The sequence below is a fragment of the Gopherus evgoodei genome, chromosome 1 (genome assembly GCF_007399415.2).
Source record: "Gopherus evgoodei ecotype Sinaloan lineage chromosome 1, rGopEvg1_v1.p, whole genome shotgun sequence".
Classification (NCBI taxonomy): Eukaryota; Metazoa; Chordata; order Testudines; family Testudinidae; genus Gopherus; species Gopherus evgoodei.
In genome coordinates this window covers 351,356,230-351,499,527 of record NC_044322.1, presented here as the reverse complement: position 1 = coordinate 351,499,527, position 143,298 = coordinate 351,356,230, and the positions used below count along the sequence as shown (strand labels likewise).

General features: G+C 43.7%; 5 protein-coding genes across 11 annotated transcripts; 3 read left to right on the top strand and 2 right to left on the bottom strand.

Moving 5' to 3' along the window:
* Positions 1-3,436: 3,436 nt before the first annotated feature.
* Positions 3,437-30,566, bottom strand: CDNF (cerebral dopamine neurotrophic factor). Its single transcript, XM_030565016.1, has 4 exons — positions 30,428-30,566; positions 10,383-10,510; positions 8,050-8,191; positions 3,437-4,693 (listed from the first exon to the last, which is right to left on the bottom strand). Exons 1-4 carry the CDS (start codon positions 30,549-30,551, stop codon positions 4,515-4,517), a joined length of 573 nt encoding a protein of 190 aa, XP_030420876.1. The 5' UTR covers positions 30,552-30,566; the 3' UTR covers positions 3,437-4,514.
* A 274-nt stretch (positions 30,567-30,840) lies between these two features.
* On the top strand, positions 30,841-48,175 carry HSPA14 (heat shock protein family A (Hsp70) member 14). Of its 2 annotated transcripts, XM_030564797.1 has the most exons (14): positions 30,841-30,925; positions 32,591-32,671; positions 32,751-32,833; positions 34,286-34,334; positions 35,380-35,473; positions 35,583-35,673; positions 37,608-37,712; positions 38,638-38,799; positions 40,044-40,199; positions 41,956-42,058; positions 43,876-44,091; positions 44,623-44,796; positions 47,214-47,284; positions 47,636-48,175. In XM_030564797.1, exons 1-14 carry the CDS (start codon positions 30,869-30,871, stop codon positions 47,712-47,714), a joined length of 1,521 nt encoding a protein of 506 aa, XP_030420657.1. In that variant the 5' UTR covers positions 30,841-30,868; the 3' UTR covers positions 47,715-48,175. The 2 variants fall into 2 exon arrangements, with proteins under 2 accessions (XP_030420657.1, XP_030420742.1); XM_030564882.1 differs by lacking the exon at positions 44,623-44,796.
* A 13,954-nt stretch (positions 48,176-62,129) lies between these two features.
* SUV39H2 (suppressor of variegation 3-9 homolog 2) lies at positions 62,130-74,950 on the top strand. 3 transcript variants are annotated; one of them, XM_030564481.1, is made up of 6 exons: positions 62,130-62,697; positions 64,446-64,591; positions 65,741-66,412; positions 68,766-68,912; positions 71,276-71,405; positions 72,904-74,950. In XM_030564481.1, exons 1-6 carry the CDS (start codon positions 62,214-62,216, stop codon positions 73,008-73,010), a joined length of 1,686 nt encoding a protein of 561 aa, XP_030420341.1. In that variant the 5' UTR covers positions 62,130-62,213; the 3' UTR covers positions 73,011-74,950. The 3 variants fall into 3 exon arrangements, with proteins under 3 accessions (XP_030420341.1, XP_030420421.1, XP_030420507.1); XM_030564561.1 differs by lacking the exon at positions 62,130-62,697 and adding an exon at positions 62,901-62,981; XM_030564647.1 differs by lacking the exons at positions 62,130-62,697; positions 64,446-64,591 and adding an exon at positions 62,901-62,981.
* Positions 74,951-80,513: 5,563 nt separating this feature from the next.
* On the bottom strand, positions 80,514-119,212 carry DCLRE1C (DNA cross-link repair 1C). Its single transcript, XM_030564364.1, is given in 25 exon segments — positions 80,514-80,712; positions 86,843-87,229; positions 87,231-87,278; positions 87,280-87,804; positions 87,807-87,970; positions 87,973-88,044; positions 88,047-88,193; positions 91,544-91,596; positions 91,598-91,642; positions 92,672-92,702; positions 92,705-92,752; positions 93,557-93,563; positions 94,279-94,333; positions 94,722-94,776; positions 94,779-94,835; positions 94,838-94,853; positions 97,101-97,202; positions 97,832-97,972; positions 98,969-99,041; positions 100,205-100,306; positions 101,951-102,006; positions 102,690-102,749; positions 108,058-108,142; positions 113,432-113,483; positions 119,034-119,212. Coding segments are annotated over 24 exon segments (2,145 nt in total). The 5' UTR covers positions 119,143-119,212; the 3' UTR covers positions 80,514-80,712; positions 86,843-87,187.
* A 10-nt stretch (positions 119,213-119,222) lies between these two features.
* MEIG1 (meiosis/spermiogenesis associated 1) lies at positions 119,223-130,009 on the top strand. 4 transcript variants are annotated; one of them, XM_030564082.1, is made up of 4 exons: positions 120,203-120,947; positions 127,079-127,250; positions 128,226-128,256; positions 129,776-130,009. In XM_030564082.1, exons 1-4 carry the CDS (start codon positions 120,685-120,687, stop codon positions 129,862-129,864), a joined length of 555 nt encoding a protein of 184 aa, XP_030419942.1. In that variant the 5' UTR covers positions 120,203-120,684; the 3' UTR covers positions 129,865-130,009. The 4 variants fall into 4 exon arrangements, with proteins under 4 accessions (XP_030420026.1, XP_030419942.1, XP_030419852.1 ...); XM_030564166.1 differs by lacking the exons at positions 120,203-120,947; positions 128,226-128,256 and adding an exon at positions 119,223-119,472; XM_030563992.1 differs by lacking the exon at positions 128,226-128,256 and having other exon boundaries at positions 120,214-120,947.
* The last annotated feature ends 13,289 nt before the right edge of the window (positions 130,010-143,298 follow it).

Sequence of the window (143,298 nt, the reverse complement as noted above, 5' to 3'; positions counted from 1 at the left end):
CTTGAAGTCCCTGCCAGCCCTACATTTCTATGATTCTATATCTACCTACTTCATAGGGTTTTTGTGAAACTAGCAGTAATTTATAATGTTTGAGATCCTTTGATGGAAGGTACAAGAGGCCAAGTATCATTATTATTTCTGAGACCAGCTTGTATTTCTGAATCAGTATGATAACAAAGCCCTAACTTTACGGGCATTATTGGCTCAGATAAGCACAGTCATACATGCAGCAGAGATGTCTTTGGTGATACCAGCCTCTCTATGTTCAGCTTACAGTAGCTCAATACAGGAGGCTGAACAAGCTTGTGTCCTCTTGGCAGAATCATCCTTTATGGCTCAGTTGCTGGTAACAGCAGCTAGAGTTTCACATTTCCTTCTTCACCACCAGCTCTACTGTAGGTGGACAAAGGGCTTTCTCTTCTTGTCACGGGACCCGGGGAGACAAAGTACCTCTTCTGGCAGAGTATGTGGAGTGGTATCCTCAACAGCATGGAGGAAAAAATAGTTGTCATCAGCAAATGCAGTCATTTTTAGAGCCACACAATTTGAAGCTGGTGTATGCTGATAGCAGTTATTCCTCTATTGGCCAACAGGGTGTGGCAGCCATCCTTGGTATCCAACACATTGCGCTGTTCCCATATGTTGTCAGTAATGTTTCCCTCTACCTTGGTTTAAAAACTATTGCTAAAATGTCCATGAGGCTACACAGTATCCACCCATATATTATTTTGGTTATAAATATCAGGCAAGCTATGAGCCAGATTCTCAGCTGGTGCAAACAGGCATAGCTCCATTGACATCACCTGACAGAGAGATAGTGAAAATCTGGCCATATGTGTTCACTTGGCTCCATGATAGTTTCATATGAAAATGTAGTCATGACTGAGTTAAAAAAACAAATTACTGACTAGAAGGCGAAACCCGTTTATCCAATCCTTTCTTAACCATCTCTCTGCATTGTATTTACACAATAGTAAATATACGTGTATATTGCTACAAAGCAACCTGTGGCATCTGAGACAAAATGTTGCACAATTTAACACCATGCAGCAAAAGTAGACTAGTTTTGGGTAGGAAATGCAGAATATCTTATTCAGATCAAACTGGGAAGGACATGTAGGTTGGCAGAATGTTATTAAGCAAGTTGGAGTTTGTCTAGGAACTCGGGGTTAACCACTGATGTTCTGATTAATAAATGCTTGAAGATCTTAAATGTCCATGAAAGGTCAGAAACTCAGATTTATGTCTCTTGCAGAAGATAGCACTTCCAGCAGAAGAGTGACATTAACACCATTCCAGGGCATTAGTTCATTACTGATTTAGAAGGAACAATGCCATCTCCTGAATCACCAGTATTACTTCGTAGGTTTTCAAGAGCTGGTCAAACATGGACAAGTTTAGCTTGTGAGATGATCATACAGCATTAGGTGATACTAGCTTGGGGGTGGGATATTAATAAGTCTTAAAATATTAAAACACAAGTTAGTTACTAGAAACGAAGGGCCAAATTCTCTGCTGGTGAAGTCAATGGCGTTACATCAGCAAAGAATTTGGCGCCAAAGGATCTGGTTTTGCTACTGTTTACAATAATGTAACTATTGAAGTGTGTGGAATTACACTACTTTAAATGAGATCAGAATGTTGCTTTGAAGTAGACGTTACATTCTGTCTTTTTTCATACAAAAACTGGACTGACATTAATTTAGAGCATAGGCAAGCTAAGATTCAGCCAGCTGGTTTCCAATAAAAATAGACCATTGGTTTGTTGTAATAAGAACCAATCTGATTCTTTATCCATAAGTCAAACTGCACTTGAACCATTTCTGAAATTCAAAAAAGATTCTACTTAATTCTCTTTAATTCAGTGTTTACACATCCCTGCAGTTCCTTCTTTCAGCAAGAAGCAGAAGTACACAAATAACTCGTGAAAGGGTAATTCTGCAGCAGGAAATACTATAAACTTTAAGAGAAACCACATATTGCAAGGTTACCATATCACAGATGGCTGGTTATTTCACACCTCTACAGTTGGATGCAGATCTGAACTAGGCCTCAATCCCTTTTGAGATTTGGTCATTACTAATGTATAAGCCTGGTTCTTTCCTACTACACACACAGCAGGAATCTCAAGCTTGATTCTTTTCTCACAGCAGTTTACACTGGAGTAACTCCACTGACTTCAGTGAATTTACTTTTGATTTATACCCATGTAAAGGAGACAGTCATGAAGCCTGTTCTCTAAAAAACAAAGGTGTAATGCCTTTTCAATTCAGTGGGAGTTGTCTCTGTATCAGAGATAGAATTTTGGCCCGCATAATTTAGGATGTGGGTCCACTAATTCCTGGGTCTTCAAAGGCACCTAATGCCTAAATACCTTTGAGAATCTGGGCTTAAACATTTTTTGCAAGCATAAAACATTAATCATGCAAATAACCACTGGATTTCAATTAAATGCAGGGATTTATGCAATCAAGATGAAAATATCTGGCAGTGAATTCATAGTAACCTCTATCTTCCATATTTCAAACACTTCTAAAGATAAGCACTGAAATAGCTTTCTCCAGTGTACACAAAACCTTCTTTTCTAAAATGTAAATGTTTGCATATTGGGTCACTTTCATATTGCACAATGAGTTGGAACTCTGTAATCATAATCAGTTAGCCCCAATCCAAAAGAACAATTAAGATCTAAAAGTAGCAAAGGGTCCTCTGGCACCTTATAGACTAACAGACGTATTGGAGCATGAGCTTTCGTGGGTGAATACCCACTTTGTTGGATGCATGTGACCTACTTCACTTTCAACATGTGAATAGTCCCATTGATTTCAATGGGACTTTTCACATACTTAAACTTGAGCATGTGCTTAAGTGCCTTGCTGGTCTGGGGCCTATGTGCATACATGTAAAGTAATGACTTCAAACAAACTTGGACAAAACTTCTTGATCTAGTGACACTCTCTGTCAACATTAGTGGTACAACTTATTAACTTAAGGGAATTCAAAGAAGGCCAAACAAAATATGTGAGAGAATGAGGAAACTGAGGAATTCTCAAAGGAGTCTAAGGAAGTTAAGGGCCAAAATTCCATCCTAAAAGAGCAAAATATGCTTGTTGTGGACAAGCAGCAAATAAATTGGATATGCTAGCCAGCTGCAAATACTCGAAGAGGGTCAATATCTGAGAAGGAATGAATTAGTTTTAATGAACCAAAAAGGTAGGTTGGTTTGTTTGCAAGTTTCTAAAATGTTCTAGAACAGCGGTTCTCAAACTAGAGCAACCCGAGAACTCCCGTTTTGATTTACAATTTTTCCTGGACCCTCAGCCCTTTCCCTCAACTCAGCCCCAGGCCCGACTCCAGCCCTTCCTCCAAGGCCCCACCTCTTCCTGCCCCCGCTCCACCTCTGCCCCACCTCTTTCCACACACACCCTGAGCGTGCCTTGTCTCCACTCCTTCTCCTCCCTCCCAGCACCTCCTTCATGCCGAGGGACAGCTGTTCTGTGGCATGCAGGATGCACTGGGAGGGAGGCGGAGGAGTTGAGGGAGGAAGTAGGAAAAGTTAATCAGCAGGGCCTATGGACCCCCTGGAATACCTCAGCTAGAAGGAGGAATATACTAAATAATCAAATAGTCTTTTCCGCCTCTAATTTCTCTGTTTCCAAACTCCTTAAATAAAAATATTGCTCTTCCCTGAATATATCAAGGTGTCGACCTAGGATTGGAAATGCACAAGATGGACAGTGGATGAGATAACAGCCTCATTCACTACACAATGCTGGTTGTAAGGCCCCTGCCTCATTCACTGCAGCAGTTGAAAGGTGTGCATGAATGTACAAGTTGTACCTTCTCATTACAAACTATATCAATATAAGCCAGGTTTGAATAGACACAAGGGCTGGTCTCCACACAGTTTGTGTATTGACTTAAACAGATTGGTTTAGAAACCAATGTAGTTGAACTGATGCAACCCTCTACTGTGGATGCAGTTATACTATTATCAAATTGCTTATAACTGTATATATTATGTCATGGAAAATAATAGTATTTTGTTAATAATATTTAATGGTTTTTAAACCAATATGGTGAAAACCGTATAAGCCCTAAGATTGTCTACACACATTACACCGGTTTAGCTAAAGGTCTGTTTGGGGTTTGTTTAGGGGGGTGGGGTTTGGTCTCTTCTACTTTAAAGTAAAAGATCTCTGGGGCAGGGGTCATTTTTTTGTTATGTGTGTGTACAATGCTAGCACTGTGGGGCTGAAGACTCTATTTGCTATGGCAATACAAATACGATTTGATTCTTATATATTATGTTCTTTGGTGCAGTGACTTTGTCTTGTCTGTAAAGTACTATGCCCTTCTGTGGTGCTAGATAAGCAATTATTAATAATAACTCCGTTTTTTGGCACTTGTCAGTTGTAACCAAATAAGTTTTTTAGCCCAGCTATTCCATTGTCAGTCATTCTTTGTGCACAGAGAGATGACCTACCATAGCAAGCACTAGGCTGGCACAAGTATCAAAGGTCTGATTTGGGGTTTGTAAGCGTATACTTAGGTGCCAGCTCCTTAATCAAGTTCACAAAGTCTGTTTTCTCTATGCATGCTCTGCACACTTCTCCCCAGCTATCCAGGATCTTCCTCAGCTCAGCCACTCTCATCTTGGAGAGATCCGCCGAGTTTAAGTCCAGTTTCCTTTCTGCAAAAACAAAGAATGTGAGACATGCTTTAAAGACCACAGGAGAGTTCATATTTGTCCTCAACTCTTCTATGCTGCCAAAGAAAAAAATTCTAGTTCCTACAAATGTTCTAAAAGTATCTCTTATAACTCAGGTGATAGTTTAGTGAGGGACAAAAAGTTAAACATAACGGGCCAGATCCTCATCTATTGTATATCTGCATAGCTCACGTGAAAAACAATAGAATTACACTGATTTATACCAGCAGAGGATCTGGCCTATCAAATCTGATTCTGATCTCATTAAGACATATATAAAAGTGGAAACCCCATTGACTTTAATGGCGTTACTCCTGATTTACACCAGTGTGAAAACAGGATCAGACCCAACTTTTCTCCTCAAAGTGGCCATTTGTATAAGAAGTACATGGTTGTAACTATTGAAAATTGGAGTTTTCAACAAAAATCCATCAATTTTCTTTTCAACCAGTTACAGATAGTTCAATTTTTTTGCAATGGTTTTTTTTTTCAAAATTTAAATAACATTTTTCAATGATTTTTGCAAAATTTGAAATTGTTTTTTGACCAAATCTGATAAAAAGGACAAATCTTCCTCTATCTACTGAATATCCTACCTTCTGTGGCTCAAAATGAGGTTTATATAAAAAGGATGGTGATTAGATCTTTGAAGGAGCTACAACACAGAGCCATATGGCCCTCATGTAACAAGACATGGACTCATATAAGGAAATTTGGCAACCATTTTTCTGCCTTATTCACCTGACACATATATCCAGCAGGACCCTTGCTACACATAGTGATGTAACTCCTATCTTTGTTTTTAAGGCAAGTAAAAACATTGATGTGTCCCATCATAGCCATTCCTATGGTCCATCTACCCCGGTATCCTGTCTGACAGTGATCAGTGCCAGATGCTTTAGGGGGGAATGACCAGAAGAGGGCAATTATCAAGTGATCTATCCCCTGTTATCCAGTCCCAGCTTCTGGCAATCAGAGGCTTAGGGACACTCAGAGTTGGAGTTGCGTCCTTGACCATCTTGTTCAATAGCCATTGATGGACCTATCCCCCATGAATTTCTCATTCTTTTAACCCAGTTATAGTTTTGGCCTAGACAACATCCCCTGGCAACGAGTTCCACAGGTTGACTGTGCATCGGGTAAAGAAGTACTTACCTTTGTTTGTTTTAAACCAGCTGCCTATTAATTTTATTGGGTGGTTTGTGGGTTTTGTGAAGGGGTAAATAACACTTCCCTATTCACTTTCTCCACACCATTCATGATAGCATAGACTTCTATCATATCCCCTCTTACTCATCTCTTTTCCAAGCTGAACAGTCCCAGTCTGTTTTTTCATCTCATCTCACATGGAAGCTATTCCATACAAATAATCACTTTTGTTGCCCTTAGCTGTACCTCTTCCAGTTCTGGTTTGTTTGTTTTTTTAAGATTGGGGACCTGAACTGCATGCGATGGTAGCAGTATTATCTATCCCTTTCCTAACGGTTCCTAACATTCTGTTAGCTTTTTTGACTATCACTGCACATTGAGCAGATGTTTTCAGAGAACTATCCATTATGACTCCAAGATCTTTCTTGAATGGCAACGGTTAATTTAGACCCCCCTCACTTTGTATGTATAGTTAGGATGGTTTTCCAAATGTGCATTATGCATTTATCAGCATTGAACTTCATCTGCCATTTTGTTGTCCAATCACCCAGCTTAGTGAGATCCCTTTGTAACTCTTTGCAGTCAGTTTTATCTTGAGTAACTTTATATTGTCTGCAAATTTTGCCATCTCGCTGTTTACCCCCTTTTCCAGATCATTTATGAGTATGTTGAACAGCACAGTATTTCACTTATATCTGGAGAGAGACCGCTGTTGAGCAGTTTGTAGCTCTCCGAGGAGGAGGAGGAGGAGTCATGATATGTTCTTTTAAAAATAAAATCAAAACCCTTTAAAAAAAATTGATCATTTTACTCTTTTAGAATTTTCAACCATTTTCAACTTCTTAATAAAAAGAAATTGTGCCTTTGGAGGCTATGAAACAGCTCCCACAACTGCACAGGGGAAAGAATTGGGCCTGTTAAATGGCTAGCTTCTCAACAGTAGCCCTCATTCTGAGTAGAAACCTTCCCAGCTGGAATTGGCAAAGCTGGACAACACTGCTCACTGATGCCAACAGCAGGACTCATGCTGCTTGCAGGGGGCTTTGCATCATGCCCTAAGGACTCTGAGCTTTATCAACATATTGGTACAGTGGACGTTGGGTAAGAGTAACTCTCGGGGGTGGGGAGCGGGAACAGGACACTTCAGTGTCCTAACGGCAGGATGGAAATACTGGCTGAATTGGGTACAGAGAATGGAAGAAGGTGCATTTTCATGAGTTAGTAATTTCCTTGGCCATTCCTCACCACCTCTCTGTGGCTTGGCGTCCAGTAGTAGAGACTTTATTTTAAATGGCTTGTGTGGGCAGACTAATTCCTTGTGGAACTGGCTTAGCAGAGCTCACTTCCTAAGCTTCTCAAGCCCTGACTAGCATCCGTTCCAATTCCTGCATAAAAATTGCTTGCAAATATACTCAAGAGTGCCATGTGAGTGGTTCTGCTAGCTAGACAACAGGATGCCTTTGCCTCTGCTTAGAGACATTAAAACACAAATGAAGGATAAAAGGCATGGGGTCAGCACCCTGCCAGCTCTTCAAATTGAAGGTGACTTGCAAAGGAAAGAAACAAAGGGGTTGTGCTTTGTTTCTGTGTCTTCCTGGTGCATACAGGCCTGAAAAGGTTTTTAGTACACATAAATTATAAGGATTTTTTCCTTGCTTGTTTTTTTGCATTATACATTCAGTTTTATCACAGAAAACTACATGGACAAGTAGAAAGTAGTAGGCATTCAACATCAGTTACACGAAGGATCTGCAGCCCAACTGAAGAGAGAGAAGAGAGGTTTTTTAATTCACCATGTTTAAAATGATTCATTTTTTGTTAACAGCAACTTAAAAAAAACACATGCAAAAAAAGCTCTCTCTTTAGAGAGTTCAACACAACCGCCCCTTCATGTAAGGGCTGAGAGAGTGCCCACCACATACCTAAGCCAGCCAAAGAGTTCTCCAGCAAAAATAGTGAAGACAAGACTTAGTGCTCCTGATATTTCTAATTGGGGGAGGGCATTTCTGGCCTAATTTTTTAGAAGCAAAAAGAGTAGAAACCTATTTATTTTTCTTTCTACATCTCAGTTGACAATGAATAGAGATGTGGCATGCAGGCAGGAGCCAATGGGGATACATGGGGATAACTAGGTACAGAATGCAACTAGATCTCTAGGCCCACCAGTTTGCTCCAGACTCTGGCCCTATCATATTTGAGCTCACAGATCTGAAGGTCATTCTTCTTCAGTTTCTCACATATCTTCGACACAGGCACATGAGCGCTCATTGGGCGGCTGACCTCACTGATGATCTTCGTGGCTGCATCGCTTGTTGCCCCAATGTAATAGCACTGAAACAAGCAGGACACATCATCAGCACTAAGACAAAATGAGGAGTGGCTCCTGCCAACTGCTGAGGGGTTCACATTTAGTACTTTATACCTCCAACTCCCATTGAAGTTGATGGGATTTGAGGATGCTTAGCACCCTGAAGGATTGTACCCTAAAACTCAGACTCCTACCACTTCCTCTTTTGACAGAGGACCTTCCCTGTGGTGGTGTGTTAAATGAATGCTTTGTTATGCTTGGTGGAATGTTGGGATATTGCAGGTCTGGCACAGCTCACAGAAAACAATGTGTGTTTGTGTTAGATACACCTTATATGAAGCAGCTCGGAAGCTGTTATTGTGCAAATAACAGATTCCTCTTACTCTGATTACTATTTTGTACAAAGTATTATTAATAAGCCACTGAAAATACAAAATTCTGTCTCCAGGACATGAAATATATCACTCTTAACTCAATAAATCATAATTTGAAACCAAGGGGACATTTCCGTCTCAACATAACACCTTCTAGAATGGGGTGCCTTTGATGGAAAACAATAGCCTATTTTTGTTACATCTTTCAGTAGGCAGAGAGCAAATTAATACTTTCAATCAGAAGGATCTTTGTTTTGTATTAGGGGTCAGATTTTGCCACCCTTACTCATGTTGAATAATCTCACGGAGGAAAATGGAACTACTTGGCGTATGGGGTACTATTCAGCATGAGAATGGTTAGGCAGTTGGTGTGCTGAGGTCACTGCCCATCACGTTGGCTAAGACTGTTTTGTTGCCTCCTTGTGTTCCCCCATCTGTCTGTCTGTATCCACCTGTTGTCTCTTGTCTTATATGTAGACCGTAGACTCGTTGGGGCAGGGACAGTCTTTTTGCTCTGGGTTTGTATGGTACCTAGCACAGTGGGGTCCTGGTCCATGACATGCTCCCATGCAGTGTAGGAGCTACAGTAATACAAACAACAACAACAACAACAACACCAGGCTCTAGGAAGCTAACAAAACAAGAGAGGACATAGCGACATCACTGTGTGACCATGCAGTCAGTGTGTGTGTGTGAGATTTAACAGTTTTCAAAGAACTGAAAACAAAATGGCTGCCAGCCTTTGCAAACAACAGTCTTTCAAGATTTAAATTGGTAGAATACAGACCACCCATGCATAACAAAGCTAAAGACATCACATAGGTCATCAGAACTGTCACTGTCACTAGCCTAAAGCCAGGCTGGTGAGGTGCTGACTAGCACTGCAGCATTGTGCCCTGCCCAGAAGCTCTTCGCTATGGGGCTCTGTGATTCCTCTCCTACTCCTTGTCTCTTGGCAGCTTAACAGAGCAGAAAGAAGAATGAAGGGTATTTTTTCTCCCCAGTGAACACTGGGAAACAGCTGAAAAGCCTCTGAATTGTGAAGGACTCAGCATTAAGGCATGGCAGGAGAACTTGGCATTAACAACTAAGGTAACAGTAGTTAGATAGTGCAGTAGGCTTCAGCCAGCCCCAGTCTCTTCTGCAGGCCAGAGGCCTCCACTTTCAAAATGGACGGTGGCCTAACGGCCTTTGGTGTCCGCAGCGTCAGCCCACATCCTTGCACAATGACAGCTCTTCTACTTACTCAAGGCTGTGCACCTACCATAGGCTTGAAAAATATGTTGTCACCATCCAGCTGTAGGATGTAGGCCTGTGATTAGTGCTACCCCTGAACCCAGGAAACAAATCTGTTTATTCACAGAACAGGTACATCATGGATGGCAGCAAGGCAAAGCTCTTCCACATCATCCTACCTGCTTTGATCTGGAGGGATCACTTCTAGGAATGAAAGGGCATCTCAGTTCCTTGCCTTGCCCTCTTAGCTAAACTGTTGAAAAGGGTGCTAATTAGTGCCAACTGAGGTGGAGCATTTGGGGTCCCATCCAATGCCCAATGAATTAAAGGAAAGATTCCCATTAATTTCAAAGAGGGTTGGATCAGGGTCTTAATGTGGGCCCTTATACACCTGAAATTAAATGGAAGCCTTCAAACTTATTTTATGTAAGCTAGCAGTTGGTAATAATTTTCAGCCATTGTTGATGTAGCTGGATTTGAACCAGTGCCCTACAGCTCAATACTAAATAACAGTGCAGATGAACCAATATTTTAATCAAAGAACCATCTAATCAGTGGGGTTTTTTCAAAGTATCATGAACTTAAAGAAAAAAGAGACTAGTACCAAGCGGTGTTCTTTTCCTTTTGTATCCGTGCAGCTGTCAACCAGTTCTTTCTCTATGGTGGCCATGGTGAAGTCAGAATGTTTTTCTTTTAATGAGTTGTAAAATCTGTCCAAAAATCCTTTACAGACTGTAATAAGAAAACAAAATATATAAGCCACCCAGTAGGATCTAGCAAAGCTTAAGGAATTTTAATAGGTTGGATAAGAACAGGGATCCATTAGCACTTCATAAAAACAGAAAATTACAGATTTTAACAAATGAAGAATTAAAAAAAACAAACAAACCAAAGATTTATTTCAGCATTTTAGCTCCCAGTATTGCCAACAGCTTTATATGTAGGAATAGAATTTGTCCTGTCAGCTCCAGATGTCTCTCCTGGCCTTAAGTCTTTTATTATAACAGGAGATCAGAATACATCAGCATTTTGGTCTTGGTTTGATTAAGCTAATCTCAACTAGAAAATTTAATTGTGTTTAATCACCATTTAAAAAAAAAAATCAGTTTAAGTGAGACGATACTGCCCATGACTGGCCAGGGAAGACAAGGAAATTTTATGTTCTGTCCATTTTAAATATGCATCTGGCCCCCATTACCATAGTATCTGATTGCCTCAGTCTTTAATGCATTTATTCTCCCAACATTTCTGAGCTCTGTAAGTGCTGTTATCCCCATTTTATGGATGGGGAACTGAGGCATAGAAAAACTAAATGACTTGTGTAAGGTCAGACAGGAAATCTATATGACAGAACAGGCATTTGAACCTGGGCCTCCCAGCTAGCACTCTAACCGCTGGACAAAAACCTTAGTCAAGGAAGGGTCACTCATGGGAAAGGATTTCAAGAGGTCATCAAGTCTACCCCGATGCTGAGGCAGGACCAAGTAAACCTAGATCATCCCTGCCTTGTCCATGTTTATGGACCAGTCAGCATTGTGTCAGGTGATTCAACTGGTAAAGAAGCTAGTTTAAATGTGATTACAGTTCCTAGTGAGAACAAGATCATACAAGATTAAAGTTCACTCTGGTGTTGAAGGTCCATGCAAGGTCCACCACACTGATTGTGCAGAGCATTAAGGTGTTTTTCATGTATATTCTAATTTATGAGGCTCTTTGACAACGATAGTATCTCTGTGACTGAATGTACAAGGCCCTATGATCCTACTACACCCTGCCCCAGGAAATGAGCAGAAAAGGTGGGTCCTCTAGGCCTGCCTAGAGATATAGTATGGAAGCAGTCAGAGCCCAGTAGGATCAGATAAAAGGAGCTGCAGGGCCTTAGTAGCTCACTGCCTGGCTGGGACTAGAAGGGTGAGGATTAAAGGGTCTCCTGTCTGGCCACAGGAGTGCAACTGACTGCATTTCCTTAATCTGGGAGAAAGAAGCCCTGAGAACTCCACCTCTGAGGTTAGGGGTAAAGATAGACGGGTGGGTGGGAAGAGGCCCCAGGGAAGTAGCAGCAACCAGTCAAAGGAATCAATATGTAGCTGCTATTTATAGGGTGCTTAGGTTGGGACTAGAGTAGTGGGTGTAGGGTGACCAGATGTCCGATTTTATAGGGCAGTCCAGATTTTGGAGTCTTTTTCTTATATAGGTTCCTATTACCCCCTACCCCAATCCTGATTTTTCACATTTGCTGTCTGGTCACCCTAAGTGGGTGGGCAGGCCTGGGTTCCCCCCACCAGCCACTGGCAAAGTGACTTAATCCTTGAGAAAGGGCCAAGGCTTATTTAAAAGCCTGAGTGAAGGGCTGAATTCAAAGGCCCCAGAGCTGGTGCTGAAGACCTGGCGAGAGCTGATAGAGAGTTTGTTGGACTGTTTGTTACCCTGGAAGAGGTTCCTTTTTGACTGTGTGATCCAGCTGGAGGGCTGAGCTGCTGAAGACCCACCAAGCAAGGGCGACAGCTGCAGGGGGTGCCAGGAACATGAAAAGGCCTGCAGTACCACACACACACCAGCAGAAGGTGCTCAAGAAGTGAGTGCCCCCTGTTCCAGCTTGGAACCAGAAGTGGAGTGTGAGTCCCCCTCCCATCAGGCATGGATATTGAAGAGCAATGCTTAGGCCTATCTCAAGTGTGAGATGTCTGATATCCTGAATATGCATACGGAGGGCCAGCAACAGTTGCAGGAAGACTAGCGTGTGCGTGTGTGATCCAGCAATGCTGATGAGACAGTTGCTGTAGATGCTAAAAAGGGAGGAGGCATGGGGCTTGTCCAATTGTGTACACTCTCTCCAGGCAAGAGGGGCATGTAAGCTGTGTGTCCCCTTGTAGGAACAGGGACTGTGAAGCACTCTATTCTCCAGAGTAGGTAGAGAACTGGGCAGGTTCCAACTATTAAAGATGCTGTTCCCAAAGGTAGTGGGACCCAGACTACAGAGTACAAATAACTGTAGGGATCAAGTTTGCGAAAATGTAAGGCTGTAGGGGCCCTCTGGGCCACATAGAAAGATCTTATCCTGCCAAAATGTGGCAGTTTGGACAGAGGGACTGTAACTATGGGAAGCTTAGAGTCCACCAGAAGAGGTGCATACTGGGAGTCAATAAAACAGACTCTGAGGTATCAACCTAAGTGGGAGAAGTTGGCCTGAGGCTTCCAACTCTCCATTGCTTATGGGGGGAACCCTGACTCCACATTTAGCCCCAGTGGGTAAGAACTTGGAGACACTGCCTACTTTGTTACGAAAGCCAGGTCAGACGCAGGAGATGGAAGGGGCTCCACACAAGGATCTGGCCAACTGACCTCAAGGACAGCAGAGTTGTAGGGATGAAGACACTCAGATGGAAAGTGATACCAGGGTTCTAGAGAACCAGGGAATTGCTGAGCGCAGGGTTGGTGCTGGCAAACAATTTCAGAAACTACAGGCCCAGATGAAGGATTTTTGTCCACAATTGGCTAGTTGGCTAAAAGTGCAGGAAGCACAAATCCAAGAATTACAGACACATTCCCAGGTTCTGTTGGAGGAGATGACTGCACAGCATGAACAAAGCAGGTAGAAGCAGATCTGGAAAGGGCAAAGCAAGTTTTATTCTGTGCTGGCCAATGAAGTTAAGACACTTCTATTTGGCAAATAAAACATTTTCAACAGGTGGGGATAAGTAACAAGTAGCCTGCCCCCGGCCTCCAGTATGAATGGTGGCCCAGGAAGGCTGAGCCAGGGGGAGAGCAGTTCTCACATCTATGGACACTGTGAGAGACCTGGGGATCTGTGCACAGAAAGCATAAGAGTTCTTACAAGAAGAGCAGTGCTGGACATGGAGTCTCTAGACCCAGGTGGAGGCAGAGAAAGACCACTTCAAAGAGCAGATGTGTGAAGAAGCCAAACTGAACAGAGGCCTTGAGAAGGCAGTTGCCCACCTAGAAAACAGGTAGGAGGTGGAACATCTGTTAGCTCTGGAGAAGAACTGCACCTCTCACTACAAGAAATGTGGAAAGGCAGTAGCTGAAGTTCAGGAGATAGAGAGGCTTGCGCTTGCCCTGGAGCAGCAGATGACTGAGCTGAAACAGAAGGAGCTTAAAATGGGAGAGTGAGAAAAAGGAAAAGATGCTGCTAAAGGAGCAACTGAAAAATCTGCAGGTAACAGAGCAGGCTGAGATCTCCTAGCTCCAAGAAGAGCTAGTCACGCTCACTAAAGAGTGAAAGGGGAAGCAAGAGAGTTTCTGATAGCTACTCATGTAGAAGGAAGCTCTTCATAGTGACAGCGAGAGTGAGACTGAGGTGATCCAGAAGAGGACAGATGAGCGGAAATCTCAGCAATTTTGGAACCTGAAATTACAATAGACTCTACAGACAGCTATGCAGAATGTCTTTGAGATGCAGGGCCAGCTACAGAGCCAGCATAAAGAACATGAGCCAACTCTGCAAAAACTCCAGACCCAGATTCAGGTGTTGGAGACCCAGCCAATGAGTTTGCAAGACTGAAATGCAGTGCTCAGATGGGAGCTACAGCAACAGAGCAAGAAGATGGTCACAAGACAGCAGGATGACCTCAAAAGCCAAGCCAACCACCTCCTCCTGGGACAAATGGAGGAAAATAGAGGACTGAGGTTGATGGTCCCGAAGAGGGCAGAGAAGTGTGATAAGCACACAAGCATAGTGAGTGCTGACCAGAAAGCTTATATTCCCACAGGTGAATGGGGTAAGGATTCAAGCACCTAGGAGAATGGTACAAGTGTGTGGATTCACCACCAAGTGACAGATTTAGTATCAACAGCCACTAATACGGAGATTGTGTCAACTATAGAGGCTGCTGTGATGGCCGTAGCCTTTACAGCTACTCAACAAACCCAACCCCTACTGGAATGGAGAAAAATAGAAGACAGGGTCATAGAGGAAGTCATGGCTCAACTCAATATCCTACAGGCCTAAAGGGTTGAGGACTTGCAAGAACTCAAAGAGAAGTACTCCTCAAGAGACAGGATGTGAGCTCAAGCTATACATTGGGAACAGGATTTGGCCAGAATTGAAAAAGAGATTGGGGAATGTGATGGTCCACACATCCCTAGGGTCAGGGCTGCATGGCCCATCGGTCAGTCTATAAAGCAGCCCTTCAGTGCAGGGTAGCATGGCCTAGCAGCCAGAGTCCATAAAGCAGTCCTTTTGCATAGGGCAGCATGGCCTAGCAGCCAGAGTCTATAGCATTGGGGCACCCCTTATAGGGTATGGCAGCTTCAGTAGGGGGTCCCAGGCCCACCCAACTCCACCAGGCCCCAACCCAGGGCCCTAACAGCTTGCCACTGACTCAGCAGGGGGGTCCTACCAAAATACACTGAGTTTCCCCAGGGGGAGGTACCACTCCATCACCCTCCCTGGGTCACTTCCTACCAGTTTCTGTGTTGTGATTTACCATGAGATGTCAGGTTCTCTGTGTTCAGCAGGGCCAGTCATCTCCAAGGGTTCCTCCAGTCATCAGGGTGCAGGCAGGCTGTGGATGGCTTCAATTCCTAGTGAAGTCAGGGGCTGTGGCTGGCCCTCCACAGGCACTTTCCCTGCAACCTCCTATCCAGAATGAGCTGGGCTCCCTCTCTTTATACTACTAGAGCACTTGGAGCATGCCCAGTCTTGCCTGGGAGGCGGGACTTCCACTGTCAATAACATGGGCTTAACCCTCTCTGGGCTTGTGCGGGGTAACCAGACCCCATCACAGGAAACAAGTGTTTGATGCGGCAGAGGAGCAGACTAAGCTCCAGAACTTGCTTAAGGTCCAGCTTGCCTCAGGTCCAGCATGGATAAAGTTGAGGAACTGGAGAGCCTGAAGGAGTCATCCGTATGTAACGTTGACAGACCCCAGTCGTCGTTGGCAGGACTGAACCTGGGACCTCTGGAGCTTAATGCATGAGCTAAAAGCCACATGGCTCTTAGGCCTGGTCTACACTGGTGGGGGTGTCGATGTAAGATACGCAACTTCAGCTACAGGAATAGCGTAGCTGAAGTCAAAGTATCTTATTTCGACTTACTTCCCGTCCTCACAGAGTGGGATTGATGGCCACGGCTCCCCTGTCAACTCTGCTTCCGCCGCTTGCCCTGGTGGAGTTCTGGAGTCAACAGGAGCGCGTTCGGGGATCGATATATTGCGTCTAGATGACATGCGATATATCGATCCCCGATAGATCGATCGCTACCCTCCAATCCAGTGGGTAGTCTGGACGTACCCTTAGTTAAGGCTGTAGCAGTCTCATTAATCTCTAAGTGGTCTCGGTGCCACTAGAGGGGACAGAACACCACACCCAGGAGGTGTGGGGGTTACACTTGAAAAGAGTTGTAGTGGTTGCACCCTGAATGATAGCTTGAGCCACGCGAGACCTCAAACAGTTGAAATTAAGAGCTGCCTCCTCACCTAGCTCAGATGATACAGGAACACAAAAAGGCTGCAAGGCAAGACCACAGCCAGACCCAGCTAAAAAGAGCTCTCCCCAGGAGGAAAAAGGAAGATTAAAAATGATCCTAACATACTGAATGGCATCCATGCAACAGTGTGAGTACAGAAAGAACAAAAGAGGTGTTACTAAGCCAGATACTAAAAGCTGTGGGCAAAACAGTACAGAAACCCTGCTGAATCTGGATAAAGATATCCATAACCAGCCACTGGCGAAGTGACCTAAGATCTGAGAAGAAGACAAGACCTGTTTAGAAGCCCAAGCAAATGACTAAATTTAAAAGCCCTAGAGCTGCAACTGAAGACCCTGGCAAGGGCAGACAGTTTGTTGGGTTTTTTGCTATCCCAGAAGGGGATTCTTTTTGACTGTGTGACCTGACCAGAGAGCCAAGCAACTGAAGACCCACCAAGAAAGGTCAGCAACATACAGGGGGCTCCAGTCACAGAAGAAGGCCTTCAGTACTGCATGCAGCAACAAGAGGCACTCAAGGAGTGTTCCCTGTTACAATTTCCCATGACCCATCTTGGAGCTATGTCATTAACACAATACTTTTGCATTTATACAGTTCCTTCCAGCCAAGGATCTCAAAATGCTTCATAAACATTAATTAATTAAGCCTGACAACTCTGCTTTGACATGTTATTAGCACCATTTAATAGGTGGGGAAACTGGGGCCTAGAGAGGTGAAAGGCCAACTTTTTCAAACCTTGGCATCTGCTGCTGGGTACCTAAATCCAGATTTTAATACTGCATGCAGACAACGTAAACTGAACATGAATTTAAAGGGGCCGATTTTCCCCCTCATTTCATCAGTTACAAATATTTGAACTTGCAGAATAAGTACTGGCATCGCCAGTTACTACCCTGGAGAAAATTCCAGTTGAAAATGTTCAGTAGATTCCTACTAGTTCCAGTTGTTAACTAGGCATCCAGTTCAGCAAAGCACCCGTATTCAGTAAAGCACTTGCTTAAAGTTCAGTGTATGCTTAAATGCTTTGCTGAGTTGGGGTATAGGTTTGGAACAGAGCAATCAGTCTTTTAGTTCCTGGGGCAGTTGATCCTCCAGTAAGAACTACCAGAGGCCAGCAGAATCTGCCAGTGACTACTTGAATGATTTTAATGGAGTCTATTGAAGTTTCCAGTAGGGTAATCTAGGGAACATGCTGCTTATTTGTTCTTTTGTTTTATTAGTGTGAAGTGCAGATGTAATTTTATTTGCAACATCCTGGTATCTGCCCCTGAGGATAATCCAATGTGGGCATGAATATGATGATTCGCTACAAACGTTATTTTTTTTAAAATGGTAACTTATTCAAAGGTCTCAAGTCTAGCTATAAAGTATGGAAATATGGAAGATAACTTGGTGGCCTTGTGTAGTCAGCCATGTGCGCTCTTTCCAAAGTGAAGAATTAGGCAGGAAGCTGCTGACTGAATGGAGCAAGAGAAGGGATTTAGCAAGTAATTGATTATTTTATTTAGTTCAGTGCTGTTTACAAGCAAACAAAATCAGTTGGACTCACTGGTCAATTATCCCAGGATTGTTTGGTGCAGGAAAGCAGCTTTGTCTAGGGGACAGTAATTTAAAAACTCTTGTTGCAGGTCTGGATTTTGGTTGTCTCAGGCTGTCAGACAACAGAATTTTTCCATCTCAAGCCACGTCCACACTACAGAGTAAAATCGAAATTAATAAAATCGATTTTATAAAACAGATTTTATAAAATCGATTTTACGCGTCCACACTAGGGCACATTACTTCGGTGGCGTGCGTCCATGGTCCCAGGCTACCATCGATTTCCGGAGCGGTGCACTCTGGGTAGCTCAGTAAAAGAATGGGACCAATAACTTCGATTTCCGTCCACACTAACCCTAAATCGATTTAGTAATATCGATTTTAGGGTTACTCCTTTCGTTTAGCTGGAGTACAGAAATCGATTTTAAGACCCCTTAAAATCGATTTTAAGTGCCTTGTAGTGTGGACGGGTACAGCGTTAAATCTATTTAACGCTGTTTAAATCGATTTAACTCTGTAGTGTGGACCTGGCCTCGGTGACTAAAACTTGTTACTCAGTGTATTATAAAGGAGGTGCGGTTACCACTTACCAGGCTATCAATGTCCTTTCAAGGAAAAAGAAGAAAAGCAACTCAACTCTTGGACAACAGCAAAGGGAATTTTATAGGTGTTTGTTATGTAAAAACCTAACAAAAAGCCCAGTGATGTTGGTTAATACACCTTTTGGCACCAAGCTTTGCCAATGCTTAAAACTTTACTGCAAAATCACCAATCTGCCAAACAGTCTCCAAGCTGCAAAAGACTTATCGGGTGGTAATTGTATGATATGTTCATGCCACCTACAGGAAATAACACATCCCTTCAAGAGATTTTGCTTGTAAAGCTTTGCATGAATACTTTTTTTTTTAATTGCTGTTGTGCAAGATTGATGATCTAGTATCATTGGACACTCCGCTCATAAAAAAATCCTATTCAAGTTATCATTAATTAACCAAAACATTTAAGGCATCTAATTCACTAATGGCAGGTTTTATAAAGTATTTAATAGTCACTTTCCCATGTCCCAGTTATTTCAACTCTGAAATGGGGATAATGATAATGACTTCTTTTGTAACGCGCTTTGAGATCTATTGATGAAAAGCTCTATGTAATATTGTTATTGTACCTTACAACTATATCACATTTTTCATCCAAAGTGCTCTGAGAATTATCACTCCACTGAAATCTATCCTCCTTTGGGGAGCAGCAGTTTAACAGATTCACTACATAACCATTTACGACAGGAAATGAAGAGTACCCCTGTGTCTATCTGAAACTGAAGAAAGTATTCTGACCTGGGCAGGATGTAGCTACGCTGTATGGAATTTTGCCGGGGGTGGGCGGAGATTAATAGCCCTAATTTTATAAAAACTTCCATGAGAACTTTCATGATCACAAGTGATTAGAACCTCAGTTTTACATCTCTTTAAAAAGCCAGCACCTCCAGTAGCACAATGCTCCTAATACCATAGTGAGGAATTTGGTTCTGTACAAATTCAGAGGGGAAAGGTTTCAGAATGGTAGCCGTGTTAGTCTGTATCAGCAAAAAGAACAGGAGTACTTGTGGCACCTTAGAGATTAACAAATTTATTTGAGCATAAGCTTTTGTGGGCTAAAACCCACTTCATCGGATGCATGCAGTGGAAAATACAGTAGGGAGATATATATACACTGAGGACATGAAAAAATAGATGTTGCCATACTAACTATAATGAGAGTAATCAGTTAAGGTGGGCTATTATCAGCAGGAGAAAAAAAACTTTTGTAGTGATAATCAGGATGGCCCATTTTCAACAGTTGACTTTACTCTTGTTATAGTTAGTATGGCAACACCCATTTTTTCAAGTCCTCTGTATACCTCTATATCTATATATCTATCTTCCTACTGTATTTTCCACTGCATGCATCCGATGAAGTGGGCTTTAGCCCAAGAAAGCTTATGCCCAAATAAATTTGTTAGTTTCTAAGGTGCCACAAGGATTCCTTGTTCTCTTTTCAGAGGGGAAAGTGCCATCTACTGGTTCACCAACATCATTTCCTGCAGCATCTGGATTTTCCCTGGGGGTTTCCTAAGTATTGACTCAGTTTGCCTCGCTTACCTCCTGCGATCTGACAAGAGCACAGACCATGATGATACAGCTGTCACCCACAGCCTCCTACAAGCTTAATTTTCCAGGAATTAAGACAGCACATGCAAAAGATAATTAAAAGAGATTCTTTTACCCCCTAGGGACATTTTAGAACATATATTATTTACTGAGCACCAGCAGCATGCTTGGCAGTAGTACAGTCAAGGGTAAATTCAGGTTACCTGCCTCTCATTTGAGGAATATGGAGGTTAGGTTAGATTAGTTTGCCTGCTTTTTTTACCAATATACCACTGATGCTGGGCACTGCATACATGTTTTTGTTTCCTAGCTAAATATCTACCAGATGTTTCTGCTTGTTTTTATCACTGTGATTTTACTGCAGGTACAGGCCAGCCTGCTAAAATCTGAGGGAGAGCTCTTTGAATCTCAGCGTTTCAGGCTGACCCTGGGCTTTCAGTGCATAGTAGCTTGGATTCCTACTGTAGAGGGGCTCAGAATGTGCTAACAGTGCATCTCGCTGGCAGGTCTGACCTTTGAATTTGTGGAGCGCCAATGTGCCAGATGAGAAGAATCATGCCATGAGTTGCCTCCCACTCCTGGGAGGGGGACTGGAGATTATGCAGGCCTGTGGTGACTTGTGTGATCTCCCCCACAGGCCTAGCTACTGAGAAGGAAATAGGTCTGCAAGCTGCAGACTGGGAAATGTTTGCTTTGCTCAGTGCCTGCCATCAGTAGTTTATACTGAAGGCAGGTGCTGATAGTTTGCCATCTGAGGGGCTGAACTAACAGATTTCAGCAGAATTCTTGGCTAAAACTCTATCTCCTTGAATTTCAGTGCAGGGCCACCCAGAGGATTCAGGGGGCCCGGGGCAAAGCAATTTTGGGGGCCCCTTCCATAAAAAAAATTGCAATATTATATTCTCATGGGGGCCCCTGCGGAGCCTAGGCAAATTGCCCCACTTGCTCTCCCCATGGGCAGCCCTGGGAAAAATAAACCTTCCGCATCTCGGCACAAACCCAGTTTTGAGAAAACTTCTTTACAAGGTATCACTGGTTCTCAGAATCAGCTAGTGCTAAGAGGTACTAAAGCTCATTAAAAGGATTGGACAAATATTTTCCATCAAAACTTTTTTTTGGATAGAAAACTAGGAGTTTTTAAAAAGCAGAATCATGGACAGTGTCTGCTTTCCTTCAAAATTTGTTGTTGTTTTTTTAATTGAAAACCTGAAATTAGTCTGCCAAATCCTGAATATGGTTTGGGGTTTCAGTAGTGTGTGGCCAAATATTTGCTGCTTGCTGTTTTTGGTTGTTTAAAGAAACAATAAAAAAATTCTGCTTAAAAAAAATCCAAAACTTTTGAACCACCTCAGCTTGTGACCAAATGCCTGAGCCCATCCAGTCAGAGATTTTTCCAGGTTTCTGATACTCTGCTGGCTTCCTTGACTCATATCTGTCTCCATAACTTTGGGTTCATTTAGGTTAGAACATAAGAACAGCCATACTGGGTCAAACCAAAGGTTCATCCAGCCCAGTATCCTGTCTACTGACAATGGCCAATGCCAACTGCCCCACAGGGAGTGAACCTAACAGATAACGATCAAGTGATCTCTCTCCTGCCATCCATCTCCACCCTCTGACAAACAGAGGCTAGGGACACCATTCATTACCCATCCTGGCTAATAGCCATTAATAGACTTAACCTCCATGCATTTATTTGTTTCCTAGAGACTGGCTCCATGGGGTCCCTCACAAACTGGAGATGGTTACTGTGGGTTTGTCTTTAGTATAGCTTATGTACATACTTCAAGAACTGAGCATATGAGCTTGTTCCAGAATCTGGGATGAGCCTATGTTGTTGTCATGGTACAATTCCCCACTCTGAACCTTAGCGTCCAAAAGATGGGGTACCAGCATAAATTCCTCTAAGCTAATTACCAGCTTAGAACCTGTAGCGCTGCTACCAACCAGGAATTCCAGTGCCTGGTACGCTCTGGTCCCCCCATAACCCCCAAGACCCAGACCCTCTGGATCTTAACACAAGGGAAGTAAACCCTTTCCTTCACCGTTGCCTCTCCCAGGCTTCCCCTCCCTGGGTTACCCTGGAAGATCACTGTGATTCAAACCCCTTGAATCCTGAAACAGAGAAGAAAATGCACCTTCCCCCCTCCTTCTCTCTTCCCCTCCCAGATTCTCCCTGAGAGAGACAGTAATCCTAACACAGAGAGAATTTAGCCTCTCTCCCCCTTCCCTCCTTTCTCCCCACCAATTCCCTGGAGACTCCAGACCCAGTCCCCTGGGGTCTCACCAGAATAAAAAAACAAACAATTAAGTTCTTAAACAAGAAAAGCTTTTAATTAAAGAAAGAAAAACAGTAAAAATGATCTTGTAAATTCAAGATGGAATATGTTACAGGGTCTTTCAGCTATAGACACTGGGAACACCCTCCCAGCCTAAGTATACAAGTACAAATTAAAATCTTTTCAGCAAAATACCAATTTGAACTCCTTCCAGCCAAATACACATTTGCAAATAAAGAAAAACAACCATAAGCCTAACTCACTTTAGCTACCTAGTACTTACTATTCTGGACATATAAAAACATGTATCAGGGAGATTGGAGAGAAACCTGGTTGCACATCTGCTCCCTCTGAGCCCCCAGAGTGAACAACAACCAAAATCTAACAGCACACACAAACTTCCCTCCCTCAAGATTTGAAAGTATCCTGTCTCCTGATTGGTCCTCTGGTCAGGTGATAGCCAGGCTCACTGAACTAGTTAACCCTTTATAGTCAAAGAGATATAAAGTACTTCTGTGCTATTAACTTTTCTTATCTGTTTATGACAGTTGTGAAAACTGACATGCTCAAAATAGCACATGCATGTGAATGGTCACAGGGTGCTAAAATTAAATTAACCCAGGGGTTCTCAAACTGGGGGTCGGGACCCCTTAGGGGATCACAAGGTTATTACTGGGGGTTGCAAGCTGTCAGCCTCCACCTCAAACCCCGCTTTGTCTCCAGCATTTATAATAGTGTTAAATATATTTAAAAGTGTTTTCAATTTATAAGGGGCAGGGGTGTCACACTCAGAGGTGAAAAGGGTCACCAGGACAAAAGACTGAGAACCACTGAATTAACCCCTCTGAAGCCTCAACGAATGCGAGGATGGGGAGGTTCTCCCTTGGCAGGGTTGGGAAGGAGGTAGGTGTTGTAAGATATTGCTCTTCTCATGTGATCCCTTCCCCAGTGGCTAATTTTAAATGAAGCTACCCTCCCCTGACCTGAATCTCCCTATGGCACTGAAATTAAATATAGACTATAATTTAGCATTTGAGAAGTGAAAGTGATGGTAGCCCTAATGGAAAAGCTAACAGCTTGGCTCTTCTGCAAGCCTCAAACTGCTGAATGAGCTTTAGGGTAGGGAAGGCTGTGCCTCCCAAACAGCCTGGCCCTGCCCCCTATCCGACCCCCACCCACTTCCTGCCCCCCAACTGCCTTCCCCCCTCAGAATCCCCGACCCATCCTGCTCCTTGTCCCCTCACCATCCCCCAGAGACCCTCCACCACCCCCTGCGGACCCCACCCCTGCTCCCTGTTCCTTGACTGCCCCGACCCCTATCCACTCCTCCCGCTGAGTCCTGACAGACCCCAGAACGCCCACAATCCACCCCCCCATTCCCTGTCCCCTGACTGCCCCTCCAACCTCTGCCCCCTCCCTGTGCCATGACTGTCCCTGGGACTCCCTGCCCCTTTTCCAACCCCGCCCCCCCGGCCCCAGCCTCTTACCCCCGGCTGCCCCCTCACCCTGAGCCTCAGCGCACCGCATCCAGGAGCATCCCTGAACAGCTGCAGCGGGGCTCCAGTGGGGCTCCTGAGCTTTGCCCCACTCAGAGCTGCGTGGTAAGGGGGCGGGGCTGAGAGCTCCAGTGAGGCCTGAGTTCCCTCTGCTCAGCCTGGAGTTCGCAGCCCCGTCCCCTTACCACGCAGCTCTGAGCGGGGTGGAGCTCAGGCCCTGCCAGAGCCACGCTGCAGCGCTGTTCAGGGACGCTCCTGGATGCACTAAGGCTCCAGGAGAGGGACGGAGGCGGGCCAGGGCCTCACCCGTTCTCTTGGGGGCCCCTGCAGAGCCCAGGGCAAATTGCCCCACTTGCCCCCTCCCCCCCCGAGCGGCCCTGATTCAGTGTGAGAGCTCTCTAGACTTAAAGGAAATTGAACCTCTCTGTTCAGAGACACACATGACTCGTTCGTTATAGTATCTGAACATCTTCCAACAGAGTGACCAGATAGCAAGGATGAAAAATCGAGACACGAGGTGGCGGGGTAACAGGCACCTATATAGAAAAAGCCCCAAATATGAAGACTGTCCTTATAAAATTGGGACATCTGGTCACCCTATCTTCCAAGTATTTATGAATTTTAGTTCACAGAACCCTATGACAGAGGGAAGTAGTACTGTGTCCATTTTACAGAGGGGAAACTGAATCTTAGGGTCTGACTATGCTGCACTGGGGAGGCATGATTGCAGCAGGGGTAGACATACCTGAGCCTGCTTTGATTGAATAACAAGAGCAGTGAAGCCACTGCAGCACAAGGTGTATGAGCCTACCTGGGACCCTGGTGACTAGTCCACACTGCTGCAGCTTCACTGCTTGGTATCCAAGCCAACTTGAGTAACAACAGCAGTGAAGCCATGGCAGCATGGCCTAGCCCCACCCACCCAGGACCCCTGGTACATTCTTGAACAGCCGCTGCACATGCTGCCCCACAGTTCCTCTGCTATAGTCACTTGAGATAGCTTGGATCTAGCTAGCTTGGGTCTGCCTACGCGTGCTGCAATCACACCTCCAGTTGCAGTGCAGACATACCCAGCGAGTGACTTGTCATGGGCATGTAGGAATTCTGTAGCAGAGCCAGGAATTTAACCCAGATCTTCTGAGTCCCAATCCAATGCACTCCTGACCATCCCTCCTCCCCCAGGCAGGAGAAGGTCAACACCATTAAGCCTTTAATACACTTACAATACATTGCTATTGCAAGCTGGGCATCTCTTCCACTTTCCTTATTTAAATGTAACTACTTGGTAGCTGCCCCATGTGCCAGGTAAGTCCCAGGATCAGGGCAGCTACAGAGCTGCCCAGGCACCTTCTGAAGTACTAACTTGCCAATGGAATGGCAGCACTGAGAAGTCTGTCACTGAGCTCTACTAGAGAAGCCCAGAGATTATAGTAATGGTGCGCCACTTTCTTGTTGAAAGTAAAATGTTTAAAAGAACTTTTTGCCTATGCTACTGTTACCATCTCAAATGGTTAAAGACAAAAGAATTCTTAAAATTCCATTTACTTTTCACTAGTTATGGTAGTTGCAGCTTTTTAGTCAGTTTGGATTGTGAAATTAGATTGCTTAATTTCACTTTCTGGTTGGCATGCACTAGCACCATGCTATTATCACACTGCAGTGTAACACTTAAGATCTTGATCCTGAAACCTGCTCCACATGGGCCAAACCCCTAGGCTTCTGTGGAACCACACTGGCTTGGGCCTTTGCATGGGAATGGTTTGCAGGATCGGGGCCTCAATTCTCATGTACTAATACAATGCTGCATTTGGGGCTCACAGTATTTGAGGTTTTTAAAGTGTTTAGAGCATAAAACATGTTTATTCATTTTACAATTTGGATTTTGTTTAAAAAAGATTCAAAAGGGCCTAAAATTTTTAGCTGACACGTTCCATTTAAATCAAGCGTGTTCTAAAACATTACACACACACATAGGCTCTGGGGACCTATGTTTGTTTTTTGTTGCTTAACAGTACTGGCGTGTCACCATGTCCATCTTGCCGCAAGAAGAAAAGCTGCTGGAGAAAGCTTTTGTGTGCATCATATCAACATTCATCTACTGTTTATGGACTGATTGTGTGTTCATTTAGAATACAGGACTTGCAGGAAACAAGGGGCTGAACAGTGAGCGGTAACAGCTTTTAAAGAAAATTCACACCACCACAGATGGTAGGTTAGAACATTTTATTTACACATTTTACTTAGCACATATTACTATACATCTGTGGCAGAGATGAGCCACAGTTTCATAAGCTACAAGCAAGGAGAGACATGATGGCAAAATGGTGTGACTTGAGTAGAATTTTTGCCATCGTTTCACAAAGAGTCTCATTTAACTGGGTGGGGGGGTTATTTTTACAACTGTCAATGACAGTCCCAATTGCACCCCAATTCCAACTTTTGACACCTTGTGCACATACCAGTCTTGACCCCCTTGTCCTCTTTTCTCACACTACCTCTTTATGCTCAAAATGCTCTTTGTCAACCCCTCCTTAAGACTCCCCTCTACAAGCCATTAACTAACATAATGGCGAGGGAGGAGGCATGAAGAAAACTTTCACTGCAGGTTTTATCCCTCTGCCCTACCCTTCACCTGTTGTTTGACCATAAGATTGAGTTCTGAGAAGCAGAGAGCATGTCTTGTATATTTGCACAGTGGTTAGCATATTTATGAGGTTCATTATAAATAATATTTGTAACATTTTCTACAGCCTTTCACACTGATCCCATTAAATCAAGCAGATACACAACCTGGTGTAACAGACAGAACCACTTGGATCCAAGCAGAGATTCCTAAAAGGTGGCCAGTATTTTGTTTTCTTTATTCTATTTCTCCATCAATGGCAAAGTGTAACAGGCCAGAGCAACCAGTGCTTACAAAAAAGGCCTCTAATAAATGGAGGCCTGGCTCGATGAAACTGCAGCCTTAATTTTGACAACTGAATTCCAATCTCAATTTCTACCTGTGATGCATGACCAGAAAGGGTTAAGCGTCCTGCAGGATGAATGACTCAAATTCAACCCTTAAAAACATATGGGGAGATAATGTTTGTTTTTGTGTATTTACATATATATTGGTAGAGGTCAACAGTGTAATCAAACAGTCCCTTTCTATGCTGTATTCTGTTAATTCAGAGATCAAAAGAACATTTTAGCATTTAAATGAACTGTAAACATGGGATATTGTTGTATTCATCTGTCTTTGAAATGTATAGCCTGCAAATGGTGGAAAAACAGGCAATTGCCTTATGTTAATTTATGTAGCTAAGTACCGGTGATGGACCTACTTCAAAGTTGCCTTGATTGCCTATTGTAAGCCAAGGGACTACAAACAATCAAAGGAGGCCTGAAATTGTATAAAAGATCCTTGGGTCCTGATCCTGTCATCTCCGATCTGCTTAAGCTTCCTCATGGGAAGTTTGAGTTGCAAGACTGAGATCCCAGTTAAACTGGAACACCCTGAATATGATATTGGACTATAATCTATGGACTAAATTCTAAAATAACTCCTTGCAACTACAAAGCTCAACATCTCTGCTATGAATCTGAACCTCAAGAACTGAACTCATGTCTGTATGTATATTGATCTTTTAACCATACTCTCTTTCTCCTTTCTTTTTTGATAAATTTTAGTTCATAAGAATTGTCTGGGAGGTAATGTGTCCAATCATTTGGGATTGGTAGAAACTTTTTTATATGATGACATAAGATTTTCAGAAATCATCATACCCAACTTGAGTGTCCAGGTGGATGTCTGAGGCTGGGTTATTTTAAGGGAACTGTGTTGTTGATTTCTGAGTAACCAGTGAGGTCTAACAGAAGCTGTTTTGTGCTGGCTTGGTAAATCTAAGTATTGGAATATCCACCAGTATTAGGGATTGCCTGCCCCATTCTTTGCAGTTCACCCTAGCTGAGTGACTTCAGCTGGCTCTCCTGGGATCACAGTCACTACCATTTGTCAGTGACACTGAAGTATAATTATGCAAGCAGCATTCAATAATCACTGCTCTAGAGCAACAGGAGCGAAGACAAGGGACCTTTGTGTAAGACTCCCGTCTGTCAGACCCTGGACTTCAGAAAAGCAGACTTTGACTCCCTCAGGGAGCTGATGGGCAGGATCCTCTGGGAAAATAACATGAGGGGGAAAGGAGTCCAGGAGAGCTGACTGTATTTTAAGGAATCCTTATTAAGGATGCAGGAAAAAACCATCCCGATGTGTAGGAAGAATAGTAAATATGGCAGGTGACCAGCTTGGCTTAACAGTGAAATCTTTGCTGATCTTAAAAGCAAAAAAGCAGCTTACAAGAAGTGGAAGGTTGGACAAATGACCAGGAGGAGTATAAAAATATTGCTCAGCCATGCAGGAGTGAAATCAGGAAGGACAAATCACACTTGGAGTTGCAGCTAGCAAGAGATGTTAAGAGTAACAAGAAGGGTTTCTTCAAGTATGTTAGCAACAAGAAGAAAGTCAAGGAAAGTGTGGGCCCCTTACTGAATGAGGGAGGCAACCTAGTGACAGAGGATGTGGAAAAAGCTAATGTACTCAATGATTTTTTTGCCTGTCTTCACAAACAAGGTCAGCTCCCAGACTGCTGCACTGGGCAGCACAGCATGGGGAGGACGTGACCAGCCCTCTGTGGAGAAAGAAGTGGTTCGGGACTATTTAGAAAAACTGGATGAGCACAATTCCATGGGACCGGATGCGCTGCATCCAAGGGTGCTAAAAGAGTTGGCGGATGTGATTGCAGAGCCATTGGCCATTATCTTTGAAAACTCATGGCGAACAGGGAGGTCCTGGATGACTGGAAAAAGGCTAATATAGTGCCCATCTTCAAAAAAGGGAGGAAGGAAGATCCAGGGAACTACAGGCCAGTCAGCCTCACCTCAGCCCCTGGAAAAATCATGGAGCAGGTCCTCAAGGAATCAATTCTGAAGCACTTAGAGGAGAGGAAAGTGATCAGGAACAGTCAGCATGGATTCACCAAGGGCAAGTCATGCCTGACTAATCTAATTGCCTTCTATGAGGAGATAACTGGGTCTGTGGATGAGGGGAAAGCAGTGGATGTGTTATTCCTTGACTTTAGCAAAGCTTTTGATACGGTCTCCCACAGTATTCTTGCCAGCAAGCTAAAGAAGTATGGGTTGGATGATTGGACTATAAGATGGATAGAAGGCTGGCTAGATTGTTGGGCTCAGCGGGCAGTGATCAATGGCTCTATTTCTAGTTGGCAGCTGGTTTCAAGCGGAGTGCCCCACGGGTCGGTCCTGGGGCCGGTTTTGTTCAATATCTTCATTAATGATCTGGAGGATAGTGTGGACTGCAGTCTCAGCAAGTTTGCAGAGGACACTAAACTGGGAGGAGTAGTAGATACGCTGGAGGATAGAGATACGATACAGAGGGACCTAGACAAATTAGAGGACTGGGCCAAAAGAAACCTGATGAGGTTCATCAAGGACAAGTGCAGAGTCCTGCACTTAGGACGGAAGAATCCCATTCGCTGTTACAGACTAGAGACCAAGTGGCTAGGCAGCAGTTCTGCAGAAAAGGACCTAGGGGTTACAGTGGATGAGAAGCTGGATATGAGTCAACAGCGTGCCCTTGTTGCCAAGAAGGCTAACAGCATTTTGGGCTGTAAAAGTAGGGGCACTGCAAGCAGATCGAGGGATGTGATCATTCCCCTCTATTTGACATTGGTAAGGCCTCATCTGGAGTACTGTGTCCAGTTTTGGGCCCCACACTACAAGAAGGATGTGGAAAAATTGGAAAGAGTCCATCGGAGGGCAACAAAAATGATTAGGGGGCTGGAGCACATGCCATGAGGCGAGGCTGAGGGAACTGGGATTGTTTAGTCTGCGGAAGAGAAGAATTAGGGGGATTTGATAGCTGCTTTCAACTACCTGAAAGGGGGTTCCAAAGAGGATGGATCTAGACTGTTCTCAGTGGTACTCGATGACAGAACAAGGAATAATGGTCTCAAGTTGCAGTGGGGGAGGTTTAGGTTAGATATTAGGAAAAACTTTTTCACTCAGAGAGTAGTGAAGCACTGGAATGGGTTACCTAGGAAGGAGGTGGAATCTCCTTCCTTAGAGGTTTTTAAGGTTAGGCTTGACAAAGTCCTGGCTGGGATGATTTAGTTGGGAATTGGTCCTGCTTTGAGCAGCAGGTTGGACTAGATGACCTCCTGAGGTCCCTTCCAACCCTGATATTCTATGATTCTATGATTCTGATCTGATTTCCAAAGTTGCTGAGCGAGCACACGTAGCTCCCACTTTACTTTCATGGGCTGTTTGTCTAAGCACTTCCAAAAATCAAATGAGGAGGAGCCAGGCAGCGTAGCCCACCCCATAACCTCTTTAACACTCGCCTGACTGCTCAGATTCAAACCAGTTGAGGTAGATCTGCACCAGGGGAGCTGGGAGGAATCAATTTTTGCAAAGCACTTTGAAGAGGCAGGGATCTAAGCCATGCATGGGGTTGCGCTTTCCATTGAGGATTAAACAGTTCGGGGCGGGGGGGCTCACTCCCCTCCCCCACGGACGGTGACTGTTACATTGTTATTAAAACGCCTTCAGCGTCTGCGCAGCCACGCAGAGGAGAACAGCCATGGGGATGCAGCTATTTATAGCACGGGGGCGATGCCCAGGGCAGCAGCAAACGATGCAGTAAGGCAAGCGGCCCCCGGTCCCCCTGTGCCGCTCACCTTCGCACTGAGCTTCCTGTCCCCACGGGGCAAGGGCGGCAGCGAGCCAGGGACCTGTGCACAGGAGGCCCAGGGCCAGACCTGCACAGGCCCTGCACACAGCGCGCGCGGGCTGCCGCTGCATGGTGCTGGCGGCGCTGCCTAGCACGAGACACGACTCCACCCCTTCCCTCCTCCGGGGCGGGGCTGCCAGGAGGAAAAAAGTGCCTGGGTTGCTATGCTAGGTGACGATGAATACCGCTCGATTTTTCATTGGCGGTTGGCCGCCTGGTCCGTCCCCTGAAATCTGACCCTGTCTCTGGGATTGGTCCTAACGATAGCCTCGCCGGGGATGCGGAATGTGATTGGCAGGGCGGGAGAGCGGCCGTGCAGGATTGGCGCGGACGGCGCCGCGGTGCATTGTGGGAAGGGAAAGCTGCGGCCGCGAGGAGTGAGGGGCTCATGGCGGCCATAGGCGTCCATTTGGGTTGCACCTGCGCCTCTGTGGCCGTGTATAAGGTGGGCCGCGCTGGGGGTTGGGTGGTCTCCAGCCGCTGGGCGGGCGGAGCCATCTCCGGTGCTGCTGTGGGGGGTGGGGTGCCGGGGTGTGTGCGGCACAGTCAGGGGCCCGGGATGAGTAACCCCTGGACAGCCCAGCCAGGGACGTAACGGATTCCTCCTCCCTCCCTTGGTGTTTTTGTGGGACCCACGTTACACGGGGCACCTGGGTGCAGTTCTCTGGGCTGGACCGGGCCGTACGGGGCACCTCACTATGTGCCAAAATGCAGTTCTGGTGTCAGCCGGGTGCTGTTAGCAGCAGAGCTCTTCAGGGGAGGCATTTAACTGTTAACACTCAAGGGAAAGATTTTGGTGTCATTGTAGATAGTTCTCTGAAAACATCCACTCAATATGCAGCAACAGGCAGAAAAAGAAAAAAAAAACCCAGAATGTTGGCAGTCATTAAGAGAGGGATAGATAATAAGACAGAAAATATCACATTGCTTCTATATAAATCAACGGTACGCCCACATCCTGAATGCTGCGTGCAGATGTGATTGCCCCATGTGAAAAATGATATATTATAGGGTTCGGCCGCCACGGTAAGCACCCTGGAGGGCCGGGCCAGTTTGCTTACCTGCTACATCCACAGGGTCGGCTGATCTCGGTTTCCACTGGCTGCGGTTTGCCATACCAGGCCAATAGGGGCTGCGGGAAGTGGCACGGGCCAAGGATGTGTTAGCCGCCACTTCCCGCTGTCCCCACTGGCCTAGAGTGGTGAACTGCGGCCAGTGGGAGCCGCAGTCTGCCGAATCTGTGGATGCAGCAGGTAAACAAACTGGCCTGGCCCACCAGGGTGCTTACCCTGGCGGGCCGTGTGCTAAAGGTTGCCAATCCCTGATATATTGGAATTAGAAAAGGTTGAGAAAGGGGTAACAAAAATGATTAGGCGTATGGAATGGCTGCCATATGAGGAGAAATTAATAAGACTGGGACTTTTCAGCTTAGGAAAGATGACTCGGGGGCGAGGAATATGATTGAAGTCTGTATAATCATGACTGGTGTGGAGAAAGTAAATAAGCAAGTGTTACTTACTCCTCATAACACAAGAACTAGAGGTCACCACATGAAATTAATAGGCAGCAGGTTTAAAACAAACAAAAGGAAGTATTTTTTCATGCAATGCACCATCAGTCTGTGGACCTCTGCCAGAGGATGTTGTGAAGGCAAAGACTATAACAGGGTTCAAAAAAGAACTTCATAAGTTCATGGAGGATAGGTCCATCAATGGCTATTAGCCAGGATAAGCAAGGGATAGTGTCCTTTAGCCTCTGTTTGCCAGAAGCTGAGAACGGGTGATGGGATGGATCACTTGATGATTACTTGTTCTATCAATGCCCTCTGGGGCACCTGGCATTGGCCACTGTCGGAAGACAGGATACTGGGCTAGATAGACCTTTGGTCTGACCTTCTGTGGCTGTTCTTATGTTCCCAATAGAGTATCTTGCTCTGCAGGATGGAATAATGAAATACTAAGCTCACTCATAGAGCACAGGTTTTTAATTGGCACCATTAGCTGTGTTTGGTAATAAACGTTGATGCTACATATTTCATTGCTAAGTTAGGTATGTTAATATTTCACTGAATGACTTCTCTCTACCTTTGGATGGTATATTTTGTTTTTAGGATGGCCGTGCAGATGTGGTTGCCAATGATGCAGGTGATAGAGTCACGCCAGCTGTTGTTGCTTACTCAAAAAATGAAGAGGTAATTTTTTTCCTCACTAGCAGTTTCGGCAGAGAGGAATGTCCATTTTTCATTTCATAATTATTTTTCCATTTTGCAGGTTGTTGGTTTGGCAGCAAAACAAAGTAGAGTAAGAAATATTGCAAATACAGTAGTGAAAGTAAAGCAGATTCTTGGGAGAAGGTAAGTGAATAGATACGAAAGAAAATATTTCATTTGAGGAGTATGTGTATTACAAATTGGGGATGTAAATAGCAAATGCTTATTTAACTCATATCTGTTCACAAGTCTTCTCACTAAAGCTGGTCTGCTAATGATATATATATATAATTTAAAATCTAAAGGTTAATCAATTTAATAATCTGGCTTTGATAAGAGAGGTCACTACATCCCTAAAATTGTCTCTGTTAGTTTCCTTTCTTTAATGAACTGTGGAATAAGAAGTTAGAGACTTTGAGTATTCTTTGCCTGCATTTGTTTGCAGAATCAAACTAGAATAAGACTTTGCCAATAGGTAATCCTCACACTTCATAACTTGCCCAGAATAATGGTGGGTTTGGCCTACTTGTCCACTGTGGTGAGGGCTCTTATTGCCAAGACTTCTGTATTTGTATGTGGAAAATGTTACAAGGGTTAAAATATACTGCAATGCGTTTACTGAATTATTACCTTGAATTTAAAGTAAAGTACAAGTAAATCCAGAAATTAACAAAGAACATCTTGTGAACTCCAGTGAACACAAAAATCAATCATCATTGCAAATTATCAAAGTTCTACTTTATTTGGTTTTAGTCCTGCCTAATAAAATACCCAACCGTGTAATCAGAGAGGTGACAAATAAGTCAACAAGAGAGATTTGTAACAGAATTCTTTATGGCAGATTGAATGAGAGAATCTACCTGTGGATAATCTGATTTTTATTTTGTTTTCCTTCTGGTGTAGATTTTAACAGTTAAACTTTCACTCATCTTCTAGAATAAGTTAATCCGTTTGTAACTGCTATGATTATTTATAACTGATATAACAAAAATTATATTGAAATATAGTCCTGAAATAAAAATCATGTTGAATGCAGAAGATACTGTTAATTGTTCAGATTGTATTTTTTATCCATGAGGGTAGCATTAAGTAAATAAGAAGTTACAGATATTTTTCCAGGGTGCACTTTCTTTTCTTTTTTTAAAATGTAATTTAGGCTTCGTCTGCACTCCGCACCTTTTAGCAACACAGCTGTGCTGCTAAAAGGTTCACAGTGTAGCTGAGCAAAGCGCTCCTGATGACAAAGCACTGTTCACACCGGTGCTTTTCGTCAGTAAAACTTTTGTCGTCAGGGTGCTGTGTCTTAATGTTTTTTTAAACACCCCTGAATGACAAAAGTTTTGCCGACAAAGTTCCAGTGTAGATAAAGCCTTAGAAAAGTTGCCCCTTTCTCTTGGGTTTTTCCATGACAAGGGTGGAGCCCCAGACCTGCTGTTTATTAATAGTAATTGCGACAGGAGTTTTGACTAAAATAAATAAAAGACAAGTGGAGCACATAGACTGAGTGTCATAAGCTGAAAAAATAAACAGCTAGATAGGCGGAACTACACGTCCAATGCCACCTGCAAAACTATCACTCTTAATTTGCTTTGACAGCCGTGGTGACCCACAAGCTGAGAAATATATTGCAGAAAGCAAATGTCCAGTAAGTATGATCCAATTTCTTTTTTCTCCCTAGAGTTGAAAAAATTTGCATTGATTCCATCATTTATTTTAATGTCATAAACACCTCATTACAGTGTCTTAGTGATCAGACCCACGTGGCACAATCTGAAGCTTTACAGGACACCATGTGTGATAGAAGCTTCTTTTTTAATGAGAGAGGTTTTGCTATATTCTGCTTCAAACCCTCTTTTTGTCTCTCTCTTGTGAAGTTAGAGCCATCCATTATATGTGGGTTCTCCCTTGGGTAGTATGTCTGAAAGAGAACTCCAGGGAGGGTGACTCTTTAATGCAGTCCAAGAGAATAGGTACTATCTTTTAAAAACATCATAAATAAATGCAGAAAATGCTCAGCATAGGAAGCATGAAATTAAAAATGTCTATTACACAAGCAACCACATTACTGAATCTTAAGACCACATTATCTTTGCTACTCGAAAGCTTTGTTGCACAGTAAGATTAAAAGAAAACTTTATTAAATCAAGATACTGGCCTGATCTCTATCTCAGGAGCTCACAGGCATGGGAGAGTCTGAGTAACAGATCAACGATGGACTGCTCTGTATCCAGCCCTTGCCTCACCACCTTCTTCCCACAGGAGTGACAGCCAGGTTGTGTTAATCCTTGACCGCCCATCTTGATAAATTCATGTAAATTGGGGCAAAAAATGAGATAATATGAGGGTCTCAAAGTCCTCCCTGTATGCCTGGGAGAAATTGTGTCTTAGTGCAACCTTCCCCAACATTTCCATGATGTTTGAGCTCCAGATCCTTAAACGTTTTTGCCCTTGTTTTTAAATGTTATGTGCCATGGGCCTGGATAATGTAAGATGTCTTTATGAGCCCCTCCTTGGTCAAATCTGTTGGGGAGCCTTCATACCATTTGAACTAAATACAAACATGAAAATGTTTCCTTGGTCTAGTTTTCTTTTCTGAGAGTGGAAACCAAGTTAGACATAAACATTAATTTTCATTACAAACAAAATGAGTCTTATCATTTCACATGCACGTATGTTGACTTTATTCCTAGGTCACTGAGAAGAATGGAAAACTCCAGTATGAAATAGATAACAAACTTGTTTGCCCGGAAGAAGTTGCAAAACTCATATTCAGTAAAATGAAAGGTAAATAGGGAGTAAAACTTTAAAAGTTATCAACACCTTCGCTATATTAAGGCACCTTTTTAAAATAGTAATATTTTAATCAACATGTTCTGCCTGTGTTTGTAAACAGAAACTGCTCAGTCTGCTTTGGGTTCCGATGCCAGTGATGTGGTTATTACTGTACCATTTGAGTTTGGAGAGAACCAGAAAAATGCCCTTGGGTAAGAAGAATGACTTTTCTTTTCACTTAGATGCAGGGGGATTGCTGATGGGTAGGGCCCTACCAAATTCATGGTCTATTTTGGTCAGTGTTGTAGTCCTAGGATTTTAAAAACCGTAAATGTCATGATTTCAGCTACTTAAATCTGAAATTTCACAGTGTTGTATTTGTAGGGCTCCTGACCCAAAAGGGAGTTGGGGGCGGAGGGGGTATCATAAGATTCACACACACAAGCTTCACATTGGGTCAGGACCCTCCCCTCATTTGAGAAATGCTGGTCTCCCCCATGAAATATGTATAGTATAGGGAAAAAGCACACAAAAGACCAGATTTCATGGAGGGAGACCATATTTCTTGTTCCTTGATGCGTTTTTCATGGATGAGAATTTGGTAAGGCCCTACTGATGGGATATGGAGACTTCCATATTTGGACCCCAATCCTGTAACTGATAGTGCATGGGCAGGTTGCTGTGCATCTATGGAGCCTTCACAGGTGTAGCAGTCTGATTGTCCACTAACAATTACAGGATTGTATGCATGCATCCGACGAAGTGAGTATTCACCCACGAAAGCTCATGCTCCAATACATTTGTTAGTCTATAAGGTGCCGCAGAACTCTTTACTGCTTTTACAGATCCAGACTAACACGGCTACCCCTCTGATAGTTACAGGATTGGAACCCCAGTTTGTTGGTTCAAATTTGATAATTCAAATTTGGTTATTATACACCGGCAATAACCAGGGGTAGAATCCTGGCCATGTAGAAGATAGTGGGAGTTTTGCTACTGACTTCAGTAGAAAAGACTTCACCCCAGAGGTTTTATCACCTGGTGACTGTTGTGTTCCACTTGAAATGCAAATGACATTGATGCTGTTCCTCCTTAAGTTTTTACATCATAAATCTGAGCATCACAATTGGCACCAAATTGCACCTTTATGGGCGATCTTACCAGGGAGATTAGATGCTGTATGAGTATGGAGACTGAACTCTTATCCCACCATGCTAGGTTTGAGGCATGCTGGCAGGACAGTACAGGGCCACTTGCTGTACCACTATTTATTCTTGTAGGGGTTCTTTCTCCAGGGCTGTCACTCCTTTTTATATTACACAAGTACAGGTCATTTAAAAAAAAAACAAAGTATTTTACTATAAGTCGAAATGCTCCAGCTTTTAGATTTAAAAAAAAATCAGATGCCAGATATCTATTAAAAATCCCTTTGGACAGTAAGCATTGTGAGTCTTAAACCAGCGAATGGTTTTTAAGAGTCATTGAGCAAAGCGCTTCTGAGGTTTTAGTGTTACTCAGAACATTTCAAACTCGCCAGTTAATCTGAAAGAGGCTACATTAGTTCAGTGGCTGTTACAAGATGCATATTGGAGTGTGTCAGAATGACTTAGAACTGTACTTCTGTTTCAAGCATAAAGGTAGTAGACTTTTACCTGGAAGAGATGAATTGTAGGAGTTTCAGAGACATTGAATTTTCAAGAGATTGATTTTTTTTTTTTTTGAAGCAATCAAGGTGATTTGGATCAGATATAAAACCAAACTTTCCTGCTATATCAGTGCTCAGAACAGTTGATGGGGATTTTTTCTGGAATGTTATCGGTTAGATTTTGTTCTTAAAGTTAAATCTTCTGCTGTCAAATAAAACAGTCAATTTCACTTTGTTATATTTTGGGTCAGAGACTCTAATGCATTGCAATACATTTTTCCTTGACACTTCATATATAATTAAGGCAGGGGATGCAGTAACAATTTGCATTATAGACAGGACTTTTAATAGTGTTCCTTGACTAGGCCAAAACCTTGAAAATATCATGTTATATCCGGGTAACATGGCTCTGTGGTATAGGTGCACTGATGAGGCCTCACTAATATGTACCATTACAGTGAGTGAAATGCAGACCTTTAGCTGTGGTGTTTCTTATCACAGGCAAGCAGCTGGGGCAGCTGGATTCAATGTTCTGAGATTAATTCATGAGCCATCTGCAGCTCTCTTGGCATATGGAATTGGACAAGATTCACCCACTGGGAAAAGGTAGAATGCTTTGATCTTCTTTCATGTGTGCTTTTTAAAATAGATTTAACTGTGGTTGCTTGAAAACTGGAGGTTTGATAAACAATAGTGATGTAATTATTAAGGCTTTATTATGACTATAAAAATGGGGAGATGTCGTGGTATTGTCATAACAATAAATGCAAAAATCATAACTTTGCTAGGAAATGCCCAGGGTACACAATATTATAGTTAACATTTAAGTTTGTCACTGGAATTTGAAAAGTTTTTATAGCTTTCATTTTCAATACAGATTTGTTTTAAATTACTTACGTGACTTTGAACTGATAACCATAATTAAAAACCCATACTGTGCTACACTGGATATGGAGAAAAATATGTACAAAAATTAAGTCTTGCTCAGTAGTGAGCTGTGATTGGATTGACAAAAGACCATGCCTACTTAACTTGAAAATAAAAACCAAAATGTAAGTCAATTTGTTATGGAAGTCATGGCAATAGTAAACATGTTACTCTTCTATCCAAATTTTAAGTTAATATATGTAACTTCTATTACATGAGTGTTCAAGTGCTGGACAAAATTAAAAAGTTGAGATCTGCCTATGCATCCATTTTCTATCCTGTTGTAAGTATAACTAGGGCTCGTAACTGCAAGTAAATGTTAGTTCCCAGTTATGCTCTGTTTAGTCATAGGCGGCTTGCTACTTGTAAGCGTGCTATCAACTGTTCTAATTCTTGGGGGAATACTGTAAAATAATAGCCATAGATATGATAGATGTATATATTTCAGTACTTCCAATCAAATGTTATTGACAAGCAATTTAAAAAACTTAATTTATATTGTGTGTATGTGTTTAGTTAGAAAAAATGAGTATGAGGAAATGTATATATTGTACTGATCTAGTTATCAGATTTTTTTGTTGTTTTGTTTTTTTTAACCTGGCAGCAATGTGTTGGTTTTTAAGCTTGGAGGAACATCGCTCTCTGTGACAGTTATAGAAGTAAATAGTGGAATATATCGTGTTCTTGCCACAAACACAGATGATAGTATAGGTGGTGTCTGTTTCACAGAAGCCTTAGCACAACATTTAGCTTCTGAATTTCAGAGGTAAGTGCTGAATATTTTACAGCTACAGAAAAACATACATTGCTATTAATGTTAGGACTACCTTTTTTTAAATTCTCTGCAGTGCCCCATTGTTGAAATAAGCTGTGTTGGAAGGGATGTTGCTCGTTACTCTGAGACAATACTAAATCAGTGGGCACCATGCTTCTGGATGTGCCATCTTCTAGATAAGATGTAAATCCAATGTTTGCACCAATTATGGTCTTCAAGGTTGTAAATTAAGCTCTTCAGGGGAGGGACTGTCATTTGCTGTTTGTGAGGTGCCTTGCATGGTAGGAACCTCCACCTGGTTGAAGGTTATAGGTCAGTGGTTCTCAAACTTTTGTACTGGTGACCCCTTTCACACAGCAAGCCTCTTAAGTGCAACACTCCCTTATACTTTAAAAACACTTTAAAATATATTAATACTGTTATAAATGCTGAAGGCAAAGTGGGGTTTGGGGTGGGGGCTCACAGCTCACGACCCCCCCCCCCATGTAATAACCTTGCGACCCCCTGAGGGGTCCCGACGCCCAGTTTGAGAACCCCTGTTCAAGGTGCTACCACCATATAAATATTGACTAATAATCCCATGCACTTTAGAAAAAGTAGGGTAGGGTGAATTCTAAGTTTCAGATGGATAACGTTCATTTTCTGACTCAAACTGGTGTGCAATGTTGCTGTAAGCTTTTTTTGTTTACAAGCTGTCTCATTCCAGCTCTGGGCTGTTGGAGTGTTTTGTTTTGGTTTTAAATAATGGCAGCTTGTATTAAGAAGTTGGTGAAACAATTGCTATATATTGTTCCTAATCATTTAGTCAAGTTTATAGAATGCTTTGAGATCTTTTGGATGAGGTTGTCACAACTTCTGTTTAATGTTTTTCTGTTTCTTGAAACAACCCTGATGATTGAACTTTAAATTGATTAGTTTCAGACATCTTTTACCCATATTACATTCATTTAGGTTAGGAGATTGTTCTGAGGAGAGATTGATGAAATCTGTACTTGTTAAAACACTAATTCCTGGCTTTCCCCAAACAGCACCGTAGAATGTGTCCTTTGCTTGAATTTGAAGCAGACATTTTGCTTTGTACATGTTGAATGTCATTCAGTGTGGCATTACAAGAATAATTTACTGAAGAATGGGGAAAGGAGCCACTTTAATACTAACCTCTTGAAAGCATTAATGTCTAATGTATTTTGTCTAAAACAGTTTCTCAGTCACCCTAAGACTTCTTTCTAATACAGATCTTATAAACATGATATAAGAGGAAATTCCAGAGCTATGATGAAGCTAATGAACAGCGCTGATGTTGCAAAGCACTCTTTGTCAACCTTGGGAAGTTCAAACTGTTTTGTAGACTCATTATATGATGGTCTGGATTTTGATTGTAATGTGTCCAGGTAAGGGTGATCCTTTTGAAATTACTTTTGATATTTTTATTAGGATTAATTCTAGGATTATATTTCAATTTTGATTTTGTTTTTTGGGTGTGTGTGTGTGGGGGGGAATTGAATTTCAGTGGCGGGGGAGTACTGAAGATGAAAACTGGGTTTTTGATCACGCATTCCTGCAATATCTAGAAGTCTCTGCTTATGTGAATAGTTCCATTGGCTTTAGTGTCAGATGAGTAAAGGCTGCAAGAATTGGGCTCTAAGTACTAAGGAAGGCTTCTAGCATTGCATTGCAGGTTCTGACTGTTGACTTTTGAAAAGGTCCCCCAGAATTTAGGTATACGTTTGGGAGCAGAATTTCATCTTTATTCCTTATGCACTATTTTCCAGACTTTTACTTGAAGGATGACTAGCCTAATATAGCATAATGCCATAGCATCTGACTTTATTGAAGACGAGGCTTGAAAACTTTACCAGAGACCTGCTGGCCAGAGCTAGATATCAAAGAAAAGTGTATAGGGAGCCCTGATTAGTGAGAGGTGTAGGGAGCTGGGATTTGTACCAAGTGTTCTGTTCCAAGGCCCTGCACAGAGTAAGTTCTGTCCCTTTTGCTGAGAGGGGCAGAAACTTTCTCTCCCTTCACGCCTCCTCATTTCTCTGGTGTGAGAATGGACTGTTTATATTACTCTACCCGTCCCTAGAGGCTTGCTTTTTTTTTTTTTTTTTATTTCCCTTTGGAGGCAGATTGTCCTCTGTGAATTCTGCTACTGCTCATTGCTTTCCCAGTTGGCAGTAGAAACAGAATAAAATAGGATGGTTGACAGTTTCTTAACTGAATAGCAGCAGTTCCATTTTGCTGCTGCAGCCTGGTATAAAAACAAATATAAAAACAAAAACAAAAAACTACCACAGTAGCAGAGACAAAGGAGCAGTCCATCTGCAGATTTTAGAAAAAACAGTTTGGATTGCTCTAGTTAAGCATTATGGACTAATATTTTGTTTTAATGAAAGTGATTCATTGTATACCTTTCAACCACATAGAACTTCCCCCGTCACCTTTGGCAAGCAGTATTCTCAAGCCCTGATTAAAGGTAGTAAAACATACTCGGGTCCACGGTCTACTTGCTTGTGAACATAAAGCGAGAAGTTGACAGTTAATTCTTAAGAACTCTTCTTACTTTTATCTGCAGAGGTGAAACAATGTGTTAGTGTTTCAGTGCGTCTTCAGATTAAAAATCAAAATTAGATTCAATTTTTCCACTTTGTCTCACCACCTTGTTGCACCCCACAACTTGCATATGGAGACTGTTTGTTTTCTGTGGACCATCTGGGGTATGTCTTTATAGGAGGAAAAACTCGCCCTGTAATTCTCTACTGGTGTACTGCCACTGATGGAGTTCATAGCATGCAGGCACTTTCTCCACCACATTATCTCATCAGGATTAATGTGTATTGGAGAAACTTTGGGTGGGACAAAACCAGGTTTTTTTGTATGTCTAAACTGCTGCATTTTTTTCGGCTGTTCTTCACAAAAACAAAATTGAATCCACAGCTTTCTTGGTATATTTGTGAAGCCATAATCCTTCTGAGACTCTTTCACATCAGTACATTGCTCCTGCTGTTACTTAACCCTACCAGTTCATGGCTGTGGAAACAGTATGTGATGGAAAATATCTTTCTCTTCCATTTTAACTGCTGATCCTTCCAACGGGTGAGAGATTGTATTTGTTGTTTACTTAGCATTTTCTCTCTATTTGTTAAACAGGGCCAGATTTGAACTGATTTGTTATCCACTTTTTAATAAATGTGTAGAAGCAATTAAAAAACTCTTGCAACAAGTTGGATTTACAGCAGATGACATTAACAAGGTAACAGTCTTTATTCTCAGGATGTTTATGAACTCATTTGGAAGAACACCTGGGGAATATATTAACAAGGAATTAGCCAATAGCTGTTAATTTCTGGAGCTCAAAGTATATTATTGTATGTGAAGCATTTTCTGGCTGCTAAATGTCATGATAGTTAAAGGTACACTTTACCCTCTGCGTGTATGTAGCTCTTATTACTGCTGAGGGGTATTGTGTTCACATTAAGGGAAGAACCTATCATACGCAAGACTTTGGGTTTATAAAAATTAAAGGATGACTAAAGCCTTAATGTTTAACTGCCCTTTTCATCTATGTAGCACATTGATAACAAATCCTTGATCAATTCAAGGAAACTAAAATCAGTTATATGATTTTTTTTTAATGTTGTGTTTTATATGCCTAAGCTGGGATAGGTACTGTACTAACCTTATCTAAAATGTTGTCTATCAAAAATCTTTTATACTTGGAGATTTATTATAACTAGTGATTTCATAGGTTTATTTTAGGTTTTTAAACATTCTTAAAATTTAAACCATGTACATTATATAACTGAGGGCTAAAAGTCTGTTCCAACACCCACTGAAGTCTGTGGAATTTTACATTTGTCTTCATCAGGAATTGGATTGTGCTCTGAATGTGTGAGAGGGGCTTTTTCGCATGTCTTTAAAGGAACTCCTGAGTTCTAGCTCATCTCTGAAATTTACTCTTTGACTGAGTAAATCACTTAACCTCTGCCTCACTGACCCATTAAATTGGGTTGGTATTTACCCAGATCACAAAAATATGAGCTGTTTAGCTAGAGTTAAAAGTGCCTTAAAGACGGAGAGGTATGTAAAGTATATATGTATATACGTATGTAATGTAGTAGTAAAAAAAAAATTTTTTTTAGATTTGCACATTTATATTGTAACTCTGCTTGCAGAACTCAAGATGAATTACAGTAATATTGCAGAATACTTGAGGCCAATAAGTCTGTTGTTCAGCACAAACGATACTACTGCATGCCACTAGGATTGCCATAGTCTGTGTTGCACATGTGACACCTGTTTAGTTACAGTGATAGTATAGAGAAGGGATGGCATCTAAGATGTAAAGTTCTGCAATAACTAACAGATCCTCTTAGCACAGTGGGAACTGATCCTTGAATGGGAACTGCAGGCAAAATAACACATCAAGGTATCCCACAGGGATTTGAAAGCTGTGAAAAGCTCACTTAAAATGATGCCTGCAAGTCTGAACTGAGCATAGTGTGTTTAAAAGAAATTTCTAACAGGAAATGGTGAGTGAAAATTGCAACATTAAATTTTTTAAAAGGAAACTACATTCAATGAATAAAACTGAAATGTTAAGTGTCTTTTAAAAATGAACATTTTTGATAAATGTTCTGCTTTTACCTTGCAGTAAAACTCTTGAGCTCTGTTTTATGTGAATAGTTGGCTGTCATGATTTTTTGCTTCATTTCCAGGTCTGGTTGGCCTCAGCTAAGACACTGTTGTTGTATTTTTTGGGGGGGATTTAAAGGGTTCTTTAACAATGTTTTTTTTTTTTTTTCCTGTATGGAATGCTGTTTTTTAGCTAGCTGACTAATACAGTAGGATGCCTTCTCCAGAAATGATTTCATGCTTGCAAGCTGTCTATCTTTTAAGATAAAAGCTAAGGATCCAGAGGTCAGGCAAAAAATAACGTGTTTTTTTTTATTGTAGCATTTCTGTGTGTTTTTTATACATTGTAGAGCAATTTAACCTTCCACAGTGTAGCTCCATGTTCACTTACATTCTGTAAAAGTTCTGAAGTCACTAAGGAATAATATTTTCTAGGTAGTTCTATGTGGTGGGTCTGCTCGAATCCCAAAGCTGCAACAGCTGATTAAAGACCTTTTCCCAGCTGTGGAGTTGCTGAATTCTATCACACCAGATGAGGTCATTCCCATTGGGGCAGCCACAGAAGCAGGGATCCTAGTAGGGAAAGAGAACCTCTCATTAGAGGAGGAGGCACTATCTATTGAGTGTTCTACCAAAGATATTCTAGTTAAGGTAAGTCTCAGTTTAATATTGAAACTTTTTTACTCCACTAATGCAAAAATTGATCAATATTGGTGGTGACTCAGTTGGAAATGTCGTATTCATTGATTTACAGGGGTGGTAGTCTCCAATAACCATTCTAGCACTAGCAATTACATTGCAACTTCCTACTAAATAAATCAACATGTAGGGCCTGATCCATAGCCTATCAAAATCAATAGACATACTGCTATTGATTTCATTGGGCTTTGGATCAAATCCTTCTTATGCTATAATAGCTGAATTTACCATTCTGTGTGCAGTATTTTTTTATAGCTGCAGTAGGAAATGCTGCAAATACTACCATGCTGCAGCATTTGCCTTTATTGTATTAATGCTCAATTATACTTTGAAGCAGTGACCACTGTATGTAGCCATCTGATAATTAAAAATCAGGTTTTGCTAGCTTAACTCTCATTGAGTAGAACTGGATAAAGCTATAGACTAATGTCTTTACATTTGACCCCTTCTGTAAAGTTCATGCAGACTTTTCTTGTTTGTTAGGGTGTAGATGAATCGGGGACTAACAAATTCACAGTGCTGTTTCCGTCGGGAACTCCCTTGCCAGCACGAAGGCAGCACACGCTGCTTGCCCCGGGAAATAATTCCTCTGTATGTCTTGAACTGTATGAGTCTCTAGGGAAAAATCCTGCAAAAGAGGAGGGCAAATTTGCACAAGTGAGTACATACAAGAAGTTAATATAAAATTTTTGCTGGGAATTATTTGGAAATTCAGTGGATGTACAAGAACAGACTTTTTGTTGGGAGGAGTGGTAGTCCCTACACCAGTCTCACTAGAAATTCCCTTTAAATCATTCCCATAAACAGATCATACTGAGTTTCCAAGCAAAGTATTTTTTTTAAAAAGGAATTCTACCTTTACCTAGCACCTTTATCATGCTGAAGAATCCTGCAAGTGCTTTGCAAGCTGTTTATATATGAGCACTGCTGAAATGCAACAAGCAACCAGCCCAGCAACTTACCTCACAATGGTAAATTAGGAGAGAGAACTTTTTTGGCCAGGAATGGTGGGGTAAATAGCACACAAAGTGCTACAGGATCTATTTAAGTCCACCTAGATTGGATAGGATCTTAGTTTCAAATACTGCTTTGAAAAACAAACACAGTAGAGTACCATGTAGCATATACTTCTGATTTAGAGAAGTTAAAAATCAGTCACGTACATCTAATACTCCCTGGATGAGTAGTGGTGAGGATTCAATGTTAGCTTAGTGGATAGAGCACTTGCTGCAAATCAACAGAATCCCTGAAGAAATGCCGCCTCCTAAAAGCACACTTTAGTTGATCTGCAGTCTGCAGAGTGCTGATCACCTCTAGCTGGAGGTACTTTCATACCACTTAGTAGACAAAGACAAAGGTTTTCCATAACTTGAGGTTTTGAGGATGGGAATGGGAGTATTCAGAAGTTCGCATAGTGAGTATTTTAGGACCTGATCAAAAGAGGTAGTGAGCATGCTCAACTGATACTGAAGTTAAAGGGAGTTGAAGGTGTGCTGCCCCTTTCAGGATCAGACCTTGCATAGTCTTTCCCATTTCAATGAGCTACCTTTACATGAAGTGACCTTAACAGAAGGGTAGAGCCCTTCCTGTGTGGACCCCTCTTGCACATACACATGGACTTACTGATTTGCAACCTACTTTGTATCTTAAATTACCAGTAATAAATTCTGAACAGAATAAATAACATTCAGCTTAATTACAGCATGTACAATTTTGATTATTTTTGGAAAATGCAGTACTTGTGATTTGGTCACCTCCATTTGGGAGAGTTACAATCACAGAAATGTAGGACTGGAAGGGACCTCAGTAGGTCATCTAGTCCAGTCCCTTGCACTTAGGTAGTAGTATCCCTGACAGGTGTTTATCTAACCTGTTCATGAAACCTCCGGTGACAGAGATTCTACAACCCCCCTTGGTAATATGCTCCAGTGCTTAACTGCCCTTAGTTAGGAAGTTTTTCTTAATCTGTAAGATAAATATCCCTTGCTGCAAATTAAGCCCATTACTACTACTCCTTATCCAGAGAACAGGACAATAATTTATCACCATTTTCTTACCTATTTGAAGACTTGTGTCAGTCTTCTCTTCTCCAGACTAAACAAATCTTTTTTTTTTCCCCCCAGACTTTCCTTATAGGTCATGGGTTTTCTTTTGTTTTTTTGAAGTTTTAAAAAAATAGTCATTTTTATTGCTTTCCTCTGGACTTTGTCCACATCTTTCCTGAAGTGTGGTGCCCAGAACTGGACACAGTTCTCCAGGGGAGGCCTTATCAGTGCTGAGTAGAGTAGAAGAATTACTTCTCATGTCTTGCATACATCACTCCTGCTAATACATCCCAGAATGATGTTCTCTTTTTTAGCAAAAATATACATTGTTGATTCATCTTTAGTTTGTGATCCACTGTAACCCCAGATCGTTTTCTGCAGTACTCCTTCCTAGGCAGTCATTTTCCATTTTGTATTTGGGTAACTGATTATTCCTTCCTGAGTGTAGTATTTTGTATTTGTCTTTACTGAATTTTATCAGACTATTTTTCAGTTTGTCAGCTGAGTTTAGGTTCTTGTTTTAAATTTCTAGACTTTCGAGAGACAGCAGCAGAATAGGCAAGTGAGCAGTGGCCTAGAAAGTTAGAGCAAGGGATTTCATTCCTAACGACTAATGCAGGGGTAGGCAACCTATGGCACAGGTGCCGAAGGCGGCACACGAGCTGATTTTCAGTAGCACTCAGACTGCCAAGGTCTTTGCCACCAGTCTGGGGGGCTCTGCATTTTAATTTAATTTTAAATGAAGCTTCTTAAACATTTTAAAAGCCTTATTTACTTTACATACAGCAGTAGTTTAGTTATATATTATAGACTTATAGAAAGAGACCTTCTAAAAATGTTAACGTGTATTACCAGCATGCAAAACCTTAAATTAGAGTGAATAAATGAAGATTCGGCACACCACTTCTGAAAGGTTGCCGATCCCTGGACTAATGTATTTCTGGAATTTGCACACAAGGTCTGTTCACATGCTTAGCTTACTTTGTATCAGTGCATATAATCAACTTTAGCCTTTTTTTTTTTTAACAGATTGTACTCCAGGATTTAGATAAAAAGGAAGGTGGTCTTCATGACATATTAACTGTTCTCACTATGAAAAGGTACGAGAAATCCAGAATACTTCCTTGTCTGTGCATTAACTCACTGAGTGTCTATGAAAACTACATTTGAGAGAAATAGACTTTTTTTTTCTGCTGCTGAACTTCATCTGAGAATTGATTATATTTATTTTCTCTCTAAGAAAGAACAGCAGTTAATTATTTGTGGGGCTCTTGCAACAGGGGAATGAATTTGTGGCGAATCTTTGGTTTATCTTTTTCTGCCTTCCCCAAAAGTAATGTTAATGTTGATGCTTGATGTCCCTAAATAAAATTTTCATACATGCTTTGTTGAGATATATTTTCAAGACTTCTGGTGTACAATCTGTAAATATTTATTTCTCTCTTGCTTAGGGATGGATCCTTACATGTTACCTGCACAGATCAAGATACAGGAAAATGTGAAGTCATCACTGTTGAAGTGGCATCATAGTTTCATTTGAAAGGAGACTTTTTTTGTTGGCTTGTTTCCCTAGTGGATGGGGGGGGGTGTTTGTTTTAAATATTTTTTAATGAGCCATTGCAGACTGGAATTAATTAGATAAAAGATTTGGTGCTGAAATGCCGTTATTTATTTTGAGATATAGACCCTTTTGGAACTGTTGATACATCAATCATAAACAGCCAACCAGTGAACAAGCAAAAATCAGTCACCAGTTTGTAGATGGGTCTGTAAAGTTTGTACCAACTTGTACCAAAACTTCAGTAATGAAACTACTTCTAAAGACTGGCAAGGTGTGATCCCTTTTGGAGTTGGGAGTCCTGAAAGCAGGTTTCACTGTTCAAGCTAATGTCAAATGGCATTGTGATCACTCTGTGGAAAACCTGTGTGAGGGAAGACATTTGTGTGTATTTATTTACTTATGGAATAGCAATAAAATATGGTTTTATATACCTGTTGATGCACACTATACTTAATGGCGTGGATGCAGACAGATTTCTCAAACCTAATACGGTAAATTCAGAGCACTACTTGGTTTATGGTGGATAGAAACTTTCATGTGTTCTGCTGCTTAAAGAGTACAATAGGTATAATAATTGAGTTAACCAGACAAGTGTAATTTTTACAGTATTTGGGATCCAAGTTTAGAGAGGCTGAGCACCAGCAGTTTTCAATGATACCAGTTCACATTGATTTCAGATCAGTACCAATTCAATTTAAGTAGGAGAAATTTTAAACATTTAAAGTTATAACCCTGATTGATGCAGTAGTACTTCACCTTGACAATAGAGGGCTACAAATATAAGGATTGTAGAGGAAGGATGATCTAGTGCTTACGGTGCTGGTATAAGACTTGAGACCCACACTCAATTCCCTTCTTTGTCACAGACTTGCCGTCTGTCCATAGGTAAGTCACTGAAACTCACTGATGCGTTCCAATCTGTAAAACAGGGATAACAATGTCATGGATACACAGGATCGGTGCTATGTCCACAGCTTTGGAAGAGTCTCTAGGAGGAACCCTTCAGTGTGCTAGTTCCCTAAGGGATCTTACTCTTCCTCCAGGGTAGGTCATGCTACATTACTGCCCCCTTGACTGAACCTCTGGGTATCTTGCATACCTCAAAACTTTTCCCTATAAACCTCAGGTGTCAGTTCAAACGTAAGCAGTAGAGATTTTTTTGAACTGTTCAGAGTCCCAGTATCAACTCATCTATCTGGCTGTATGCCTCTAAAGCTTTGGGATTGAGGGGGTGAGACAGCGGAGCTAGTCTACAGGGTCAACCATATACAAATTGCAGGTCTTTTTAAAGCCTGTGAGGTAGGCGTCTATATCCACCCTTTTCTTAAACTGGGGCAACAATTTGGTATCTAGGCTCCCTGCGGGGATTTTGCAGCGCAGGGTCTTTCTCCTCTTACCCCTCTATAGGTCCTGTTGCCCCTCTGCTACTTTCTCTGCTTCCCTTGGTGCTTTTGCTGATTCCCATGGTCAAGTGGTTCCTTCTCAGTCTGCTAGCTCCTTTGTGCTCAGCTTCAACTCCCACCACTTCAGATTTGTCAATGGGAAACCTGGTCATGAAGACACCCTGCTGGAAGGGGAAGTGGGTCTTGAGGATGCTATGCTGCTGCCTCTGTCACTCAGATCCTCTTGGAACCAGGGCTGACAGCATATTTGTGGCATGGGGGTGAGGGGGTTGGTGGCTTCCAAGCCAGGCTATTCCATTTGGGGAGTATGAAGTTCAGGCCTCTGGTCTTAACTCTCATGCACCAGTGTATCCAATTCACAGGGTGTAGACAGAGCAGACTCGGGGGCATAATCAGTTTATCATCCCCATAAGAAGTGAAAGGGGATGATAGAGGTGGGGAAAGAGTCTGGGGTACTGGGACACATGCTGAGGTGATACTGGCAAGGCCCAAAGTGGGGGACCCAGATCAGTTTGTGCCCAATGAATAATCCTGACGGGGAGGTTGGACCCTCACTTAAGGTGCCTATAGCGAGGATGTACCTGTAATGGGGTACCAAGGAGGGTGCACACAGACTGGGATATAGGACCTGCAAAGGTGTTCCTGGGAAATGATCTGGATGACTGGCCAGATGGTGCCCAGAATGGCGTGGTCCTTACCAGGAACGAGAAGCACAGAGTACCACCCCGCCCAGACCCGGTGTTGCAGACTAGCAAGCGTCTGACTGAAGGGAGTGTGCTCCTTGGGGCAAGGCTGCATTGGGCTAAGCCAGAGCGGGGGAAAACAAGGCACAGATAAGGGGGTTCTGACTTCAGTCCCTGCCAGCAAGGAGGGACAGGTCACACTCCGTGCCCTAGCAGCTGAATTTCAGGCAGGACTGCAGGAGGATATTCCCCTATCGCCCCCTTAGAGAAGCTGAGGGCCATGGCAGGCTGCATTGCTGCATACTTTTTAAGGCTACCTGCAGGATAAGATTCCTGTGGGAGAAGTTATACCTGTATAGGAAATGGGTTTCTCCCCAGCACTGAGTCTTGGGTCACCAGGAGGTAGTTGGTAGTTCATCAGAGGCTATAATAGCTGGCCCATGATGTTCCCCTCTCAGGATATTGGGGATCCAGTGCACCAGGCAAAAACTGCTGTGGAACTTATTGGCCCAGACTTTTGCTGCAGTCAAGCAGTACTGCAAGTTCTGTGATCCCTGTCAGAGGGTAGTAGTAAGTGTAAAGCAGCACTGAGACCACTGCCCGTAACAGAGGGAACCCTTCCAGAAAGGTGGTGATGGACATTGTGGGGCCCCATAGCAAGGCAACCTGGTCAGGGAAGAAATACATTCTGGTGGTGGTAGACTTTGCCACTTGCTAACTTAAGTCAGTGGCTCTGTCCTCTGGCAAGGCAGATGCACTGCTGACCAGGCTTGGGTGCAGGGGGTGAGGGCTCTGGCGGTGGCTGGGAATGAGGGGTTTGGAGGGCAGGAGGGGGATCAGGACTGGGGCAGGGAGTTTGGGCGTGGGACAAGGTCAGGGGTGCAGGGTCTGGGCAGAGTTTACCTCAAGCAGCTCCCAGAAACAGCGGCGTATCCCCACTCCAGCTCCTACGTAGAAGCATGGGCAGGCAGCTCTGTATGCTGCCCCATTCTTGCAGCTCCTGGAAGCAGCAGCATGTCCCCTCTCTGGCTCCTATGTGGAGGCGCTGTGCTGGCCAGGCAGCTCTGCGCACTGCCCCATCTGCAGGCGCCGCCCCTGCAGCTCCCATTGGCCGTGGTTCCCAGCTAATGGGAGCGGCAAGGTCAGCACTTGGGGTGGGAGCAGCATGTGGAGCCCCCTGGCTGCCCCTATGCATAAGAGCTGGAGGTGGTGTCATAAACAGATAGCTAAGGGTTAATGTCTCTTTCACCTGAAGCACCTGACCAGAGGACCAATCAGGAAACCGGATTTTTTTCAACTTTGGGTGGAGGGAATTTTGTGTCTGAGGTCTTTGTTTTTCTGTCTGCCTGCTTTCTCTGAGCTTTGGAGAAGTAGTTCTGTTTTCTAATCTTCTGTTTTTAAGTGTAAGGACAAAGAGATCAGATAGTAAGTTATATGGTTTCTTTTCTTTGGTATTTGCATAAATATAAGTGCTGGAGTGCTATGATTTGTATTCTTTTTGAATAAGGCTGTTTATTCAATATTCTTTTAAGCAATTGACCCTGTATTTCGTCACCTTAATACAGAGAGACCATTTGTATGTATTTTTTCTTTCTTTTTTATATAAAGCTTTCTTTTAAGACCCGTTGGAGTTTTTCTTTACTTCAGGGAAATTGAGTCTATACTCACCAGGGAATTGGTGGGAGGAAGAAATCAGGGGGAGATCTGTGTGTGTGTTCAGTTTGCTAGCCTGATTTTGCATTTCCTCTGGGTGAAGAGGAAAGTGCTTTTTGTTTCCAGGACTGGGAACGGAGAGGGGGAGTCACTCTGTTTGGATTCACAGAGCTTGTGTCTGTGTATCTCTCCAGAAGCACCTGGAGGGGGGAAGGGAAAAAGGATTATTTCCCTTTGTTGTGAGACTCAAGGGATTTGGGTCTTGGGGTCCCCAGGGAAGGTTTTTCAGGGGGACCAGAGTGCCCCAAAACACTCTAATTTTTTGGGTGGTGGCAGCAAGTACCAGGTCCAACCTGGTAACTAAGCTTGGAGGTTTTCATGCTAACCCCCATATTTTGGACGCTAAGGTCCAAATCTGGGACTAAGGTTATGACATGGTGGCAGCGGTGGGATATAGACAGAATCCAGAAGCCAGTAGGAATATTATATTTTTCTCTTCTCTGCTAAGGGCTTTTTAGCAGAGAGAAACAGTTTGGTTTTAAAAAGGAACCAGAGAGAATTTTTTTTTCTGCTCTCTCTGGCAGTTTGTGGCTTGCATGTTAAGCAAGAAGCCATTAAGGTGCTATTAAGAGTCTTTTGTCACACAATAGCACTCCCATTGAGAGTCATTACCAGCACTATATAAATGCAAATAAAGTGGTTTTTCAGGTTTACTTAACATTGAAGATTAGCTAAAGGCACTGTTGCTAGGCAGACTCCAGGAGGCAACAGAACCTGCAGTTCAGAAGATAAACACCAGAGGGCACCCCAACACAAGAAAACAGGAATCATGACTTCTAAGGCAAAAATTAAGGCCGAAGAGCAATTCAAAGAAGCTGAACACAGGTGACAACTGGAGCTAAAAGAAAAGAAAGAAAGCATCAAACTGGCAGCCTACCAAAGAGAACAGGCAGCCAAAGAGGCAGCACACAAAAGAAAACTAGAAGAAGAAGAGGTGGCCTACCAAAGGAAACAAGCAGAAGAAGAGTTGGCCCACAGAAGGAAGCAAGAAGAAGAAGAGGCGGCCCACCGCCGAGACATGGAAAAACAACAAAAAGAAATGGAAAAACAACAAAAAGAGAATGAAGAGAAGGAAAAATAGAGAAAACATGAACTGGACTTGGCAAAAACTGGGCTGCATGTGCCAGCCAACCCTAACAACCCGGCGCCAATTATTGCTCCACAGCACAGAAAATTTCCCACCTACAAGGCAGGTGATGACACCGAGGCCTTCTTGGAAAATTTTGAAAGAGCCTGTCTTGGGTACAACATCCCCGAAGACCAGTACATGGTAGAATTAAGGTCACAGCTCAGTGGACCTTTAGCAAAGGTGGAAGCTGAAATGCCTAAGCAGCAAATAAATGACTATAAACTCTTTCAAACCAAGGCCAGATACAAAATGGGAATAACCCCAGATCATGCCCGTCGGCGCTTCAGAACCCAAAAGTGAAAACCAAAGATGTCATTTCCCAAACACGCCTACTACATTGCAAAAACTATGAGGCCTGGATAACAGGAAACAACGTTCAAACCTTGGAAGAACTGCACCTCCTCATACAAATGGAGCAGTTCTTGGATGGTGTTCCTGAAGACATCACATGGTACATACAAGATGGAAAACCCAAAGATCTCGCTGAGGCGGGGGAGATTGGAGCCAAATGGATGGAACTGGCAGAAAGCAAGAAAGCTACTGTCAAGGGGAACGATTACCCCAGGGGGCACGCAGACCATAAACCCTACAACCGAGGACAGCCAAAGACCCCACATACCACCCAAGTAAAGCCACAGACACCCTACTCTTCCACCTCACCAGTCTCCAGTAACTCACCTCGGCCCAGTGACCCATCAGATGGAAGATGCTTTAAGTGTAATGAACTGGGACATATCAAGGCCAACTGTCCAAAGAACACCATGCAAGTGCAATTCATTACACCACCATCACACCAAAGATCCCCAGGCCCGGATGCCTCTCAAATACCCTTGGAGCGAAGGGAAAATTTGAGAGTGGGCGGATGGGGACATGCTATTGCTTGCAGAAGCCGCACGGAGCCACGTCACGCATGGAGCAGGGTAACCCCCCGACCCTGGTCCCTGGTGGTGGATTAAAGGGCTGGATTAAAACATCTGATGGGCCAGACAGGACCCTTGGGCTGTAGTTTTCCCACCCCTGATCTATGCTTTAACTTTGTTCTCTGTGCTAACCTAAGGGCTTCCTATGTTGTGTTCTAGCTGACTAATAAACGCTACTGTTTTAACAACACCGTGAGTGTCACTGCAAGTACTTGGTACAAGTCTCTGCCAGCAGTCTCTCTCAGTTGGACTCACTGAACAAAGCTCACAGTGTGAAGCAGAAGAGCTGAAACTCCAGAGGTCTCAAGGAGACTGTGAGGTAGCATGGCCTGCCCTGGGGGAAGAGTGAGAACCGTTGGGGGTCTGGCACACTGAAATGGATCCCCCAAGAGCCTGTTACAAAGCTGAAGCCATAGCACCAATCCTGTGGACCTGTGACAACTAGTACTCTATCTCATAAGGGTGTCGTGAAGATAAAATCACTAAAGATTGTGAGGTACTCAGATAGTACAATCTAAAACTTTTATTCAGTGGCAAAATAAATGCACTCAGTCAGTGTTCCCAATAATTCTTCCTAACAAGAAACAAACAGTCTATAATGGTTTAGCAATCTAAACCATGAGTTTTAAATGCCTAGACTCAGTGGAATGAATTGCAGGTGAAATCCTGGCAAGATTGTCTTGGTCCTTTGAGGGCTCCATTTGTGGTGTACAGAATTTTAGAATGAGACCTTAAAAACTATGGTCCTGCTTGCTCTGCATACACACGAGATAGGGTTGCCAACCCTCCTAGTTTGGCCAGGAGTCTCCTGGAATAGGGCTCGATCTCCCGGAGGCTACTTAAGCCAATCTGGGAGATTTTAGGCGGCTAAAAGTCCGGTCTGCAGTGCAGTGGGGCTAAGGCAGACTCCTTACCTGCCCTAACTCCACGCTGCTCTCAGAAGCGGCCACATGTCCGACAATGGCTCCCAGACGGAGGCGTGGCCAGGGGTCTCTGCGCATTGCCCCTGGCTGGAGTGCAGACTTCATTGCCCAGGAATGGGGAACCTCAGCCAACTCTCTCCCACACCCAAACTGCCCCCAAGAGCCCACACCCCTCATCCCCTCCTGCACCCCAATTCTCTGTCCTAGCCCTGAGCCCCCTTCTATACCCAAACTCCCTCCTGGAGCCTGCACCCCCTACCACACCCCAACCCCCTGCACGAAGCTCAGCTCAGAACCCCCTCCTACATTCCAAACCCCTTGGCCCCACCCCGCAGCCTCCACCCCCTCCTACACCCCAACCCCCTGCCCCAGCCCTATGAAAGCGAATGAGTGAGGGGGAGAGCGAGCAACAGAGGGACGGGGGCTGGAGTGAGTGCAGGTAGGGCCTTGGGGAAGGGGCGGGGCATGGGCATGGCCTTGAGGAAGGGGCAGTTAAGGGGGCAGAGCAAGGGTGTTTGGGTTTGTGCGATTAGAGATTTGGCAACTGGATCCCAGGGTAAGATAAGGAATTGCCCTGGGCACCTCTCCACCACTGCAGTGTGCTGGTTGTTCATCTAGCTGTGCACCTACTCTAGAGGTGGCTGTGTGATTCCTGAATGTATTTAGCTTTGCAACGAAGAAAAGAGAACTGATTATTTTAGTTTAGATTTCTAATAGCAATGAGACCTATGGTATTGTAACCACACAATTGTTAATATGCTTCTATTGTTTGTCAGGGTATCTAGACATAGCTCATAATATACAGTAGCTAAATAGAAATAGATCCTCCTCTGAAGGGTATTCAAATAAAATGGAATTGTTACTGGTCTGGTCAGGCAACTGTTAAGTTCCCTTGGGGAAATTCATGCCATTGACCAGCAGAGCTTTAACAATGTGGGTAACTTATAGACATCCTGCAAAATCAAAGAAAATTTTGGCTCTTTTTCCTGTAAAGGCTTCCGCATTCCAGCTCTGGCCAAGCACAGTGAATAAATTAATGTAGATACCTTCTTCCCCAAACAGTCTTTCTGAATCCTCTGTTTGTGATGAAGTGGGCTGTAGCCCACGAAAGCTTATGCTCAAATAAATTTGTTAGTCTCTAAGATGCCACAAGTACTCCTGTTCTTTTTGTGGATATAGACTAACATAGCTGCTACTCTGAAAACTGTTTGTGACTATCTCCTTTAGCAAACACAGAAGGTTTTCTGCATCCTGCAGGTAGAAGCAATAGATTGCCTGCTTTTTATCCCTTCCCTTTTCTTTCCTATTCAATAGCAGCTGAACATATTGATAAAGATCTTTACAGCAGTGTACAAAGACTGCTGCCCTGGTTTAGCCTGTCATCCCCTGACTCCCCCAAAAAATGAACAAGCAAGCTGGAGGTCAGCGCTCTGTTACTAGGATCAGCATTCTGAAATTAACCTGAGTCCCCAGAATGACACCAGGACCTTCCTGCTGGCCAAATCAAGAATTGGAAGCTCCTTTTAAATTTTTTTTCCTGGTGAACAATTGGTACCTATCCACTGACTTCCCCGGACTACGGCTTTATAATAGGGCAAAAATATTTTCCGGGTGTGGAAAGAGTACAGTGGCAAATGAAGTGCAGGAAGACAGAGCCAGGAAGGAGTGGGAGAATCCAGGAAGGAGACAAAACAAGTAAGGAGGAAAGGAAGAAAAAAGGACTGGACAGGAGACAAATTTGTGGCAATGAGAGACCATGGTCAGAGAAGAGGGAAACAACCAGTTGTGGAGGAGAGTGCCTTCTATAAACTGGTAATTGCAAATAATGTTAACTTACTGGTGCCTTTTCAATGCAGTTTATTATATGCTTCATGTCTCAGGGAAGCCAAAACCTTCATTCCTGGCACTTGCCCCCAGCCCAAGCAGCAACAGTGTTCCACAAGGATACTCCAAAAATGTATAAGGTTGGTAAGATAATTAACTGTCAGACCTCGTCCGTCCTGCTGCCAGTGCAAGTTAGTAAACGTACAATAAATACATTCAGCTAGTTTACATGTTCCAAGTGTTGAGGCTCCTACCACTTCCCTTAGAAATTTATTTTACAGGCTAGTACAGTGGTTCTCAAACTTTTGTCCTGGTGACCCCTTTCACATAGCAAGTCTCTTAAGTGTGACACCCCCTTCCCCCGCCTTTATGAATTAAAAACACTTTTAAATCTATTTAACACAGTCATAAATGCTGGAGGCAAAGCAGGGTTTGGGGTGGAGGCTCACAGCTCACAACCCACCATGTAATAACCTTGCAACTCTCTGAAGGGTCCTGACCCCCAGTTTGAGAATCCCTGGGCTAGTAGATCCTGAAAGTGACTATCTTTTTCTTTAGTTTTTTGATTCTAGAACAACTCTTCCCTGTCCCCAGACAGGCAACTTCCTACTTTAAAAAAAACAAAAAACAAAAACTACACTGCTCTACAGCCAAAATGCTTCTGAAATAAATGTAGTCCAACTCTACTAATTCTGGGTCACTGAGAATGAAAATGATGCTTAAAATTGTTGATTGGCTCTAGTTTTCAAGATATGCTATTGGGTCAGTATATACGACCCTTGACTTGGGAATGGTGGAGGATAAGTGAGTTATAAAGGGAAGGGATCTCAATTTAAACCAGAAATGACTAAAATACATCTTTGACTGGATCTATGAATGAATCTATGACTGGGTTTGGACAGTACTTGCCTTTTAGGCAAAACAATGAATGATGCAATCTGAAGCTGGTATTGCGTCATACATGATATGAATTACATCATGTTATACCTAGAAGTCATGGATGATGCAATCATAACGAAACTTACATCACTCTGCTGAACAAATTGTCCTATATCAGCTCTAGAAATCATACAGTGTCTTGCTCTCTTATTTGTCAGTGTTTGATTTTGCAAAGGGACACATTTCTGTTTAGCCAAAGTGAGCAGAGATGCCTCGTACTTGTGTGAACAGTGCAGATAACGTCTGCTATGTTTGTGGTGAAGTGACTTTTGCATCACAAAAGCACAGTATAACCACTACGGTTGAGATAGCCTATCACCTTTATTTTGGCTGCAAAATTGGAGATCAGGACAAGAGGTGGGCCCCCCCACAAATGCTGCAACACTTGTGCAACAAATCTTCGCCAGTGGTTGAACAGGAAAAGGAAATCTATGCCTTTTGCAGTGCCAATGATTTGGAGAGAGCCAACAGATCATACCAGCAATTGTTACTTCTGCATGGTGCCTCCAGTTGGGAAAGGTGTGTCAAAGAAGAAAAAGTGGACTGTGCATTATCCAAACATTCCATCAGCTATATGCCCAGTACCCCACGGAGAAGGACTGCCGGTTCCTGATGCACCAGAATCATTCTCTCTTGAGTCAGACGAGGAAGAGGAAGAGGATGAAACTTCTGGTCCTTAACCATCAATGTCACAGGACCCACATTTTCTCCCATCCTCCTCCTCTGAACCACACCTCATAACACAAGGTGAACTGAATGACCTTGTCAGGGATTTGGAACTACCCAAGAGTAAGGCAGAATTGTTGGGCTCCAGACTACAGCAGTGGAATCTCCTGGCAGGCTATCAGGGCAAATGGAGCCCATCAATGCTTGCAGACTCTTGCCGGACAGTGACAAGAGATGCTTCATTTAATGAATACAAGAGACAAGCCAAGAAGCGCCGAGTAGACACTTAATAGGAATAAACTATGTACATAGTAGTTTTTTGCCTTTTGTTTCATAATACATTTTATTTATATCACCCTTTTGCTGATTTTTAAAGTGTTACATAAACAGGACAGGTGAAATATTATCATGTAAAGCAACCATAAACACATGAAAAGACCTAGGTTTACAATTTATGATTAAAACTCTACTATCTACACAATATACATAGACATAAAATGTAAAAACTTAAATATCTTAGAAACAGTAGCCAATCAGTTGTTTTAATTGTCATATTTGAATTCAGCACCTCAAAATACATAATAAATATCACATTTTATCTCTGAAGCAGACGACTTCTCCAAAATTGTAGACCAGTGCTATCAACTATTTTTTGATGGAAAGAATGACAGTTGTGATAATGATATATTATATATTAATGATATATAAATGTGTCCGCTGAGCTGTGCATGAGAAAGTGAACTTTTCAGCCACCATTTATTGCTAAAGTATGTGTGCATGGAATGCAGAAGGCTCTGGTATTTATTTAAAATGGTACCCATGGGATATACATCTATTTTCTGAGAGACCCTGATGTTACAGAACTGCCAGCTCTCACTATTTTGGATTAATGTGAAGGTTGGTTCAAAAGCAAACCCTTCTTGCAAGGAAGGATATTGTAATGCATGTTACAATAAGATATTTAAAATTTCACTCAGAACTGACTGTTAAATGAGTCCTGTGACAAATCCAGAAGGCACTGATCACAATCTCCCTATTTTTAACCCCCTTCCAAGCTTGTTAACTGGGCAAAAGCATCAGTGCAAAAAATAACAGGACCCTTGGAGCAAATGAATTATATACGGTTGCCGATTTTCAGTGTATATATTCCTGGAGGTTTCATCACGACATAATCTTTAATTAAAGATTAATCTTTAATTCCTATGGACAAGGAAAAGAGCCAGATTTTTAAAGGTATATAAGTCCCTATCTGTATCTTCAGGTGCATAAATGCCTTTAAAAATCTGGCCCAATGCTCATGTCTATCATTGTTCCAACAAGAAAATGAAGGTGTTATATAGTCTCCAAAAATTAGGGGACCTGGAACTATTTTTATTAACTGAAACAACAAGCTATCAGTCAATCATTCGAACCAAGGAATGAAGCAAACTGTGTGAAATCAAACAATTTTATGATTATTCCCACCAGGGACGGCATGCTGAGGGGGGCACTCTGCTGGTTGCTGGTCCCACGGCTCTGGTGGACCTCCCACAGGCATGCCTGGGGATGGTCCGCTGGTCCCGTGGCTTCGGTGGACCTTCCTGCAGGAGTGCCTGCGGACAGTCCGCTGGTCCCACGGCTCCACCGAAGCCGCGGGACCAGCAGACCCTCCACAGGCATGCCACCCTCCCGGCGACTGGCAGAGCACCCCCCGCGGCATGCCGCCCCAAGCATGTGCTTGGCGTGCTGGGGCCTGGAGCCGCTCCTGATTCCCACCCTGGGCTCTCTCAGGTGGTTAAAGTTATCTCTGCTGGTCCTCCATTTTGCTAGGGGGGGAAGCACAAGAGTGAATATCACCAAGGTACATGGCGTCACCATGCTGCAAGGGGAAGGAAGTGCTGCATTTGAGTTCAAATTTTAAGAAATTATTAAAATTAATGTTTAAAATTAAATATACACAAGTTAAGAGGGAAGGTACTGTACATCTGGGGTCAGTCTTGAGTTATGAGGAATTACAAGTATCTGTTACAAGGATGAAGAGATACATATATATCACATAACCAGCATAGACCCAGATTGGGGTGTGGGAGTTTTTAGCGCGTCAGTGGATAAGCGGGCTCGGATACGCCACCCATGGAATGTATAAAGAGTTCAAGTCAGTATCGGTGTAGTGAATAAGTTCATGGGTGGGGCGCGTCCCTTGGATCGTCAGGGAAGGAAGTGGGTTATCGATTACTCAATGTGGTATTGACGGTATCCTGTGATGCGTTCCATATAAATGTCTCTGGACCACCTGATCGTGTCGGACACCATGAGTTGTCTCATGAGCCAGGCGTAGCGTCGACAGACTCCACAGGCTGATGTGGGTTGTGACCAGGATGGACTAGCAGTGAATCATTGAATCATAGATTAGGCTTGGAAGGGATCTCAGGAAATCATCTAGTCCAACCCTCTGCTCAAAGCAGGACCAACCCTACCTTCTGGATGGGGCACGGGGTAGGCTGAAGTTGGTCAATCCAGAAGAGAAGCAGCCAGGACCCTCTTCTCCTCAAGCCTCCTGAGAGTGGATCTGTACCAGGGGTCTCAAACACATGGTCACGGGGCTATTTTCTGCAGCCCGCGAGCCCCTCACAGCCCCCCCACCCTCCGCAAGTGTTTACCTAGAGCAGCTCCGGCCCCACGTGTACTGGGGCAGTGCACGCTCCCTGCCTTCGTGCCCTGCCCTGCAAAGAGGCTGGAACATGGGGAAGGGCGGGGGGGCGGACGGGCTGTGCGTGGCTGTTGCTACAGGCACCGCCCCCAGCAGCTCCAATTGGCCAGGAACAGGGAACCGCAGCCAATGGGAGCTGCTGGGGGCGGTGCCTGAAGCAACAGCAACCCACCGCCCCTCCGAGCCCGTCATTCCAGCCTCTTCCCAGAGCAGCGTGGGGACACGGCAGACAGGCAGGGAGCCTGCCCTGCCCCCGGTAGGCACTGGGCCAGACCCTGCCCCCCGACCCCCTCCTGCAGCCAAACCCCGTGCCGCACCCTGACCCCACCTGCACCCCAGACATGAGCCCCTTGCCGCACCCCAGCCCCCTGCCATGAGCCCCTTGCTGCACCCTGACCCCGCCTGCACCCCAACCCCTGCCATGAGCCCCTTGCCGCACCCTGATCCCACCTGCACCCCAGCCCCCTGCCATGAGCACCTTGCCGCACCCTGATCCAGCCTGCACCCCAGACATGAGCCCCTTGCCGCACCCTGACCCCGCCTGCACCCCAGACATGAGCCCCTTGCCGCACCCCAGCCCCCTGCCATGAGCCCCTTGCCGCACCCTGACCCCGCCTGCACCCCAGCCCCCTGCCATGAGCCCCTTGCCGCACCCTGACCCCACCTGCACCCCAGCCCCCTGCCATGAGCCCCTTGCCGCACCCTGACCCCGCCTGCACCCCAGCCCCCTGCCCTGAGCCCCTTGCCGCACCCTGACCCCGCGTGCACCCCAGCCCCCTGCCATGAGCCCCTTGCCGCACCCTGACCCCGCCTGCACCCCAGCCCCCTGCCATGAGCACCTTGCCGCACCCTGACCCCGCCTGCACCCCAGCCCCCTGCCATGAGCCCCTTGCTGCACCCTGACCCCGCCTGCACCCCAACCCCCTGCCCTGAGCCCCTTGCCGCGCCCTGGGCCCCTGGTGTACCCCTCGCTCCCCCTGCACCGAGCCCCCACCACACTCCTCCTGCACCCCCTGGGGGCAGAGTTGGGGTGAGGATTTCGGGGAAGGGGTGGGAAGAGGCGAGGCAAGGGCAGAGCCTCAGGGAAGGGGTGGAGTAGGGGCAAGGCCGGGGAGAGGTGTCAGGCCAATGTACTAGTCCTCACGTGGCCCTCTGGTCATTTGAGTCCCCTGATCTGGAGCACAGACACAAGCCGCCCAGAAACACGCAGCCCTGGAGAGTGTTACCGAAATATCGGGTCTGCCTAGCCGAGAGCCAATTAACAGCCTGACAAGGATAAGGAAAAAGGCTTTATTCTGCAGAAAAAGGCGAGCCTGTACCTTGGTACAAAAGCTGTGTGTTACACAAATTTCACAAACCTTTTCTACACATTCAGACAGAGACCCTTGATTGGTAAGTGTAAAATCTCACGTTCCCCTTATCTGGCTAGTACTGACTGGTTTGGAGCAGGGTCTTCCTGCTTTGAGGCAGAGGAAACGAGATAGTGAAAAAGTTCAGGCTACTGTGTCCATGAGCAGTACTCACCCCACCCCCCTTGTAATCTATTAAGGGGGGGGGGTCAGTCAGCTTTCACAAGAGCATGTCCAGGCAGGAGGCCACCCGCCAAGGCCGCCTGCCAGGTGTGGGGAAGGCTCCAGGTCTCCAGCCCGCTCTGCCCGCGGTCGGGCTGCGGAGTAAGGAGGGCAGCAGCGGGCCGCTGCTATTCAGGGCACGTCCCTTGACAGGAAGGCTCCGGGGCTGCCGAGGGGCTACAGCGAAGATGCCGGGGTGGGTGGCAGCGTTTCGATGCGGGAGGCGGCCTGCTCGTGAGCGGGGCCGAGCTCCCTCCCGCAGTTCCCACGAAAGCCCCGAGACGCCCCGCCCAGGGACACGCCCTCCCGGCGGGCAGTCCCAGAGGCGCGGGGGGTCCCTCGGTGACGCGCGGCTGGACTCGAGACCAAAGGCAGCGCGGGAGGCAAACTCTCCTAATGGCTCAAAGCCCATTTCAGCGCTAGTCTCGGTTAGCGGGCACGAGACTCCAGTCCGCGTGTGGAGGGGCTTTTACCTCAGCTTGGCGCTGAAGGGTGCGTGGGTGCCCGCGCGTGGGAGCGGCTTGCAGCGCGCGCGCGCAGATGTGTGGGGGGTCTCCCGCCGCGACAAGCAACCTGGGCGAGGGAGGGTCGCGAGCCCCCCGGGGTTCTCTGCCCACGCGCGGGGCGGGGCCGGGCGGGCGGTGGAGCGTTGGGGACTCGCGGAAGGGCGGGGCCATCCCGGCGTGGGCGGAGCCTGCAGCTGGCGCCCTCCCCGGCGGCCCAAGTTCCGCAGGGTTTGAATGCAGCCCCCTGCAAGATGGCGGGCAGGCGAGGAGGTGAGGGGCCGGCTGGGGATACCCCCTTCCTGGGTCAGCGGGGATGGGGGTGAGGCGCTCCCCCTCCCAGCGCCGCTCGGGGTCCGTGTGGCCTCCACCCGCACACCCCGAGACCTAAGGCAGGGCCCCGCTGGCTGGGGAACCTGCGGGTGGGGGGGGGGGCACGGAGGGGTGCTCGTTGGCGGCGGCGTGCAGTGCCGGGGGGGGCATTCTGAGGGGGTGCCTGGAGGAGGGGCGGGGGACGGGGGTTGGCAGCGTGCGGTGTTGGGCGGGAGACTGTGTGGGGCAAGGGGGGGTGGGGGGAAAGTCGGGGGTGCCCGGGGGCCGCGATGTGCAGTGATTGGGCGGGGGGGACAGTGTGTGGGGCCTGAGTGACGGCGGCGTGCAGTCTCTGGGGAGGGCAGTGTGCGGGGCCTCTGGGAGGGGTGGGGGGACAGTATACGGTGCCGGGGGGAGGGGCACTGTCCGGTGCTAGGGATAGCTGGGGGTGGTATCACTGCCCTTTGCCTGCGGGAGGCTTTTGGCGGGAGAGGTCGCCGCATGAAGGTAGAAATAGTCAAGACCTCCCCCAAACTGGGTAACCTCCAGTGCCTCTCCCACTCCTCTCCTTTCCAACAGTGATATGCTAATTGCAGTTCTGGTTGTGACACAAATGAACAGTCCCCTGCTAAGGCAGAGGAAGGAATTCTGCTGCTGTCAAATACTCTTACTAAAACAGGGAAAAAAGCTGTTGCTTTGGGCTCCAGACTTTGACTTGCTATAAACTTTGGACGATCCCTCCTAATAGAGTTCTGAACTGTTGCAATTATTGTTCCATGGTGGGCACTCTTACATCTTTGCAACAGTTACGCTGTCTGTAAATTGTAACCCTCCTAAATTTTGCCCAATTGACAAGAAATCAGAAATGTTTCTGGAAGAGGATTTGCCTCTGTCTCATCCCAGTCATCATGGTTGCATAGCAAGTACAAGAGTGTTAATTCTACTTGACTAACTGCAGATACTTAGCAGTCTTGTAAAAGAGAGTGAAGGGTTTCTACATAACTAACTGCAGTCAAAAGCATGAACTTCTGCTAGGGTACCTTAAGGTCAAGGTAACTATTTTTTTGTGTTTTGTTTCAAACCTGGTAACTATCCTGAGAATCTTTTCCTATGAAGAACTAGTATGTCCTGAGTAGGGTGTTGTTTTTTTTTATTTTTATTTTTTAACCATTACATGAATGCACATAGTATCATACACAGAGCTGAGGTTCAGGCTGAGAACTATTACAGGCTTGCTTTATACTTAACTGGAGTAGCATTGGTTCTGTCTGCCTGTGCTACATTTATAGTTCTATAAATATGTTGTGGACAATTCTTACAAATTATAATCTGGGGGCTTGGGAGCAGACTAAAAATCAAGTGCTTAATTTTTTTCAACTCAGCTGAGACATTAAATTAGTAAAGAATCCTATTTTCTTATTGTAGCTTGGTATGTGCCTTGTCTAGCTTCACTTGAGACCATCCAGGAATTATGTAGGAAGGAAAATCTCACATGTAAATCCCTTGGAATCACCAACAGGAATCTAAAGAGTTATGAGGTGGAATATTTATGTGACTACAAGGTAGAAGAGGTAAGATAAATGTCTAGTCTTACAGAACAATTTGATCGATATTTCAGTTTGAAATTTGGAAGTGAGAGGCAGTGTTTTTCCTTAAGGTTTAAAGTGCTAGGCTAGCAGAGGGCTCTTGTTAAGCTACTGCTGACATTGAAGAAAATATTTCAGAATGTTGAAGCCTAAAAAAAATGTTCTTTAGTTCTGACTCTCTAAGGAAGGAAGATTCTGCTGAAATAATGGAAATGTTAATAATAGAGCACAAAATGTCTGATCTTTGTAAAACAGTGCTAAAGCAAATCTTATTGTGCTTAAATAACAGTGCAGTATGTATTATTATGATGCTTCTCTTCTTCCTTGTTTGCAATTAAAAGAACACTTCTTCCTCTATACTACTGCAGTCTGTTCCATGAACAGTTAAGGCCACATGCTACAACTGGATCCATTGCCAGACCCCAGTTATGTGCCATGTGTGTGCAGAAGCCGACCAGTGTGTGTCTGGTTTAAGGGATTTGGCCTTATGGCGCTATTCCCTTTGAAAAGAAACCTCCCTTTGAAATAATGACATTTTACAATACATATTCTTCTTAGTAGTAAATATAGTATTAATAAGTGTTTTGACTATTCATCCTCTCCGATGACTCATGTAACTATTACCAGTAGTACTGTTAGAGGTTTTTTGGTAAGTTTAGGTTTTCTTTTTGTTCTGTGTAGGGTGTTACTTTATTCTCTTTCTTTATAAAAGTTAGTATATATGACCTTAACTGTGGCTGTGCTAACAAACTAACCCACGCTGGTATAATTTGTTTTGGATCATTCTATCCAGCTGTACAGTTATCCGTATCCTTTCAAGTGGTGCACAAAGTACATACCCAGTTGCCTTGCATTTGAAGTGCTTGATTCTCCTGTTAGGACTAGATGACTGAATTTGACTATGTGGTGTTATGCCTCAATCATAAGGAGGGTGTTAAGGATGTTAGTCTGACCGCCTCTCAGTTTATGCATTTTTGCCACCTCCTTAATGACAATCACTCCTCTGTTTAATTTTATTTAATATGGATGTGATACCAAAGCAGTTGTATCATTGAACAACCACACTTTATTTTCAAGGTATTTTTGATTAACTGTTGTTGGAAATGTTCTTGCTAAATCTGTATCTATTTCTAGGGCACAGAGTACTTCCTTGTGAAATGGAAAGGATGGCCAGAATCCTCAAATACCTGGGTACCTTTGAAAAATCTTAAATGCCCATTGCTCCTTCAGTACTTCCATAGTGATAAGAATGAATATTTATCTCAGCTGAAACGAGGCAAAGCAGTAATATTAAAAAACCATATTAAAGCTTTGAACCCTGTAGTAGCACAGTACATAGTAAAGAAGGCTAAACAAAGAATAGCTCTACAGAGATGGAAGGAAGAACTCAACCGGAAAAAGAACCATAAAGGAATGATTCTTGTAGAAAACACTGTGGATCTTGAGGGCCCTCCTTTAGACTTTTACTACATTAATGAATATAAACCTGCTCCAGGAATAAATGTAATGAACGGAATCACAACCGGCTGTGAATGCTCTGATTGCCCTGCTGAGAAGTGCTGTCCAGAAGAGGCTGGATTTTTCTTGGCTTACAATAAACAAAAGCAGTTAAAAATCCAACCAGGCTTGCCTATCTATGAATGCAACTCATACTGTAGATGTGGTCCTGAATGCCCTAACAGGATAGTACAGAAAGGCACACCATATTCTCTTTGCATCTTCAGAACTAACAATGGACGTGGCTGGGGAGTAAAAACCCTCCAGAAAATTAAAACAAAGAGATTTGTGATGGAGTATGTTGGAGAGGTATGTATTTATCTCAGAGATGAATTATTTGGAATAAATGATTTAAATGTTAGTAGAACACTTTTTTTTTTAAAAATAAAAAAAATTATTTTTTCAACACTTTTTGATTGTTACATAACAGATAAATATATGCTTGGTGTTAATGAAGTACACTGAAGACATCTCATTTTAAAGTCAAATTACCTTTATATTGTATGACCCATGGTGTTTTATGCACCAAAGTAATGCAAAGGGGCTGAAGTGCAAAAGAGATTTTTGGCATTGTTGGTTTTTTTTTAATATCCTAACTTTTAGAACCAGGTCTTGTCTCTTGTCAGTATCCTGATCATCTCCCATCTTGACTACTATGGCCTTCTCTTCTAAGGCTTTCTTAATACTGATCATAGCTCAGGTCAAATATTGCAAAAATTATTTTTATCACTTGTCATGCTGATTATGTCAACCCTTGTATTTCACCATATCTAAACTTGGAAAATAGGTTGTGCTTTAAAACGTATTGGTCAATATCAGTTAACATGTTGTTAAAATGACTTGCCCTGTCTGCACTAGGTGCAAAGTTATCTAACATGTCTTAAAACTGTGTTTTTCTAGTCTAGACATGGCCCTTGAGTCACACACTGCAACTGGGAACCAGTGATGTATCAAGTTAAACTTGTCCTTGCTTTCAAGGCTCCTGCATGATCCAGTTTCTGCTTACATCTCTCCCCCGTAATCTGTGGTCCACCACTGATGCCAGCATCAGTATTGTATTTGTCCCCTTGCACAACAGTTTCTTTTATCTTCTTCCGTGTGCTGCTTCTGTGTTTACCTTCCTCAAACTATCCAATTCCCATTCAGATCCTTCCTAAAAACTCACTTAGAATGTTCAGGAGATCAGTTTCTTAAAATAGAATTACTCCTGTGTGATGTTAATGAGGAAACTTTTTTGGGGGGTGGGTGGGGGGGAGAGGAGGTTGTGGAAAGAGGCAGGACTTTAAGTGAAGGTGGTGATTAGTTGTTTGTGTGTCCTTCCCTTGCCTCTTTCCTCCAACCCCCTCCTCTGGCTGTGTGTGATTATACTTTGTTGTTCAGAGTGTAAAACTGAGTGGAAATCTCCCAAATCCAGGTTTCCTATTTCAGGGCTATCTTGAGGTGATTGTTGTAATGGTCACTATTTTTCTTTGTTATTACCAGAAAAAGATTTTGTTTTGCTAACTCTGCCAGTAAAGTATATATTTAAAGTAGAAGACTGGAGATAAACTTGCATAGTCTGCAGCCTCAAGCAGGAGCCCTCTTTCTGGCAGTTTCTGCATGTCTCCATTGTGTTAATGTGTGCTGGCCATCCCTGACTAATGATAAGCTATACCAGTAAAAGTGCAGTTTTGCTTGTATAATTTTGTCTACGCTAGGGACTTCTGCCAGCATGGCTGTCAGTCAGGGATCACAACTCTTCACACCTTTGACCAACATAGTTGTGCTGGCAAAAGTCTGTAGTGTAGATATAGCTATTAGCCCAGTCCTGCAAAGCAATCCATTTGCAAAAAAAGAGTCACATTGAAATCAGTGGGATTTTACGTGGGCACTACGGTCTGCATAGGTAAATTATATTACAGAATTAGCGCCATACAGAGTAACTCAGCAGGGAGTGGGGAGAAGAGGAAAGTTTTGAGAGTAGCTGAAGTTACGAGTGTAACCTGATATACTGATTCTCTCATATGCTGAGGGAAGTGTATGGGGGTGGGGCATGGCTGGTTCCACCTGCCCTGAACCTTTTGTGGTTCTGCTTGAAGTGAACAATTCTGTACAGGTCTGCTGGAAAAATAATATGGAGGTTTTATGTAGTAAATATAAACTGGCACTGTAGATAGGATAGGCTGTAGTTGTCTAATGACTACATCCTCCTTTAGGGAGCCTGTGATTTAAAGTCTATCTAAAATGTAGATATGAGGATTACTTATAGAGGAGTTCAGAGAAGTTGGGGGCAAAGATAAATAACTAGTAGCCTAATTATTATAGAGCAGGTCTTTTTATATTCAGATTTTTATTTTACATTGTATAGAACACAATAGGAACATAACTTTATCTGTAAATACATATCCAAGGAAGCTGTCCAATATTATGTTGTTTGAGGAGAAAATACCATCACTATCTATTAATAGGGCATTAGTGACTTTAGAAACAATCAGTAGTCAATTTAAATAGTTATGTTTAAATGTTCCTTATTCCTTACAGATACACAGCAACCTTCTTACTTCCTTTAAAGGCAAGTCTCCCTACTTCTGTTCAAGAACATGTAAAAGTTTTTTCTAACTTCTTTGTGGTTTTGTTTCAGTTCAGTAATAGTTAATAATATGATGCAGGTTTCTTTTTTTAGGTGATCACAAATGAGGAAGCAGAGAGACGAGGTCAACTGTACGACAACCAAGGAAATACATACTTGTTTGACCTGGACTATGACTCGGATGAATATACAGTGGATGCAGCTCGATATGGAAATGTGTCTCATTTTGTGAATCACAGCGTAAGGGCTTTTTTGTGTGTTGGAGAACTGTCCTGTTTGCCCCAAGAATGCCTTCTCCTTTTGTAAATATCTTGATATCAAACACACAACTTTAGTGGAATTACTTGTTTCATACTCACCTCTTTCTCCCTCTCCAAAGAGAATGTCTTGAGAGTGGATTAATGCTCTTATGGCAGCACAGTCACATAAACTTGAAATCTTTTGAGGAAAAATTGAAGTCACTTTGTCTCATGATGTTTTAAAAGTCTAAATTAAAATAATAAATTTTATCAAACAGCAAATGTGAGGGATCTTAAAATGGACAGAGTGCACGAAAGTGAAAGGAGCCTCAAATATTCTCACATGCCCCACAATCCTATTTTTTTATTAATGATTTCTTCTTGTATGTCTGGAAAGATGCCTTTCTTGCAGCATCCAACATAACAAATGATCAGTTAAATAGGATGGAAGAAATACTGATACATACCTTATCTGGTGCAAAACTAAATGTGAAAGAATATAAAGTAGCTTCGATTTAAGACGTAATGTTTGAGAAGCCATAATTATTCTTTAGTTTTCACAAACATTGGGAGTGCAAGTTTTTTTTATAAATGGGATCACTCCACAAGACATCACTTTAAATAGCAATTTTATTTTACCTGTTGAAGTAAAACTAAAAGGAGAGTTTTCATTGTTCCTTACTCTTTCATGTTCAGAATTACCTAAGAGAAAGGTGTCAACAGTTTCTAAATTTTCATTAAATGTAAAATAACATGATCTGTGGTCCTGATCCTGCAATCTGATTTATGTGGATGGACCTCTGAGCTCAAGTAGAGATTCACTGACCTCATTGGAACTCAGCCTAAGGATAAGGGTTTGCCTAAGTAGATCAGATAGCAGAATTGGGATCAGAATCTATTTCCAGTGTATTCAGTACTTGTTTCCAGACACCCAAAACAAATTTTTCTCTTCAGATAATTGAATACCAACAGTATAGGAAATAATGGCATAATTTAACCCTTGGCTGCTGATTGATATTATATGAACTATCAACCTCTGTGAAATACAGGAAGAGGAGGAGAGCATCAGAATGTACTTTTGTTTCGGTCGTAAGTAATGGAGAGAAGGAATTTTCCTGCCTTTTCCATAGCATGTCTCTCCCCTGCAGTTTTCCTCCTTTCCTCAGCACCATTTGTAAACTCACTGGAAACTTGAAATTTGTTTTTTTTTAAATAGGCCCTTTCAGTTTAAGTAAAACTAACACAGAAGACTTGAACCCAGGCCCTCCTATTACACAATTTTTTAGTTTAAGAAATTACTATTTTTGATTTGAAGTAACTAACTACAGCAGTTCATCTGTTTCCTTTTTATTGTGTGCATGAATTGTTGATCCTACACCTACTTTTGTGAAGGTGAGTTGGGGTGGAGGAAGGGATGTGTTTCTAGATGTTGCTGGATGCTCTGCACTTTTGAAAATCGGGTTGCTGTATTTAGATGTCTAAATATGAATTTTGGAGGCTGACTTCAGGTGCACACTTTTTTTGAAAATACGTGACTAAGTATTCTGTCCAAAGGCAAGACATAGGTAGAATTTTAGAAACGCATAGCTGACTTAGGAGTGAGTCCCATTTACTTTTGAAAATTGTATCTATAGTTAGCAGCACACTTCCCTCATTAATGCTCTGGCTTTTTTCATGGGCTGTTAGATAACTGCAGAGGCCAAACAGGTATGAACTGGAAAACAGAACTCCCACCCAGTGCGCCAGGATAATATTTCTGCCCTTGGGAGCAAAGTTGAGGTCTAATTTAAGTACAGTTAGTAGGTGTGGCTTGAAAAGGTCACTCTCCCACTTTTTCATCCTTTAGTAATTCTTAAGGCTGAACTTACTTTAAATTGTCTTTTTTGAAATTGTTTTGATTCATCCACTCCACCCTACTCAGTTGCAATCACTTTCAAGCTGTAACTTTTTTTTTTAAATAGGTTGTTACAGTTTTAGTGTACTATACCTGAAGAAGAGCTCTGTATAGTTCAAAAGCTTGTCTCTCTCCGCAAATAGAAGTTGGCTCAGCAAAAGATTCTCACTCACCATGTCTGTGTACTATACCCACATAGCCATGGTGTCAATACTGTTGCTTAACAGGGTCCTGCTTTCATTTAATAGTGATGTTTCAACAGATGTGATTTTTGCCATTGTAAGTCAACAGAATTACAAGTAACTCCATTGAAACTAAGAGGAAACTCAGCCCCTAAATTGTTATAGTGTCACTTTCTTCTCACTAGTAGCACGTAATATGTTTTAATTGCCATTCCCTACACTGTGTCTACGGTTCTGTTTTGATAGCAAATGTACATCTGAATTATAAAACTAAACTTTGCTTTGCAGTGTGATCCAAATCTTCAGGTCTTCAATGTTTTCATTGATAACCTTGATCTACGTCTTCCTCGGATAGCACTCTTTTCTACAAGAACCATCAAGGCTGGAGAAGAGCTCACCTTTGATTATCAGATGAAAGGTATGTAGAGTGTAAATCTTTGTGTACAGGATAGATGGTACTAGCTGGTTTTGTTGGAGCCTGATCGATTTTCAGCATGAGTTTGTTTGAAATCAAAGTGTTTAACTTCCTCTTTTTGGAGAGACCACTCTCTTCTCCATTTTTCACATTTTGTTATGTCAACACCACCTTTCAGCTAAGAGGGCTGGAAGCAGCTCCCACTTAATCCAGTCAATAATCTGTGCAGAAAGGTTTAAAGAATAATGCACAGCACCCCTATGCATATACTAGTATATTAAGTGAAGTGGATTAGAGCCCTGCATGGGACTATTTTTTTTAATCCAAACCAAAAAAAAGGTTGGTTTATATATAGGGAGAGCTGGGTGGCTGGAGAGTGGTGGCTGCTGGCTGGGAGCCCAGCTCTGAAGGCAGAGCTGCCGCCAGCAGCAACGCAGAAGTAAGGATGGCATGGTGTGGTATTGCCACCGTTACTTCTGTGCTGCTGCCTTCAGAGCTGGGCACCTGGCTAGCGGCCGCTGCTCTCTGGCCACCCAGCTTTGAAGGCAGCGCTAGGGGTAAGGATGGCAATACTGCAATTCCTCCCCTACAATAAACTTGCAACTCCCCCTCCACCACTACACCCTTTTGGGTCAGGACCCCCAGTTTGAAAAACGCTGGTCTTCCCCGTGAAATCTGTATAGTATAGGATAAACGTACACAAAAGACCAGATTTCACAGTCTGTGATGTGTTTTTCACGGCCATGAATTTGGTAGGACCCTAGTTAGGCATTTGATATACTGAGACCATTGTCAATTGTAATGAGAATATTGTTCAGGACTTCCTCTTGCTTCCTTGTCTGTCTGTCTAGATTCACTTGTTGTCTGTCTTTTTGTACTTTAGATTTCAAGTTCTTTGAGCAGAGACCGCCATCTTAATCTGTGTTTATACAGCACCTAGCATAATGGGGTCCTCATCCTTGACAAGCTCAGAGCTGATCCACAATAATCTGTACAATAAGATTCCAGGATTGTCACTTTGAACCCTAAAATGTCTGTGGGGTTAGTGTGAAGCAATGAAAACAGGGACAAGCATGACTGAGAATTCTTTATTTAGAATGTTACCAGGTTCAATCATCACTGGGATTCATGGTCTGTTACTGTTCAGCTTTTAAATTCTCAGCCATTTAGACTTCATGAATTCCACCCATGCAACAGCATGAGCTTTCAGCTACTAGTAAATAATAATTGTGGATAACAATTCTTCAGACTTATATTAATGCTTAACTTTACGCACACACAAGTAATCCCATTCAATTCAGTGGGACTTACTCACATGTGTGAAGCTAAGTATGTGCATAGGTCTTTATTGAATTGGGGTCTTGAATTGTAAGCTTTTTTTGGAGGGCAGAGACTACCTTTTTCTTTTTTGCACAGTTCCAAGCACAATAGCAATGCCTAACAAATAATATCCATTTCCAACAACCATCAATTCTGTTTCTGTATATTCGTATGTGTTCAGGTTCTCTAGATGTGACTTCAGACTCTGATGCTGTCAGCCCAACGAGAAAGAGGATCAGAACTGTGTGCAAGTGTGGAGCTGTGTGTTGCAGAGGGTATCTCAACTGAATTCTCAATAGCCAAAGTTGCACATAAATTATTTCATTTTGGGGTTTTTTAAATGTATTTTAAGACTGCTGTTCTAGTTCACTTATTCTTATGAACTGAAGTATTTTTACATATGAGTGAATCAATATAATGAAAACAAAACATTTACATTTGTATTTGAAAATGTCATTAGCCAAAGAAACAGATCTGATATTCCAGCTGCTCTTAAATATGAAAACTGGCTATGTGGATTAAAAACTAGAATTATTTGCACACTGTGGATTAGCAGCTGATGGAGGTGAATATTCAACTTTGATGTCACATTAACATGCAAGTATGTGTTTATGATTCCAATCCTGTGAAGAGCTGATTTCAATATGAGGGTGTTCCACATCTTGTGGTCTATGAAATGGAAATCCAATACCATTGATGTACTAGAAATCACAGCTGACTATCATTTTTCTTAAAAGGTTTCAAGCAGTAGCAGTAAAATTTGGGGCCCTGGTCCTCTACTGGGATCTACTGCCATTTAAATTCTGCATAGCTACACTTCATAGAGTACACTTAAGAAATAGGTGTTTTGTTGTTGGTGGTTTTGGTGTTTTTTTTTTGTTTGTTTTTAAGTATCCATGGAACTTCACACAAGGAGACTGATCAGTGTTAACAGATACTGGATACAAGATTGGGTAGTCATCACTGAAACAAATCATTGGTGAAGGTTTGGAAAGCGATAAACAGGAATGGAGTATAAAAAATAGCCAATATTTCTTTCATGAACCTAGTGCTTTGATACTCGGTTATATAGCATAGACATAAAAGTATCCCAGCAATGTAACTGTATCAACAGTTGTCTTATATTATGTTACAAACTTTTACATATTGTGAATTTTTTCTACCTAGTGGTGGACTTTAAACACATTAATGCCATTTTTTTTACCCTGTTGTAATAACATAACTTCAGTGAAGTTACTGAAAGGGTGATTTTGCCCATTTACTGTAGACAGTAGTAAGACGTTCTTTGAATCTTGAATGTAAAGGGCTGAAAAACTTACTGTTCAGCTTCTTGAATATTTGTTTTTTTCTGCTAATCTTCAAAAATTTCAGATGTTTATTGAAAATGTGGTGATGTATGCTAAATTGTTCTTGACTTCAGAGAAGCACCCAACAGCAATTAAGTTAGTTGTAGACTGTGGGTGGAACCATGAAGTAACTAACTGTACTTCAGGAACAAAAGTTCAATTCTTATTTTCTCATTGATTGTAAACATTGCATATTTCTTAGAAGTGATGTACAGAATCTTTAAGGAGATCAGGCATAACTGTTGCTCATCATTTGCTGTATGTCATGAAGTCAGCTACTTACTTTTATAAGGTACAGTGCTGTTGGCTCAGGTGGTTGAGGTCAAGTGTTCAGCCTGCTTGGTTTGTTAAAAATATGCCTTAAATTTTATGTTGTTTGAAGGACAATGTGATCATTTTGTTAATTTAAAAGCACAAATGTACTTGAACTGCAGAACTGGCTCTGTGTAGAGAGAGTGAAATTTTGTACACCAAGGCTTATCCAATTTGTGATCGGGCATACACATCGGGGGCTATTAGCAATGCACAAAGCTATGTATCTGCTTGTAAACTGAAGAGTTTTTAATTTTAAGTAGATGATTTATAATGTTTAATGAATAGCACACTAATTGCCTAGGTTTTAAACACATCTAACATTGCGATGCTACCTGGAATACGTGCTTGGATGAAACTGCTGTATCTAGTCATTTTTAAAGGTATTCTTGTTATGACTAATTCTATCCGATGTCTCCCACATAAGTATTTTATAAATCTTAAGGGAATCTTAAATGCCTTTTTTTTTTTTTTAAATTGTTTGAGCCAAATTAATTCCTCTTCCATTTACATATTGCCCCAGCAAACGGGGTTGCGTGCACCTATGTAATCCTTCATTTCATTTAAGAACATACGAACTGCTGTACTGGGTCAGACCAAAGGTCCATCTAGCCCAGTAACCTATCTACTGACAGTGGCCAATGCCAGATGCCCCAGAGGGAGTGAACCTAACAGGTAATGATCAAGTGATCTCTCTCCTGCCATCCATCTCCACCCTCTGACAAACAGAGGCTAGGGACACCATTCCTTACCCATCCTGGCTAATAGCCATTAATGAACTTAACCTCCATGAATTTATCCAGTTCTCTTTTAAACCCTGTTTATAGTCCTAGCCTTCACAACCTCCTCAGGTAAGGAGTTCCACAAGTTGATTTTGCACTGTGTGAAGAACTTCCTTTTGTTTTAAACCTGCTGCCTATTAATTTCATTTGGTGAGCTGTAGTTCTTGCATTATGTGACTAAGCAAATAACTTCCTTATCTACTTTCTCCACATCACTCATGATTTTACACCTCTATCATATTCCCCCCTTAGTCACCTCTTTTCCAAGCTGTAAAGTCCTAGCCTCTTTAATCTCTCCTCATATGGGACCCTCTCCAAACCCCTAATCATTTTAGTTTATATAAGGGCAATAATATATTCTCAGTCTTATTGTCTATCCCCTTTATGATTCCTAACATCCTGTTTGCTTTTTTTCCAATGTGGATTACTTCACGTTTCTCCACATTAAATTTCATTTGCCATGTTGTTGCCCAATCACTTAGTTTTGTGAGATCTTTTTGAAGTTTCCTTGCCCTGTCCAAGCTGCTCCCCAGGCTCTCTCTCTACAAGATGTGAAAGGCCTCAGACACCTTGGTTGGCTGCTCTGCTCCTTCCTCTTTAATCCTGCTCATGGGTATCCTTAACAAAATACATGGATAAGCAATTACAGAGAATTACATTTTAAGTAGATAAAGGTCTGCCAGCTGTCAAAACCTGAATTTAGGTCTTGTCTTTTTTCGCAAGTCAGTGTGTATAACATGAGCTGCTCTACTCTAGGGGCTGTGTTACACCTCTCCTGCAGGCCACAGACAGGACCCTGGATTCAAATCTTGGCGGGTAACAGGAAAGTATTGGATATAAAGTCTACTGCTGTATCCTGTTACTTATTTAGGATCAAACCATGTTTTGTGTTTACCTATTTACAGTGCATTTCAATTTGCCTTGTGTTAATGGGACATTAAGTTGTTTTTAAATGTGACATTGAAAAAGCTGTTTTCAGTTTCTTAGCAAGCCCAGGCCAACCTTGCTTTAGCCTTCTCTGCTTTTTTTTGGTAGGCATTACCTTGGTTACCACTACAGCTGTGTGAATAGCACTTGGGTACGGGTAACCTATTAACTGTCTTCTGGCTGGTTTTGAGGTAGCAAAACTAAAAATGGTGCAGCATTCTCACCAAGCAAAAGCTATTGTGTATTTATTTAAGTTGTCAGTATACCAACTATTTGTGTACTGGGACTGTGTACTTGTTTATAACCTCAAGAACATTACTTTTTCTTAAGATGTGACATCTTTCTCTGTAATAGCAGTTAGTTTCCTATTGTTTCTTGGTAAAATAAATTAAATTTTAGTTTTTTTTTTGTTGTTGGCAGTCTATAATAACTACCATTCCTGCTGTAGGTCTTAAATGTTGTTCATGTAATTGCTCACACAGCAGTAGCCAGCAGCTCAGAAAAAGTCCTGCTGTATTACTTTTGCAAGTCTGAGTGGCATCATTTTACCAGCATTGTCTGTATTAGAAATTGCTGCACATTTCTGTGAATATATCTATAGCCCTATACAGTCTGATAGTGAATTTACTGTTCTATCTTTCCTCTCCAGAAACTTGGCAGTTGCCTCTAATTAATTAAATAAGTAATTGATAACACTTCTGCATGTTTAGAGAATGAAGTGGTCTTAGTGAGCTGATCATCTCTAATAGCTCAAGGATTTTAATGCTGTACACTAGTAACCCACAACTGCACACAAAGTCCGGGTGTGGGGAGAGGTTCTCTACTTGTCAAATTTATTTGAGCTCCCTTTCTTGAAAGGGACACCAGCCTGCTGTAAGGAGATCTAAATGCTGAAGCCAAAGATGCTTTAAGCCTCCAGAATTTGAATGGAGCCTAGGCCTTGGCCCTAGCTTGAAGTCTCTGTGTATGTTCTTAGCATGCCAATCATCAGTCTAGCACAGGGGTGGGTAAACTTTGGCCTGAGGGGTGCATCAGGTGTCAGAAATTGTATGGAAGGCCTGTTAGCGGAGGCACTGCCTCCCCAGCCAGGCGTGGCCCAGCCCCTGCCCCATCTACCAGTCCCCTGCTGTCTCATCCAACCCTTCCTCTCATTCTTGGGTACCCCCAACTGCCCCATCTCACCCCCCCTTCCTGACTGCCCTCCATAGCCCCTGCACCCATTCAACCCCCTAATTCCCCACCTTCTGACTACCCTGATCCCTATCCACACCCTTGCCCCAACCACCACCTTCAACCCCACCTGTTCCCTGCCCCCTTACTGCACTACCTGGACCACTGGTGGCGCTACAACCATGCCACTGTGCAGCACACAACATTGGGTCAGGTCAGGCTCTGCAGCTGCACTGCCTGGCCACCCAGAGCACTGCACCAGTGGCATGGCATGCTGAGGCTGCAGAGGAGGGGCAGGGGGTTAGCCTCCCAGGGCAGGAGCTCAGGGGCCAGGCAGGAGGGTCCCATGGGCTGGATGTGGCATATGGGTCAGAGTTTGCCCACCTTGGGTCAGGGCTGCCCAGAGGGGTGGGCAAGTGGGGAAATTTGTCCCAGGCCCTGCAGGAGCCCTGGCCTGGTGGCAGTCCAAGTTTCAGCAGCATTTCGGTGGCAGGGGGGCCCTTCAGTGCTGCCGAAGACACGGAGTGACTGAAGGGCCAATGCTACCGCAGACTGGGACGGCTGCTGGGTGAATGCAAGTGCTGCAGCTCCCCTACTTTGCCCCAGACCCCCTAAATCCTCTGGGCAGCCCTGCCTCTAGTCTAGCATCACCCAGGAGAGCTGAGACCCCGCCCTCCCAGAACACCACCTAGGTGAGGACTCTGGCTTTACAATTTCTCTTCAGGGGCACGCTAGCTGTAACAGCACAGCAATCTGCACAGGATTTTAAAACACCCTTGCTCTTTACTTAAAGCATGAGGAACAGATAAGAAAAAATAAATGATTTCCCTTCCTTACCCCCGTAACATGCTTTAGGGCTCAGTAACCAGAATTCTTCTGCAGCAAGATGGGTCGGTCTCTTTCTCCAAGGCTGCAAACTTTGAGCTCAGTTGATCCTATAGCTAAACGAGGCCCTCCCTAAAAATATGCTTATCTCTTGTCTAAAACTTCATATCCCAAGAGTGCTTTTTACACTCCAGCAGTCCTTTACAGCATCACTTGTTCAAACTGCTTTCCTAACATATCCACTGAAGCATTCAAAAAATACAGCATTTTGTAACAGCTTTAGAATGAACACCCCTGCTGCCACCTCCCCCCCCCCCCCCGCACACACACACAGTGAGTCTCCTGCTCATCACACCCCTATAGCCAATAGGTATGATTTAAGATGAAAGGAGACAGGAACTACCTTTGATTGAACTCTCCCAGTGAAACTATGTTTACAAGCCTACCTTCCCTGAAACTTATTTCTATTTGTTTTAGCCGAGAGCAGCACCAAGTAGGGAAGAAAAACCAGTAGAGCTAGAATTTTAGCAAACCTTTCCCATGGCTTACTGTGTACAGCAGAAGGGATAGGACACCCTAGAATAGATAAATTTGCAGGTGTGCCTAAATTAGGCATAGTCAACTTTTTCTGAAATTTTTATTTTTTTTCAGTGAGTTTAAGTTATTTCTTAAAATCTATGTTCTTGTGCATAAGTGATCTGTTTCCCCATCTGTGGATTAGTCAATCCTACTTCATATTCAAAGTTATGTTACTCCAGGAGAGTGCAGGAGCTTAGTGTATTACACTCTTCTATGCTATGGCTGAGACCTGTGGCACAGTCTCAGGGATTCGATTTCTCTCCTCCCTCAAAATATTAACACCTCATAGACTGAATGAATGACTCCTGTCCATTTAAGAACAGCAGCTCAATTGCTTGAGCTAACACAAATTCAAGTAGGGAAGCCTTTTTTTTTTTTTTAAAGCCTAAAACCAGTATTTAGTAGAATCAAAAAGTGCTACAGCAGCTCCCTAGCTTAGAGCAGAGGGTACATCGCTGGACACTAGCATAATCTGCTTTAAGAGTAAAGAAATAACAAATGTAGAGGTCATTTCAAGTGTTACTTACATATTCACTTAAGATCCATAGTGAAGGTCTCTCAGATCTTTGTTATTTAGAACATTCACTGAAGCGAGCTCCATATTACAAAAGAAAAACAAGACCACTACCACCCCAACACCGTGGAAGACTGCTAGTGTGCCAGTATTCAAAGACAAGTAGGATAACACCCGTATACAGGCTTGACATGAATCCAGGGCAAATTAGAAAAGCTGATTCAGGATTCATTTGGTAAAGAATTAAAAGGACAGGAATACAGTTGCCACCATTTTATGGAAAATAGATTTTGCCAAACAAACCTAGAAACGAGCTGGTGCGGAAAAGAGCCACATGTTGTTTGAGGGCTGGAGAAAATGTGTTACAACGAGAGAATCAGAGTCCAATCTGTTTGGCTTATCAAAAAGAATGAGGAGACAAATTTTAAGTAACTGCACAGGGAGAAAACAGCAGGTACTAAAGAGCTTTTAAATCTACCAGAAAAAGGCATAACAAGAACCAATGGCTGGAAGCTAAAGTCAGATTTAAATTAGACACAATTTTTAAAACAGTGTAAGGTTCATTAACCACTTGAAGACAACAAAAGGGAGGATTCTCTGTCTCTTAGAATCTTCAGCTCAGGACTGGATGCCTTTCTGGAAGACGTGCTTTAGCTATACACAAATTATTAGGCTCCATACAGGGGTAATGCTGTGAAGTTTACTGACTTGTGACATACAGGAGGTTAAAATAGATCTATTAATTGTCCCTTCTAGCCTAACTCTAGGGAGTGTGACAATTCACAGGAATTGGTTATGTCAAGACTTGATTCTAGCATTATGGTGATTATACACTGCAATTCACTTAGGGACAGCTTCAAGTTAACCTTTTCTAAACAACATACACGCAAGCAGACGTGTACCAAGAACCAAATAGAAGAATAAGAAAAACTGAGCTTGCGTGAAAACAGAAGTTTAAACATACAACATTAGGAAATTTTTTTGGCGAGTAATGTTTAAATCATTAGACAGAGTTTGGAACTGTTCTTTTCTTGAAAGCTGAGCTGTGTGGGACTAATGACAAGAGGGGGTGGGCAGGAGGTGATGTTTACAGTTGGTTTTCAACACCTCACTTAAATTGTTCTTTACAGCCAAAAATCTACTGTTTGACCTTAACAACAGTTCCTGGGTAGGCCCAAGCCATTTGCTATACAACTAATTTTAAGTCTTTTGAAAATTAAGCAAATCCAGTACATTTCTAAGACTACAGTCTTCTTTCTTAGTCTGTTGACTAGAGAGTAGCAAGTGTACTTTGCTCTCTGAAAGAATTACTCGCCTGTGTTAAATATATGCAGAGTTAAGAGTTTTATAAAAAGTTTATTAAAACATAGCTTTATAAAGATTGCCTTGGATATAGACATATTTACAAATTCAAAGATCTGGTTAGCTACCTGCCGACTCTTAAAGAAGGCTTGATATCACTCAACTAAATTTCACTTCGTGCTCCTGTCTTTACCTTCTTTGGTTTATTTCTCCTTCCCCTCTCTACTGCACACCTACCAAGTCCAAGCTGGTAGCTAAGCTTGGAGGTTTTCATGCTAACCCCCATATTTTGGACGCTAAGGTCCAAATCTGGGACTAAGGTTATGACATGGTGTAGCAGCGGTTGGGAGATAGACAGAATCCAGAAGCCAGTAGGAATATTATATTTTTCTTTTTAGCAGAGAGAAACAGTTTGGTTTTAAAAGGGAACCAGAGAGAATTTTTTTTTCTGCTCTCTCTAGCAGTTTGTAGCTTGCATCTTAAGCAAGAAATCATTAAGGTGCTATTAAGAGTCTTTTGTCACACAATAGCACTCCCACTGAGAGCCATTACCAGCACTATATATATGCAAATACAGTGGTTTTCCAGGTTTACTTAACATTGAAGATTAGCTAAAGGCACTGTTGGTAGGCAGACTTCAGGAGGCAACAGAGAACCTGCAGTTCAGAAGATAAACACCAGAGGGCACCCCAACACAAGAAAACAGGAATCATGACTTCTAAGGCAAAAATTGAGGCCGAAGAATAAATCAAAGAAGCTGAACACAGGCGACAACTGGAAATAAAACAAACAGAGATGGAAATAAGAGAGAGAGAAAGAGAGGCAGCCTACCAAAGAGAACAGGCAGCCAAACAGGTGGCCCACAGAAGGAAGCAAGAAGAAGAAGAGGCGGCCCACCGCCGAGACATGGAAAAACACCAAAAAGAAATGGAAAAACAACAAAAAGAGTATGAAGAGAAGGAAAAACAGAGAAAACATGAACTGGACTTGGCAAAAGCTGGGCTACATGTGCCAGCCAACCCTAACAACCCGGCGCCAATTATTGCTCCACAGCACAGGAAATTTCCCACCTACAAGGCAGGTGATGACACCGAGGCCTTCTTGGAAATTTTTGAAAGAGCCTGTCTTGGGTACAACATCCCCGAAGACCAGTACATGGTAGAATTAAGGCCACAACTCAGTGGACCTTTAGCAGAGGTGGCAGCCGAAATGCCTAAGCAGCAAATGAATGACTATAAACTTTTTCAAACCAAGGCCAGATACAGAATGGGGATAACCCCAGATCATGCCCGTCGGCGCTTCAGAACCCAAAAGTGGAAACCAGAGGTGTCATTTCCCAAACACGCCTACTACATTGCAAAAAACTATGAGGCCTGGATAACAGGAAACAACGTTCAAACCTTGGAAGAACTGCACCTCCTCATACAAATGGAGCAGTTCTTGGATGGTGTTCCTGAAGACATCACACGGTACATACAAGATGGAAAACCCAAAGATCTCGCTGAGGTGGGGGAGATTGGAGCCAAATGGATGGAACTGGCAGAAAGCAAGAAAGCTACTGTCAAGGGGAACGATTACCCCAGGGGGCACACAGACCATAAACCCTACAACCGAGGACAGCCAAAGACCCCACATACCACCCAAGTAAAGCCACAGACACCCTACCCTTCCACCTCACCAGTCTCCAGTAACTCACCTCGGCCCAGTGACCCATCCGATGGAAGATGCTTTAAGTGTAATGAACTGGGACATATCAAGGCCAACTGTCCAAAGAACACCATGCGAGTGCAATTCATTACACCACCATCACACCAAAGATTCCCAGGCCCGGATGCCTCTCAAATACCCTTGGAGCGAAGGGAAAATTTGAGAGTGGGCGGAAAGAAGGTTACTGCGTGGAGAGACACGGGGGCACAAGTGTCAGCTATCCACCAATCCTTCGTAGACCCCAAATTCATCAACCCAAAGGCCAAAGTTACAATTTACCCCTTCATGTCACAAGCTGTAGACTTGCCTACAGCTCAACTGCCTGTCCAGTACAAAGGCTGGTCAGGAATGTGGACTTTTGCAGTCTATGACAATTATCCTATCCCCATGCTACTGGGGGAAGACTTGGCCAACCAGGTGAGGCGGGCCAAGAGAGTGGGAATGGTTACCCGTAGCCAAACCAGGCAAGCTTCCAGACCCATTCCTGTTCCTGAGCCGTCCACAGAGGCCCCGTCTGTGTTACCAGAGACCCAGACAGAGGTAGTGGACCCGGATTCCATGCCTACCACTGAAACAGCCACAGCATCTCCAGTCCCAGGCCCGGAACTGGAACAGCAACTAGCACCAGCAAGTGCAACCACATCTTCAAACTCAACGCCAGAGGGCGCCAGCGAGCCAGAACTGGCAGAAGCACAAGACCAGCCATACCCAAAAGGCTCAGCCAGAGCCTGAAATACCCTCAGGTGCACCAGCGGAGAGCGGTTCACCAGCAACGGAAACAACCCCATCACCTACATCGCTTCCAGAGGGACCAAGCCCAAGTCCACAGTCTGAGGAAGAACTGGTGACCCCAGCCTCAAGGGAACAGTTCCAGACTGAGCAGGAAGCAGATGACAGCCTTCAGAAAGCTTGGGCGGCGGCACAGAGCACCCCACCGCCTCTCAGCTCTTCTAATCGATCCCGGTTTATTATAGACCAAGGACTTTTATACAAGGAAATTCTTTCTGGTGGACACCGGGAAGAATGGCAGCCGCAAAAACAGTTGGTGGTTCCAACTAAGTACCGGGGGAAGCTCTTAAGCTTAGCCCATGATCATCCCAGTGGCCATGCTGGGGTGAACAGAACCAAGGACCGGTTGGGAAGTCCTTCCACTGGGAGGGGATGGGCAAGGACGTTGCCAAGTATGTCCGGTCTTGTGAGGTGTGCCAAAGAGTGGGAAAGTCTCAAGACCAGGTCAAGGCCCCTCTCCAGCCACTCCCCATAATTGAGGTCCCATTTCAGCGAGTAGCTGTAGATATTCTGGGTCCTTTCCCAAAAAAGACGCCCAGAGGAAAGCAGTACATACTGACTTTAGTGGACTTTGCTACCCGATGGCCAGAAGCAGTCGCTCTAGGCAACACCAGGGCTAACACTGTGTGCCTGGCCCTAACAGACATCTTTGCCAGGGTAGGTTGGCCCTCCGACATCCTTACAGATTCAGGGTCTAATTTCCTGGCAGGGACCATGGAAAATCTGTGGGAAACTCATGGGGTGAATCACTTGGTTGCCACCCCATACCACCATCAAACCAATGGCCTGGTGGAAAGGTTCAATGGAACTTTGGGGGCCATGATACGAAAATTCATCAACGAATTCTCCAATAATTGGGACCTAGTGTTGCAGCAGTTGCTGTTTGCCTACAGGGCTGTACCACATCCCAGTTTAGGGTTTTCACCATTTGAACTTGTGTATGGTCACGAGGTTAAGGGGCCATTACAGTTGGTGAAGCAGCAATGGGAGGGGTTTACACCTTCTCCAGGAACTAACATTCTGGACTTTGTAAGCAACTTACAAAGCACCCTCCGACACTCTTTAGCCCTTGCTAGAGAGAACCTAAAGGATGCTCAGGAAGAGCAAAAGGCCTGGTATGACAGACATGCCAGAGAACGTTCCTTCAATGTAGGAGACCAGGTTATGGTCTTGAAGGCGCAACAGGCCCATAAGATGGAAGCATCATAGGAAGGGCCATTCACGGTCCAAGAGCGCCTGGGAACTGTAAACTACCTCATAGCATTCCCAATTCCTCACTAAAGCCTAAAGTGTACCATGTTAATTCTCTCAAGCCTTTCTATTCCAGAGACTTACAGGTTTGTCAGTTTACAGTCCAGGGAGATGAGGCTGAGTGGCCTGACGGTGTCTACTACGACGGGAAAAAAGACGGTGGCGTGGAAGAGGTGAACCTCTCAATCACACTGGAACGTCTGCAGCGGCGACAAATCAAGGAGCTGTGCACTAGCTTCGCCCCATTGTTCTCAGCCACCCCAGGACGGACTGAACGGGCATACCACTCCATTGATACAGGTAATGCTCACCCAATCAGAACCCCACCCTACCGGGTGTCTCCTCATGCCCAAGCTGCTATAGAACGGGAGATCCAGAACATGCTACAGATGGGTATAATCCGCCCATCTACCAGTGCATGGGCATCTCCAGTGGTTCTGGTACCCAAACCAGATGGGGAAATACGCTTTTGCATGGACTACCGTAAGCTAAATGCGGTAACTCGTCCGGACAACTATCCAATGCCACGCACCGATGAGCTATTGGAAATGTTGGGACGTGCCCAGTTCATCTCTACAATAGACTTAACCAAGGGGTACTGGCAAGTACCGCTAGATGAACCTGCCAAGGAGAGGTCAGCATTCGTCACCCATGCGGGGGTGTATGAATTCAATGTCCTTCCTTTCGGCCTTCGAAATGCACCCGCCACCTTCCAGAGGCTGGTAGATGGTCTACTAGCTGGACTGGGAGAATTTGCAGTTGCCTACCTCGATGATGTGGCCATTTTTTCAGACTCCTGGCCCGAACACCTACTACACCTGGAAAAGGTCTTTGAGCGCATTAGGCAGGCAGGACTAACTGTTAAGGCCAAAAAGTGTCAAATAGGCCAAAACAGAGTGACTTACCTGGGGCACCAGGTGGGTCGAGGAACCATAAACCCCCTACAGGCCAAGGTGGATGCTATCCAAAAGTGGCCTGTCCCGCGGTCCAAGAAGCAAGTCCAATCCTTCTTAGGCTTGGCCGGATACTACAGGCGATTTTGTACCACACTACAGCCAAATCGCTGCCCACTGACCGACCTGACCAAAAAGACCCAGCCAATGCAGTTAAGTGGACTGATGAGTGTCAAAAGGCCTTTACCCAGCTTAAGGCGATGCTCATGTCTGACCCTGTGCTCAGGGCCCCGGACTTTGACAAGCCATTCCTAGTAACCACAGATGCATCTGAGCGTGGTATAGGAGCAGTGCTCATGCAGGAAGCAACAGATCACAACTTTCATCCTGTCGTGTTTCTCAGCAAGAAACTGTCTGAGAGGGAAAGTCACTGGTCAGTCGGTGAAAAGGAATGCTATGCCATTGTGTACGCCCTGGAAAAGCTACGCCCATATGTTTGGGGACGGCAGTTCCAACTACAAACTGACCATGCTGCACTAAAGTGGCTTCATACTGCCAAGGGGAACAACAAGAAACTTCTTCTTCGTTGGAGTTTAGCTCTCCAAGATTTTGATTTTGAAATTCAGCACATCACAGGAGCTTCTAACAAAGTAGCTGATGCACTCTCCCGTGAGAGTTTCCCAGAATTCAGTAGTTAAAAAGTGTTCTTAAAATGTAGAAGTCTGTTAGTTATATACTTAGGGGTATATGTAAAGGTGCATGTGTTGTATTAATCTGTTTATTTTCAAGTTCTAGAAGGAAATCGCCGCCAGTGAGCTTCCCCACTGTCTGCAATTTGGGGTGCGTGTCATAAACAGATAGCTAAGGGTTAATGTCTCTTTCATCTGGAGCACCTGACCAGAGGACCAATCAGGAAACCGGATTTTTTCAACTCTGGGTGGAGGGAAGTTTGCGTCTGAGTCTTTGTTTTCTGTCTGCCTGCTTTCTCTGAGCTTTGGAGAAGTAGTTCTGCTTTCTAATCTTTTGTTTCTAAGTGTAAGGACAAAGAGATCAGATAGTAAGTTATATGGTTTCTTTTCTTTGGTATTTGCATGAATATAAGTGCTGGAGTGCTTTGATTTGTATTCTTTTTGAATAAGGCTGTTTATTCAATATTCTTTTAAGCAATCGACCCTGTATTTTGTCACCTTAATACAGAGAGACCATTTGTATGTATTTTCTTTCTTTTTATATAAAGCTTTCTTTTTGAGACCTGTTGGAGTTTTCTTTTCTGGGAATTCAGGGAAATTGAATCTGTACTCACCAGGGAATTGGTGGGAGGAAGAAATCAGGGGGAATCTGTGTGTGTTGGATTTGCTAGCCTGATTTTGCATTCCCTCTGGGTGAAGAGGAAAGTGCTTTTGTTTCCAGGACTGGAAACGGAGAGGGGGAGTCACTCTGTTTGAATTCACAGAGCTTGTGTCTGTGTATCTCTCCAGGAGCACCTGGAGGGGGGAAGGGAAAAAAGGATTATTTCCCTTTGTTGTGAGACTCAAGGGATTTGGGTCTTGGGGTCCCCAGGGAAGGTTTTTCAGGGGACCAGAGTGCCCCAAAACACTCTAAATTTTTGGGTGGTGGCAGCAAGTACCAAGTCCAAGCTGGTAGCTAAGCTTGGAGGTTTTCATGCTAACCCCCATATTTTGGACGCTAAGGTCCAAATCTGGGACTAAGGTTATGACAACACCTGCATGTCTCACCAGTCCAAGATGCACTGTCCACTTCTTTGGTTAAATACCTTTTTCAGTTTGTCAGCTTAGTGTTTTCCTCCTACCAAGTAATACATTTCATTTCTTTTCCAGGAATATCTTCCTTTTCAGGAGTTCATTGACAAGGAAAATTTATTGCACATCCTAGTGTCTCTACAATCAGTAGTGAGAGATTTCCAAGGAAATGTAGTAAGTCTGCCCTGAACAGAGAAGTGGGGATAAGTACAATTTTTATATACTTCTGAATACAGCTTAGGTTGACTCGTGTGCATGTCTGTCCATATTTTAAGAGAAGCTCCTAAATTCAGAAGAGATTCCTTCAGTCAGTATATCGTTTCACCTGCTGCTAGCTTCTTGTACAGGACCGTGCAGCTTATCTGGTCTAGGTAACTCAGCATCGGGGGTTGAAGGGATTTTCAAAGTCAGAGGAGCTCTGAGAGTCTCTTTCTAATTCTGGATTAGGAGTCTTCGATTTCTCATTATTTACTTCAATTAACATGTTTTGTGTTTGAGCAGCACCAGCTTCTGCATTCATCTCTTGGATTTTCCCTTTCAAATCAGAGTCAATATTATCTGGGCAAGGTGTATTTTGCTCCAAAGGCTTCCACCTATGGGATTCAGTTTGATTATCCATGGCCATGAAATGTGACACAGAAACTGTTACTCTGCTCCCACCTTTGTTCAAAAAGCTGAAATCTGCACCATGTGTCTGTTGGGAGGTGATGAGTACTGTGTCTGCTTGGCTGTCCAAACCCTGGCTCCCCTGCTCTGATATGTGGGTTGACTGAGAAGAATTTTGTGAGGAGATGTGAGTAGAATCACTTAAACTATCTGAATCACTGAACAAGTTTGGTGACTGGGACCTACCAGCATCTATGGAAGATTGGGGATGGTCCTCGTTTTCAGAACTATCATCTGTAGTTTTAATATCTCGCTTAAAGGAAAACATCCCCATTGTGGCATATCTGCATTCGATTCCTGCTGGCCACTAGTCAATGCACAGGTCAAGCCCGAATGGGTTTCTTCATTTGGATTTCCCAGTATCAAAGGGGAGTCTCGATTGTGGGCTACAACTTGAGCCCAAACTGTATTTTTTTCAGATTCTCTTCTTCATCATCTTCACCATTTGATTCCTCACAGTCTATGAAGTCTACCTGCGAAGACATAGGCATAGTGGTGCTCTGTAACTTCCCATGTTCTCACTACAGCTTCCTTCAGAATTTTCAGATGAAGCCTTTGTCTCAGGCAGCGTTGTCTCCACGTGATGTTTTGGGATCTTATGCCTTACAGGAGTCAATTCTGTATCGAAGAGATCATCACTGCCCTCATCTATCAAGAACAAAAAAGATCGCAATGAGCAATCTCAGAGAATTTAGCAAAGGGATTTATAGGGACTACACAAACTCGGTCAAATACGTATACACAAATTCCATACTTAAACAGTTCTATCTATAGACAGACACCAAATCAATCAATTTATTATGCCAGTGGAGGACTGTGCAGATCTGTATTAATATTGACATGTAATAAATAAACACTTATCACAATCATCATCGTTGGCCAATGGGTACAATTGGTTCCTTATATTGAGTTGTAGCATTTTAATGGATAAGACTCTACCCTCACTTTAGTGGGATTGCCCCAAGTATTGGTATTTGTCATAAGTATTTGTAGGATCAGCCCAGTTGTGGGCACAGAACAAGCAATCACTGTTTCAGGGTATGTCTCGCTATGGGATTATTCTGATTTTACATAAACCGGTTTTGTAAAACATTGTATAAAGTCGAGTGCACGTGGCCACACTAAGCACATTAATTCGGCGGTGTGCGTCCATGTATCAAGGCTAGCGTCGATTTCTGGAGCGTTGCACCATGGGTAGCTATCCCATAGTTCCTGCAGTTTCCCCCCGCCCATTGGAATTCTGGGTTGAGATCCCAATGCATGATGGTGCAAAAACAGTGTCATGGGTGATTCTGGGTAAATGTCGTCACTCATTCCTTCCTTTGTTAAAGCAACGGCAGACAATCATTTCGCGCCCTTTTTCCCTGAATTGCCCTGGCAGACGCCATAGCATGGCAACCATGGAGCCCGTTTTGCCTTTTGTCACTGTCACTGTATGTCTACTGGATGCCGCTGACAGAGGCAGTATTGTGGCGCTACACAGAAGCATTCATTTGCCTTCGCAAGGTAGCAGAGACGGTTATCAGTCATTCTGTACTGTCTGCTGCTGTCATGGGTGCTCCTGGCTGGCCTTCGCTGAGGTCAGCCAGGACCGCAAAGACAAAAATGGAATCAGTCCTGCCTAAAATATGGGGCAAGTGTACTACAGTACTAGAGAACCGGAGAGCACAACCGCTCTGTGTCAGATCCTGCAGAAATGATGAGTGCATGCCATTCTAGGGGGTGCCCCTGCAACAACCCCACCCGTTGCTTCCCCCAACCCTCCTGGACCAGCATTGCAGTGTCCCCCCATTTGCGTGATGAAATAGTAAAGAATGCAGGAATAAGAAACACTGACTTTTTAGTGAAAGAAAATGAGGGGGAGGCAGCCTCCAGCTGCTATGATAGTCCAGGCAGGACATTAAACGGTAGGGGGGAGAGGAGCCCAGCATCCCACTGCTATGATAGTCCAGGTAGTACAGAATCTTTTCTTTAGACATGGGGGGGGGGCGGGATGATGGAGCTCAGCCCCAGTTGCTATGATGAAGACAGTTACCAGCCGTTCTGTACCATCTGCCGGGAGTCATTCCTATTTTACCCAGGCGCCCCCAGCCGACCTCACCTGAGGGCAGCCAGGAGCACTCACGGGATGATGATGAGGACGGCTATCAGTCATCTGTACTGTACCTGTCTGCCACTGGGGAGGGGAGAGGATGCTGCTGTTCAGTGGCGCAGCACCGCGTCTACCAGCAGCATGCAGTAGACATACGGTGACATTGAGAAAGTCAACAAACGATTTTTTTTCCCTTTTCTTTCATGGGGCCGGAGGGGGGGGGTAAATGAGGAGATATACCCAGAACCACCCCGGACAATGTGTTTGACCCTACAGGCATTGGGAGCTCAGCCAAGAATACAATACTTTTCGGAGAACTGCAGGGACTGTGGGATAGCTGGAGTCCTCAGTACCCCCTCCCTCCCTCCATGAGCATCCATTTGAGTCTCTGGCTTCCCGTTACGCTTGTCATGCGGCACTGTGTAGCCTGTAGATTTTTTTTTCAAATGCTTTGGCATTTCGTCTTCTGTAATGGAGCTCTGATCGAACAGATTTGTTTCCCCATACAGCAATCAGATCCAGTATCTCACGTACGGTCCATGCTGGAGCTCTTTTTGGATTTGGGACTGCATTGCCACCCGTGCTAATCAGAGCTCCACGCTGGGCAAACAGGAAATGAAATTCAAAAGTTCGTGGGGCTTTTCCTGTCTACCTGGCCAGTGGATCCAAGTTCAGATTGCTTTCCAGAGCAGTCCCAATAGTGCACTGTGGGATACCGCCCGGAGGCCAATACCATCGATTTGCGGCCACACTAACCCTAATCCGACATGGCAATACCGATTTCAGCGCTACTCCTCTCGTCGGGGAGGAGTACAGAAACCGGTTTAAAGAGCCCTTTATATCGCTATAAAGGGCCTCGTTGTGTGGACGGATTCAGGGTTAAATCGGTTTAACACTGCTAAATTCGATTTAAACGCGTAGTGTAGACCAGGCCTCAGAAAGTAGTTTCAAGAAAACAGGTGTTCCATTCACTAGCTAAAAGCTTATTTTGCTTCAGTGAGCACAGGAGAAAAAAAAAAAGTTGCTACCCCCCACCGCCCCTTAATGTATCTACAAGGACTGCATATCTCGTAATGAGGGACACAAATTTGGTCAAATTTGTGCGCAGTGTCCTTTCGTCACAACTAGAATTGAAATCTATTTGGAAAAGTCATACAGTTGGGGAGTTTGATAAATAAAAAGCTTTTAATTAAGAAAAATCTTACGTATTTCAACTGTGAACTAGCTTTTAACAAGTTGCAGTTCAGACTACAAGCTATGAAAGCAGGGGAAGCCCTTAAATACAGCCCTTGAAACATTATGGTGTGGATCAGATACAGTATTTGTCTTTAAAAGCTGCTGCTGTTCCTGACTGTAACTCCCATTTCACAAGTACCTGGATAATAATTAGGAGTCAAAGAGCTGCATTCATGCTAAACTGAGAAGGTGGTTTTGTAACTGGGAGCACAGCAAGTCACTGTAGTTCAAATAATGTTGGAATTATTTTTAATACATCAAGATAAAAGTTACCTCCTCTGGCCAGACACTTTAGAACCTGCAGCAGTAGTTGAGTGCACTGTCAGGTTTAACCTCAGTCACAGGTTTTCTATTTTATAAAGCTTCAGTCCTCTGTTGACCTGGCATTACCTGAAGCCCAAATTCATTTGGATCTACATTTTCCTCTCTCCATGGGCATTTATACAGCACCTATCAGGAGTAGCTACATGCTAAAGAGTCCACAAAACAGCATTTCATATCTGTTTGCCAGTGCTTGTTTGCTACCCTGTGCTTGATCAGATTGAAGTGGCCAGAAATACCACTTTCAGCTGACATTGGGATTACAGTAGCAGGTCCATGCATGCTTCACTGACCCAAACCTGTCTCCTTTGCTATAATCATCCATCCCTGGAGGATCCTCTTTCCGTACCTGTGTCTGTTAAGTCCATTGTTCTGGATCTCTTCAGTGTTCCAAGTGGTTTATTTGGGCTCGCTATTTATACTGTATGACTTGCAGAGTGGCTTTAAGCTGGTAAGAACAAGGAAAACAGATCTTTAGAACTCTTCAGACATGGAAAAATATTATGCGAGAAGAACAGGAGCAAAATTAAATTGGTTAATTCTTTCAACACCACTGCTTCATGCCTTTCATGCTAGCTACTGAAAAAAAAAAAAAAAGGTGCTAAAGTTACTGATGACATTAAGAGCTGAGGTAAAAAGGTATTGCTTTCATGGTAGGCTGCATGCAATTCAACAGGATCACAGGGCAGCACTCCTGATGCTATCCAGTTAAATGCATTTAAGTATGCACCAGCCACAAAGGTAGGGCAGGCGGAAATGAAGATGAGAATTCAAGACAGACTTTGGAGAAACTCAATGCTGCTGAGTAAGAACGTTTTTCTATGTAAAAGGGTCTCTGTTACAGAGACCAAGCTCCTCACTTGGCCCTTTCCCCTCTAACACTAACTTTGTGTGCTACTATTGCAAAGCTCTTCTGACCCCTGCATTTGCTCACCTGGAAGGGCAGGATTAGAGACACTGGTGACAGCAGGGAACACTGGAACTTTGTACAGAGAAGGTAGGAGTTCAAGTCCCTGTGGAGATTTTTATTTTACTTTTAAGAGGAAGTGTACTACTGAGTTTCTCTAAAGTAGCATTACTAAAGGGGTGAGACAAGGTATAACGAGTTACGTTCAGAGGACAGGGATGTCCCTAATTCAGTTAGCATAAGAGCATCAATGGAGATGCCTAAAAATGAATATATCCAATTCAAAGTAAGAAGTGGGTGTGAATTACACACACCACGTTTAAGAACAGTAACAGAGCAGAATGTAGACATGACAGCTCCTTGAAAACCAAACAGGATGAGGGTGTTGAGTACAGGAGACTAAAGGAGAGTATGAACAGATGGGAAGAAAAGGAAAACCACGCTGGCTATGGAATATCTGGAAGATTCCTGCTTGAAGCAGTGTGTGGGTTGCCATCATCTGCTTTACAGCAGTCAAACTGAAGCACCACCAATATGGTAGCCTACACCAACCAGCCAAACCACACTTACATTTTTACAACTTCATCTGCTGTTGACCCACCGGAACTACGTTGGGATACACATTCACAGGGCAGATATAACCCAGAAATCCTAATTCTAAATAGAGGAAAAGTAGCTTATTACTTACATTGAAATATATATTCATAGACTACCCCATGCAATGCAGATCACAGCACATACACCAAGGAATGTGTTTTGCCAACAGCCTCAAGCTGACCAGTCAGCACAGCTCCACATTCTGGAACCGTGTCAAAGTGGACAACTAGGCTATAATTTAAATAGGACACACAAAATATTTTTCTTATTTTTTTAATTATTATTTTTAAATTAAAAGTTTCCCTGCCCTTCCCTTGCAATATTAAAGGGATTATAAATCTTACTTGGTATTTTAAAACTGCAATCTACTTCCCTAGGAAAGTGAATTGTCCTCCATTGCATATGTATTGGTTCATGATTGGATGGTTATTTTTCAGCATTAACTTGATTTTTTTTTTTTTTGTGGAAGAAACATTTGTATTGTCCTTTTAAATTAAGCCTCATGCTCCTGTACAAAGTGCTGTGATAACACAGAGGTAGGAATTCTCTATGGCATAATTTGGATCAACAGTGACAGCCAGGATATGGAAAAGTTGTATGCTCTGTTCTCTCCCCAGAGCAACAGAAAAGAATAAAACAAGCCAAATGCAATACCTAGACGTTTCCCATTAGAAATGCAACAGTTTTATCTTGTATTCTGAAACAAAAAACAACAAAAAACAAAAAACAGCCACACTTAATTATAGTAGTAGCCCAATCAAAAAAGATTGGAACTATAAAAGGTTCAAAAAAGGGCAACAAAAATTATTAGGATTATGGAACAGCTTCCATATGAGGAGAGATTAATAAGACTGGAACTTTTCAGCTTGGAAAAGAGACGACTAAGGGGGAATATGATAGAGGTCTATAAAATCATGACTGGTGTGGAGAAAGTAAATAAGGAAGTGTTATTTACTCCTTTTCCTAACTAGGGGTCACCAAATGAAATTAATAGGCAGCAGATTTAAAAACAAACAAAAGGAAGTATTTTTTCCACACAGCGCACAGTCAACCTGTGTAACTCCTTGCCAGAGGATGTTGTGAAAGCCAAAACTAACAGGGTTTAAAAAAGAACTAGGTAAGTTAATATAGAATAGGTCCAGCAATCCTATAAGCCAGGATGGGCAGGGATGGTGTCCCTAGCCTGTTTGCCAGAAGCTGGGAAAAGGCGACTGGGCATGGATCATCTGATGATTACCTGTTCTGTTCATTCCCTCTGGGGCACCTGACAGGATACTGGGCTAGATGAACCTTTGGTCTGACCCAGTATGGCCTTATGGTTTTTAATCATAGATAACTGCTAGAGAAATGATATTAGCCCGGGTATTAGGCAGGATTACAACATGGGCTTGCCACAACTATGTTGGAGCAAGGTTATTTTTACAGTACCTCGATCCCTACCTTTTCAACACACTGTCCCCCTCTCATCACCAGACAACTTGTACCAAAGCTTGACAAGTCAGAACGCAACAACCCCTACTCTAAAGTGAACAAAAATGACTTCTAACATTCATTCCTGAAGCAAACACCATTGTACATACCTCACTGTAAGAGGAATGAAAAGAGAAGCAAGCTCTGTATGAACTCTCCCCAGTCCTATAAAGAGACATGGCAAAATAAATATTACTTTTCCCGTTAGTAGTTGCAAGTTTCTTATCAGTAAGTGAACACTATCAAATTATAGGGTAAACAAGTGTGCTCTGAGGAAATCCATTTTAAGGCACAGCAAAGTGGATACTGAACAGGCACCCTCAACTGCACTTCTCTGAGCACTCACCAGTTAACGGCTATGTAAGCACATTCTACTACAATAAGCAAACTCAAAATTGCCAAAAACTTATTTCCGCTGCAGTTTAAGTAGACTTTTGGAATTATTTCAAATTCCAGAGAGGACTAAATAGCTGTGCACAACTCAGGCAAAGCATTAGTGAGCACCCAAATAATGGTTTTATTCATAGCCAAATGCCTTGATATACTCTGTTACCTTACTATTATATTGGTTTTTCTTGTCCTCTCTCCAAACCACATTGTGGAAGGTTGACACCAATTATACGTAAAGGGTTCCATTTCGGGACATATCCACAAGGCAACCTATTCCTCGAAGATAGTCATCATCCTATCAGATAAGGGTGTCAAATGAAAACAGGCAATACAATCATGCCCTTCGTCCCTATGTCATTTAACCTATGTCTCACGTACAATTGTATGGGAACATGAGCAATACCATACCTGACCCAGACCAACCTTCCAAACTAACTCCTTCCCTCTACTGGAATGAGAGTCTTGAAAGACTATGTTCCTCTCTATCCCATCTTGGTCCTTCCATTATCAGAATGGCTTCTCAGAGTGGTATTGGGCCCTGCCCTGCAATGACCCTGTAGGCTATGTATCCCATCTATCCTCCTCCAGTTCTGAAACTTCAGCTTCAAGATTGCTGTACTGGCTTGAGGATCATGAGCTTTTTTGAGCAAGTGCACTCATATACCACCTTGGCCATAGAACAGGTAATCATATATTCTGCTTTATGTGCATTGGCTCTACAATAGTTCAATCTCTTGTGGTATACTTTGTCCAATTACCATTGTGGGTTTAGCATGTGGGTACTAGGTGGTGTGGTGGCCTAACATACCGGGGGTCAGACTAGATGATCTAGGATCTCTTCTGGCCTTAAACTATAACTAGTTTAACCTCCCAACCCCACCCCACCCCCGTTTAATCTGATCTTTGGTCTTCCTCTCCAGAAACTGGGATTTTTTATTCTAGATACTAGTGACACCAGGCAACTGTGGTGCCAACTGGCACGGGTATAGGGGGTGCAAAAGGTTTTACAAGGATCCCCCTGGATCAGATATATGCATATTCACCAAAGGTGGCATGAAGATCTCAGTTGAGAGCAGCAGCCTACAAGTCATAATCATTGCAAAATTTATTATCACAGATCATATTTAAGAAGTTATGCATATATACAAAAAAAATTATGTTAAGGGCTTGGGATTAAGGCAGGTGACATACCACAGCAACATGCCTTTTGGGCAGGTGGTACAGATGCTATCTCCCTGTCAGGTCATATGTGTATTGTACCACCTCACCACATATGTCTATTTGTATACTGGGCCTGAGGCTAAATCAAGAGATTGCAAAATCAACAAGAAAGGAAAGCCACAGGAAGAAAAGATCAGGCAAGGGGTGTCCTGTTAGGAATAAGCACAAAGGATTGTTCTGATAAGTCTACCAGTATGAAGAGACACCCCTGAATCTTCACCAAGGAGACAAGCTAACTGCCTGTTTGTCTTATGAAAGGAGGGTCAAAGCCAGTCTGGCTGTGTAACACTGGAAGGACTTTGCGCAAGCATTATGCTACAAGACATGACAGGATCTAGTTAATTAAGTCTGTGTTCTAAAACGCATGTTATGATTTTATTTTATGTGTAATCATTTGTTTCTAATTATGTCTACCTGCTATTGCTTGAATCTCTGTGGTTTGTTAAATAATCTTCTACTTGATTTCACTACAAACACATCTAAGTGTCGTGTGGTAAGCAGTGTGGTGATCTGAATGGAAGTGGTTAGCTGAGGTGGACTGTTTTTTGGAAGCCACGATCAAGGAATACTATGAAAGTTCAGGGATGGATGATCCAGGAAGATGCTTGGAGAGGGTTTGATGGCTGGAGTGTATCTATTGCTAATATGGGGAGATGAGCGCGAGGAGCACAGCCTATGTAGACTCCGAGGGAAGTGCTTGTGTGCCTGTGACGGTGGAGCTGGGCGTTGACACCAGCAGGCACCAACAAGGCTCCCTCATGCTAAAGGGCAGGTGGTTTCTGAGGTGCCTCACAGCTCTGGATACACCCTGGACACTACACTCTACCCCGATATAATGCTGTCTCAGGAGGCCAACAAAATCGTACCGCGTTATAGGTGAAACTGCATATATCGAACTGCTTTGATCGCCAGAGCGCGCAACCCCGTACCCCGGAGTGCTGCTTTACCGCGTTATAGGTGAAACTGCATTATATCGAACTTGCTTTGATCCGCCAGAGCGCGCAACCCCGTACCCCGGAGTGCTGCTTTACCGCGTTATATCTGAATTTGTGTTATATCAGGTTGCATTATATCATGGTAGAGGTGTATCACAACTAGGTTTTAAGTATGAAATTAAGTTTTTTTGTTGTTTAACTTTTCCTTTACTTTAGTCCAGTAACTACTGGCTCAACTTTTTACTCCCTTCAGTACTGTATTGCCACTCTGTCTGAGCTTCCTCGGGGAACTCTCTGCTTGAGAAGGTTAATATTGTAAAGATTAGTGTCTGCAATCACTCGTTTTAAAAATAAAGTTCACAGTTGATTTACAAAATGATACGCACCCGTGGATGTCGACATGCATGAATCTGAGTGTGCCGATCTGTGGTAACATGGTAGAGGATTTCTGGCATGTTTTTGAACATGTCCAGTTTGTTCACATGGACCTAAAGAAAATATATTTAGTCTTGTAAGTAGCTTCATGCATTTAACAATCTGGAATTGGACTGTACCAATAACCACTCATCAGGAGTAAATCTGCTACCAGAGACCAAGAAAAGGAGAATGGTCAATTACTCAGACATTATCAACAAGGGAAGTAGAGCTAAGGATTTGGCACATGGTTGGCTAATGTCTACAACAGGTAGATACTGTATATTCTAGGAAGGATAGGGACTCCCTGAACATGCTCAGTGACATCAACTGCCCATCAATATCAGGATCTTACTTCTCATATGTAGCCTAGGCAACTGCCCACCATAGAATTCCTTACAGGGCATTCCATGGCTGCCATAGGGTAAAAGAGTAGAATGTGTCTCTTGGAGAATCAAAATGAACTTCTGACTGGAGAACCCAGAAGTTTGAGTAGATAGCAGCCACTGAAGTGGTTTAATTGGCATGGTTACTATGCACCACAAAAGCTCATTTACCAGGTTATCATTAGTATAGTGAACGGAAGTGTGCAAACCTTTCAGACACTGCAGAAGTCCTCTGAATGTTCATTTTCCAGGTCAGTATACTGCGCACAATCAGCACTGAGGTTCTGTTTATAAAGCAGTTATTATGAAAGTGTTACCTTGACTCCAAGTTCTTCACTGAGGTTTGTGAATAAATATTCATATCCATAGGCAGCTTTGCAATTTAGCCATACAACATGATAGCGACTCAGAGTGATCCAGCTTCGCACTAACTCTAATATCCCATTTAAACATTCTTCCTAAAAAGGTTAGAAAAGTTTGTGTGTTTAACTTTGTAGATGTATCCAAGTCACTGGACTTCAGAAATGTTTTAGATCAGTGTTTCTCAACTTCGGAGGTCATGACTCCAAAGGGGTCCCAGGGCGTGTTCAGGGGTCACAAACAGAGCAGTAGCCTTGAGCCCTATGCCACAGGAGGCTCCACAAAGCAAATGTACATGTTTCAGCCCAGAGCCCTGAGTTTAAGGTATGGTATCACTATTTTGGGGGGCGGTGGGCAGCGGGGGGCGAGGGGGAAGAGGGGTCCAAATGGGGTCACCAGCACAAGGTTGAGAAACACCGTTTTAGATAATGTGTTTAAAAAAATTATACAAAAAGACAAAAACACTGATTAATTACATCAATGGCTTTATCTTGAAATTAGACGAAGGTTTTTAATCATCAGAGGAGTGAAGTTCTGGAACAGCCTTCCAAGGGGAGTAGTGGGGGCAAAAGACATATCTGGCTTCAACACTAAGCTTGATAAGTTTATGGAGAGGATGGCATAATGGGATAGCCTAATTTTGGCAATTAATTTGTCTTTGACTACTAGCGGTAAATATGCCCAATGGCTTGTGATGAGATGTTAGATGGGGTGGGATCTGAGTTACTACAGAGAATTCTTTCCTGAGTGCTGGCTGGTGAGTCTTGCCCACATGCTCAGGGTTTAGCTGATCGCCATATTGGGGTCAGGAAGGAATTTTCCTCCAGGGCGATTGCAGAAGCCCTGGGGGGTTTTCGCCTCTCTCTGCAGCATGGGGCACAGGTCACTTGCTGGAAGATTCTCTGCACCCTGAAGTCTTTAAACCACGATTTAAGGACTTCAATGGCTCAGACACAGGTTTGATACAGGAGTGGATGGGTGAGATTCTGTGGCCTGCATTGTGCAGGAGGTCAGACTAGATGATCATAATGGCCCTTTCTGACCTTAAAGTCTATGATTCTATGTGCCTCCAGCTAAAGCTTGGTTGAACTTACTCTGCTTGGTATCTGATAAAATCTGGGATCACAGAACGTGGTGTCTAAATATACACTCTGAATGTCTTTCACTCTGAAAGAGAGAATTGAGATACTGTCATATCAAATACTGCATTGCGATACCCAAGCGTGCCCCATTGACTGATCTAGTCAGAAATTTCTGTCTATTTGAAAATGGAAAAAAAAATTTCATTATGAAAAATGGTGAGTCAAGAGGCCAGATTCTAAACTCTGATTATAGTAACACAAGTTAATTGCCCACAGATTGGGCAAGAGTACAAGCAATTCTTCAATATTGTAGTCCAAACTCCATATAAAATAGATATTAGAAAAGCAATGCAACACATAGATCTTGTATTGTACTATTACTTATGGTGGTATTTATGTCATTGGGGAAACTGCTAATCTCAGCCTGTAAGTGCAATATAAACACACAGATTGTAAATACAGAAACAGCAATTAGTGATTTTAAAGATACAGTGATTTGGGAAATGCTGAGATTTCCTATGTTTTCTTCAACACATGCAAGCCTGTCATTAACATTACTGTTATCAAAATCACAGAGGCAGAGGTTTGATACATTAAGGTAATTGAAGAATTTTTTAAAAAGCCATAATTCAGATTCCAATCCTTGTAACTGTATTAGTACATTTTACAACACAGTAAAGTTAGATTTCTGTCTTATTTCAGATTCTTCTGTAGACTCCTACAGTACTAACACAGTGATCTTTTTAAACTAGCTTCTGTGGCAGCAGTTTTCAGGCCTGTGAAAGCCACCTCCTTATAAAGAGCAGGGGTTCTCAAACTGGGACCCCTCAGGGGGTTGTGAGGTTATTACAAGGGGGGGTCATGAGCTGTTAGTCTCCATGCCAAATCCTGCTTTGCATCCAGCATTTATAATGGTGTTAAATATATTAAAAAGTGTTTTTAATTTATAAGGGGGGGTCGCACTCAGAGGCTTGCTATTTGAAAGGAGTCACCAGTACAAAAGTTTGAGAACAACTGATTAAGAGGAATATGGACTCATTAGAAATGATTTCTGAGAGTCAATTATCAGGGAAACACCTTGCTAAGGACTACGTTTTTAAAACCACAAATTATGTGGGAGCCGAAGGAAAAAGATGTCATAAGTCGTGAATGTCTATGACTAGAGAGTCTCTAAGTCTTTCTAAATTTCACATCCAGATGAGTTCTCGCCAGAAAAAAATAATTTAAGATTTTTTATGAATTTTTTACCTGGTTCCCGAATGCAGGAGCTCCATTCTAGCTGCTTCTCCTTTTGCTAGTCTGAAATCTCCAGTATAAAGTACAGTCCCATTTTGGCCTTGAAACAAAAACCTAGAAATAAAAGCACTAGTTAATTACAGTAACACAAAGTCCTGCAATTGTTGGGCTCCATGATTCATTTCATTTGGAGAATCTGTGCAAATGCAGAGTTTCAGAGAAAGCCCATCATGCAGTAAAGGTAATGGGCCAGATTTATCCTGGCAGTAATTTCACTGAAACTGAATTACAGAAATACAAATTTGGCCCAGTGAATCGAAGTCTGCTTTCACACATGTCCAACCTCATTGTAAACTATGGGGTTTGCATGGGTATTAGCAGGGATAGAATTTGGGCTCAGGTGCATATTGTAGCCACCAGTCCCAGAAATTTACCATAGAAGCTAACTTAAAATGAACTTGTTTTTTAATTTTAATATCACACTGCATCAGAGGATGCTTTATTTTACTAAGTTCTTGCATTGCTTTTTAAATACTGCTGCAGTCCTGAAAGATACTTATTTGTCAGAGTGGGAAAAAAGTGTGTTCCACCTCACTGGGACAAATGAAAATCTTTTAACAAGGAAAAACTAGAGAACATACCAGGCACAAACCAAACAACAGTTTAAAAAGTATCATTTCTTTCTTTCAGTAGTAGCCAGAATTTCCCATCCTTTTCCAAGCAAACACCCCTGATGTCAACTGTGCTTTGCAGTAAGATTTAAGAAGCTTAATATAGGATCAGTCTAGAAGTACCTAACTGGGGAATAGATCTGATGCTAGAGGGCTATTTCATCTCGCAGGACCCAGCCGCTGACCTAGTTATGTAAACCTGAAGCTATAGAAATTCAAATTGAAATAAGACAGATTTTTATCAATGAAGGTAACTAACTATTGGAACAATTCACCAAGTAAAAAGGTCTGCATTACTTGACCTCTTGAACAATCAAGATTGGATGCCTTTCTAAAGACATGGTCTAGCTCAACTAGTTACTGGGCCTGGTGCAGAATTACTGGGTGGAATTCTGTGGCCTATGTTATGCAGGAGTCAGACTAGATGATCACAATTGTTCCTTCTGGCCTTAAAATCTAGAAAGATCTTGGCCCTGATTGAAGATGTGCTGAATTCCTCAACTCTCATTGAAATCACAGGGAGGGTAGGGCCCTATAATAATGTTTACAGAAAGAAGTTAAAAAGGGCTTTCTGAGGGAAGGGAAGGGAAGGGAAGGGAAGGGAAAGGGCAGCATGCAGAAGAAACTGCTTCCCCAGTTTTATCTAGCATAATTATGACATTTTTAAATAAAACTAGGTAATTGAAACCAACTGATGCAAGTTCCCAATTGATTTCCTAAGGGTCATATTTTCCAAACCAAAGCTGAAGTGCATCTGCTAAAAGATAAAAACACATACAGGAAAAAAAATTGTTACTACAAAAATGGTTCCAGAACATAGCAACTGCAACGTAACATGCTCCTAGCAATACACCATATCATATAACCAGTAGAAAAAGCAGGTTCTTTATGTCTGTAGATCTGACACAGCATAATGCTGCTCCAATCCTGAAGGGGTGTTTGGGTGCAACTATAATACTATTAATAATAATATAAGTATTAGTAATTAATCTTCACTAATTTCTTCTAGCTAGAAAAATAGAATCTATTTCTACAAAGAACTGTTCTGGACATTTAAAAATATGCAGAATCTATTGAAAGCACGTACATGACTGATCCTGGGCAGTGACCAGCTGGTAGAAGTGTCACCACTATATCTTCTTTCTAGAAATCAAGAGATATTTTACAGGTTAGGGTTAGTTTGCAGTCTGTGGGACAATACTGGTGACGCTAGAAGTGACAATGATCAGAGTGTACAGATTTATGTAGCCACTTCAACTGCTCTTGGAAAAGTGAGGGTGTCTTCCCCCATACACTGGTCTCAGACCTTGTATGGCAGTGATTTTCCGGGCAACTCCAAGCAGCCAATTAAAGCTCCCACAGATGCTCTAGGACAAATCATACTCCCCTTCTCCCTTGTGCCCTCAGAACTTGCTTACTGAGGGACCAATCTCAAAACACATTGTTTTGCCCTGCATGGGATGTGCAGCACAAAGTGTTGTGTGCATGCGCTTATGTTTCAACCAGCCTTGAAATGAGCTAAGAAGCAATGAAGACTCATGAATTAAAAAATCATGAGAGAAGAAGGAATGGTTGGAGACCTCAGATACAGCAGAGAGAAAGACAGAACAACACTAAGCAGAGAGGGAGAATAAGTGATCCAGACATGGGTCACAGTGGGGAAAAGGTCTCTAAAGTGGCTAAACATGGGTTGGAGCATTTTGGAATCTCATTTCTATCCAGTTAAAGGGAGCAAAAAAAGTGACATTTATGATTTAAATATCACCCTAAAATTTTTCTAAAACAACTTGAAATTGGTTGTTAAAATACTTGTTTGAAATGGTTACCTCACCAGACGCTTCATCGAGTAAAGAAATCTGAGTTGGAGTTTCAACTTCAAGGGCAACCTACAACAAACAGAAAAAATGCATCATAAAATGTAGTTCACATTGTGTCTGATGTATGATTATATCTAGGTGTTGGCTAATGCCACAGACATCTTAAACGTCTACGTGCCCGGGGCAAGCAATCCAAGTCTGCAGAAAAAGGAAAATAAATAAAACTTCCCCAAACACTCACATATTTTCAATTTCAATTAAAAAAAATACATTCTGACAACTGTAAATATGTAATGGATAGAAGCTAACTAAGCCGAGCACACCTGGATCAATGTTAAACCTGAGATCCCAACATTTTTAAGAAGTTGTGTTGATTTTCTCACTATCATATGGTTTAGTTTTGGTTGAGAAAGCAATGACACCAGCCACAAGTGTTAAAAAACAACAACAACAACAACAACAACAACAACAACCTGCACAAACATGAATCAGACTCCCACTTATCCCCTGCCCCCAAAAAATCATGAGATAAGCTTGGGATTTTGTTTTTTAATGACTCAGTTCTTCATTTCTTGTGGGCTTTTAACTTGTAACATTGGGGACATGTTTTGAAGCTTCAATCCTGTGGATTAGAAGCACACTTGACAATAAAAGTTAAGCATCTCATAAAGTAATATGACTCCAAGTGGTGGGGCTTCAATATAAACGACCATGATTTGATCACAAGTCTCACAAGAGCTGGAAACAGAGAGTGGCTTATTGTTCTTCTGCATTAAGGACCATATCATTCCCTAAAGGGAAAATCCAGGAGGCATCAACAAGTTACTCTGAGAACTCTGGGGCTTCCAAAGCATCACTGTGTCATTGGGTGTGGCAGGTATGTCTTCCTGTGGAGAAGACAGGGAGTGCAGCCCTCACAGCCCAGTGATATTGAAATTCCCCAGATCCTGAGCCTCTCCTGTGAAGGAAATGTCTCTCTGTATCATGACCACCACTACATCAGCACAGCTTCCTTTAGCTTCCCATTGATTCCTAGAATCCATCCCCTCACCCCTGAAGGAAGAAGCCACGAAGCAGTTTTTCAGAAATCAGCAAGCTGTTGGAATTTCTGCATTTTAACACAGAGATGCCACGGAGAGGAGTTACCCCCCTATTCTGCCCCATCCTCCTTCCAAATACCCTTGGAGCTTCAAACTAACATACAGTAACTCCTCGCTTAACGTTGTAGTTATGTTCCTGACAAATGCTACTTTAAGCAAAACAGTGTTAAAAGAATCCAATTTCCCTACAAAAATTATTCTAAATAGGTGGGAGGTAAGTTCCAGGGAATTTTTTTTCACCAGACAAAAGACTCTCACTATACACACACACACACAATAAGTTTTAAACAAAAAAATTAACACTGTACACACTAAGTACACTGCCTTTTCAAGTAGATTAGCAAATTGAGACAGCAGCTGTTGCCAGCAAGCTCCCTCTGTCCTGGGCCCTGTCATGTCCCCCTGCTCTGTGGAGATGACTGGATGGGGTAAAGGAGTGGGGGGCAGGAAGGAGGGGAGGGAGACACCCTGACATTAGCACCCCTCTTCCCCCCAGCCTTGCACAGCAAGCAGGAGGCTCCCGAGAGCAGCTCCAAGGCAGAGGGCAGGAGCAGCACATGGCAGTGTGGGGAGGGACAGCTGAACTGCTGGCAACTGATAGCCTGCTGGGCGGCTTCTGCACAGGGAACTTAGGGGGGCAGGGAGCTGATGCGGGGGCTGCCGGTCCACCCTGGTTCCAAGCACCCACCAGCTAACTCCAACGAGCTGCTCTTTCTGCAAGCAGTGGTCAAAGCAGGCGGATGCCAAACAATGTTGTACGGGCGCATTGCGCAACTTTAAACGAGTATTTGATCAGCGACATAACAATGAAACAACATTAACTGGGATGACTTTAAGTGAGGAGTTACCGTACCATATAGAAGCCCCCCTGAACTACTGATGGGGAGAAAAATACTGCTAATTAGGCTCCTTTACTACCCTTAAATTTTCTGTTCAGTTCTGGTGAATATTTCCAAGCATTTCACCTTCTCCTGCCAAAAAGCAGAGAGGATCATTTGGTCTCTACTGGATAAAAACCCAACACTGGGGGAAGACAGGAAGAGTGGGGGTCATCATGGCTTCAAGCAAGAGCTGCAAAACTTGATATCCCAGTTTCTTAGCTAAGCAACCAGTCTACAGGGCACTCTAGGCTCGTTATGATAACAATTAGAGTCAAAGATTCCAGGACCAGAAGGGACCAGTCTGACTTCCTGTATTACAGTTATAGATCTTCCCCAAAATAATACCTGGAGTAGAACTTTTAGAAAAATATCCAATCTTGATTTAAAAATTGTCAGTGAAGAAGAATCTACCATGACCCTTGGTAAACAGTTCCAGTAGTTAATATTCTCACCATTAAAATGTACCTTATTTCCAATCTGAATTTGCCTGGCTTTAATTACCAGCCATTGGATTGTGTTATACCTTTCTCTGCTAGATTGAAGAGACCATTATTAAACATTTGTTCCCCCATGTAGGTACTTACGGATTGTAATGAAGTCACCCCTCTGCCTTTTCTTTGTTAAGCTGAAGAGATAGTGAGTGAGCTCTTTGAGTCTATAAGGCATGGATATCTTACAGTTTAATATTTAATGGTTTGTGTACATCAATAATATGGACTGTGATGAGAATCTCAGAGCTGTGGTGCTGGATTTTGCAGCTAGCTGGCCAAGAGAAACAAAACACATAGAAATGTATCAAACTTGTATATTACCTAGCCACAAAATGTAGCTACATATGGCAAAAATGCAGAGCTGATATGTAAGGAACAATAGCTATGTGTCACTTTTGTAGTGTTAACACCACAAGAAGTGAAATTCACAACACCTTGGACTACCAAAAGTTTTAAAAACTATAATTAATACCGATACGCTTTTTGCACTTCACTCAGCGTAGACAATTAAAACAGGCTGATCAGTTTTCACTTTGCTACTCTCATGACTTAGTACATGCTGCAGAGTTGGGTTTCAACATTGGTTAGGAATATTTATTCCAGATATAAACCTATTTCCCATTGGAATTATCAGATATCTAAGTTTAGCATCTAAATTTCCTGAAGAATGGTTTTACGACCAGCAAAAGAAAGTTTGCTTTCATAGGTAAGTGACAGATTTCTGGCCATATTCTTGACAATTTAATTTTAAGCTGTCAACAGATCAAAGATGCTCTCTAGATATCTTATTCACATTCACAGACTTCTCATCAAGCTCAGATTGCAAATCATAAAAAATTATTTAGACAGAAGCTGGCATTTTGAACTCCTCTCCTACTCTAATGAATACCAACCCAGTTTTAATCAGCTTTACATTGTAAAGCACAGTGACGCAAACAGAAAGTCTACCATTTATTATGAGACAAAGTTCATGAACAGGACACCCACTTAACTACTTTCTGATTTAGTTGCTGTACAGAGAGCCTTGCAAATCTGCAGATACCTGCTTCATATCAGATATACGTGGATCATTTTTGCAGATCATGGATCAGATGCAGATACGAATTCTATATCCACACAGGGCTCTAGCTATACAGTTCACTATATCACTGCAAGTCATTACAGGCAGCAACATCTACAACTCCTCTGCTATTTTAATTTGTGAACTCAGGCACGCAAATCTAGAAGGTGCAACTATAAAACTCTTATCATTACATGTATGTTTTAAAATCAGAAGATCAGGATAATATGTAGCAATACAGGAAACCTCCAAGTATAATCTCAGATATTACATAGAAACACAGCAATCTGCAAAAAACCTAAAACTTTCAAATGACCTTCTATAACCTTACTTTCCTCAAAAATGAGAACCTAGTACAGTATACTTTCAAAACCCACAACGCTAGGTAGATTGTAGAATAAAAAACCCTATACCTCACCCTCATATTAGTATGCTGCCAAGTTCCTTTGTTTGTAGATTATTGAAGATACACAAAGTCAAAGTAATAGAAACAAAACTTCTATACAAGTGTTACTGAAAGCTAAATGGAACTTCATGCAATGCTGTTAAATATGTAAAAATACCATATTAAATACTTTAGGTACAAAGAACAATATAAGAGGTTTTACAGCACTTTACAAAAGGTAGCATTTGCCATATAAGAACAGGATCCGTGTCTGAGGAGCTTACAAAATACAGGTTCATACAAGTACAAAGTAAGACTAGTACCATCTAGACAGTGTGATGAGCATTCATTGTAGCTAAATGCCATGTTGAAAAGACGAACTGCAAGTAGGTCACATTTATATAATCCAACACTTGCTCAATGACTAGTGTTTATATTCACTCTGTTTAGAGCTAAATTCATGGAGACCATTAGGCTCTGGGGTGATTTTGCATCATGAGATGAAGCTTTTGAGGCTGGAAGGAAGACATTATAAAAGCAGGAGGGAAATAGTACTCCCTCAAAGATTCTTCCCCCAATCTCCTCCTCATACACAAAAAAGGAGATCTTAAACCAAGAGGAAGAGAGAAGTAAAAGAAGAGATACAAATAAATCAGGGCAGAGAGAGAGTTGCAGAAATACAGGAAGGTAGGACACATCACATTCAGAGGAGAGGAAGAGAAACTAAAAGAGAGGAGGAGGGATAGCTCAGTGGTTTGAGCATTAGCCTGCTAAACCCAGGGTTGTGAGCTCAATCCTTGAGGGGGTCACTTAGGGAACAGGGGTAAAAATCTGTCTGGGGATTGGTCTTGCTTTGAGCAGGGAGTAGGACTAGATGACCGCCTAAGGTCCCTTCCAACTCTGATATTCTATGATTCTAAAATCAAGAGAATTGCTAAATTTGTGGAGAGAAAGATAATACTACTGGCTGAATAGACATAAACGTGCTGTTCTGAAGAGCATACAACAGACGCTGAGACTACAACATTTACAGCAGTGCAACTGCACTACTGTAGCACTTCTGGTGAAGACATTCTAAGCTGACAGGAGAGCATCCGCCAGAGGAGGTAGGTATGTCAGCAGGAAAAGCTCTCCCGCTGACACAGTGTTGTCTACACTGGTGCTTAGGGTCAGTGTAATTCACATCGCTCGAGGGGAGGGAAGAGGCTTATTCACACCCCTGAGTGATATAACTTATACCAAAGTAATTTGCAGTGCAGACATAACCTGAGAGGGGATGGAATGTGTGGAAATTAAACCCACAGAACATTGTAGAACTGGGCACCAGCACCACCACTTAAAGACTGTTGCTTTGGACAATTTGGAACAGATTGTTCCTCCCCAAATCTACCATACAGAAAAGTACAGAGTCTGATCTAACAATTAACAACACTGGCTTTAATGTGAAAAAGTTAACTTACAATGCGATGCTCCCAAAATTTGTATTTCGGGCTAGTCAGCAGCAACTCCTTGGTTACCGGTGAACAGTACAAGTGAACTTTCAGGCTGCACAGAGAGAAGAAAGTAGATCAATAAGGCTTTCAAAATAAAGAACAGGGAACTATCAAGTGGCATGTGCCACTCCACATAGCCTCTGGACCTCTCTCCTAGTTAGAGGGGGAGTAACAGAGCTGTAGAAGCAGTAGAGTTCATGAAGCTGTCCTGCCACAGCCTGGAGTCAAACAGAGTCACTCCAGCAGGTGTGTGGGTCTTTCTAAGAAGTGTCTAAACTTACAAATACTTGCTTTAAAAAAAATCCTTTCCTCCTTTGCTTACCTGTCAAGATCTGAGTTTAAAGGTCCCCATACTTTCCTGGAATAGTTGATAACTATCACAAACACCTAATTCGAGCATTGGGATGTAGTTCCTTACACCATTCCATGCTTTAGAGAAAACTGTAAGATCTCAAACGTCTTTCTTGAGCTTCTCAGTTCACTTTTAAGAGGGGATCAAGTAAGCTACCAAATTTTAAGGCCAACTTGAGTTCTAGGGAACAACAGAGTTTAGCAGTGGACTACCAAATGGCTATGAGACATTCGCCTATTTAAAATACGTCATTGCAAGTGTAGGCAACGGCAAAACAGTAGACATCATTTATTTGCACTCCAGGAAAGTGTCTATTGCTATTCCACTCACACTTAAGTTTACAGTGCAGATATGCCCTATATCAATCTAGTCCACACTGCCCTTCTTCTGTTGGTGGTGCACATCCTCACCAGGAGAGCTTCCACCCACTCTCAGCTCTGCATGCACCTCCCCACTGGGAACGGGGCAGCCTCACCGGGCTTCTTAGCTGAGAAGCCCGGTGCATCTGCCCCATTCCTGGTGGGGAGTGGGGCGCTGAGAGCCCACGTAGCAGCCTGCATTGGAGTAGGGAGCCAGGGTAGCAGCCCAGATCAGAATGGGGAGCCAGGAGGGCAGCAGGTCTCCTCATGGGGAGCCCAGGCAGCAGCCTAGCTTGGAGGGGAGACCAGGCAGCAGCCTGGCTGGGGAGCCAGGAGCCAGCTTTTTTGTCAATTTCACAGGTTCAGAAGAGACGTGAAAGTGACAAGAATGATGGCCAACAGATGCAAGTAAGGCATTGTCTACAAGGACACTGCATTGCCTGAAGTACACCAACATAAGCCCTATGCTGCTCATGGTGGTGGAATTATGTCAGTGTAGTAGGGCACTTACATTGGTGGAAACAAGGCGGTAGTGTGTACACTGACAATTAGGTTGATGTAAGTTGCCTTACGTCCACCTAACGCTGTAGTCTAGACCAGGTCTTATACGGAGGGAGAAAGTGATAGAGTGGGAAGGGCCAAAATTTGCCCTGTTGCCTTGGTAACAGGGAACACAGGACATTACTGGAGACAGTAGTAAGCATAAAGAAAGAGATAAAGAGACTTCCTTTAAAAAGTGAAGTCAAATCCTAGTGAGGCAAATAGAAAGGAGCACAAACACTACCAGCTTAAGTGCAAGAGTGTAATAAGAAAAGCCAAAGAAAAGTTTGAAGAACGGCTAGCCAAAAACTCCAAAGGTAACAACAAAATGTTTTTTAAATACATCAGAAGCAGGAAGCCTGCTAAACAACCAGTGGGGCCCCTTGACGATCGAAATACAAAAGGAGCGCTTAAAGACGATAAAGTCCTTGCAGAGAAACTAAATGGATTCTTTGCCTCAGTCTTCACGGCAGAGGATGTTAGGGAGATTCCCAAACCTGAGCTGGCTTTTGTAGGTGACAAATCTGAGGAATTGTCACAGATTGAAGTGTCACTAGAGGAGGTTTTGGAATGAATTGACAAACTCAACATTAACAAGTCACCGGGACCAGATGGCATTAACCCAAGAGTTCTGAAAGAACTCAAATGTGAAGTTGCGGAACTATTAACTAAGGTTTGTAACCTGTCCTTTAAATCAGCTTCGGTACCCAATGACTGGAAGTTAGCTAATTAATGCCAATATTGAAAAAGGGCTCTAGAGGTGATCCCAGCAATTACAGACCGGTAAGTCTAATGTCAGTACCGGGCAAATCAGTCAAAACAATAGTTAAGAATAAAATTGTCAGACACGTAGAAAAACAAACTGTTGAGCAAAAGTCAACATGGTTTCTGTAAAGGGAAATCGTGTCTTACCAATCTATTAGAGTTCTTTGAAGGGGTCAACAAACATGTGGACAAGGGGGATCCAGTGGACATAGTGTACTTAGATTTCCAGAAAGCCTTTGACAAGGTCCCTTACCAAAGGCTCTTACGTAAATTAAACTGTCATGGGATAAAAGGGAAGGTCCTTTTATGGATTGAGAACTGGGTAAAAGACAGGGAACAAAGGGTAGAAATTAATGGTAAATTCTCAGAATGGAGAGGGGTAATTAGTGGTGTTCCCCAAGGGTCAGTCCTAGGACCAATCCTATTCAATTTATTCATAAATGATCTGGAGAAAGGGGTAAGCAGTGAGGTGGCAAAGTTTGCAGATGATACTAAACTGCTCAAGATAGTTAAGACCAAAGCAGATTGTGAAGAACTTCAAAAAGATCTCACAAAACTAAGTGATTGGGGCAACAAAATGGCAAATGAAATTTAATGTGGATAAATGTAAAGTAATGCACATTGGAAAAAAATAACCCCAACTATACATACAATATGATGGGGGCTAATTCAGCTACAATGAGTCAGGAAAAAGATCTTGGCATCATCGTAGATAGTTCTCTGAAGATGTCCACGCAGTGCGCAGAGGCAGTCAAAAAAGCAAAATGATCATTAAAAGGGGGATAGAGAATAAGACTGAGAATATATTATTGCCCTTATATAAATCCATGGTATGCCCACATCTCGAATACTGTGTACAGACATGGTCTCCTCGCCTCAAAAAAGATATTCCAGCACTAGAAAAGGTTCAGAAAAGGGCAACTAAAATGATTAGGGGTTTGGAGAGGGTCCCATACAAGGAAAGATTAAAGAGGCTAGGTCTCTTCAGCTTGGAAAAGAGGAGACTAAGGGGGGTTATGATAGAGGTATATGAAATCATGAGTGATGTGGAGAAAGTGGATAAGGAAAAGTTATTTACTTATTCCCATAATACAAGAACTAGGGGTCACCAAATGAAATTAATAGACAGCAGGTTTAAAACAAATAAAAGGAAGATCTTCTTCACACAGTGCACAGTCAACTTGTGGAACTCCTTGCCTGAGGAGGTTGTGAAGGCTAGGACTATAACAGTGTTTAAAAGGGAACTGGATACATTCATGATGGCTAAGTCCATAAATGGCTATTAGCCAGGAAGGGTAAAGAATGGTGTCCCTAGCCTCTGTTCATCAGAGGATGGAGATGGATGGCAGGAGAGAGATCACTTGATCATTGCCTGTTAGCTTCACTCCCTCTGGGGCACCTGGCATTGGCCACTGTCGGTAGACAGATACTGGGCTAGATGGACCTTTGGTCTGACCCAGTATGGCCGTTCTTATGCATGAATCTGAACCCAAATGGTCTGGAGTTAGATCAGAGATCACAGCTCACTCCTCTCTCCTTAATGGGCCAAATCCAAACACACCAACCCAACCTTCAGATTCAGATCTGGACTCTGAACTGCTGAATTTGAGAGAATTTAGGATCCAAAGTTTAGCTTGTCATTTTAGAAATACAAAGGTAATATCTGGAGCGTGGATCCTGGCCCACGTCTAGTTGACAGTGAAAAAAGTTATGAGCAGGTAACTGCAGCGGTATCAGTCAAAATGTTTAGATGATTGTCTTGAAGATATAATTTAGTAAGTGGTTACATTTGATGTGGTTCCCCCCGGGAGTGGGGAAAAACTACACCCAATCCAAGCAGGCTTGAGATTTCTAGCACCAAAGAGCAGCAATAGTGGGGTAGGTTCAGCCCGGGCCACCACTCTAGAACATAGAGGTATCTGCTCAGACATCCCACTGGTACAAAGCTGCATGTACTCCTTCCCCCGGGCCATGTGGGCTGGCAAAATAGCAATGTCCCATGGGAGTAGGTCCAGATCCCCAGAAACTCCCAGTAGGAAGAGGCAAAGGAAATCACTGCCTTTGGACCCTGGTAACATCACCACATCATCTATCCCTACTAACTTCGTATACTGTTGTCTAGTCTGACCTTCTCCCAATCCTCCCTAACTACTACACTTCCTCTGCAGCAGCAGCACCACCAGCAAGAGCCAAAAGGTGGACCTGAATCCCAGTCCCCCTCCCCATACCCAACCACCTTCACAGACCGTAACGTCATCTAGACTCCCACCAGAACTCTGCACTGAACTAATATGATGAGGAACCAGATTTGCCATGTAGGGAGTCCACGTTGAAAAGGTGGGGTCATATCTAGAATTAGTTTAGCTAGATTCCATCTTGGTCCAGCGAGAGCTTTTCTGTTCACAACTTTAAAGTCTGTTATCTAACAACCCTGCAGGGCTAGAAACTTTATATCGCTGGAATAGGGAGATTCCAAATGGGATCCAGCACCCACTTTTACCCAACCTTAGAAGTGATTACATGTTTAGGTATTTAGGTCATTTTAAGAATTATTTCCCTCTGTGAATATGATACTGTGGGACTTAGTAGCAAACACACCTACCTTTATGGAAAGAGATACAAAATACAAACCAATAGATTACTTTTATTTGAGCTCTAAAACAATCTAGAAATTGTACCATGTGCCACATGCAGAACATATGATGTGATAAAATTTTAATCAGCACTCAGATGGGATTGTTTGTGTGGAAGCCAATCTGAACTCAGGTTGGTATTTTACATATAATTCACAGATGTTAAAAAAAAAAACTTCAGAAACAGCAAGTTGAGCCCATAAGTAGTCTATGTAACCACCTATATTCCTGTTACCATCATCCTCCTCCTTCAGATTGTTATACCTATGGTTCTTTGTTTTAAATTAGATTGTCTACTCTGTGTGTTTGCACAGCACATGACACAATGAGACCTCCAATCGTGACTAGAGCTTCTGGACACTACTCTAATATGTAATACACTTTTCTACCCAATTACAACATTGCACGTGTAGTATTTGAGATTTTGCACACTTTGATCAAAGAAGTAGGAACACAGCTGTTTCAGGTACAGCAGGGTGGGGGTAGGCTTTGGCAGAGAAACAAAAGGAAAGTGTCATATGGCAAGAGCAAGTGCTAGGAGAAAAAATAAAAAATCACAGTAGTGGGTTTGTCTCCAGGTCCCAGTGATCTTTTAAGAAAAGTTTATTGACAAAAATGAAGTGTGTAGACTTGAATTTCCCCAGCACTTCAGGGACAAGTTCCAATGATATTACTTGAGTGTAAACCATTACCTGCACTCCAATCTTCTTTTCAAGGAAGGTGCTCTCAGCCCTTTCATGTGATCTAGCAGTAAGATATAAAGTTCATAACTTTATTTTGTTTTAAAAGTTACCATACATCACAACTTTTACATTTAAGAGTAATAGAAAAAATCATAGGTAGGTTTATTATTTATAGCATAATGCTACACAGTAAAATAAGAGACTATGATTCCTGTCCTGTGAAGAGCTAACAATCTCAGGCCCTGATCCTACAATGAGTGCCATGAAGGCAGACCCTTGTGCCAGTTGCAAGCTCACTACATTATTCTACAAATGCTTATTCTCTCCAACAGTCACACGTAAGTTTGAAGCCCCAAAATAAACATGACAGACAGAAACAATGACAAGGGGGATGAATTTATAAAAAGTAGTCTCGTTTTGTAGTTACTCCTGGGGGGATTCTGCACCACTGCACATGCACAGAATTCATGCCCTGCAGATTTCTTTGCTTACCCACAGAAAAATGACTTTCTGACAGGGAAGCAAAGGGAAGCTGTAAGAACAGTCAAGCAAGTACATCATTTCAGGCACCCAGAGCAGCCAGCAGAGAGGTAAGTCACTGTGGGGCTGGAGACACCCCAGCCAATGACTCCTACTTTGAGCTGGGATAAGCTGCTAGTCCCAGCTGGGCTGGAGGCAGGAGAGGATGGGACTTCCTCTTCCCCTGCAAGAAGTGGCTGAGGCTGCGTCAGACACACTCTCAGAAACCTCCCGCAGCTGCAGGAAGCTCAGCATCCTTCCCTGCTTCCGGCCCCCATCACTCCTCAGCTGTGGGGAGAGGGATCTCTGTACAGGGAGAGACTCCCCCATTCATCCAACCAGCATGCATTTGGATCTCCCATACCCAGACACCCCTGCCAAGCCTCACCCAGTACATCCAGAATCCTCCTACCTCTCCATACCTGAACTCCACCCCACTGAACCTCAACCCCTGCATCTGGAAACCTCTTTCACCCAGACCCCCTGCCTCCGGACCGCCACCCCTGCACCCAGACCACCACCCACTGAGCTCCCTGCACTCAAATCCCCACCCTGATGCCCCACCCCCGACACCACCCTGAGCCCCTACATCCAGACTCCCATGCCACTGATCCCCAACTAGCTGCACCCAGACTTGCACCACACCAAGCTCCACTCCCCCAGCCCCCACCCCCCCTGCTTAGATCCATACACCTAGACCCCTCTACTGAGCCCCAACCACCTTCACCTAGAAACCCCTGCAGAATCCCATTGCCCCTGCACCCGGAATCCCCCCCAACAACAAGCCTCTGTACATCTAGATCCCCACCAGTATGCCCCCACTGAGGTGCCTGCACCCAGACTGTCCCAAACAGAATCCTCTCACCCCACACCGAGCCCCTCCACACTTGGATCTTGCCTGGTTGACTCTGCCTACCGAGGGCTGTCCTTACCCATACGCAAAGTATGCAGCTGCATAGGGCACCAGGAAATTTGGTGCCCTGCACAGCTATGTGCTGCTCCAGCCCTGCCCCCACCCCCCTGAGCTCTGCAGCATGGCCGAGCCTGCACTCACCGGCAGTAGGAAGTGCAGACCCAGACCCAGCCGCGCCGCCAGTGAGTGCTGGGGGGTGGTTCCCCCTTGCCTCCCAAGCCAGACCCACCTTCCACCCCCACAGAGGCCTGGGGTCCACCCCACAGAGGCCTGGGAACAGCCCCCCTGCTCCTTCTCAGCTGAGGTCTTGGCCCTCCCTCCCACACACACCCTGCAGGGGTGCTGCGTAGGGCCCCAGAATAGCTAGGGAAGGCCCTGTGCCTACCCCACACCTGGTGTGCCTGGCGCAGAGAGGCAGGGCCCCAGGGTGTTTCCAGAGCAGGCCCAGATTTTGTGCTGTGTCACAGTTGGGTGCAGCCTCACCACTGAGTCTGTGTCTCAGGGGCAGGGAGGCTGCAGGGTGATCTCCCACCTTTGTGCTGCCAGTGGCCTGCGCTCCCCACTGCCATGCTGAAGCCTCTGCATTTATTTATTGACAAATGACACGTGAAGAATTTTGCAGAATTTTAAAATATTGTGTGCAGAATGTGTGTGTGTTTTTTGGCACAGAATGCCCTCAGGAGTATGTAGTGTAGTGGTTCTCAAAGTCAATCAGCCACTTGTTCAGGGAAAGCCCCTGGCGGGCCAGGTCAGTTTACTTGCCACATCTGCAGGTTTAGCTGATCATGGTTCCCACTGGCCGCGGTTCGCTGCTCCAGGCCAATGGAGGCTGTGGGAAGGGCGGCCAGCACACCCCTCGGCCTACGCCACTTCCCGCAGCCCTCATTGGCCTAGAGCAGCGAACCGCGGCCAGTGGGAGCCACGATTGGCTGAGCCTGCGGACACGGCAGGCAAACAAGCTGGTCTGGCCTGCCAGGGACTTTCCCTGAACAAGCGGCGGACCGGCTTTGAGAACCACTGATGTAGCGTACATCATTACAGAAGTTTGTTACACAAAGGAAGCAGAGAAATTTCCACCCCCTTGAAGATAAAAAAAAAACAAAAAAAAGAGTGACTCCCCAGTCAGGTGCAGAAAATCTATGGTTACGACAGTATTCAGTGTGAATGTCCTCTTAGATACAATGACGTTACTCTCGTGCATGGCATGAAAAAAAGTATGATTGTTTCTTTAAAAAATTAAACCTTGGCACTATATTCTGCAGCATTCTAAAGGAAAATTGATTTTCAGTTTTCCATTCCTGATACACATGGTTACATTTTACTTCTACTTTCGCATTAGCTGTATTTACTTGGTTATCAATAATACACCCTTCAAATTAGTCTAGCTGGGGTGGTGGGCAGCGTAACTCGCCCAGAGAGGACATGATAGGAAAGAGGGGCCGCAGCACAGTCCTGGGGTAGGAGGAACTTGGGGCAAACTTTGGAGCAAAGTGGTATAGCTCTACAAAGAGAGGCCATAAGGAAGTGGAGGAGTGGGACAGTGACCAAAAGCCTCACACAGACAGGCTTCGGGAAAGTGGAGGAATGGGGCAGCAACCAGGGCTGTCCTTAAGCACACACAGCATATGCAGCTGTGTAGGGCACCCAAAAATTTGGGGCATCATTCCCCTCCCTGGCCACAGCTGGACTCCTCTCATCTCCAGCCCCTTCCCTGTGCTGGGCAGGTGGGCTTCTCCCCAACCCCAACCTCTCCCTCACAAGCTCTCAGCCAGATGGCCAAGGGCCCACTGCTGCCTGGAACCCTGCCTGCCTGCTCGGTCTCTGGTGGGGGCCAGGCCGTGTCCTAGGACCAAAACTTCCAGGTGAGCTGGGGGCAGCGGGGGACTTAAAGTGACAGTGCACTGTCTCTCACAATTCCCTAACACACACACACAGTCTCTCACACCCACATACACTCTGCCTCTCACAAGTCAGTCCCCCAGTACAGATTGTCACACACTCCTCAGCAGTCACACACACACATACGTACATACACTTTGTCACGTGCACAAACACACACTTGTATTATTGTTGTTATTACTGCTTGGCACTTCCTGTCAGAACGCTCGTGGTGAGCCAGGAGTGGCTAGGGGCTGCAGGAGGGCTGTGGGGCAGCCCCCGTGTGACAGCAGGAAGCCTGCCTGAGCCACTGCCTGCACAGGAAGCTCGGTGCAAGTCATCAATGGGGCGGAGGATTCTGGGAGTCCACGGGCGGGGGCTGTGCCCCTGCGACACACTGGGGTCAGCGGGGCTGGCTGGGGACAGCCTTCAATGGCGCATTGGGGCGCCAATATAATAATACTGCGCAGGGCCCCATAAATCCTAAGGACGGCCCTGGCGGGGCCCAACAGCCCCACACAGGGAGGCCAGGAGAAGTGAAAGGTGGTGGGGGCAAGAGGGAAGAAGGTGGCAAGCAGCCCCACACAGGGAGGCCGGGGGAAGTGAAAGGGGGTGGGGGCAGGAGGGAAGAAGGTGGCAAGCAGCCCCACACAGGGAGGCCGGGGGAAGTGAAAGGCGGCGGGGGGGGGGGGGAGAGAAAGGGTGCACCCCACACAAGGAGGTCGGGGGAAGTGAAAGGCGGCGGCGGGGGGGGGGGGGAGGGTGGCAAGCAGCCCCACACAAGGAGGCCGGGGGAAGTGAGAGGCGGCAGGGGGGAGGGGAGGGGGCAAGCAGCCCCACACAGGGAGGCCGGGGGAAGTGAAAGGCGGCGGGGGGTGTGTGGCAAGCAGCCCCACACAGGGAGGCCGGGGGAAGTGAAAGGCGGCGGGGGGGGGGGGTGGCAAGCAGCCCCACACAGGGAGGCCGGGGGAAGTGAAAGGCGGCGGGGGGGGGGGTGGCAAGCAGCCCCACACAGGGAGGCCGGGGGAAGTGAAAGGCGGCGGGGGGGAGGGTGGCAAGCAGCCCCACACAGGGAGGCCGGGGGAAGTGAGAGGCGGGGGGGGGAGGGTGGCAAGCAGCCCCACACAGGGAGGCCGGGGGAAGTGAGAGGCGGCGGGGGGGGGGGGGGTGGCAAGCAGCCCCACACAGGGAGGCCGGGGGAAGTGAGAGGCGGCGGGGGGGGGGGTGGCAAGCAGCCCCACACAGGGAGGCCGGGGGAAGTGAAAGGCGGCGGGGGGGGGGGTGGCAAGCAGCCCCACACAGGGAGGCCGGGGGAAGTGAAAGGCCGGGGGGGGGGAGGGTGGCAAGCAGCCCCACACAGGGAGGCCGGGGGAAGTGAGAGGCGGGGGGGGGAGGGTGGCAAGCAGCCCCACACAGGGAGGCCGGGGGAAGTGAGAGGCGGCGGGGGGGGGGGGGTGGGGGGCAAGCAGCCCCACACAGGGAGGCCGGAGAAGTGAAAGGGGGTGGGGGCAGGAGGGAAGAAGGTGGCAAGCAGCCCCACACAGGGAGGCCGGGGGAAGTGAAAGGCGGCGGGGGGAGGGTGGCAAGCAGCCCCACACAGGGAGGCCGGGGGAAGTGAAAGGCGGCGGGGGGGGAGGGTGGCAAGCAGCCCCACACAGGGAGGCCGGGGGAAGGGAAAGGCGGCGGGGGGGGGGGGAGGGTGGCAAGCAGCCCCACACAGGGATGCCGGGGGAAGTGAGAGGCGGGGGGGGGGGAGGGTGGCAAGCAGCCCCACAGAGGGAGGCCGGGGGAAGGGAGAGGCGGGGGGGGGGGGGGGTGGCAAGCAGCCCCACAGAGGGAGGCCGGGGGAAGTGAGAGGCGGGGGGGGGGAGGGTGGCAAGCAGCCCCACACAGGGATGCCGGGGGAAGTGAGAGGCGGGGGGGAGGAGGGTGGCAAGCAGCCCCACACAGGGAGGCCGGGGGAAGTGAGAGGCGGCGGGGGGGAGGGGGCAAGCAGCCCCACACAGGGAAACCACCGGAAGCGGCGGGGGCGCGGAGGAGGGATCTGGGGGGTGAGGATGAACAGCTCCGCACTGAAGAGGGGGACGCACAGGGGGTGAGGAATGATTCCGGGGTGGGAGGGGGAGCGGAAGGGAAAAGCTGCAGCTCAGAGCCGGGGGAGGGGAGGCTGACAGGGTCTCCGGGAGGACAGGAGCCGCGCGGGGTGGGGGAGGGCAGCAGCGGCGCCGGGCAGGCGGCGCCAGGCGCGCGCTGGAGGGAAGGGGGGACGCGCGGGGCCGGCGGCACCTCTCGCGCTCTCACCCTTGTGGCAGTGGGACAGGAAGTAGGCCCGGGCCCGCAGGTTCTCCCGGTCGAAGCGGTCTATGGACAGCCACGGATACTCCCGCATCCGGCCGCCGAAGCTGCTCATGGCGCAGGCGTGTTCTCCTCCTCGGTCTCCGTCCGTCCACCATCCCCCCTCCCCCGTTGGCTGCGGTCCGAACCAATCACAGAGCCGCCTTTGCAACCCGTCCGCCTACGTGAAGGGCCGGGGCGGGGCCTTTTCTTAAAGGGCCAGTAACAGAAACGACTCGAGTTTTTCTACTCCGGCTTTTGCTGTGAGGTTTGGAGCTGCTGCTCCGTTCGTGTGAACCCGAGGACTGAAGGGCCCCGCTGCCCTGCAGCATGGGGAGAAGGGCATGCTCGTGTACTCCAGGCCTGCTCACTCCTGAGCGCAATGATTTATCAATAAGGAAGTTAGGTAATTAATAACTGATACCATTAGCATCTACAGCATTAATAAAAACAGTGTTTTTTTAAGCTATGAAAGCTTATGCCCAAAGAAATCTGTTAGCCTTTAAGGTGCCACCAGACTCCTTGTTGTTTTTGTGGATACACACTAACAAGGCTACCGCCTGATACTTTACATCATTAATAATGACTCTTGGTAACTGAATAATATTGAGTATGAATAATTACTGCATTAGGACTTCATTCCCTGCCTTAGTGCAGTGTTTGTTGGTTTGTAAATGGCTATCATGAATAATTATAATTAGTCCATTAGTAATTGGTTGTGAGTAGTTACTTATAATTCACAATTACTGAATTAATTATAAATTTATATTAGTAATTGTTTTGCTGCAACAATATCCATTAGTATTTATTTTTATGACATACGTTTATTTTGTAGGTGGGGGCAAACTATTGAATTCTCAAAAGTGCTGTACATGGTTTTTAATACTTTGGCCCAGACCAACTCCTAGGCTCCTAAATACCTTTGGGGATCTGGGCTTTTGTCTCTGTTCACAGCATGTTGAGTGCCCTGTTCAAAGTGAGGGAGGAAATGTAATTATTGCCAAGCAGTAATCTTTTAGCTATTTATGCTGATGTCACCACCAGGGTGATAGATCTCATTTTATATCCGTTAGGGGGAGATTAATGCGGAGGATGGGAAGTCAGACAAAATGCATTCTTTTCCCAACTCTGCCTTTGGCTCATTGTGTAACTTTGGTCAAGTCACTTACTCTCATTTTCAAAAGTGACCGGTGTAACGACGGAAACAGTGATTTGCAACCTCATGGACCAGGCGGCAGCAATTCCTGAGCAGGAGCACAGATGGTTTTCTTATGTGACAGAAACTGAAGCTAGTTGCAAAACGGGAGGGTTGCTCAAACTGACGTTACACCGGCACAACTTTTGCCTGCCCAATTCAAGACCTAAATCTCAGCAACGCAACACTTTAGAGCAGAACTGCCCCCTTTGAAAATGGTTATAATCTCTCTTCCTCCGGCTCCGCCGCTGAAAAGGGGTGTGTTTACGACAGTGCTTTGGGACGCACACGTGCAAGCTCTGTGCAGAAGCCTGATCTTCCAATTTCAGCTCCTAGCAAAGCTCCGGCTGCTGGCGGTGGGAGCACGCTGGGGATGGTCCCCAGCCGCCTGGGCTGTGTAATAACACGCCGGTCTGACAGCACATGCTCAGCTGCACCCGTTACAGACAGTCCTTACTCCGCTTCCGAACCACTACGCTGCCCGGCCGCGAGTGCGCAGCTCGTGGCCCTGGGCCCGCTCCCGGGGTTCGCTGCCGGTTGGCCCCGGCTCCGCCAGGGTCTCCGCGAAGGCGTCCCTCGGCCTGGCCCGAGCGTTGGCGGTTGCTAGGCACCCGCACAACCGCCGCCGTAAGACCCGAAGAGGCGGCGCCCGTCCCGAGGGAGGGAGCGGCCCGGCGAGAGCGTTGGTGAGTGGCCGCGCGGCGCCCCCTGTCCCGACCCTCACGGCAGGTGGCGCCCGCCCAGCCCGGGGAACCCTGAGGGGAGCAGGGTGCTGCTGAGCCCCCCCCCCCGGCTCAGGGGAGCAGCTTGGGGTTCCTTTAAAAAGCCCCGGCTCCTGGAGTCCTGGGATGGGAGGGGGGGGTTTCCTTAAAGCCAGAGCTCCTGGAGGCCTGGGATTAAGGGGAGATTTCCCCTTAAAGTTGCAGCTCCTGTGGTTATGGGTTTAGGGGAGAGTCTCCTTTTTCATTTAACAATATAATTTTGGGGGCTGGTGGTTTCTAAGAAAAGCTTTAAAACATGATCCACGCGTCCCTCCTAGCAGCTCGGGCTGCAGAAGGCAAATGATAAGAAAACAATTAGAATTCTTTAAAATCTTAGGATTTTTAAGCAACTCTCATGATTTGGGTGGGGCCTGACTCATGGATTTTGCACGTTTGGGGTTGGCAAGGCTGCAAGGGTTGGTAGGGACAAGGGTTGTTATGCGGGGGGGGGAGGGTACGAGAAGGAATTGCACTGTATTTTTGTTGCCTTGTATTTTTGTCGTTGTTAGTCTATATCTCTTTGTCCATCTTGTCTTTTAGACTGTAAGCTCTTCAGGGCAGGGCTCATAAGAACTGCCTTAGTGGGTCACATCGATAAGGTCCATCTAGCCCATTGTCCTGTCACCGATAGTGGCCACTACCAGAGCTTCAGGGGAAGTGTATCGAATATGGCAATTTTGGAGAGATCCACCCTTGCCTTCCCTTCATGACTTCTGGCAGTCACAGGTGTAAGGTCACCCTGAGTATGAGGTTGTATGTCTGAGCATCTTGGCTAATAGCCATCATCTTGTGTGTGTGTACAATGACCAATACAATAGGGCTTCAACCCTATTTGGGACCTTTAGGCACTACCAGAATTCATATAATTCAGTGGTCCCCAACCTTTTTCATCTGGTGGGCTCCAGATGATGAGCCCTGGAGGACCGTGGCGGTGGACGAGCATCTGCCAAAATTCTGCCAAGTGGCAACGTCAATAGGCATCACCACCGAAATGCCGCCAACAAGCAGTGTCCTCCAGAGGTGTCGCCGTCAAAGTGCCGCTGAAAATCGGCAGCATTTTAGCAGCGACGTCTCTCGATGATGCAGCTTGTCAGCTGCATTTCAGTGGATGCTCGTCCACCGGCCAGTACGCGGGCGCACTTAGACACCCTGGCGGGCACCATGGCACCTGCTAGCACTGCATTTGGGACCCCGATATAATTAATAATGGAGTCAAACACAATGTGGGGTCCTATCCTGGGTAGATTATGTCTTGTCTCTCTCTCACCCCTTTGCAACTCCTTTGCCAGTAGAGCCCCACTGAATTGAAATGGTCTGACTTATCTGCTGATACTTCTACTTATCACTGCCTGACTCCTACTTTGGATATTACTGCCATAAATATGTTCAAACATAAAACAAACTTACAAGATTCATAGGATAGGTAGGCTGGTTTCCAAACTGTGCTGACTTTTAGGCACAGATCTGTGCCACTGTAGACTTGTCCTTTTCTTTTCCTTTCTGAATTTTAAGGAAATATATGAGACAGCAGGGGGGGAAATAGGGGAAGAGGTGTGGTTACATAACAGTCTTGGTGAAAGTGGGAACCGTCAGAACATTTTTAAAACACAGGACATCGAGAGTAGTAATCTGCTTCAAGTTGTGCATGCACCTATTCTAGGATGTTTGTGTTCGACTACTATACATAACCCAAGAAGATACAGGATTCCACCACTTACAGAATTTATTCATTGATGTCTCTGTAATGGCAATCACCGTAGAGTATTTCCCAGTACCACATAGTGGGATGTGAAATTGCACGATTTCCTTCTAAATTAGAAGAGTAATGCAAATGGTAACTCTGTGGTGTCTGTTGGCAAATTGAGCTTTTTGACTGATCACTCTGGGCTGTCTCAACTGCACATCAGTGTAAGTGATTTACCTATTAAACTTAGATAAAAGGTTTGACGTACCAGCTTGAAAATGGTAAGGTTTGTTTTTTACTTGCATGCACCTACTTGGCACTTTGGCCCAGAGCCTCAAAGGTATTTAGGCTCCAAACTTCCATTGTCTGGGCCTTTATGTGTATGTTTTGCCTGTGTTTTCACAGGAGCTTTTATGGAAAGTTTGCTTGAATTAATAGATAGTCAGAAGGTGCCATGTATGTCCGTTGCATTGGACAAGTGCATTTGCTAGATGAGCCTGGTATATAGTTCAGCAGACAAATGGTTAATCCTAGTGACATGTAAGTGGCCATAACAGATCTTTAGTGTTAATACCTAATTAAGATCTAATCCTATACTGTACTTCATTTGCTAGCATTGCTTCAGTATATCTGTCTGTAAGCTCAGTTGGTCAGCAGTGTAACAGTTCTATATTATACCTTACAATTTATACATCTTTCTTCCAGAAGGATTCTAAAGCGCTTATTAATTCACACTGGGTCATGTTTCCCTTTGTAATAAAAACGTGCAATAAGGAGAAATAGCTCAAAGACTCAGCTGAGCAGGTTAGTTTGTATTGTGGTATCCCACAGTGTGAGGAGAAAAAACTCTTTGTAATTATTGACAATTGGCATTTAAAGAGAGCTAATAATTGTGGAGTGCTGAACTACCATGTATATGGCAACATCTTTAGAAAAGGGCCATGGTATCTGTATATAGTAACTCCTCACTTAATGTTGTAGTTATGTTCCTGAAAAATGCAACTTTAAGTGAAACAATTTAAACAGATCCAATTTTCCCATAAGACGGTGTTTCTCAAACTGGGGTCACCGCTTATGTAGGGAAAGCCCCAGGCGGGCCAGGCCACTTTGTTTACCTGCCCCGTCCGCAGGTCCGGCCGATCGCGGCTGCCACTGGCCGCGGTTCATCACTGCAGGCCAATGGGGGCTGCTGGAAGCAGCGGCCAGTAAGTCCCTCGGCCCACGTCACTTCCGGCAGCTCCCATTGACCTGTAAATGGAGGGGATTAGGTTCAAAGGAGATTTTTTTGGGGCAGACAAAAGGCATTATATACTGTACAGTACTGTACTGTGGTGGGGAGGTGCCCCTGTCTTACCCCTGGGCTGGGGGTTCAGGGTCTGGGAGTTAGGGTGCAGGAGGGCACTCAGGTTGCGGGTGTGGAAGGAGTCTCAGGGCTGGGGCAGGCAGGAGGTACAGAGCATTTACCTGGGGCCGCTCCTGTTTGGTGCAGGGGGTGTGCAGATGGCTCTGCACAGCACAGCACCGCCCCCATGGCCACGATTCTGGGAGATGCCTCCTCCCCACAGGGCCACCCAGAATGCAGGGGCTTTAGGGGCTGCAGGGCCCTGGGGCCCTGGCCTGCAGCTCTAAAGCCCCTTTCAGAATGTGGCCCTGCAAGCACGGGCCTGAGGACTCAGGAGGAGCAGGGACAGCTGCGCAGACTGGTTGGAGAGAAGCAGCGCTTTCCCCTTCAAAGCGCCGCTTCTCTCCGGCCGCTGGCTGTGTGGCTGCCCTTGCTCCTCCTGGGTCCTCTGGCCCATGCTTACAGGGCCACATTCCGAAACGGGCTTTAGAGATGCAGGCCCTAAAGCTCCTGCGGGTGGCCCTGCCTGCCAGGGGAGAAGGGGAGCCAGCTTCCCCGCTGATTCCCTCCCTCCTTCCCTCCCAGAAAGTCCTAAGCGCCACCAAACAGCTGTTTGGTGATGGGGGAAGCGCTGGGAGGGAGGAGGTGGAGAAGAGGAACTTGTGCAATGCTCCCTTGTAAAGTCATCCAAACGACATTATAAGGTAGCATTGCACAACTTTAAACGAGTATGTTCCCTAATGGAGCAGTGATGTAACTTTGAAACAACGTTAAGCAGGAGGACATTAAGTGAGGAGTTACTGTACTTATGTACGAATCTTCACGAAACCCCATGCAAACTGAGATTATGCCCCTTTTCCTTGTTTGCTGATGGCCTTTCTGTGCAAAGAATCCACTATAAATTATTATGTCAAATACAAATGCGGTTTTCAGCCACTCCCAAACAACTGCTGCCATGCAAGCAATAACTCCTATGGTCTCTTCTGTAGTTGTTTGAGGGGACTGACTTCTGAATTGAACCACATACTGAATAAGGGGTTTCAGTTGTGTGTAGGATTTTGAGGCAGGTTTTGTAGTCAATTGCTATTCTTTTCAGCCTATAAGCCATGGGAGCACATGACCCAACAGAATTTTTATCCTCATCAGCATCAAGTCTAGAAACTTTCTTAAATGAAGACAGGTTCTTGGAAATACAGCAAACTCTTCCTAATTATGCAGATACAGCTTGGTGACACGAAGTTATTGTGAGAAGAATTTGGCCCATTGACCAATGATATCCAGCAGATGTTGTAGCATCTGATGTATTTTTCTTCCTGCGTAAATGAAAAGTGCTCTCTATTAGCAAAATAAGATTGCGACCATTGGTGCCTGGAGGGACCACACTGAGATTATGCAGTCAGGGCAAACTACAAAGAATGGGACAGATGATAACCAGAACTGGTGGTTATTCTAATAATTAGATTCACCAAGCCAGCAACAAAACATCTGCTACAATACCTTACTTGTTACCCAGAAGCCAAAAATACAGTTCCCTTAAAGCTATCCAGACTTGGGCTCTCACACAGACAGCCAACCAAATATGAGGAAAATCTTGTTCAATATATATCAAGTTCTACTCATCCCAAGGGATCGGACACATTACCCATCAGGTCAATGAATATTTCAGATCTTACCCAAATACATGCTTACAGCCAATTATTATTAACTAAACAATTTATTTAAAAAAGAAAGAGTATTGTGGTTAAAAGATTTTTATACATACAGATATGAATAAAGTTCTTAGATCAGTTTCACAGTAGAGATGGTGAGCTGCTGAGTTGCAAAAAGTTCTTTTCAGAATTAGTTCATCAGGTTATAATCCAAATAGCACTTCATGTATAGAGTTTGTTCAAATTCTTCCATGAGAATTAGCAGGGTAATCCAGACTAGAGCTGGAGACCTCAGTCTTGCAACTCAAACTTCCCCAGACGAAGCTTAAGCAGATCTGAAATAACAGGATCAGAGCTCTAGAGTTCTTTTATAGATCTCTGGCAGGTTACTGATAGCCTCTTCACAGCAGGTATTCCTTGGGTGAAGCATTGTGGTTCTGAAGTAAAAACTCCTGTTTCCTATGTATACACAGGTAATTAGTTACATTAATCAGCATAAGGTAATTATCCATTAAGACATACAGTTTACTACAGACTTCAAAGAAAAATATTGCCAATGCTATTATTACATCCAAGTTTCATCTAAATGTTAATATTCCCTCTGAATCATTGCTCTTTGAATCAGTAAAATATAGTAACAGACAGGAATCTTCTGGTTACATTGTTAATATCTAACAAGCTGTAGGGAAACAGACAAATAAAAACAGTATCTTCTTCTAATTCTCTAACAGTACAAGTCTACATTTCAAAGCTCTATCTACCATGGCTTTGTTAGATATTTATAAAGAATGGCCTTAATTACCATTTATATACTTTTCTAATGTCTTTAAAGGTTGAATTTGGGTCATTTATCTTGCTAGTCGCTTAACCCTTTCTGGCTCAATGTCACAAAGAAATACTCAAAAAATCAATACAATAAAATTAAGAGGTGAACTAGAAGAGAAAACTGGTTCCTGTTACATATTGAAATTGCTCTAGATTTGGAAACTTAGGTCAAATTCATCACTTGAGCAGCTCTGTTGACTTCAGTGGCTTTAGCTCTGGGATCAGTTCAGCCATGTGAATTCCAAAGAGCACTGTCATCAGTAATTTGAGCATACCCTGGAAAATGGCATTATAATAGTTTACACATCTGGAAACTGAAATACAGGTGATATGGATTTACTCCAAAGAACATCATGTATTCAGTGTGATTCTGGACATTTTTAACTTGCTAGTTTTTACTTTGGGGTTTTGAGGTGGTGGGTTTTTTTTGTTTGTTTGTTTTTGATTAACTATAACTCGTTTACTATGCTTAACAATTTTGTTCTACCCGTTTTTATGTAGAACTTCAACAATATGGCTTGTGCCAGTTTTTATATGTATCATTTTTAAAACTTAGTTTCAGCAAAATATCTGGTGGAGTTCCTGAAGCCATGGCTAGCGCTGACATCAAACCAAAATCTATAAGTCGTGCCAAAAAATGGTCAGATGAGATAGAGAATCTATACAGATTTCAGCAAGCTGGATACAGGGATGAAATTGAATATAAACAAGTGAAGCAAGTTGATATGGTAAGATTATAACTATGCAGGGGCTATGTATTATAATTCTCTATTCCCTATTAAATAGTGAAATAAAAATGGAGGCACACAGTATATTCCCTTTCATTTGCTTTTGTTTTTAATTAAATTCAATTTTAGTTCTTTAGGTAGTTTTAGAAGTGCAGAATAACTGATTTTCAAATACATTTATTTTACTTGACACTGAAACTCTGGCAAGCCTGCAGTGTGCTACCTCTTTATCAGTTACATGTTTAAACATTTCAGAGCTTTTATTACATAATGGAGATTTTTTTTCATTAAAAAAGAATGCTGGTGAAAGATATGGCATGGGCAGCTCATGGACAGCTTCCACACACTACTCTGCCAATGGGCACACCCCCTGACATGCTACACTCCCTTTTTAAGGACGAGAAGGTGTTCAATATCCATGGCTCAATCGGGCATCCCTGAAATTAGTGGCAGGTTTACCATTGATTTGTGTGGGAGCTGGATTAAACTCCTTGTACATGCAGTACTTGGCCTCTCTGCTGAAAACGTCAACAGTTGAGAAAGTTGAGCCAGGTGTGGTGGAGGTGGTTTAATGCAGATACTGCTCTACTAAGAACATCAAGAACTCTATCTTGTACCCATTGAAAATGTCATTGTGTATGATCTAAGCTACTGGTTAGTCACCAGGTGTCATACAGCTATGAATCTGCTCTGGATTCAAACTAACAAACCGATAGATGATAGGCTCTATATTTCATTATTAATCTCCTAAATCATGCAGTTCCTCAAAATCCCTTTTAAAAATCTGTTCAGATCTACTATGTAATTATTTTGAAATATACAGTTTTCATCAAAGAAAACTTTTGGTACTACTGAGGTCTTGTTGCTACCTTCCATTATTTAAAAATCAACTGTTTGAAGTATTTTCAAAATACCACTAACAGATTAAACTATATTAGTGTCCAGTCTCTAACCAAATTTCATGTTTTAATTCAGGATAATATGCACACTCAAGCCTTTGAAATTGGTAAGATGCTGCTTTTTACATACATAAATTATTGTAACCATGCAAAGTGGTCTTTGAAAAATTACTACTGAACTAAATTTTTTTTAAATGCATGGCTGAATTATAACCTACTGAAAAATAGAGGTATAAAGGAAGATGCAGTTCGTTCTTTTGTATTGGGCTCAGATACTGTGGTGAAGAGTGTAGTATAAGTGCTTACACAGATGTCTACCTAGATCTTTTAATGAGAATGGTAGGATCCTCTAGTTAATAAATTGCAGAAGATAAAAGTCAAGACTGTTACAGGGTACAAGCCACAAAATAAACTCTGATCCCATTGGCAGAGAGACGCTCCCAACAAAATAATTTCCAATTTAAAAACTACGTGGAGCTCTGTTTATGTCAAACTTCAGTGAAATTAGCATCAGTTATATTGTAACTGATCACATTTTAAAATATGGCTCATTTTTGCTGTATCATGGATGCTACAAGATATGAGTGGAGATACAAGGAATATTATATGGTACTTCCCTTTAGAGAAGTAATCCAAAGAGCCAGCAGATCTGTATATTTAAGTATTAGGCTGAGTAATAAAACCGCTATTTATGAGAGAGAATTCAAATGCAATCTGGTTTGATATCCCTACTGACATCCATACCTGCTGATCAGAAGTGAGAAATTTAATATTTAGGATTCAAGACAATAGGAAATACTGCAGGTGCTTACCTAATTCCATGGAAGTTTCCAGAAGCTTTTTAAGTAAAAGGATTGAATGTCTGCATTTTTTACAATGTAATAAATATCTTGTGAAGTACTGAATTGAAGGCTATGGGTGATGGTGCTCAGCACCTTGTAGGATTGGGTCCGTTGATACTAACTTTCCTGATTTTACATATGGCTCATTTGTTTCTTTGAAAATAATGACAAAACTAATGATGTGTCTATTTTTTATGGTTAGAAAGGTGCTGAAGAACCTTTTACTTGCACATAATTCTTCCATAAAAAGTGGAATCTTTCAGTCATTCGGATTTTTGAATGATTGACTCTTATTTATACAGTAAAAGGAAGGCATCCATTGGCTAATCAAAGGGAGTCATAGACATTAGAGAGGAAAAGACCTGTTAACTCCAGTACCCTCCATTGCACCAGACAATGGTTTTTCCTGTTCTGTACACCATATTTTCTAACAGCTTTGTCCAGTCCAGTTTTAGATGACTCAAGTGCTATGGCTTCCATCACATCCCTTTTGGATCATTCTTGCTCTCTTCTGACATAGTGAAGTGTTGCTGGTTTGTTTATGCGTTTTTATACCATACAGAACTTTGACTAGAAACTAGTTTCTGATGTTTTATGTTTTTTAATCTTTATTAGAGTTAAGCGATTTAATCATAAAGACTCCAATCAGCTACAAACCAATTTATTCACCAAACTACAATCCATATAAAGATATCTCATCTCCTGTGATGTGTTCTACATGGATGTTTCCTCTCAGTGGCAGCCTGTTCAGAAGATATGTATATTCTTTTCATTCTGTTTGCAGGTGGATCGTTGGCCAGAAACAGGATTTGTGAAGAAACTTCAGAGAAGGGACAATACTTTCTATTATTACAACAAGCAAAGAGAATGTGAAGACAAAGAAGTCCATAAAGTGAAAGTTTATGTGTATTAATTTTGTTAATCCCAACTACGCTGTTTTGTTTTTGTTTGTTGTAAGCATGTTGCTTTAATCTATTTGATGTTTATAAAATGTAAGGAATTAAACAAGGTTTCTGAATTAATTTGTCCTGGTTTTAAATAGAGCTGAACATTTTTTGAGGGAGGAGTAATAATGTATGTTCAGCACTAGATTTTCACAGAGCTTTTGATGAGGTTGAGGTCCATATAATTAGAGGTGCTAATTATTATTTAGCGCATTACATCTTTAATGTACTTTACTGACAGTAGTATCTTGGAAGATAGGTAAATGTTGTTATTATCATCAGTTTACAGATGGGAAAAAGGAGGCAAACAGTTAAGTGACATCCACAATATTATGAGGGAGTTGATGTCAGACCCAGGATTACCATTTGTTAAAGGAAATCGAATGACCTGGGAGTAGGGGCCAAAACCATGCTATCGATTAAAAACTAGTTAAGTGATGGGAAACGGTCATAATAAATATCTTTCTCTCTTAGCAAAGGGGAGTGAATAGTGAAGTATCCAACGGCTCTGTGGGTTTTTTTTTTAATGTAAGTATTAATGATTTAAAGGACAAAGTATTTAGTGAATTGGTAAAATTAGCCAATGATACAGGATGTTGAACAGCAAAAACTAAAGAGAATTATGAGGAGTTAAACACATGGTGGGATGAAGGGAATATTGGGCAGCAAGGTGTCAAGTGAAATCTAATATCTTTCTGGAAATACATCAATTATAATTCTGGTTTTAGTGACAGAAAGAGATGGGATTATATTGGTAGCAGCTAAAGAGTAAATGGATTAATATTTTTCCAGACCTAAAACACCACAGTTTTGAATAGAAGAGAGAGATTTGTGTCTCTGTGGTGGGGTATTAGAAGTAGAGGAAAAGAAGTGTCTGTCCTTTACCCTGAAAACTTAAGGGCAATGTACTAGGGGATTGAAAAAAATCACATTTTTGACAATGCTGTATCCTTTGGAAGATCACATAAATAAATGAAACTACAGATTCCAGTGTTGTTCAACTTGCTGGTGAGGTGCTCAGACCTCAGAATTCTAACTGCAGTGGTCTATAGTAGTCCATTTTGTTCTTTTGCAGCTGTTTTGCTTGGTTTGGTATCCGTGCAATGAAAGCTATTAAACTCTAGCACACGTGGGTTACATTAATTGATGTAAATTAAATAACACTCCAATCTTTAGTACTATTTACTGTAGCTCCTTATTTTCTGTTAATCCTTTTGATCCAATCCTCTGGATTCTACCTGCAAAAATAACTGCCAGAATGGCATTGTGAAGTCCATCTCAAATTTGGTCCATATCAAATGTACTCAGTTTATAAGGCAAAAGCTGGACTCCCAAACCCACATGGACTGCAAGCTCAACCTGTGATCTGGCAATCAGGCTGGGTTCTTTCTCGTTCCCACATTATCGCCTAGCTCAAGTGAGTTATGTTACAGATAAAGTTGTGATCCATTAGATTGAGCATAGAGCTAGGACTCCAGAAGCTTGGAGTAAAATCCTGGCCCCACTGAAGTTAAAATGTGTTGTGTGCTATTGTCTTAATTGATCTAGGATTTCGCCCGTGGCTTCTGTTCCCTGCTCTGCCATAGACTCAGTGTGGTTGAGGAACTTAAGTACCTTGTGCCTCAATTTCCTTATCTGCACGACAGATAAGCATTATTACTTAGTACAACTCTAGTCACCAAAAAGTAAAGATTCTATAATTATTGCCCAATTAAGAAGTCTGGTGATGTGAGAGCCAGAACAGAATCTCATGCCTAGAACTGTATTGCTCTGCAGTACTACCAACAGTAAAAAGGAGTAAAAACTTATTTTGGGACCATATAATGCCATCAGTTTTTAAAAAGAGCTCCCCATTGAAAACACAGCATGCCTTGTTGTCGGAGAAGTAAGAATATTGGATTTAGGGTACATATAGAGAACACATCTGTTGAATAAGAAATTGCTGCTTTTATGTAGACCCTTTTTTGACTATACCTAAACATCAAGCTTATATGAATTGTGAACTCTAATGGATTTCAATGAGTGTTTTGCCCCTCCTTTTTTAATGCATTATATGTATGCTTCTATTTTCTATTTTGCCTTTTATATATAATGAACAGTATTAGTTTTGTTTGTAAAACTAAAGACTTTCAATAAATGAAGGTGGGGATTTATGACTTCTATGTATAAAAATTTGTTCCTATTTAGTGTAATCTTCAATTTCTGTAATGATGTGCTTATAAATCATAGGGCCAAATTCTGGTCTCATTTGCATTAGTGTATCTAGTGATTTCACTGGAGTCCTGCTAGATTATACTGGTGTAAATGAGATTAGAATTGGGCCCATGGAGTCTTAAATTTACTGTTAACCCTTTTGGAAAAAAGAAATGGTGTTGGATAGAAATCCCTAATCATAGCTGATGAGTAGTATGGGAAAATAACATACTGTTGGCTTCCATTGATTTTGTTCTGTTGAATTTTGAGAGGCTAGCATCACTGCTGAGCTATGCTTTAAGTCAGTGGTTCTCAAACTATTTATCATTGTGGGCCACAGGTTGAGAACCACAGCATGCCCCTCCAAAACTCCCCACAGTCCCCTCTGCCCAGCGGCCCTCACCCAGAGACCCCTCCACAGAATGGGACCAGGAGTGGAGCCTTGGGTACGGGGCCAGACGCCGGACCCCACTGCATGGGGCCATGTGGGGCCGGGCAGCCTAAAACCTGGGATGTGCTGCAGCACCCCCACAAACCCCTAGTTCCCAGTGCCCCCCACCCCCTCACTGCCCAGAGCACCCCCTCCCCCCACAAACCTGCCCAGAGACCCATTCTCCCACACCCTTCTGGCAAGAGCACTCCAGCAGGCTGCCAGACGCTGTCTCTCCTTTCAGACCAGAGCAGCAAATTTTGAATTTTTTTTAAGAACAGCCGGGTCACAGCTGCGTGCTAATTGGGCGGCCCGCGGACCTCGGGTTGAGAACCGCTACTTTAAGCAGTTGAATGAGAATGTGACATTAGAGGGAAATAATTCAAGCTGGGAGAGAGAAGTAAATTATGCCATTGGCCATTTCTGATTACAATTAATGCTGAAGCTAAGAATACTAAAATGATCATACTGAGTTGGACTAATGATCCATCTAGCCCAGTATGCTGTCTTCTGACAGTGGCTGGTGCCAGATGCTTCAGAATGAGTGAACAGAACAGGGCAGTTGGTCACTTGATCCATCCGCTTCATCCAGTACCAGATGATTAGGGACACACAGAGCATGAGGTTGCATCCCTGATTATCTTGGCTAATAGCCATTGATGGACCTATCCTCCATGAACTTACCTAGTTCTTTTGTGAATCATTTATACTTTTGGCCTTTACAGCATCCCCTGACAATGAGTTCTACAGGTTGACTGTGCATTGTGTGAAGAAGCATTTCCTTATGTCAGTTTTAAAACAGCTGCCTATTAATTTCATTGTGTGACTCCTGGTTCATCTGTTTCATCAAGGGGTAAATAACACTTCCCAATTCACTTTCTCCATGCCATTCATAGACCTTTGTCATATCCTCCCTAGTTGTCTCTTTTCCCAGCTGAACAGGCCCATTCTTTTCAATCTCTTTTCATGGATGTTGTCTATATCCTTAATCATTTTTGTTGCCCTTCTCTGTACTTTTTCCAGTTCTAATATATCTCTTTTGAGATGGAATGACAAGAACTGGGCATGCAATTCAAGGTGTGAACATACCATAGATTTATATAGTGACATGATATTTTCTGTATTGTTATCTATCCCTTTCTTAATGGTTCCTAACATTCTGTTAGCTTTTTTGACTGGCACTGCACTTTGAGTAAATGTTTTCAGAGAACTATCCACAGTGACTCCAAGATCTTTCTTGAGTGATGACAGCTAACTTAGACCCTATCATTTTATATGGATAGTTGGGATTATATTTTTCAATGTGCATTACATTGCATTTATCAGCATTGAATTTCATCTGCCATTTTGTTGCCTAGTGACACAGTTCTGTGAGATGCCTTTGTAACTCTTTGCAATTAACCAATTATTGATTCATGAGAGGACCTTTTATCTCATCCCATGGCTCCTTACTTTGCTTAAGAGCCTTTGGTGAGGAACCTCGTCAAAGGCTTTCTGAAAGTCCAAGTACACTATATCTACTGGATCACACTTGTCCACATGTTTCTTGACTCCCTCAAAGAATTAAAATAGATTGGTGAGTCGTGATTTCCCAAAGCCATGTTAACTCTTCCTCAACACGTGATCATCGATGTGTCTGGTAATTCTGTTTACTATAGTTTCAACCAATTTGCCTGGTATTGAAGTTAGGTTCATCAGCCTGTAATTGCCAAGATTGCATCTGGGAGCCTTTTAAAAAATTAGCCAGCTATCCCCCGTCATTTGGTACAGAGGCTGTTTTAAATGCTAGGTTAAACAACACAGTTAGTAGTTCTGCAATTTCATATTTGAGTTCCTTCAAAACTCTTGGGTGAATCCCATCTGATACTGGTGACTTATTACTGTTAAATTTATCAATTTGTTCTAAAACCTCCTCTGCCGACAACTTAATCTGAGACAGTTCCTCAGATTTGTCAACTAAAAGAATGGCTCAGGTGTGGGAATCTGCTTCACTTCTGCAGTGAAGACTGTTACAAAGAATTCTCTGCCTTGTCTTCCTTGAGTGCTCCTTTGGTACCTCGATCATCCAGTGGCCACAGTGATTGTTTGGCATGCTCTCTGCTTCTGATGGACTTACAAAAATTCATAGAATCATAGAATATCAGGGTTAGAAGGGACTTCAGGAGGTCATCTAATCCAACCGCCTGCTCAAAGCAGGACCAATCCCCAACTAAATCATCCCAGCCAGGGCTTTATCAAGCCTGACCTTAAAAACCTCTAAGAAAGGAGATTCCACCACCTCCTAGATAACCCATTCCAGTGCTTCACCACCCTCCTAGTGAAAAAGTTTTACCTAATATCCAACCTAAACTTCCCCTACTGCAATTTGAGATTATTACTCCTTCTTATGTCATCTGCTACCATTGAGAACAGTCTAGATCCATCCTCTTTGGAACCTGCTTTCAGGTAGTTGAAAGCAGCTATCAAATCCTCCCTCATTCTTCTCTTCTGCAAACTAAACAATCCCAGTTCCCTCAGTGGCTCCTTAGAAATCATGTGCTCCAGCCCCCTAAGCATTTTTTTGTCCTCTGATGGACTCTTTCCAATTTTTCCACATCCTTCTTGTAGCATGGGGCCCAAAACTGGACACAGTACTCCAGATGAGGCCTCACCAATGTCGAATAGAGGAGAATGATCACGTCCCTCGATCTGCTAGCAATGACCCTACTTATATAGCCCAAAATGCCATTAGCCTTCTTAGCAACAAGGGCACACTGTTGACTCATATCCAGCTTCTCATCCACTGTAAGCCCTAGGTCCTTTCATGCCAAAATTAACTTAAATTAGTAGCATATTTTTCTGTGTTTTGGCAGTTGCTTTTTTAATTGTTTTTTGGCCTGCCTAATTATACTTTTACACTTGACTTGCCAGAGTTATGCTCCTTTCTATTTTCCTCTGTAGGATTTAACTCCCAATTTTTAAAGGATAACTTTTTGTCTCAATCCACCTCTTTTACTCTGTGGTTTAGCCCTGGTGGCGTTTTTTCTGGTCCTATTCCTCTTTTTAATTTGGGAGTATTCATATAGTTTATGCCTCTGTTGTGGTGTTTTTAATAAAGTTTCAATGAGCCTTGCAGGCATTTCACTCTTCTGACTGTTCCTTTTAATTTCCATTTAACTAGCTTCATCATTTTTGTGTAGTTCCCCTTTTGGCAATTAAATGCTACTGTGGTGGGTTACTTTGGTATTTTCCCCTTACTAGGATGTTAAATTTAATTACACCATAGTTGCTATTACTAATTGTCAAGGTTCCTTCCCCACTCTGAACTTTAGGGTACAAATGTGGGGACCTGCATGGACACTTCTGAGCTTAATTACTAGCTTAGATCTGGTAACTCTGCCACCATCCAGAAATTTCAGTGTCTGGAGCACTTCCTGTCCCCCCAAAACTCTCCCCTCCCTGGGTGGCCTTGAGGGACTTCACCACTTCCCTGGTGAACCCAGATCCAAACCCCTTGGATCTTAAAACAAGGAGAAATTAACCATCCCCCTCCTTTCCCCCACCAATCCCAAGTGAGTCCAGATCCAATCCCCTTGGATCTGAAAACAAGGAAAAAAAGCTTTTAATTAAAGAAGAAAGGTAAAAATCATCTCTCTAAAATCAGGATGGAAAATACTTTAGAGGGTAATCAAATTTGTATAGCCCAGAGAAACCCCCTCTAGCCTTAGGATCAAAGTTACATAAAAAAAAAGGACATTTACAAGTTGAGAAAACAAACATAAAACTAATCCGCCTTGCTTGGCTATTACTTACAATTTTGAGACATGAAAGACTGATTCAGAAAGATTTGGAGAGCCTGGATGGACGTCTGGTCCCTCTTAGTCCCAAGAGCGATCAACACCCAAAAAACAAAGAGCACAAACAAAGACTTCCCTCCACCAAGATTTGAAAGTATCTTGTCCCCTTATTGGTCCTCTTTTCAGGTGTCAGCCAGGTTTACTGAGCTTCTTAACCCTTTACAGGAAAAAGAGGCATTAACTCTTAACTATCTGTTAATGACACTAATTTAGGACTTAATCAGACTGTTCATTATCATTATTATTTAGCATTTATAATACAGTAGCACTCAAAAGGCCTCAGTCAGGACTGGGGCACTGTTGTCAGTTTTTGTAAAAACACCTATAAAAAGACAGTTCTTGCTCTGAGGAGTTTACAGTCCAGCTCTGCTGCCTGTCCACCAGGGCTGGTGCAACCACTAGGCAAACTAAGCAGTTGCCTAGGGCGCCAAATGGTTGGGGGCACCCAGGACCGTCCTTAGGCGTAGGCAGCTGGGTAGGACACCAGAAAATTTGGGGCACCAATGGTCCACCCTCCTGCTTTTCCTTAGTGTCCACCTTCCTGCTTTTCCTATCCCTGTTCTGACCCTTCTTGCAGGCTCTGGAGACTTCCTGGGAAGGAGATCTAGTAGTTAAAAGAGAAAAAGCCTCCAGCCTGCCAGACATATTAGCACAACACTGAAACTGTTAAAGAGCCATTCAGTGGGTAATGAAGCCATTTAACACGCATTTGCCAACCCCCAGGTATATACTGTCAGTTTCTGAGTGTACCGACAAAACAGTTGTGCATGACTGTAATATTTACTCAGAACATGTTACTCTACACGACCTTAGTTTAAAATTTGCTTTACAAATATTTCATTAGTGAGTTGGTGAAGATTATAAAATCACATCTCTAAAAAATCCTTGCATAGATTTTTAGATGCACGATCATCTTTAGCCTTAAATGCTTGGATCTTCAGACATATGGTTCTTTAAATAAATTCTTCAAAAGACCACCCTTATCTAAAATACACATTTTAATTACTATAGTAAAAAAAAAAACTTACTTCCAAAGTCTTCCTGTCCTTTCTGTCCATCTATTTCTCCCTTCAAACCCCCCCAGTCCCCCAACTGAAGAGAGCCCTTAAAGGGACAACAGCCCTTTGCTTCCAGATAGCTGGACAAAGAGTTTCTCTTTCTTTACTTCTGACTATCTGATAAACTAGTTTTAAAAGAACCCTGCAGCAAAATCAATACCTTAGTAAGATATAAAAATCATTTGTTATGCCTAAAATCTTTGGAAACATTTTTTAAAGTTAGTGGAATTTCATAAATGTGTATTGTTATGCAGATCACACGCAGTAAATTAGTGTTCCCTTTTTCTAAAAGCAATGAACATTGTTATGAACATACTAAACCACTGTGATGGATTAATTTAAAATAATGTCTGTTTCAGTGAGTTAAATATGTAGTAATCTGGAATGATTACTTTATGAAGGCTTAAGAGTACATTTAAAATATAAAATAAATTTAGAAATACTGATTAAGAAACTGTAAAATAGAGAAGAGCTGCATCATGTATTCCATAATATTTAATGTTGTATTCAGCAAGACAGCTTATTCACCCTTACTACAATGATAAAAAAATAAATGTCTGACAAACTTCAGGGCATATCAAAAAACCTGTGATTGACATTTTTATTCTCAATTTTAGTGCTTTTAATTAGGTACTTCCTGCAGATCCATCCTGCGTGAGGGAGAGGGTACAGGGTCTCTGCGGGGAACTGTGACTCTCTGCCACCATGAGGCAGGCTGGGCGTCTTGTTATTCTTTCTGCCTTGTCCCTCCACCCCACATCCCTCCGCTGGGCTTCAAGCTCAGGCTGCCGTGGGGCATAGGGGCACCAGTTTAATAATACTGCATGGGACCCCATAAATCCTAAGGATGGCCCTGGGGGCACCAAAAAGCAGTGCCCTGGCTCAGCAGTGAGGAGCTGCCTTCCAGAGGCAATGGAGAGCCAGAGCGTCGGCTTGCGCGGCGGTGAGCCCCAGCCATGGAGGAGCTGGCGGCGGCGCAGCGCAGGGGGGCAGCAGCCCTGCAAAGACAGCACCTCCGCTAGCAGGGAGCAGCTGCACCACCCTCACCCCTCCTGCCCAGGGTGCAGCCTGGGGCCCCTTCCCGGGGGCTCCTGCAGGCTGCAGCACATGCATGTGGGCACCGGCCCCCATGCACCCCCCTGTTCCCCTCTCACCATGCTCCCACGCATGTGAGCCGCCGTCAGGGCACGGGGCCCTGAGCCTGCTCCGGGAGGGGAAGCGGTGGCGGCGGCTTATATACTAGGAGCCGCAGAGCCTGAGCGTGGCGAGGGAGGAGCCGGGGGGAGGGGCATGGGAGCCTCTGCCACATGCATCTGCTGCAGGAGCCCCCAGGTGGGTGGGCGCCATGGTGCAGCCTGAGCAGGAGGGGCGGGAGCGCGGCTGCTCCGTGCTAGCGGTGCCGCCGCTGCCTTTGCAGAGTTGCTGCCCCCATGTGCCACACCAGCTCCTCCATGGCTGGGGTTCGCTGCCATGCAAGCAGGTCGGCCTCCTTGCCGAGCTGCTGCAGCGGCCCAAGCCTGATGCGGGGCAGGGGTCTCCGGGGTGGGGAGGGCTCGGGGGTGGGGCTGTGCACCCTCCAGGCAAGTTCGGGGGCGAGGAGGGGGGGAACATGGTCTGGGGAGCAGCCCCTGGGCATGGCTGACCCCTGGGCAGGCTGGCCCCTGGGGTCTATAAAGGATCGTTGGAATTTGCCCCTCAATGAACCAATGTGCCAGGGATGGGGGGCGCAAGGTGGAAGTTTCGCCTAGGGCACAAAATATCCTTGCACCAGCCATGCTGTTCACCTATGACATGGACCTATTTCTCTAGTATATGACGACATACCCAGCAGCTCTCACTGAATTCAGCACTGCTGAAAATCAGGTCCCTTATTTAGGTGCCTAAATATAGATTATGGGGCCTACCTTTGGATGACTATTTTTGACAAGCTTGGCTTTCATGTTATCCTCTGTCTGTAGTGGAAACAAGGAGAGAGGCAATTTTCCGTGTGGTAAATTTGTATGTAATCCCTGCAGGGTAATAGCTTTCCCAGTGTAAATCAGATTTTAATGACCAGGGAAAACCTGCTTTTCACTTACTGATATTTGTCAGAACAGCAATAGATTTGAATCTTAGTGCATAATAGCCGCTAACCGCCAGAGGGAAGGGTGAGTGCTTGTAGGCTGTCTGGGAAGGGGAAGAGACAGGAGCGAGGAATCCAGATTTCAAGCACTTACGAGCCATTCACTTTTGATGAGAGGTAGGTGCCTAAAGATGGGATTGCCAAAGGTATTTAGGCTCCTAACTTCCATTAGGCTCCTAAGTCACTGAGGTGCTTTTGAAATTTTTACCCTTTTTTCGTCAATGTGTGAACATTATTGGGGCCAGACAGATCTTAAGTGAGTGATCCTCTCCCAACTAGGGAACAATTGCTGGGGCAACATGGGCCTGAAGAGCCATAATCCAGGAAACTTCAGTTCTGCCAGCCAATTGACATGCACATTAGTGCCAATAAGGGACAAAGAAGTTTTCACTTTTGGTTGTTTTCTAGGGCAAAATTGGTGAAATTGCTTTTTCTGATATGGAAAGATCATGCTTCATAACTGGGGGTTTAACCTTGCAGCTGACCTTCTGGGAAACCCCTTGTTAAAAGTTTTCCTCCAAAATGAAGGAGCGGGTTGAGGTGATTTCTCTGCTTCTGATAGTGTTCAACTCCTCTCTGGATTCTGCTAAATTAGCCTTAAATTTATGACAGGCTAAGGAGGGAAAATTTCCTGAGAGCCTGTAAAAAGATTGACAACCCTTTATGAAGATATATTATACTGAAAACAAAAATGCAATTTGCTTAGACCTTTTTACATCAATGCCTATAGCTTTTCCAAATAAGGTTTCTGTGGGATGAAGAGGGAGAAGGAGGAAGATTTCTGAAATACAGTGAAAAAGCTCATATAAAATTGAGAGATTCTATCAGAAAGACAGTCCCCACCAAACCCATGTTATCTGAAAACCTGAAGGAGAGACACAATTCTACAAATTATACCTTAGAGACTAACAAATTTATTTGAGCATAAGCTTTCATGGGCTAAATTTGTTAGTCTCTAGGGTGCCACAAGTCCTCCTCGTTCTTTTTGCTGATACACACTAACACGGCTACCACTCTGAAACCTGTCTTCTTAGTTCCTAACTGCAGACACTGACAAGGATTGAGCTGTGAATTTCAAAAGATAATACTATTGCAGAGATATAGGAAGAAGGGGACACACACCAGGGCCTAAATGGGGCTCTGGGTGATCACTGCTTCCCACCACCCAACACAAATGTAATGAGGTTAAGTGGTGTCCGTATAAAGAAATTAAAACTACTGATTATTCCTCAAGACAGGCTTTTAATGACTTACAGCTATAAATGCAACACAGACAGAATAGGAAAAGGAAAATTAAAGACCAGCATTGAATAAAGATTAATATAAATGACAAATTATATTGCAGACAAGCACAAGTATAGGTAACGTTAAGCATTTGCTACTTATTACGATAAAAGTATGTTCTTAACATTGGCAGTTTTTACTGATGACAGGCATGAGTACATGCAGAGCTATTATTACTCATTAACTATCAATCTTACAAGTTCTATTCCTGCCCTTAATAACCACAAGTACACACAAAGATACTATAAATTGATTAACAACTTTCTTCTATTTCTAAACAATTTAACACTAGTATTAAACTTTTACTACTATTTTTAATACTGCAGCATTAATATAATCTGAGATCAAATTATGCCAACACTACCATTTTTAATACTACAGTGTCAGTACAACTTGAGATCAAATCAACTAATAAAAGGACAGGGACAGGAGTGCTGTCAGAGGGTCATAAGAAGGGAGCCTGATGGGGACACCGAGCAGAGAACCCTGGACAGCGCCCACTGCTCCTCAAAGGCATCAAGGGAGCCAGTGGACGCCGCCCAGAGGAACTCTGCCTGGATGCGTGAATGGACTAAGGATCGGAAACAAGCCCCACAGTCACAGGAGTCCCCATCGGCCAACCTCCTTTCCTTGGTTGCATAGATGGCCATTTTAGCCAGGGCAAGGAGGAGGTTGACCAGGAGGTCCTGTGACTTTGTGGGGCCACGGATAGGGAGTGCATAGAGAAGGAGGTGAGGGGAAAAGTGCAGCCAGAAACGTAACAGGATACTGGTGATCAAATCAGCTCAAGCAATCAAGACTTCTTTACTCGGTTACCTTATTCTGCATGCAACAAGACTATTTTACTTTAAAACCTTACCCTACCGAGAATATGTTACCTTTTAGTCGACTGCTCTTTGCACTGGCCAGGTACAGATAGCTGGTGTGAGTCAGGTTTCCTTGGTTCAGGGGTTGGGGGTCAGACCGATCAAAAAGAATAACCTCTTAGACCAAGACACATATACACGCCCACCTGAGGCTCTATGCATTTAATCTCATCTGCCTGCCGTGTTTTGAAGCAGGTCAACCAATCAGGTTAGGCCAAATCTTTCAAGCGGTTAGCGTTGTTGCTTTGGCTATATAATTTATGCTTACTTATTTTCTTGTAGCCAGCGGTTGCTTTAGTTTTATAAGTTATGCACAAGGAGACAACTTATTTCCATATAGCCCATTGTCTCAACTGTGGTTTTTCTAATAACCAATTGGTGCTTTAATTTTTTTAGGTTACAAGGACATAACTTACCTCTAAATGGGCTATTGTCTTGATTGTGGGTAAGGTTATTTTGATAACTTATGCCTGAAGGCCTAGCCCATCAAAACCACATAGGAATCAGTTCTTTGGCTGCAGCATCTCTTAACCACAAGTTTCAAAGGTGACCTTAATAAGCCGTACCCGTGGTCATGACCTATTTTACCGTATAGGAATCAGCATAAAACGTTGTCTGGTTGCAGGTGTCTTTTGACCACAAGTTGCAGCTTAATTTTGCAAAGCTTGCTCTATAAAGCTTCTGGAAGTTTTAGGCCTAACACTGGCAATAGTGTTGTTCATTTTAAGCTTGACAACACTCTTGTTCATATTAATCACAACTGTTTTTTTCAATAACATTTAGAAACAGCCCACTATTCCCCCTGAACCCACACAGGGAGGTGCACATGGATCATCCCCATTCTGCATGAAAAGAGGACTTACCGATCTTTGCAACACTGCCCCTGTAGTGCACTATGATCCCTGCAGAGGCTCCTCTGCTCAGCCTCGATGCTGATAGAGGAGTTGAAGACTGGATTGGCCAGGGAAAGAGTGATGGTCATGACTGGAACAAGGATTAGGAGAAATGCATAATGTCCTACTTCCAGTCCTACATGGTTTAGTCAGAAGATAATACAGCTTGCCCTCAGAGGATCCCAGCGGCAGCTGCAGCCTGGAGAGTCCTTGAGCCATGCTGCCAGGACCTGGGGAGGGCCAGTCTAGAATCTCTGGGATTCTGCCAGGTTTGGAGACCAGCCCAGTTGCCTTTTCCACAGGGAGAGGCAAACCTTGCCCCTTTTGGGGACAACAGAGTCAGATCTCAGTGAGGAGACCCTTGTGTAGATTTCCTCCTCCAGAGCATTTCCTCAAGAGAGGGATGATCTGGACCTTTGTTACGAAAAGTTAATATTCGGAGTCATTGTAACCACATTCTCCTTGGACTCAAAAGTGCAGGAGAAAATAGCTCCGGCATCCTCCAGGAATTTGTGCCCCCCGTTCTTTTGTTAGAAAGATCCAGTGAAAGCTTCATGCTACTAAAAAGAATCGTGCCAAACAGAATAGCAGAAGGGTCATAAAAGCTGTGGATGAGAGGCAGAATTAATGTTGCAAAACTGATTTCTCGATTCTCATTACTCAAGACTGTGTCACAAAAGT

Coding starts and splice junctions, on each gene's coding strand:
- CDNF (XM_030565016.1), bottom strand. CDS start 30,551: ATGCAGCGGCAGCCCGCGCGCGCTGTGTGCAGGGCCTGTGCAGGTCTG. Junction 8,192..10,382: donor AAGGAAAAGAACACCGCTTG/GTACTAGTCTCT, acceptor TGCTTGTTTCAG/TGCTATTACATTGGGGCAAC. Junction 4,694..8,049: donor GATCTGTGAGCTCAAATATG/ATAGGGCCAGAG, acceptor TTGTTTTTGCAG/AAAGGAAACTGGACTTAAAC.
- HSPA14 (XM_030564797.1), top strand. CDS start 30,869: ATGGCGGCCATAGGCGTCCATTTGGGTTGCACCTGCGCCTCTGTGGCC. Junction 32,834..34,285: donor AAGCAGATTCTTGGGAGAAG/GTAAGTGAATAG, acceptor TTGCTTTGACAG/CCGTGGTGACCCACAAGCTG. Junction 44,092..44,622: donor CCAAAGATATTCTAGTTAAG/GTAAGTCTCAGT, acceptor CTTGTTTGTTAG/GGTGTAGATGAATCGGGGAC.
- SUV39H2 (XM_030564481.1), top strand. CDS start 62,214: ATGTCCAGGCAGGAGGCCACCCGCCAAGGCCGCCTGCCAGGTGTGGGG. Junction 62,698..64,445: donor CCTCAGCTTGGCGCTGAAGG/GTGCGTGGGTGC, acceptor TTCTTATTGTAG/CTTGGTATGTGCCTTGTCTA. Junction 64,592..65,740: donor GTGACTACAAGGTAGAAGAG/GTAAGATAAATG, acceptor ATCTATTTCTAG/GGCACAGAGTACTTCCTTGT.
- MEIG1 (XM_030563992.1), top strand. CDS start 120,685: ATGCTCAGCTGCACCCGTTACAGACAGTCCTTACTCCGCTTCCGAACC. Junction 120,948..127,078: donor GCGGCCCGGCGAGAGCGTTG/GTGAGTGGCCGC, acceptor TTTAAAACTTAG/TTTCAGCAAAATATCTGGTG. Junction 127,251..129,775: donor AAGTGAAGCAAGTTGATATG/GTAAGATTATAA, acceptor TTCTGTTTGCAG/GTGGATCGTTGGCCAGAAAC.